General features: G+C 37.9%; 1 protein-coding gene across 7 annotated transcripts; it reads right to left on the bottom strand.

Moving 5' to 3' along the window:
- Positions 1-9,121: 9,121 nt before the first annotated feature.
- PHF3 (PHD finger protein 3) lies at positions 9,122-108,966 on the bottom strand. Of its 7 annotated transcripts, none has more exons than XM_081250776.1 (16): positions 108,618-108,966; positions 95,729-95,997; positions 54,929-55,090; positions 42,738-44,490; positions 36,588-36,897; positions 33,809-33,992; positions 30,803-30,950; positions 30,564-30,720; positions 29,209-29,325; positions 20,144-20,275; positions 19,120-19,255; positions 17,299-17,494; positions 16,643-16,790; positions 14,402-14,491; positions 12,203-12,398; positions 9,122-11,980 (listed from the first exon to the last, which is right to left on the bottom strand). In XM_081250776.1, the coding sequence occupies exons 2-16, from the start codon at positions 95,970-95,972 to the stop codon at positions 9,861-9,863; spliced, it is 6,093 nt and encodes a 2,030-aa protein (XP_081106902.1). In that variant the 5' UTR covers positions 95,973-95,997; positions 108,618-108,966; the 3' UTR covers positions 9,122-9,860. The 7 variants fall into 7 exon arrangements, with proteins under 7 accessions (XP_081106902.1, XP_081106903.1, XP_081106904.1 ...); XM_081250777.1 differs by lacking the exon at positions 108,618-108,966 and adding an exon at positions 108,337-108,355; XM_081250778.1 differs by lacking the exon at positions 54,929-55,090.
- Positions 108,967-144,179: the final 35,213 nt, after the last annotated feature.

Genomic DNA, 144,179 nt, shown 5'->3' on the forward strand with positions numbered 1-144,179 from the left:
TGCTGGAGGAGAGGGGGGAGTACACTCCCGGTAAGGCTGCTGGAGAGGGAGTCTCTATACCTTAAAGAATCTAGGTTCTTATCCCAACAGGGAATGCCATTAAAGGATAGCATAATGATCAGACTTTCATTTGCAAAGATCACTTGAGCTTCAGTGTAGATTAGAAAATCAACTGGAAAGCAAGAAGAGTGGAGCGGCTCTCCCAATAGATCAAGCTGGAGAGGACAGTAAATTTAACTAAGGTGGCAGGAAAGAAGTGGGCAGAATGAAGGTGTTTACAACGAACCAAAATGCTAGTAAAACCTGTTTGATTAGAGACCCAGGATCACACTTAAATATTTTATCTGATCACTGGATGGATGGAGTGACTTAACTGAGTTTGGAAAGGCTGAAGGAGACCAGGTGTATGGAAGGAAGTTCACAAACAGAGAAACTTTGGAGCTTGAGGTGCCTTTAAAACACCCAAGCAGGGAGCTCATAGAGATTTGCGTACTTGTAGATAGAGCTTGCTGCCAAGAGCACGGCTGAAACTTTGGAAAGCACACGATATGAGATAATCATAGCACCACCGCTAATCGCTCTTACTTCTGTGAAGGAGAAATGCTGCTGCTCTATCAGTAAACAAAGGATGTTGCAGCCATCAAGCCACCACATTGCAGCCTCCCCAGGTGAGCCCTGGGGGAACGCAGGATGGAAACAGGATGCCCCACATCAAGCAGTCAGCTGCTGCAGCCACCCCCGACGGTGCATCCTGAGGAGACTCAGGATGAAAAAGCACAGGACACTGGCCCCAGGTAGCTGCAGTGCCATGTCAAAGGAATGATTTCAGTGAGTCCAGACTCCTGCATCTTCCCATACATAGACAAGCACTAAATTCCTTACCTTGAGATGTCTGGTTTTCTTTAATTAACAGTAATCTTTTGATGTTCTGACCACCTGGTCTTTGTTGATTATATCCTGTTGTCATCCGTCTCCCCGCACCCCGGCCCCGCCCCGCCTCTTCAGGGCAGTCCCTCAGAGTGATTTGAGAGTCCTGTCCCCCAGGGCTTGAAGTCCTCAGAAAGTCCGCCAAATAAAACATAATTCTCGACTTGTAGGTTGTGCATTTTTTCCAGTCAACGCTTCTCTTATCTTCCCCCCACCACCAATGTCTGTCAAAAACAGCATCAGTGGCTCAGAGTAAAACATCCAACTTAATTTTTACACATTTATCCTTAACTTTAAGCCATTAAAGGAAAACCTCACTTTAACTTGGTACCACAATACATTCATTCAGTGTGAAATATTTACAACCAGGGAAAACATATGTGGCCAACTCCAGAACAAAAGAATACAGGATATAGGTATGAATGTATACAGATATATTTTGATCTGTAAATGGACACAAAACTAACTTAACTGTGATCAAGATTTGTAATCTTTTTTCCTCCAAAAAGGGGCAAGAGTTTTTAATGAAGTGACATTTTACTGTTGCTTTTCTTTCTCCACAGGTGATTTTTTATGTATCTCTTTAGTAAACGGTTCCGTTCAACTCCGCTACAACCTTGGTGACAGAACTATTGTTCTAGAAACTCTCCAAAAAGTAACTATTAATAGAAGTACTTGGCATGTGATTAAAGCAGGAAGAGATGGTGCAGAAAGCTACCTGGTTTTGGATGGGATAAATGTAACAGAAAAGGCCAACGCTAAAATGAGCTCCCTGGACACAAATACCGACTTCTATATTGGAGGAGTGTCATCCTTACATCTTGTAAATCCCATGGCAACAGGGAAAGAACCTGTAGGTTTTCAAGGTTGTGTCCGAGAAGTTATTATAAATAATCAAGAATTACAATTAACCGAATTAGGAGCAAAAGGTGGTTCAAATGTAGGTGACTGTGATGGGACAGCCTGTGGCTACAATGTGTGCAAAAACAGGGGTGAATGTATAGTACATGGCGCAACTTTTTCTTGCAGCTGCTCACCACACTGGGCAGGAAATACATGTGACCAGTCTGTGTACTGTTTGAATAATCTTTGCCTCCACCAATCTCTATGTATACCTGACCAATCATTTTCTTACAGTTGTTTGTGTACTTTGGGTTGGGTGGGAAGGTACTGTGAAAACAACACTTCATTTTCAACTGCAAAATTTATGGGTAATTCTTACATTAAATACACTGATCCAGATTACAGAACGAGAAATCTTCAGTTCACTACTATATCCTTAAATTTCAGTACTACTGAAACAGAAGGTTTAATTGTATGGGTAGGAAGAGCTCAAAATGAAGAAAATGATTTTCTGGCAATTGGTCTCCATAATCAGACCCTGAAAATAGCAGTTAACTTAGGAGAAAGCATCTCTGTACCTATGATTTACAGCAATGGTACATTCTGTTGCAATAAATGGCACCATTTAATTATAATTCAAAATCAGACTCTTATTAAGGCCTACCTAGATAACAATCTAATTCTCTCTGAGGATACTGATCCACACAAAAAGTTTGTTGCTCTAAACTATGATGGTATTTGTTATCTAGGGGGCTTTGAATATGGCCGAAAGGTAAATATTGTTACTCAAGAGATTTTTAAAAGAAGTTTTGTTGGCAAAATTAAAGATGTATTTTTTCAGGATTCAAAAAAAATTGACTTAATTAAATCAGAAGGATACGATGTTTATAATGGTGATGAACAAGATTAGGTTAACAAACTAGCAATTTAAATATATAAAATATATATGTAAATATAGTTGATAGTTATTTCTTTGGCATACTGTTTACTGGACATCAACTGTTTACTATTACCTGAAATAGTCTAAATGTTAACACTTTTTTTATAAGCTTATAAAATATAGCTGAAGAAAATATTTTGGTCATTTTTCCTACATCCAATTTCTCTGAGTCCTGAGTTTTCACTCCATTAGTTCATTTAGTGTTTATTCATCTGTGAACTGTTTCTTAAATAGAATTTAGGTGAAAATGAATTAGTGATACATACAAAGAAAAGGAAGAAAAAGGCAAAAGTACTAACCAAAGGAAAAATTAAAATTATTAACAAAGGAAATATCATAGTCTATTACATGGCTCAGCTATGAATAGTTATATGATTGAAATAATGTGAAATCTGAACACAGACTTAAACCAAAAATCACTGAATGAATGTGGGGAGGCAGAGATGGGGGAAAGGAGAGTTAGTTGGTGAAAGTTAAATCCTTGTCTTCCACAGTAAGTTATCAATGGATATTATAGTTTTTTTTTTAACTTAAAAAGATAGCATACACATGTCATTCACAAATATCCTAAGAAATGTCTAAAAGAATTGGATGCGGTTATCTCCGGAGAGCAGTGCAGACACTGTTGGGTTTTGTTTATAAATGTTGTAGAATTCCTTGACTTTTTAAACCATGTACTTATATAACTGATCAAATTTTAAAATTAAACTGCATTTATAGTTAACCATTCAAGTCTACAGGTCTCCAAATTGCACATACAACAGGTTCTGAATAATGTTATTGAAAATTATTGTCCTGATAATATCTGTGCCATTAAAAGCATAACTTGAGAAAGTACATTTTGCCCAAACACCAGTTACTGGTGTAACTGTGAAGAGCATTTTCACCCTCCCACCGTTCAGACTGGGAGACAGTCATTGCTGCTGTTGTTACTTAACATTTTCAGAGTTTGGTATTTATGACAATTTTGCCACCAGGAAAGCAACTGACAACACATGACCGACATAAAGCTCTCACAGGTAGAACAGGACCGTGTGGAGGAAAAAATCTTGGTAATAGGAGCATGTGAAATTGAAAAGGAAAAATCTATAATTACCTATTAAATGGAGAAAAGACTTTACACATAGGATTGATGCACAGTTTAACTTGCCAATGCTATTAATAATCAAAATCTGCCTGTACAGATTCTGGTCTATACAAAGCAGCTAGATGAACAGTTTATCATTGCAGAACTTTACAGTTTTTTTTTTGTTTTTGTTTTTTTTTTTCTTTTTGCGGTATGCGGGCCTCTCACTGTTGTGGCCTCTCCCGTTGCGGAGCACAGGCTCCGGACGCGCAGGCCCAGAGGCCATGGCTCACGGGCCCAGCCGCTCCGCGGCATATGGGATCCTCCCAGACCGGGGCACGAACCCGTATCCCCTGCATCGGCAGGCGGACTCTCAACCACTGCGCCACCAGGGAGGCCCTGTTTTTTTTTTTTTACTTGTTATTTTTGCCACTCCATTGCAATCAGAAAGCTACAGTCTTGCAAAGCCCCCAAACCAAAGTTAAGCACTTCGGCATTATTCGATGGGACACAAAGTGTCCCCATACTATTCCTGTCAACATTAGAAAGTGTGTGAGCAAAATATAATGTAAGGTAGAACTGCAGAATGTCTATGCATCAATTCAAAGGTTTTGTTTTTTAATAGAAACTACACAAGACAACTCCATCCAACCTATGCTGAAAAACTGTGACCTAAATTTGCTTTGGTCCATACCATTCCATTTAACTTTGGAGTTGAGATCACAGTGTTCTAAAAAAATTCCTTTTGATAGCTGACTTTTAAAGATACACATTTTATGCAAAAAGGCAAGAAAGCTGTTTTAGGAAGGCTACAAAAGCCTCAAGGAAACTTTACCTATTACCACACACCCATCACATTTGGCCACATCTTCTCATAATACAGTGTGCCTTTCTTTAAAGCAGCACTTTCCAAAGTAGAGTCGAAGGACCCGAGGGCCCCTAGATATTTTCAGGGGATCCAGACAGATTCTTCCTTTCCCAAGGACAAATCTGTGTGAAGCCAGATCTTCATGTATTTCAAACAAAATGACATATTGCCAAACATTAAATGCAGAAGCAGATAAGAGAATCCAGCTGTTTCTTAAGTCAGACACACTGGAGACGTACAAACACGAAAAAGACCTCTCTCTTAACTAAATTGACTTAGCTTGGAAGTTATGTTACATAAAATGTTATTAACATATAATGGGATTACTGTCAAACAACTGTTTTTACAATTTAAAAAATTGTAATTTCTAACACGCTAAATAAGGATAGACACAATCCAAAAAAACAAAAGCTCTTTAGAGGTCTCATTAACTGTTAACAGTGTAAAGGGGTCTTGAAACCAGTAAGTTTGAGAATTGTTGCTTTAAAGCTGCTTCTCACAGCTGTAGTCTTACATTCAGATGTGACCACTGGCCTTTCTACACCACACTGCAAGCTCCAAGAGGTTGGAGGGTTAGGGTTTGCTCACCACTGAATTCTAAAAACGTAGCTAACGCCTGAAAAATAGGCACAAAAGAAGAACTGAACACTGCTACCTAGAGATTCTCCTGTAAGAATGACTTGGTTAAAATATTTTTTCACCTTAAAATCCAAAATTTCATGTGGTAAGTTATCAATATTTGTTTTTGGTTATCCTAGTGATGATGGTGTTGAAGATTTCCTATGTGATATGCTTTTCCATCATAAAATAAAAATAATTGCTAAGGACCTTTCAGATCATTTTACTATACTGTCATGATGCTTCTGAAACAAAGTGTTGAATGTAAACATGAGAACATTTTTTAAAGTAAGCTGAAATACCTTAGCCAAGAGATAGAAATATTTACCTATAAAACAGTGAACTCATTTTTTAGGACACTTCTAGCTATTGACCTAATATGTGTGTTTCAACTCACCCATTCATGTACCCTCTTGCTCTATACATGAATTAAAATGCTTTATGAAACAGAAGCCAAAGGATCAGGGTGGTTGGCACCTTCATAAGAGCAGTAACCAATTTTATTCATGATTTGCCTGGGGAGACAGAAGTCAAGTGCTGACTATGTGAACTGCCTTTTGTGGTCATTACTAAGTGACAACCTGACCATTGTTTTAGAGGGATCTGAGGAGATGGGAATAATGCAACCAGCATGTTCGAACATTTAAATTAAACTATTTGCTTTAATAAGATCCTGTTCACCAGCAAGCTCTCACAATGCGCTTAAACTTGATTTATACACAGCCGCTATTAAAAACACTGAGAACAGCTGTATGCAAATTCACCAGCTGACAAGTAGTTTTATGTTATCGCACATACATAAACACGTTAATAATATCCAAGTGGTTTGTCACTCCACTTTCCTATCGTTGGTATTATTTTTCTTAACTTTTAAACATTTACTATGGCCTTAGATGTTTCATAACTCCAAATAACTTGTAACTAGGATTTGGTTCACCTAAAATTTAAGCTACAATTAGCAAGTTAAGAGCTATGGTAAATAATGACCCTCAAAGTTGTACATCTCAATCCCTGGAAACTGTAAATACGCTAGGTTACACAGGAAAAGGGGAATTAAGGTCACAGATGGAATTTAGGTTGCTAATCAGTGGACCTTAAAATAAGATTATCCTGGATTATCTCTGTGGGTCCACTGTGCTCACAGGGTCCTTGGAAGTGGAAGAGGAAATCAGAAGGGAGGGTCAGAGACGGCAGAAAGACTGAGCCCCATGTTGCTGACTCCGAAGATGAAGGAAGGGGCCCTGAGGCATGGAAGGTGGGTGGCCTCCAGAAGATGGAAAACGCACAGAAATGGGCTCTTCCCAGAGCCTCCAGAAAAGGAGCACACCCCCTGACAACACTGAGATCCCCATCAGACTTCGATCCACAGAAGCGTAAGACAAATCTGTGTGATTTCAAGCCACTAAATTTGTAATAATTTGTTACAGCAGCAATAGAAAACTAATAAAAGAGAACTGGAGAATTAGGATTTGAAATGAATATAAACTTTGCAAATCTGTACAGGAGAACCCAGACTTTGGGTTATGTCTTTTTGCTCACTCTGAGGAACGGGTGGCCCTGTGGCGTTTCAGACAGGTTGGTGTGATGGTGAGAAAAAGGGCTGTGAAAGGCGTGTGTCATCATCAGGCTTCTGTCCCTCTCCCATTCTCCATTCTCAGAGCGCAACCACCACACATTCAGACTTTGGAGAAAAGTAGAACTGAGCTAGGATTCCAGCTCTAACAACAGCAGTCTAACCTTGGATGAGTTTCCAACTTTTCTAAGTCCCAGATGCCTCAGCTCTAAGGTAAGTCGTCACCTTGCAGGCTGACCGAGGTTCCCATAAAGCACTCAGCGTGAGGCCTGACGTACGGGGTGTTCATGGAGGCTTTCTTACCGACACGAGGCTTCCGAAGGGTGGACTTGAGAAGTACTGAGACATTCCGGTACATTTTACTTAACTGGTGTGTATAAACTGTCTTAAGATGGTTCTAAATTTTTGAAAACATCCAACTGTTTTTAAAGAGCAAGCTTTTCTTAAAACAGGAGAAACTAGAAGATGAACTTCATATAAGGATGTGTAAGGATGCTTGGTAGGTGAAACTGAAAGAATGAGAATGGCTTTGGAGCTACTACTACTCATTTGAGAACTTTTCTCTTTTTCTTTCTTTCCTCACAAGTTAAAAGCCTCAAAATACTCAACACGTCCATACTTACTCTCCACAATGTTTCAGTCCCAGCGGTTAGGAGAGCTGGTTCCAGCATTTAGCAGCCCTGTAATACCAGATGGTCATTACCAACAGAGGGCTGTACAGGATCTACCGTGATTCTACGAGATATGAAGGAAGAATTTTCAATTTCCCAACAACATGTATAAAAAACTATTGGCCAAGAGGTAATCAAAACCTGACTTAAAGGCTTTCTTCAATTGGTTAATCCATTCTTCTTGTACCTTGCAAAAGAAATCTGGTGTCTCATGAACCCTCAACCAGATAGAGCAGTGAAAGCAGATTTACTGACACACATACAGTTGACCCTCCGTATCTGTGGGTTCTACATCCTTGAATTCAACCACCAGATAGGAAAAAAGAATTTCAGAAAGTTCCAAAAAGCAAAACTTGAATTTACTGTGCACCCGCCACTATTTACATAGCATTTGCATCACATTTACAACTATTTACATAGCATTTACATTGTATTAGGTTTATAAAATTGCAAGTAATCTTTAGACATGATTTAAAGTATACAAGAGGATGTGCGTAGGCTATATGCAAATACTATGCCCTTTTATATAAGGGACTTGAGCATCCGCGGATTTTGGTACAGGTGGGGGATTCCTGGAACCAGTCCCCCAAAGGATACCAAGGGATCAGTGTATTTGAAAATAAAAAAGCTAATTTTTATTTTGGTTTGGGGGTTTTTGGTAAAACCTTGAGAACAATTTCTTCATAATGGTGCAAAAGCTGACTGACTTTAGTTTTTTTTGTTGGCAGGCTGACTTGTTTTCTAACAAGTCAGCTTGCAAAAGAAAAGTGGAGCCAATTAAAAAAAAACTTTATTTGAATACAAGTCCTCTGTTTTAGAACATATATGATGATAAATTTCAGAGGATATGGATGACAAAAAAAAGGGGGAGTCTCAAGTTGCTGCAAATTAGACAAAATGGTTTGGTTTTGAATTTCCATTCATTTTCTCTCCAGTAAAAACAGCAAGGCTGAATCAGTTTCAAAACCCATTTTTAACTCTAATCTGTAGACTTTTTAGGAAAACAAACCATCTTCTTAATTTTGTGAAGTCATGTATATCTTTCTTCATTAATACAGGTAAGTTAAAATACTGGCCTTTCTTTCCCTCCTTTTGGTCTCAAGTGTTGGTATCATTTGGTAGCCACTGCTTTAAATTATAGCAATCAATACAGTATATGTAGTTAAGGGTGTAAATAAATTTAGGTTTGGATTAGCAATAGCCTCCCTGTGCTTTCAAGAAAAACGAGCATATGACACTGTAGTTATTTACCCCCCAAACAAATTAGAGTTAATTACACGTTTTACAGAAAGATTCACAATACGTTTCTCTTAAATAAAATTTCTGTGGTCTTACAATGATTAGTCAGTGTACCAAATTTTGACGGTGTACCAGTTTTCAGAAACATACCTACAAAGTGGGTTATAGCTGCACAGTTTTTCAGTGGCAGTTTTAAATTCTAGCCTCTTCAGAACTACACGATTTATCTTAATAGCCTATAAACTAAGATAAAGAAATCGTTTTTCTCCTCATCCTAGCCTATATGCTCTTGGCTGAGTAAAAGAACAATGTCTAAAGGTATTTAAAGTCTCAAAGAAATTATTTTACTACTGAATTTCAAATCACACACACAAAATAGGTGAGAAATTCTTTTATCATATTTAGAATCAAAATATCCCTTAAAATATTTACATTGTACAGTAAAAAGGATAGCAAAACACAAGATCATGTACAAGCTTAAGTATTCAAGTTTCTGAAGAGCCAAAAAGGAAAAGGAAAACAATGGACTACCACAAAGCTGTAGTACGGTAACAAACGCCTTCAATGAGTGCAGACTAAAGCGATAAATGTACTCCTTGGGTTTCTGATTCTTGGTCAAAAACTGCTCGACTGAATGATTAATATAATCCAATTACCAAGTTGCTTGGCTTTATGTTGCTCCTCTACAGTTTCTTTAAAAACAGTGCAATTTAAAACAAACTTACAGAGTACACGTTACTCTCAAATTAGTCATTATATAAAGGACATTCACTAGAGGCAGTAAATAGATTCCGTAATTAACCATTTACCGACTAAGGAATAAAACTAAAATTTCTAAGCCTTTATTGCATATTAATAAAACAAATCTTTGAATATACAGCAATGTAAAACTTTTAAAAATATTAAATTCCTATAACTAGGGCAGTTGGTATGAAGAAGGGATGATGAGCACTGGCCCAGAGCACTCCGCACCGACACACAGAATGTACTGCTCTGCAAACCACCAATATTAAAAATGTAAAAGACGGCACGATCCTAGCAGGCAATCATACGAAGTTTTAAAGAGATGACGTTTAACAGCTATTTCAGTGGACCCCTGCGGCAGCCTGCCGGCTTCACCTTTTGCCTTTAGCTCTGTCGGTGTGGTCCCTGTCTCTGTGGTGCCTGTCTCGCTCCTTCTCGCCTTCTCTATGCTTACCCTTCTCCCGCTCTCTGTCCTTCTCCTGGTCTTCACCCTTAGGCGCGTCTGCCTTCCTGTCTACAGCCCTGCTGTCTCTGCTCGCTCTTCCGTCCACTCCTCGCTCCCCGTGCGGCAGCCGTGCCCGCTCCTGACCCTTGTGCCCTTCCTCCCTGCTCTTCCTGTCTCTGTCCTTGTCCTGGGCTCTGTCTCTGCGCCTGTGCCTTTCGGACTCCTGCTCCCACCCCTTCTCGTGGCGCTCTCTTTTCAGGTGGTGTGAATCACTGTAAAACCTCTGACGATCCCCCTTACCCCTGTTAAACGGTCTATCCAGTTGCTGTTGGTCTTGCCTACCCCAAGGGTCACTATGGCGCCTTTCTGGCCTCCGAACGTCTTTAATCTGGTAAAAATTTTGCGGGCCTAGATACCTTGACGCTTGTGAAAGGGGACCCATCATACGTTGCGGTTGGCCTGTCAGATGAACAACAGGTGGCCAGGGAACCATGGGATTCTGAGCAAAGCCAAAGCCTGGAGGGGGAAGCAACGGGGGTGGCAAATGTGGCGGAAATCCAAACATGCTTTGTGGGGGGAAATTTGGAGGTCCTGGAAATGGAAATCCAGGCGGGCTACACTTGAGATGCTGAAGGTTGGGCTGCTGTGGCCTTATGGGTGAAAAGTTTGCACTTGTTCTGGGGCTGGTGCTTCTGGAAGTGAAGCTGATGCTTTTCGCAGGAAATTCAGAGGGACATGTGTTTCCAACCTCAAAATGAGATGTTGCTGCTACTGATCCTCTTCGAAATGGGTGCACAGTTTCAATATTTTGCATTAAAATCTCCTCCTGTAAGGGTTTTGCTTGTTCTGTTTGAGAACTGTGTACGTTTTCTACTGATGGCGAGTTCTGTACAACCCCGGAATCATCACTCTGCTGAATACATGAGTTCTTCTCTACAGAAGGCAACTTTTCCTCAACACTGCTTTGTTCGGTTAAGTGCTCCTTGTGCGACAGGCCAGGCAGGGGCTGCTTCTCTCCATTCCGGCAGCTATCTCCGTCCCTGCTTTCTGGAGCAGACGCCTGCTGACTTCGCCCTGCTGCTTGCCTAGGGTCCCTTTTCAGGTTGATAAACTGAGGGGCCCGTGTCGTGTTAGCAGCAAGGTTTTCACTGCAACTCCCATTACCATCTATGTTTCCTTTTCCTGCATTAGACCTGCAGGGAGAACTAGTGTTTGCAGTCCAATTATCTTGCAAGTTACTCTCTTGATCTGGTAGCTGCTGTCTTTTTAACGCTCTCTCTTTACTCTCCACCGTCTCCTCTTGTTTTGACTGCATCGATAAATTTGTTAGGAATGCTTCTGTAGAAACATCTGGTGGTTTACCTCTGAGACTAAGACTTGTCAAAGGCCCGGCAGAAACAGAAGAGGCCCCCATTCCGGACGCCTCTTCTCCTACTGAACTACCTGCCGACTCTGAAGGCTTATCTCCTTTAACCTTCACTTCCTTGGCTTCCCCATCAGTTGCTTCCACTGTATCTACCTTCTCTGCTTTCAGGTCGCCTTGCTCATTTATAAATGGAATTTCTTTAAGAGTGCTTTGTTCTGTCCCTGACTGAGCCTGTTCATATGCTTGACCAGTAGTGCCCAAAAGGCTCTGAAGGATATCATCCACAGGAAGAGGTTTATTTGCCAATTCCAGAGTAGAAGGTTGACTTTCCCAGCCAATCAAGACCCCAGGAAGGAATCTTAAAGGTTTTGGTGGCTCCTGTTTGGTGACTTCCACTAAAGGTTCAATGACCGTTGGAAGGTCTTCCTGAAGAGTTTGCTGAGGCTTATTTCTTTGCTTGTGCAACACAGTTGTGAAAGAATTAAAAAAGTCATTTTCTTCTTCTGCTGCTTCCTCTGTGGAAACTTCTACCTTACTTTTTTTATCAGGCGGCAATGTTACTGGTACACTTTCAGCCATCTCAGCTGTGTGACCAGCACCAGCACTGGCACTGTGCTGCCGTTTCAGTTTTTGACGAATAATTAAGCCCAACAATAGATTAGGTCTGTGCAGTTCAAGGCCTGTACAAAATCAAAAACATCAATTAATAGTCATTTTCAATCATTACAATAAAGAGTAAAACTTTGCATCTAGCTTATTACAGGCTCCTCAATGGGTGCCTGTCCCTCTCACGGCAGATCTAACGGGCTGGGCCCCAAGAAGGAAGGCAGAGTCAGCTCTCCTGCTCCAGCCCTGCCTCTCACCTCACTTCACTCATATTCTATTATTAAACGAATACCTACCAGGTCCATCAAAGGGCACAAGAGGGTGTGGGATTTTATCCGTGGCCCCCAGAGGGATTAGGTACATGTCTTTAACCTGCTTCATGTTGTTAGCGGCCACTCCGTAGCGCTTCCTGCTACTGAAGTATGCAAACAGCAAAGTGTAAGAAATTTGATCTTCTTCAGTCACAGGTGTGAAGCGAACCACACAAATTTCCTATTCAAGCAAATAACAAATGGTTGTTTAAAACAATAACCTAAACAACAGCCTGGTTTTAAATACCATTCTCAATGAGTAATAATCTGTTGAATTTTATGACTGTTACCAAGTAACGTGGCTTACAACTTAAATGCAGATATGAATACTAAAAGGAAACAACTCTTAGGAAAAGATCCTGGCTGATCCACTGGTGATTTATCTGAAACTGTCCCATAGAAACTGAGTCCCACGGTAATTAACCTGTGCAAGGTGACACAGCTGTCAGTGGCAGAGAAGACATTTAAGGCCACGTCTCCCGATGTCTATACTGTGTCCTCACTTCCAATGGAGTCACTTCTGCAGAGGGCTGCCTATATGCTCAGCACACTGCAAATTAACAGCAGCCACCACCAGCGCCCCACCACGTACACACACACACAAACGCACACACAGAAACGCACAAATCCACGGATAATCCCAGTTAGAGGGACTGAATCTAGGAATAAAGGGGGCTGGCTGAAAGACCTCAAATACACACAGCCATAAATTCTGTAAAATCATTCGGCTTACTGAGGAACTTATTTGCTTGCCTCTGGGTTCTTGGCTTTGTTTCAGATAGAAAAGACAGTCCCAATTTGGTGTTAATTTGGTAGTGTGAAAAATGGACGCTTCTTCATGAAACATGAAACGGGGAGAGCCAGATCTACTGCAAAGCCTAAACTGATGCAAGATCCTAGAGAAGACACATGAATGAGCTGAACTACGGCTCCGCCTCTTCTAAGAGGTCTCTCATCCAGAGTGTCCTCCTTTGGGGCCACCAAGCCCAGATGGAAGCACACTGTGCAGTACCAGAGGGGCAGATCAAGAGCATTCCCAAAACATCCAAGAGTAACACCTCCCAATACTTTCCTACGACTTTTGCTATCGTGAGAAAGTGAAAGTAAATGTAGTAAATTTTTTTTATACTGCTTCTAAGTTCTATTTGTATTCTAATACAGTATCAGTTTAAATTCTAAAACCTATATTGGAAAAAATATTATTTTCAGCTGAAGATTATCCATTATGGAACACTACTAATCTTACTAAAGACTTCTGATCATAAAAGATAAAAAAGTTAATGTTCATTTATTCAAGATTTATTTTTTGAATGTCTATAATATGCTGAGTACTATCATCCTTGGAGGGAAAAATGACTTCTTCTAATGATTAAATATTCCTGTGTAGTTACGTTCTTTGAGTTAAAGAAATGATAGAAGATATAGAGAGAGAAAAGAAAAAGAGAGACATTGCTATAGAGGCTACTAATTACCTCCCAGTATCCATCCTCCTCATTTCCTCCTATTACAAACAGAACCCTTAACTTTTAGCTGGGCACAGGGCCATCCAATAGAGATCACACTTCCCAGCCTCCTTAGTAGCCATATGAGGTTTATGAGTAAGCTCTTGCCAATGGAAGCTAGAGGAAGTGAAAAGATAACTGCAAGTTCTAGGTCTTGCTTCTAAAACAACTGGACATTCTTTTTTTCCCACTTGGTGCTGCTAAGTCAGCTCTGACCCTGCTTGAATGATAAGGACAACAGTCTTGCAAACAGCAAAATGACAAGACAGAGGAGCCTCATCCCTGCTGAATCGAACGGCCTAAAGCCCTGAACTACTGACCCACCTAACATAGCAGGAAAATAAACAACTTTAGGGTCTCTTTATCCCAACAGCTTAGCCTATGCCCCAACTAAAACACATGTCTACAATCAAAGCAAGGCAAAATTCCAGGATGAAATCTCAATACTTACTCTAAAACATTTCTTTCAAAACAATGACAGAAATCACTGAGAGAGCATACCACGAAAGGAATGCTGGGCTTTGAGCTCTAGCAAATGGCTACAGTTCAGCTTTGTGAGGCATACTATGTAGATTTAGTACTTGTACTGGCTCCCTCCCCAAGGGACCTTGCACAAGAACTCTCAGTGGTTTACTTTTCAAATACTCTCTAATATGGGTAGAGTGAAAAAAGTTCTCCTCACCTTGGTTCCTGAGGCTTTAATTTTTTCCACATAATCCCAAACTGTCTGAGGTGATATTCTACCACCGACTTGAATACTATCTGGTAGATCCTGTGGTAACGACATGAAGGTGATCAATGTATACAGATTGTATTTATTATAATGTCTATACTTCATACAAACTTAGCTCTAAGACTAATATGAAACAGTGATTAAAAAACAAGTAAGATTATAAAATGCATCAGAGAACATAAGAAAGTACAGGAAGAGCAATTAGGCTTTACCTCAAATGTCAACTCCAAGTGACTGAGGTGGATGCCCAAAACACAGTTAGGAAAGAATCTGAGGTCAAGACAAAGCAGCAGTGCCAGCATCCCACTCTGACAATCCAGGGAGAGTACAACAGATTCCAGAATATTAGGGGCCATTGTTTTTCCCCTTCCACCTCCCCTTCCTTTTTTTGGTGGTAGTGAGCTGGGGTATGCCTTTATCACTAACAGTTGGATTTCAGAAGTTATCAAGCTTAATTATAGAGTATATTTTTGCACAGAAGAGAATAACATTGTAATAATGCAAGGTTCTTTTTTTTTTTAAAGGCATAATCTTTCTGAGAACAGATGACTATACATAAAATCAATCAAGAGCTGTACAATTAAGAATATTTGAAACTTTAATCAGTATATTTGTTTTTTTATGAAGAGAGAAAAATCATAAAAAACAATCAATATAAATTCAATTAAATTTAAATGATTAATTGCTTTATTTTATTTGGGATTTTAGTCCAAATCAAACTAAAAATAAGTAGAAAGCAGAGGTGGAGTTCTGGAAAGCAATCACACAGAAACTGGCTCAGAAAAGAGAATAATAGTTTTGTTCAAAATCAAAAGGGTCCTGTAGTTTAGGACTTAGTTATCCATTTAAAAGAAGAGTTATCTTCACCATGGACTAATCAAAGACTAAATTTCTAAACAGATTTGTTCAAAAAGAAAAGCACTGAATTTTTTTCTTATTAAATCAGTGTATCTAAAATATTACTTGCCAACCAAACTATATGTAAAATAATTAAGTCGTTTATTAATCAAAAACACAACTAACAAATAAGCTGATGGAGATTAGATAAGTAACACTACATTGAGTCAAACTAATTTCATCCTAATACAAAGAAAAGTTTATATTAGTCTTAAAAAAGAACAGGCATATATATGATTTACGTTTTACAAAATGCTGAAAACCATTTTTTAAAAAACTTTTGCCTTTATGGTCAGCAGACTGAGAATGAATGAAAAAATGTTAGATATGAACATAATAGCAAAATATAATCTCAACAAAAATACAGTACACATATACTGATTTATTTTCCTTCTGCATAAACACAGAGAAAATACAAACTTTATTCAAAAAAGTTCAGAAAACATTGTACTTTCTCACTTATCATAATACTATAATACTACAGCTGCTTGTTTCCCATAAATACTGCACAGCAGTCCCTTCCTATTCCCTCAGGTATAAAACCAACCAAGGGCACCACTGCAGCAACCAAGGTCATTCCTCTCAGGACTGTCAACTAACTGGCGAGTCTCAACTAGACAGCTGACCCCTGAACAACATGGGGGTTAATTAAGGGTGCCCACCCTCTGTGCAGTTGATAATCCGAGTATAACCTACAGTTGCCCCTCCGTATACACAGTTCCACACCTTAGGATTCAACCAACTGCGGGTCATGTGGTACTGTGGTTTTCACTACTGAAGAAATCCGTGTGCAGTTCAAAACTGTGTTGCTCAAGGGTCAACTAGGTGTATATCTATATTCACAGAAATGGGCAGGTAAGAACCACAGTCATGAAGTTGGGGAAATTTAAGCAGTAGGGGAATTACAAGACTTGATAACAATGAAAAACTCTCCATGACAAGCTAACACTGAAGGCCATAAATATGTCCATCTTTTACGTAAGTCTGTACTTAAAGAAAAACTTAGATATCCACGCAGACTCTCATTAATCTTTAATTCTGACAGAGAATACATCTTGGAAAGAGTCCAGGACATGTGGATTTAATACTTCAGGGCACAATTTTCTACAGTTCTAAAACTCCATTTGTGGACTCATAATTCCATTAATTGAATGGTTTAAGGATCACTGTCAATAAATATTTTTATCATGAATGAGAATTAAATATTTTTATTTTATTATGTTGTTTCTTTACCTTTTGGCTTCAGAAACATATGTCAACCCAGGCATAGAAGGGTAGAAAAGTTCACAGTACCTCTGTCAAGTACTCAGGGGAACCAGACACTGGGTAGGCTTTGGTAACAAATTTTGCTACAGATGGCATGTTGATAAAACCTTTCCAGATGAAGTTCAATCGAGCCAGGAAGGTAGACTCAACTTCAACAGTTCCAGGCATCTCTGGACTAAAAAATGACATTAAGAAGTTTTCAGCCTAAAGATCTGCTCATGAATAAATGCATTTTCTATTTACTCATCAATCATTTCTATTTTAGCATGTCAAGAAAACCAAAATATGTAAAGGCTATGATTAAAGAGTTTATATTTTCACTTTAATGTACTTATATTTACATAGCCATGTTTTTACAAAGTCTTTCTTCTAGGCTGTCCTGTGGACTAATATGGTCCAGAGAAATGCAAGCAATTTTTCTTTAATGACTTATCTCCTGCCTCTTGGAGCTAATGCAATTAAAGAGAGTTTTAAAGTCAAGTCCCCACACACTCAAATCTCTAAATTAACTTTTAGAGTCTTTTTAAAAATCTCAATTAGGGTACAGGAAGGTACAGTTACTGTCTCAAAAGAAAGGTTTCTTTCTTAAGAAACATGTCACTTTTCTAAAGTTTTTGAAGACTTCCAAGTATAATATGGCAAAGAGCTATAAAGAATAGAAATTATAACTAACAGAAAATTACCGTGGAGCAGAAGACAATGCTGACTTCGGAGACTCTTGCTTCTCCTCTTCAAAGAATTCAGAGGCCAATATATTTGAGGTTGAAGACAAAGCATCTGCTATACTTTCTGCTTCATTGTCTGAATGTTTACGAGATACTCCAACAACAACTTTCACTTTTTTTGGAGAAAGATCATCTACAGGTGGTGCCATTCGACCTGAAGCCAGAAAACACCAAAATATACCACTTCTGTAAACTGAAATTTCTGTAACTTCATCCATTTTCACTTCTAAAGTTATTCAGTTCCCCTGACTGCACTGTTGCACAACCATACATTTCCTGGGGTAATTTGTAACTATCATTATTTCTCACAATGAGTTCTAGAACAACCTCCCTTACTGATGTGAAAAATTAAAAAAAGAGAATGTTAAACAACTCAGACAAGCTTTTGAAAAGGCAACATTACAACCAGAACCTAAAAATGGTTTCCTGATTCCCTATCAAGCATTTTTTAAACTAAACTACAACAAATCCCCACAGTCTTGAGAGGTAACATGAGGAACTAAGTAAAACAAATCTGTATCCCTACTTCGTGTTACATATAGCAGCAGTCCATGACATGTGCATACTACAATGCTACTTAGTTACTAAGCATGAAAAAACACTAGTAAAGTTTAGAAAATGACATTGATTTTCTCTATAGAATCAAGAAGAAAAACTCAAACTTTCTGAAAATAGGTCAAGTCCAGTAGTATTTAACAAATATTTTGTGTGCTACCATTAAATTTATTGAAATATGAGTATACTAAAAATACTAGTAAACCATGGATAGCTTTCTTCAGGGATAACAATGTCTAAAAACACCCTGCCCTTTAAGTCTTTAGCATTGTACTAACTGTGAACACACAATTTTGAGAAGATACGTCATTTTTATTATAAGAAAGCTGCCTAGTCTCTAAAACAATGATGGAGGGCAGCATGTTAACTAACCTAAAAAATTTTTCATCTTACTGAACAAAGTATGTATCAGTCCTTTAGCATACCACAGTAAAAAAATAAAAATTGAGAGCTACATCTCTAGAGTTTTAAAAAACTCTCGTCCTCCACCTTTACCAATAAACTGAATATAAACTTAAACTCTTGCTCAACACATCCCCATTTCTTATGCCCTAAACCCAGCCTCTAACATCTGTCAATATTACCTGAGTATCTCAAAGCCTCCCTTTAATTAAAAGCACCTGCATCTCCCTCTTGCACTAGTGCACAAACGCCTGCCACCTAGCCTCACGCCTTCTTCTCTTGGCTTCTTTCATCATCATCTCTACTCAAAGTCAGAGAAATCTTCATAAAATTCCAAGCTGATCATATCATTCTCCTGCTAAAATCCCTTCAATCACTATCCACTGCTCTTAGATAGAAGACGAAAATCTTTCATATGGCCTACCCAAGCAGGTTTTCAGCGATTTTTATCATGATCTGTAAAGTAACATTTTATATCATGATCCATTACTTACATACACACACACTCCACATACCCGTGTCTGTGCACGTGTGTGTATACATGTACGTATGCATGTGGGTTTTTTTTGTTATACACAAATAATTGGAACTAAAGTCTCTCAAAATCATACTTATCTTTATCAGTGCAATTCACCATGATATTTTCTATTCTGTTTTCGAAACGCTAGTGAACTACTTACTAAGTTGATTTCACTACTACTACTAAGTCACAATCTGACTCTGCACCGGTACTGGGAAAACAAAAACCTACTTAAATTACAATTTACATGTATTCCCCTTTCAAAATGGAAGCAACATTTAGGAAGAAATACTTCAAATTACCTATGCAAATTTTGCAGTTAAGATCAAAAAGATGTTGTCTGTGTTGACTAGTGGTATCTTTAGACAAGGAGTCAATCTCTTCTTTCAGTTTCTCAGATCCTTCTGTCTTCTCCACTGACTTATTAGTTGTAGGTTCCTAACAACAGTGAGAGTGAAAATAGGTTAACAGAAAAACTTTGGCCTCAATTATTTAAACCATCTGATATTTCATACTGATATTTTTCCAAAATGAAACTGCTCCATTCATAGGTTGTTTTTCAAGCTTTAAAAAATAAATGCTAGATGTTAATTATGGCATAAAACAGAGCAAAAACTCAAACATTTCTCATTCTTCAAGGCCTCTAACAATATCTATTATTTTCTCATTGATATTTGAAAGTAAGAAAAGCCGCACCTGCTCTCAAACTAGTCTGTCTAAGAAGCACCTACAGATTTCGAGGCCTGTGATGCAGGTGGTCTGCACACTACGTACAGAAAAACAATGCTTTAAACACTCTCAAAACAACATTAAACCAATAATATAGACAACTCTAATAAATACACACTTTAAAAAATTCTTTTTTCTACTTTAAGAACAAGAGAAGCAGTGGCTTCTCTTGTTGCAGAGCACGGGCTCTAGGCGTGTGGGCTTCAGTAGTTGTGGCTCGCGGGCTCTAGAGCACAGGCTCAGCACTTGTGGCTCACAGGCTACAAAGCGCAGGCTCAGTAGTTGTGGCACATGGGCTTAGCTGCTCTGCGGCATGTGGGATCTTCCAGGACCAGGGCTCAAACCCATGTCCCCTGCAATGGCAGGCAGATTCTCAACCACTGCGCCACCAGGGAAGTCTGCCCCCCTTTATTTTTATATTCCAAGTGAATCATTTAATGTGAGTGAGGCTCAGTTTGATATTACCGTAAGTATTAACAGAAGAAAATGGTTAAGTATAAACATTTTCCCTTCTATCAAAAACGGGCAAATAAATCTTTTCTGAATCTTCATGTTTTGAGCACTATAAAATATGCTATTTTTATTATCATAATTTACCTGAATTTCCATGGCTGCTTCCTGTTCTTTCATTGGAGCATCACTCTCAATTTCTATCTCACCTTTATGAGTTATCTTTGTGATTGGTCTTCTTTCCACTTCTCTCTGTTCTTTCTCAATCATCTCTATGGTCTAATAGGACATATTTTAAAGAAAACTTCACAGTTAAAATCACAGATAATTTTTAACCTTTAGGTAGTCTCTCAAGCAACAAACATATACTGAGTACTTGCAAATGTCAGTTTTGAGTGCTGGGGTTTTAAGAATTAGAGCTCATACGTCAGCCTGGAGAATTTTACATGTACAGTAACTGGAGGCAGCTGAAGTGTAATCTAATTTGCAAAGTGATGAAACATGATATTTACATTTAAAATCTGCTTTCTGATCTAGTATTTCAGCAGGTGCCACAGAGAAATAACAATCAAGTTCCTCTTAGATTCCTAACTTGATGTTCTAACATCTGCCACAGCAGCAGAAATTTAGTCAGACAACAGAAATGGGCAAATCCCCCATCAGAAGGCTCCTGACGGAACATACTTTGTGACAGTGAACAAGCTCAGCAACAAAGCATAATAAAAACGCAAGAGCAGACAGGATTAGTAAAAGGTAGCTGAGAGGGGAGTGGGTTAAGGAAGGTAAAGACGGATCCGGTCATTTGTCTTGTCACTGTTAAGTGCAAATCTTCCTTTAAAGAAAGAAATCACATACACAGTCCAAAGAAAGAAACAGCAGGTCTCCCATGCAGATGACACCTGCAGCCACAGTTTCTAAGAAGAGAGGCACGTGCACATTTGGGATACGGAGGGAAAAAAGAGATCGTGATAATATTTGCAAAATACGAGAAACTATACAAGGGGAAAGTAAAGAAATATGTGACTTAGTGTAATGTATCAAATTAAGGCCTCTTGCACATCAAACTAAATTTGGTAGAAGATCAACATGGAGGATTAATGCTTAAGATCAGGTAAATCGTGTAGACTTAATATATAAGAAACCACTATTTTCTAAAATAAAGAGCTAATACTCTAAGGCCATTATAATAAAAGCAGTGGATAATGTGGCTATCTTGCGGTCACAATAATTTGAAGTCACGTATTCCCTTCACCTTCAAAGATATTTCAAGTTCACAAACCCCCAATAAAACTCTCAGCATTGGTAACTTTCAGAATTTTTTAGTTTTAAAAATGCAATACATAGAGAGAGGGGGGGAAGATGGCGGAAGAGTAAGACGCGGAGATCACCTTCCTCCCCACAGATACATCAGAAATACATCTACACGTGGAACAACTCCTACAGAACACCCACTGAACGCTGGCAGAAGACCTCAGACCTCCCGAAAGGCAAGAAACTCCCCACATACGTGGGGAGGGCAAAAGAAAACAACAGAGACAAAGAATAGGGACGGGACCTGCACCAGTGGGAGGGAGCGTGAAGGAGGAAAGGTTTCCACACACTAGGAGCCCCTTCGCGGGCGGAGACGGCGGGTGGCGGAGGGGGAAAGCTTCAGAGCCACGGAGGAGAGCGCAGCCACAGGGGTGCGGAGGGCAAAGCGGAGAGATCCGGCACAGAGGATCGGGGCCAACCGGCACTCACCAGCCCGAGAGGCTTCTGTGCTCGGCCGCCGGGGCGGAGGGAGGGTACTGGGGTTGGCGTGAACACAGCCTGAAGGGGTTAGTGCACCACTGCTGGCCGGTAGGGAGTCCAGGAAAAGTCTGGACCTGCCGAAGAGGCAAGAAACGTTTTCTTCCCTCTTTGTTTCCTGGTGCGTGAGGAGAGGGGATTAAGAGCGCTGCTTAAAGGAGCTCCAGAGACGGGCGCAAGCCACGGCTAACAGCGCGGACCCCAGAGACGGGCATGAGACGCTAAGGCTGCTGCCGCCACCAAGAAGCCTGTGTGTAAGCACAGGTCACTCTCCACACCTCCCCTCCCTGGGAGCCTGTGCAGCCCGCCACTGCCAGGGCCCCAGGATCCAGGGACAACTTCCCCAGGAGAAGGCACGGCGCGCCTCACGCTGGCCTCTGCCGCCGCAGGCTCCCCCCGCACTCCGCACCCCTCCCTGCCCCCGGGCTGAGTGAGCCAGAGCCCCCGAAGCAGCTGCTCCTTTAACCCTGTCCTGTGTGGGCGAAGCACAGTCGCCCTCAGGCGACCTACACGCAGAGGCGGGGCCAAATCTAAAGCTGAGCCCCAGGAGTTGTGCGAACAAAGAAGAGAAAGGGGAATCTCTCCCAGCAGCCTCACGAGCAGCGGATTAAATCTCCACAATCAACTTGATGTACCTGCACCTGTGGAATACCTGTATAGAAAACGAGTCATCCCAAATTGAGGAGATGGACTTTGGGAGCAAGACTTATTATTTTTTCCCTTTTCCTCTTTTTGTGAGTGTGTATGTGTATGCTTCTGTGTGAGATTTTGTCTGTATAGCTTTGCTTTCACCATTTGTCCTAGGGTTCAATCCATAATTTTTTTTTCTTTAAAAAAGTATTTTTTCTTAATAATTTCTTTTTATTTTAATAACTTTATTTTATCTTACTTTATTTTATTTTATCCTCTTTCTTTCTTCCTTTCTTTTTATTTTTTCTCCCTCTTAATTCTGAGCCGTGTGGATGAAAGGCTCTTGGGGCTGCAGCCAGGAGTCAGTGCTGTGCCTCTGAGGTGGGAGAGCCAACTTCAAGACACTGGTCCACAAGAGACCTCCCGGCACCACATAATATAAAACAGGGAAAATCTCCCACAGATCTCCATCTCAACACCAGCACCCAGCTTCACTCAACGACCAGCAAGCTAGAGTGCTGGACACCCTACGTCAAACAACTAGCAAGACAGGAACACATCCCCACCCATTAGCAGAGAGGCTGCCTAAAATCATAATAAGGCCACAGACCCCAAAACACACCACCAGACGTGGTCCTGCCCACCAGAAAGACAAGATCCAGCCTCATCCACCAAAACACAGGCACTAGTCCCCTCCACCAGGAAGCCTACACAACCCACTGAACCAACTTTAGCCACTGGGGACAGACATCAAAAACAACGGGAACTACGAACCAGCAGCCTGCAATAAGGAGAACCCAAACACAGTAAGATAAGCAAAATGAGAAGACAGAAAAACACACAGCAGATGAAGGAGCAAGATAAAAACCCACCAGACCTAACAAATGAAGAGGAAATCGGCAGTCTACCTGAAAAAGAATTCAGAATAATGATAGTAAAGATGATCCATAATCTTGGAAATAGACAAAATGCAAGAAACATTTAACAAGGACCTAGAAGAACTAAAGATGAAACAAGCAACGATGAACAACACAATAAATGAAATTAAAAATTCTCTAGAAGGGATCAATAGCAGAATAACAGGCAGAAGAACGGATAAGTGACCTGGAAGATAAAATAGTGGAAATAACTACTGCAGAGCAGAATAAAGAAAAAAGAATGAAAAGAACTGAGGACACTCTCAGAGACCTCTGGGACAACATTAAATGCACCAACATTCGAATTATAGGGGTTCCAAAAGAAGAAGAGAAAAAGAAAGGGACTGAGAAAATATTTGAAGAGATTATAGTTGAAAACTTCCCTAATATGGAAAAGGAAAAAGTTAATCAAGTCCAGGAAGCACAGACAGTCCCATAGAGAATAAATCCAGGGAGAAACACGCCAAGACACATATTAATCAAACTGTCAAGAATTAAATACAAAGAAAACATTAAAAACAGAAAGGGAAAAACAACAAATAACACACAAGGGAATCCCCATAAGGTTAACAGCTGATCTTTCAGCAGAAACTCTGCAAGCCAGAAGGGACTGGCAGGACATATTTAAAGTGATGAAGGAGAAAAACCTACAACCAAGATTACTCTACCCAGCAAGGATCTCATTCAGATTTGATGGAGAAATTAAAACCTTTACAGACAAGCAAAAGCTGAGAGAATTCTGCACCACCAAACCAGCTTTACAACAAATGCTAAAGGAACTTCTCTAGGCAAGAAACACAAGAGAAGGAAAAGACCTACAATATCAAACCAAAAACAATTGAGAAAATGGGAACAGGAACATACATATCAATAATTACCTTAAATGTAAATGGATTAAATGCTCCCACCAAAAGACACAGACTGGTTGAATGGACACAAAAACAAAACCCATATATATGCTGTCTACAAGAGACCCACTTCAGACCTAGAGACACATACAGACTGAAAGTAAGGGGATGGAAAAAGATATTCCATGCAAATGGAAACCAAAAGAAAGCTGGAGTAGCAATTCTCATAGCTGACAAAATAGACTTTAAAATAAAGACTATTACAAGAGACAAAGAAGGATACTACATAATAAGGAAGAGATCAATCCAAGAAGAAGATATAACAATTATAAATATTTATGCACCCAACATAGGAGTACCTCAATACATAAGGCAAATACTACCAGCCATAAAAGGAGAAATCGACAGTAACACAATCATAGTAGGGGATTTTAACACCCCACATTCACCAATGGACAGATCATCCAAAATGAAAATAAATAAGGAAACAAAAGCTTTAAATAATACATTAAACAAGATGGACTTAATTGATATTTATAGGACATTCCATCCAAGAAAACCAGAATACATATTTTTCTCAAGTGCTCATGGAACGTTCTCCAGGATAGATCATATCTTGGTTCACAAATCAAGCCTTGGTAAATTTAAGAAAACTGAAATGGTATCAAGTATCTTTTCCAACCACAATGCTATGAGACTAGATATCAATTACAGGAAAAGATCTGTAAAAAATACAAACACATGGAGGCTAAACAATACACTACTTAACAACGAAGGGATCACTGAAGAAATCAAAGAGGAAATTAAAAAATACCTAGAAACAAATGACAACAGAGACACGATGACCGAAAACCTATGGGATGCAGCAAAAGCAGTTCTAAGAGGGAAGTTTATAGCAATACAATCCTACCTTAAGAAACAGGAAACGTCTCCCATAAACAACCTAACCTTGCACCTAAAGCAATTAGAGAAAGAAAAACAAAAAAAACTCCAAAGTTAGCAGAAGGGAAGAAATCATAAAGATCAGGTCAGAAATAAATGAAAAAGAAATGAAGGAAATGATAGCAAAGATCAATAAAAGTAAAAGCTGGTTCTTTGAGAAGATAAACAAAATTGATAAACCATTAGCCAGACTCATCAAGAAAAAAAGGGAGAAGACTCAAAACAATAGAATTAGAAATGAAAAAGAAGAAGTAACAACTGACACTGCAGAAATATGAAAGAGCATGAGAGATTACTACAATCAACTCTATGCCAATAAAATGGACAACCTGGAAGAAATGGAAAATTTATTAGAAATGCACAACCTGCCAAGACTGAATCAGGAAGAAATAGAAAATATGAACAGACCAATCACAAGCACTGAAATCGAAACTGTGATTAAAAATCTTCCAACAGGGCTTCCCTGGTGGTGCAGTGGTTGGGAGTCCTCCTGCCGATGCAGGGGACGCGGGTTCGTGCCCCAGTTTGGGAGGATCCCACATGCCGCGGAGCGGCTGGGTCCGTGCGCCATGGCCGCTGAGCCTGCGCGTCCGGAGCCTGTGCTCCGCAACGGGAGGGGCCACAGCAGTGAGAAGCCCGCATACCACAAAAAAAAAAAAAATCTTCCAACAAACAAAAGCCCAGGACCAGATGGCTTCACAGGCGAATTCTATCAAACATTTAGAGAAGAGCTAATACCTATGCTTCTCAAACTCTTCCAAAATCTAGCAGAGGGAGGAACACTCCAAAACTCATTCTACGAGGCCACCATCACCTTGATACCAAAACCAGACAAAGATGTGACAAAAAAAGAAAACTACAGACCAATATCACTGATGAACACAGATGGAAAAATCCTCAACAAAATACTAGCAAACAGAATCCAGCAGCACATTAAAAAGATCAGACACCATGATCAAATGGGGTTTATCGCAAGAATGCAAATATTCTTCAATATACGCAAATCAATCAATGTGATACACCATATTAACAAACTTCAGGAGAAAAACCATATGATTATCTCAATAGATGCAGAGAAAGCTTTTGACAAAATTCAACACCCATTTATGATTAAAACCCTCTAGAAAGTAGGCATAGAGGGAACTTAGCTCAACATAATAAAGGCCATATATGACTAACCCACAGCCAACATCGTTCTCAATGGTGAAAAACGGAAACCATTTCCACTAAGATCAGAAACAAGACAAGGTTGCTCACTCTCACCACTATCAGTCAACATAACTTTGGAAGTTTTAGCCACACCAATCAGAGAAGAAAAGGAAATAAAAGGAATCCAAATTGGAAAAGAATATGTAAAACTGTCACTGTTTGCAGATGGCATGATACTATACATAGACAATCCCAAAGATGCTACCAGAAAACTACTAGAGCTAATCAACGAATCTGGTAAAGTAGCAGGATACAAAATTAAGGCACAGAAATCCCTTGCATTCCTATACACTAATGATGAAAAATCTGAAAGAGAAATTAAGGAAACATTCCCATTTACCACTGCAACATAAGGAATAAAATACCTAGGAACAAACCTACCTATGGAGACAAAAGACCTGTATGCAGAAAACTATAAGACACTGATGAAAGAAATTAAAGATGATACCAACAGATGGAGAGATATACCATGTTCTTGGATTGGAAGAATCAACACTGTGAAAATGACTATACTACCAAAGCAATCTACAGATTCAATGCAGTCTCTATCAAACTACCAATGGCAGTTTTCACAGAACTAAAACCAAAAATTTCACAACTTGTATGGAAACACAGAAGACCCCGAATAGCCAAAGCAATCTTGAAAAAAAAAAAAATGGAGCTGGAGGAATCAGGCTTCCGGACTTCAGACTATACTACAAAGTAATCAAGACAAAATGGTACTGGCACAAAAACAGAAAGATAGATCAATGGAACAGAATAGAAAGCCCAGAGATAAACCCATGCACATATGGTCACCTTATCTTTGATAAAGGAGGCAAGAATATACAACAGAGAAAAGACAGCCTCTTCAGTAAGTGGTGCTGGGAAAACCAGACAGCTATATGTAAAAGAGTAAAATTAGAACACTTCCTAACACCATACACAAAAATAAACCGAAAATGGATTAAAGACCTAAATGTAAGGCCAGACACCATCAAACTCTTAGAGGAAAACATAGGCAGAACACTCCATGACATAAATCACAGCAAAATCCTTTGTGACCCACCTCCTAGAGAAATGGAAATAAAAACAAAAATAAACAAATGGGACCTAATGAAACTTCAAAGCTTTTGCACAGCAAAGGAAACCATAAACAAGACCAAAAGACAACCCACAGAATGGGACAAAATATTTGCAAATGAAGCAACGGACAAAGGATTAATCTTCAAAATTTACAAGCAGCTCATGCAGGTCAATATCAAAAAAAAAAAAAAAAAAAACCCAAAAAACCCAATCCAAAAATGGGCAGAAGACCTAAACAGACATTTCTCCAAAGAAGATATACAGAATGCGAACAGGCACATGAAAGAATGCTCAACATCACTAATCATTAGAGAAATGCAAATCAAAACTACAATGAGGTATCACCCCACACCGGTCAGAATGGCCATCATCAAAAAATCTATAAACAGTAAATGCTGGAGAGGGTATGGAGAAAAGGAACCCTGTTGCACTGGTGGTGGGAATGTAAATTGATAGCCACTATGGAGAACAGTATGGAGGTTCCTTAAAAAACTAAAAATAGAACTACCATACGACCCAGCAATCCCACTACTGGGAATATACCCTGAGAAAAACGTAATTTAAAAAGAGTCACATACCACAATGTTTACTGCAGCTCTATTTACAATAGCCAGGACATGGAAGCAACCTAAGTGTCCAATGACAGATGAATGGATAAAGAAGATGTGGCACATATATACAATGAAATATTACTCAGCCATAAAAAGAAACGAAATTGAGTTATCTGTAGTAAGGTGGATGGACCTAGAGTCTGTCATACAGAGTGAAGTAAGTCAGAAAGAGAAAAACAAATACCATACGCTAACACATATATATGGAATCTAAAAAAAGAAAAAAAATGGTTCTGAAGAACCTAGCAGCACGACAGGAATAAAGACGCAGATGTAGAGAATGGACTTGAGGACACGGGGAAGGGGAAGGGGAAGCTGGGACGAAGTGAGAGAGCGTCATGGACATATATACACTAGCAAATGTAAAACAGATAGCTAGTGGGAAGCAGCTGCATCGCACAAGGAGATCAGCTTGGTGCTCTGTGACCACCTAGATGGGTGGGATAGCAAGGGTGGGAGGGAGACGCAAGAGGGAGGAGATATGGGGATATATGTATACGTATAGCTGATTCACTTTGTTATACAGCAGAAACTAACACACCATTGTAAAGCAATTATACTCCAATAAAGATGTTAAAAAAAATGCAGTACAGTGCACGTACTACATATGTTATATAACACATCAGTTAGGTCTGGGACAGCACTAGTTAACTATACACAAGGTATTCTGTGAATATAAACATTCATACATGATACTTCAGGGTCACATTTTATCAATAAATTGTTAACGAAAAAAAAACCTTATTCTTGAAATCTTTTGGCATTTGAAAATGAATATTAAAGGACTATAAACCTATAAAATTTTCATTCTGACTTAACCTGGCTCCACAAATTACCAATATTCATAAAACCTTCAAACTATGCTTTTGAAACATGCAAATGTAAGAAAAGATACACTTATTTTCCCATCCTTCTGATTTACAAAATATAAGGTAGTTATGTAAGTTGATAACTGGAGGAAATGAGAAAAAAGCAGAAGAGATCAGGAAAAATCAACAACAAAAAATTTAAGAATAGGCTAATGGAGGATCAGTAACAAAAAAATACAGAAGAACAAGTCTGCTGCTGTGAACTATGAGGTGAATTACTACCTCTGTGTATATCGTTTTTCTCTGTGGCTGAAAAAATATGTTTTGATATAGACAAACACATATTTGTAGATATTTTGATAGAGACAAACACATATTTACAGATAATCTTACATGTCTATTTTCTCTTCGTCTCCAAGCAGCTAACTCTTTAGAAGCTAGTTCTTCTGGACTCATTCTTATAAGGTGATCAGGGGTTACTTCTCCTTTTAGCACTTTTTTAAATAATATCTGGAGATATTTAAAAATGGGAAGGAAAGGAGAGAAAAACATTTTTAAAAGAATGAGGAGCTGCTGTATAGAAACTTGTAATAAATGAAGATGAAATTTTGAAACCTAATTTACAAATGTTTAATGATTCATGTACTACCTCCTGCAAAGAGAATAAATGACAGCTTGTTCTAGAAACTTACCATCTAAGGTAGCTAAATATACATTTTGTATAAAAACCAAGACATAATGGAGAAGCATGTATGGTGAAGTCATTATAACACCTTTGCAAAGTTGTATTAAGTCTTCCCAGGGACAGACACTGTCACAATAGCCAACCCATGACTGCATAAAAGATACTGCATAAAAGAACTTTACTGAATGTGATGTCTTTCATATTTTTAAGATTTCATATGTTTAAATCCTAACAGGCTTACAGTGGACTCCAGAGCAAAGAACCAACTGTAAGAATAAGCCTGAAGGAAATAAATATTTACTTGAAGAAAAGCTTTCATATTACGTAATTCAAAAAGTAACTGATCCCCTGCACCATGATGGCAGATTGTACAATGTAGATTTTTCTTACGTAGCTGTTCGCATACTTCAGAAAATACCTCATATCACACACTACGGCAAATACCATTACACAAACTGACAAACTGGTATCACTCGTGTGAAAACGTCGTAAAACTTAAACAAACATGTGAGGAGTTTGCATCTATACCCACAGCTTTCAGATTTCCTCTAAGTCCCAGGAAAAGATTAAGGAGTCAATTAAAGTTTACTCCACTGCTGAAAGATTCTTAGAACTAGTCATATTTAAATTAATAACAATATTCTAAAACAGCTTTCTTTTTTATCAAAATGTAAGTTATTTTCTTAAGCAGTGTAACTCTATTTTCAAATTTACATCAGAAGTATTAAATACATAGTGCTACAAATTTTGGTTTAACAGTGTTTTTGAAGAGTACATATGAATGAATTTTTTAATAAACTGGATTAAACGAGGGACATAAAGGAAAGAAAATTCACATCAATCGGGTTAAGATAGATTTAGTATTTTATATTTTAACAGACATTGCATAACACTAGTCACCACTGTTCAGAATTCATAACTCAGTTTAATAGCAAAAGACTATTAAAATTACTGGTCTCACTTCAAGAAATAAATTATAGATCTATTGTATGAAAATTATAAATCCCTATGTATTAGGAAAGTTGGAAGCATAAAGATCCAGACATGAACAAAACATACTTACATTGTTTTTAGGATCTTTCAGATTGAACATCAAACTTCTATATTTGTTCTTATATTTAGCATCTGTGTCCCGAAAAAAAGAGAAAAGCTCTTTTTCAATTTTTGTGGCAACTTTTGCTGCCTTTTCCTCTGGTACCTTCAAATTTGAGTCTGTAAGTCTTAAAATTAGAATAATTCAATTATTTTCCAAATACATGAAGCGTATATTATTCAATCTTCTACAATAGCAATGCGTGTTACCTTTTCATAAGAATATCTTTGAGAGAATGCCGGACGCTCTGTCGGATCTGGTCTGTGGAAGGCTTGGAGGCAGGAACCGCTGGAGGATGTGCACCAGGGGGGCCCTTTTCAGTTTTCTTCTTCTTTGTCTCTTGCTTCTCATAAGCACCTAATTTAAATAAATATCAAAACTCGCTAAATTGCTTTTAAAAAGATATTTTCCTTTTTAATGCACAATGTAAGTTGACTGATTAAAAATCACTATTTTTAAATCATAAGATCAGACTCCATATTCCACACTGAAATATTCCTGACATTGAAATTCTAATCTATGTATGATGACAGATGATAACTAAAGTTATTGTAGTGGGTCACTGTGCAATATATACATATATCAAATCATTACATTGTACAACTGAAACTAATGTTATATGTCAATTATACCTCAATAAGAAAAAAAGTTCTAAATGAATTTTAATTAGAAATTAAGTGAGTAAAAAGTGGCCCTAATGCTATAAAATGTACATACCCCTTTCCCATATTAGATAATGGTTTTTAGAGCTACTTTTCATATATATATATATATATATATATATATATATATATATATATGAAACACATATACCTGTAAAAAACTATTTAGAAAAATTGATCTCAACTTTTTAGGTGTGCAGATAATGTAATGTCCTTACTAATACCACAAAATTGATGAATCTCCTCTGGTTTTAGAACATTTGTGTTAATCTGAATGTTAAGCTTTTCAAATGATTTTTTCATTCCATCATTACTAATTTATGCACATCTTCAGAATCTCAATGTCCTACAAACTCCTCATTCCAACAATTCTTAAATTGATCATTTTTTTGCCATTCGTGTCCTCACTTTCCCACACAACCAACTTTGGCCAGGTAGCCCAACACCTACCATCCCGTTGCAGCCTGAACATCTTAATTCTCTCTCCTTTAAACATCAGCATTGGCAAAAACCACAACCTGGTGAAAGCTAACTTTTATCCTTCACCCAAATAGCCTACAAACAGCTGAAGGTACCTGGAGAAAGTAAGCACTGGTGCTGACAGATCTCACTTTAAATTTACAACCACAAATCTCAAGTAGAGAGCTCAATCTGCCACCCTAACCCTATTAAACTGTCCTAGTAAATTTGCTCTCCCACTTTCCAAAAATGTATTTTATGCTTTTTCTCCTTTCTTCTCAAACCAATGATACCTCCAACTTCGACCTCATTTGATTTTCTCACTTCATATTTCACTGAGGAAGCCAAGCAGTGTCAGCTACTTTCCCATCACCAAACCTACTAACGTACCTCATGTGTCCCCGGTGCTTCCACATGCAGCTTTCCCTACTGTTACAATGCATCAGCTGTCCTTTCCTATGACCAACCCCTCCAGGAGAATCCTATTCCCCTCTGATCTCTTCATGGATTTTGAACCTCAACAATAGCCTCTCTCTCTCACCCACATCATCAAATTCTCTCGCTACTGGATCATTCCCATTAGTCTTACAAATATGCTATATCTCCTTAAAGAGAAATCCTGACCTCATATCCACCTCTAGCCACTACACCATTTCTGTTCCCTTTAACAGCAAAATGCCTTCAGAGAGTTATTCATAATCACTACTCCAGTTCCTCACCCTCCATACTTCCACACGCCACTGTAATTGGCTTCTGTCCCCACTGCTCCACCAAAACAGCTGTCTAGACAGCATCGGACACAACTGATCATTACCTCCTTCCTGGAACTTCACCTGGCTTCCAGGCCACCACGGTCTCTTAGTTCTCTTACCTCAACGGCCATCTCTTCGTCTCCTTTGCTGGATCCCTCTTCCTCCCACGTTCTAAATGCTGACGCACCCCAAGGCCTCTGCTTCTGCCCCTGCATTATGAAACTCTCTCTGTAGCTCTTTATACCTAAGTGCGTGATTTAAAATAACACCTATGCACTGATAGATCCCGAATTTATATACCATTGCCCAAAGTCCAGACTCAGCAGCCAAAAATTTACTCAAAACATCTCCACTTGGATCTCTAATACCCATCTCAAAGTCAAAATACCCATAACATATTTTTCAATTTTCCTCCCCAATCTCTTTCTCAGCTCTGCAGACAGCACCAACACTGATCTAATCATCTCCTAAGACTCCTCTTCCCTTCACCTACCTACACCTAATCCAACAGCAAGTTCTGCCAAGTCTACTATAAAATATATATGAATCTGACCACTTCCCTCACTGTACCTCTGTTCCAAGCTACCACTCTTTCTTTCCTAGGATATGGCTAAAGACTCCTAACCAGTCTACTCTCCTTCTCTCCTATCCTCCTACAGTCCAGTCTCCACAGAAAACCACAGCGAGCCATCACTCTCTTGCACAAATTCCTCTAAAGGTTCACCATTATACTGAGAACAAAAAAAATAAACTCCTGTCAAGGTCTCAGAGTTCCTACATAATTTTGTCTAAACTCACCTTCCACTAGCCACCATTCTATCCCTCGTGTATTACATTCTAATCATTCCACAGGGATTTTCTTGCTCCTCAAATGCAGAGACTATCTCCACCTCAAAGCCTTCAGCTTGGCTGTGCCCCCTTTGGATTCCTTCCTCCCAAACAACTCTGCATCCCTTTGGATCCCAGAGCACATTACCGCCTCCATTCTCTCTGAAACAAACCCCCCCCACTCTCCTTGACCTTGACTTTCTATCCCATGACTCAACTTTTTCTTTATAGTGCCTAAATTCTCTAAAAATACCACACCATTTTATCTGTCTACCTGTTATCTGCCATTTCCCATTGGTATTTAAGTGCCATGAGGGCAGGGGCCTTATCTTACTAAGTTCATTAGTACTTCCCCAGAATTTGGACCAATAATTATTTCAAGTAGGGTCAATCAGCTAAACTATTTTTCTTGCCTTTAAAATGTAAAAGTTTTTAAATTTCCCTAAATATACTAACTGAAAGTGTATGAAATAAAATATAATTAGTATATAATAATTTATATTATTCTTACTACCTGGTTTTGAAGCTTTTTCTCCTGTGCAAGTAACAGTTGTAGACTCTTTTGTTATTTTTTCACTTTTTTCTTCTGAGGATCTCCGAGGTAAAACTGGTTGTCCCATCTTTCGAAGAGGAGCTAGCTGCCATTTTTTTATTTCACTATCCCTACAGTCTGATGAGTTTTTGCCTTCACCAGACTCCTAGGAAAAATAGTATTTAATTAATTAGAATGAAAACTACTAAACTATCTTTAAATACAAAGCAAGCCTCCTGAGCATGTGGATTAAAAAAATTAGTATGACAACCTATTAAGATATCAAACATATTCCACTCTTTAGCCCAATAACTAATCAGCTGACAACCTGTTAAGATATCAAACACATTCCACTCTTTAGCCCAATAACTGTTTTTTGAAGATATATAAAACTCAATTAACTGCAAAAAAGACCTTCACCATTTCATCCAAAATCCATTTGTTAAGCACCTATTTTCTGCAGAACACATAATAGTCTGTAATGGGGAACTAAAAAACATTGAGAAATAATGGCATTAGAAACAAAATTAGGTATAAGATAGTAAGAGTTCTCTTCGTCGGCTGCAGATATGAAAAAAAGGGGGGATTGTGGAGAAATCAATTATCTGTATTTCTTACTACTTTCTAGAACAAATGAAGTCACATTTACCTATAAATGTATCAAATTCTCAGTGTACCTATCGGCAATTTTAACTCCTATAAGGTAGAACAAACCTATTTTTGTCCTAATTATAACCCACAAAGAACTACAAATGAAACCAGAATTCTGAGACCCTTGGGAGTTAATTAATCACATCATACCAGACTTCCCTAGTGGGGAAGTGGTTAAAAATCCGCCTGCCAATATGCAGGGGACACGGGTTTGAGCTCTGGTCCGGGAAGATGCCACATGGCGCAGAGAAACTAAGCCCGTGCGCCACAACTACTGGAGCACGTGAGCCTAGAGCCTGTGCTCCACAACAAGAGAAGCCACCGCAATGAGAAGCCCACGCACCGCAATGAAGAGTAGCTCCCGCTCACTGCAACTAGAGAAAAGCCCGCGCACAGCAACGAAGACCCAACTCAGTCAAAAAAATAAATAAATAAATTTATAAAAAAAAAAAATCACATCATACCAGTGAGAAGAATACTTGTGTATATATATATATAATCATAGTTTTTAAGAAGATAAGAGTATATACAAAAAATCAATTTTCTCTAGACTGTGAATCCTATACTTTTTTATTTACTTGTTTGTTTTCTACCTCTCCAACTAGACTTACTTGAGAGCAGGAACATTTTTCAATCAGTCATACATACTCAAATCTGGTACCATGCTTGGCACACAATAGGAACTCAATAAATGGTTCAACATAAAATCTAGGGATAAGAAGTGATATTTAAAAAGCAGATTCCATCAACTAAAATCAGACTAGTCAAATAAGATTCAACAGTTCAGTATCAAAAAGAAAAGAAAAGCAGTAATCACTTGGCTCATGTATTTATTTACAGTATCAGACTAACCTTGGTTCCTTTTCTGATACAGAGACTGGATAGAGGAGTTTCTCAAAACATTCCCAATGTTAATGTTTTATAATGTCTTTTTAGACAAGATGGAGATAACTCAACTGAATGACTAAACAATGAGCTGCATTTCTGAATGGCCAAGAAATTGTACCCAAGAAATGATGATTAAAAGTTAACAGAACCTTTCCAAAGGCTTGCTATAAACTGTTTTCAATGACGCTCAGTTCTATATTATCAATTACTTTGGTGCCATCAAATCAACAGGAAAAGTAATAGTAAATATCAGAAGGACATAATCTGATTCTCACAAAGTCTTGGCAGACAGGAAACATTGGATGGCACAAGGATTTGGCAAACTGGAACTTAATCCAGATTTATCACATAAGGAGTGTCCCAAGAACTGAGTTTGTAAATAATGGAAACGGTTTTAGAGAAAACATGCTTATGTTCTTCAATCTGAATGGTCGAATTAAAATATTTCCAAGGTTCCTAATTTATGTCCGTTGTGTTCTGGAATATTACACTTGACCATCCATATATATTTGTTGCCAGTGTTTCCTCCCTAGTACTACCTACAAGAATAACAAATCAATGATTAGAAAAATCATAGGAAATAAAAAAGTAGACAATGAAAATAAAATTTAATCAGATAAAGTGCTGTGTCCTTTGTACATTTCTCCTGTAATTGACTAATAATATCTTGAAATTTCTATTTAGAAAATAGTTTAAAAAGGTAGTTGAAAATGTAAGATGAGGGAAAACTGACTTTTTAAAAGGCCACATTTTAAGAGAAACATTATGAGATACGGGTTCCAAGCAAATACTGGAACAAAAATCAAAAGAACTAAGATTACTTTTCCTTACAGAGAGAACTCTTTCACTTGAAAATAATGCCAAATGTGGTTTTATGGACTCATAGATATTTACGGACTGAAAAGCTTTTTAGAAAATCTTCTCAGCAAGCACAATTTATACCTACCACCACAAAATCTCACACACATTCTACCACAGAAAATGCAAGCACCAAACTACAGACTAGAAATAGCACAAAAGACTGTAAGAAATAAGATCTGAATATTTTGAAGATGTCACTACCTGGTTTCACCAAGCCTGACAAAACATTTTAAGTAAAAACCCATTTTTACGGAAAAATAAATGTGAGAACGTACACAACAGTGAAATCTAAAGAGAAATTTCAAATTCGCAGTCAGCCCGAAGTTCTTAAATAAAAATAATGCATTAATGAGAGGCTCACCCGTTTCAAAATTTTGACCTTGTGCTTCACTGTATCATCTATATATTTGGTTTTGTCATTTGTTGTAGTGTGCTTTGATAACCCAAGCTTTTCATATTCCATTGCTTTATCTTCACTATGGACTTCAACTTTAGCCTGGTTTCCCAAAATATCTGGATCTACTATTTCAGTCTTTTTATCTTCTTCGGCACAACATTTCACACACACATATTCTTTGTCTTCCTCTCCCATTTGCTGTGCTTGAGAAAGACTTAACCCAACACAATCACCATGAAACCAGTCATCACATCTCCCACAGCCAACCATAAACCTGGAAAGAAAAAAAAAAAAAGAACACTTTGATTCGATACATTTTCTTAAAAACCAATGCTGAGTGAGCCTAAATTGAATTTTTAATATTTTTCCAGTATTTTGCATGTTTTCTGTCTTTACCCATTCTATCAGTTCAACATGGAGAGTTTTCAAAGAATATTCTATGAAAATGGAACTTTTAAGAAGTCAAACATTTCCCCTCTGAGTGAGAAAATACTGGGCGGGGGGGACACATAAGGATAAAAATAAAGGGCAACTGACCTTTGTCAGCATACTGTATAGAGTAACAATGTATAGAATAACAGTATTTCTCCACTGAGAAGGGTGATAAACTGTGATAATCTGATCACAGACAACCCATCAAAGTTACAACTACATTTACCACATAGACCTGAAATCATACGTAAAATTGGAGTCACTTATCCAACTAATCATTTTAAATAACAAAGAGAAAAACCAGATGCAACAAAAATGCAACTCAAAACTAACAAAGTGGAGCCTCACAAATTGTTCCTTATTAACCACCTTAACTATATATATATATATATATAACTATTCTTTGAGCTCAAAATATTCTGGTTCATAGTGTCACAATGATTTAGCTGAAGGATCTTTTTATGTACTTCTGAGCATGGGCTTCCTTACTACTTGACCTTGTACTTTAGATAATAAACTTGTTTTCCCAAATAATGACCAAATTATATCAACATGAAGATATTACTATTCAGTGTGAATTTTTTAATTTCCAAACAATCTCCTTATATTTTCCCTTTACTGTATTTTATCTAAGAAATAATTTCACTAACCAATGAAAAAGTCCAAGGACAGATTTATGACTCTAAAAAGTTTGTTTTTCTAACTTAGAAATATCTGGAATTATTTTAGAATAAAATAGCGAAACAGATATATAAGCAGCAATTTGAGGGTGAAATTACCTTTTTCACATACTTTTCAACCCATTATTAAGAAAATGACAAAGCTCACTTAATCACGTTTAACATTTTCCTTTTTTCTTCTTCAGGTTAGTAATTCATGGTATGTTTGAAAGATTTAAGAGAATTTAAGTATATTCTTTAATGATTTAAAGACTTTGTGCTGATTTCGATAAGAACAGTGGCACCAGCAACAGTGACCAAAGTCCTTTTAAAAACCTATCGTCCAACAGGAAGATGTTAAAGGTAATATACTGGGTGATATGGCCAACCCTCTCTAAATATACCAGTGGTCCTGTTTTAATGTAGAAATTTTAAGAATCAGAACGCTGAGTTTCAAACCTTACAGGATGTCTTGAAAAAGACACGCCAAATACCCCACCCCCCAATTGCAGACCACTCTATTCTTCCTCTCTCATGTGCCTTTCCACTGTGGATCAACCACTGCCATGCACCAAGGAAACTTGAATTCTTCATGTCTACAATTCACCATTCTTTACCCTAACTGGCGATGCCTGTGCTATCTTTTTCAGGTAAGTGGTCATTTCCTCAATGGTTCATTTTAAAAGTTAAAACAAATCCATTAAAAAAAAAAAAAAACCACCTCATGCCTTAAGTAAAAATAAATAAAAATACAGAATATTTTGGATTCATAGCCCTAGTGAGAAAACTTTCCAACAATGTGGTATTTGTCTGCAAGACAGAAATTATTTCTCTAGGTTTGGGAGACTTTAGATGGGTCCATGCATGTTTCAGTGATACAGATCATAAAGCCAACAGAAAAATACGAAGTTTGAAAAATACAGATATTTAAAAGTTCTTCTATTTCAGATTGCAAAGTTGTAAGAACTCCTATTTCTTGAAAGCAACTATCTAAGCTGAATTCTTTTGAATTATTGAAGGAAAGCTAATGTGATTTCTCATCTCAGCTATATTAATAATTCCTTCAAAGCAAGCCTGGAATAGTTTCAATAGGACACATACTATGACCATGGCTCTGCTTTTGCCCCAAATCCAAATCTAACAAACCTATTAAGAAACTTCAAATCTTTATTCAACCAGGATAGAGTCATTTTATGATGTGGAATGTATTCATTATATCACCATGCCCCAAGTTTATTTATGGAAATGTCTCCTCAAACTTGAGAAGCTCTGAAAAACAAATCTCAAAACTACAGTGCCATCCAGACGTTATCTTAATAATAATAATATTTTAGATTTTATATAAAAAATAATGCAGTTAAAATTTTGAGAAATCAAAACAAAAAATGACATTGATAAAAATAATTACACGTCCTAGGGGAAAATGTAATTGATTCACTTGAAAGTGAAACTGGAAAATTTCAAAAAAGGAAATATTACCAGTACTATGAACTTTATTAAGTGGCCTATCACAAAAAGAGAAGATACACTGTCTTCCCTTTTCATATTACCCCTCATGGCTTAAAAAGGGAGAGGGAGTATGGATCAAATAGCTAACATAATTACCCTCCCATTTTCTGCTCTGTCCTTGGAAGTTCTCATTACCAAAAGGCAAAATCACTCAAAGATAAGACTATAACCCGGGTGTTAAATATTTCACTAAAAAAAATTAATGTGTGGTAAAAGATTAACTCTGAATTAACTGGACCAAGTCAGCATGAAATCAGTTAAACAGAAAAGTTCAGAAATATTTATATTTTGTTCTCCTACTGTTATACATTCAGACACAAAATTTTAAATCCTACTATAATTTAAACCTAATTTAAAATGTAATCTTAATTCTAATCTTTTTGGCACAAACCAAAATATATTCTTAGAAAATTTTCAAGCTTCTTCAAAGTAAACCACAAAAGCAACACTGAGAATTCCTGTTCTTAAAAAGTCATGTCACAAATTCACCAACAATGGAGCTGTTACAAGATGAGCCGTTAAGTTCTGATAAGTGGTTCTTTTAAGTAACAACTAAGACTGTATTACTGTGAATGTATATGGAGTCACTCTTTTCTAGGGTAAAATGATTTTATTCCGCATAAACATTAAAACATTGTTTTTGTCACTAACAATCTAATCTGCAGAGAAAAGTACTTTTCTATCAAACTCTTAAACTCCTGAGAAAAACCAGAATCACTTTCTCTAAGAGAAAATTTCCTTCTCAGAAAAAGGTTTCTTGTTTGAGTATAAAGCTATAACTCCATTAAGCTAAGGATATTTTTTTGTTTCTAAATTTCATCCAATGAACTAATCTAGAACTGGGCAAGAAAGTGTAATACAAACTGAAGATACAAATGTCATCTGGAGAGGCAGGGAAATACTAGAAACTACAAGGTAGGTATTATGAAAAGACTAAGACTTCTTGCTTCCAAAATGCCAACTGGCTTATGTTTAAAAGACGTTCAGGGGCTTCCCTGGTGGCGCAGTGGTTGAGAATCCGCCTGCCGATGCAGGGGACACGGGTTCGTGCCCCGGTCCGGGAAGATCCCACATGCCGCGGAGTGGCTGGGCCCGTGAGCCATGGCTGCTGAGCCTGCGCGTCCCGAGCCTGTGCTCCGCAACGGGAGAGGCCACAACAGTGAGAGGCCCGCATAACTCAAAAAAAAAAAAAAAAAAAAGACATTCAAAGGTAAGTTTTTTAAAAAGTATTAAATAGTCTGGCTTTTAAAGTAATGACTATGCCTTAGCTACAAGGTTGAATCAGGAAAATAAATGGAAGCCAAAACAACAGCATGAAGTGTAAACTGTGAGGCAGTCAATGACTACTGTCTTTAGGATACATACAGAAGTTTATGGTCGAATATTACGTTTGGCCATGTCATGAATGAATCCGTATTTAAAAATATAATTTCCAACTGGAAGCACATACAGGAAGCTAACCTCAGTTGCAACACGTAAAATGCTGAAGAGTTATAAAATAATCTTTACAGAAGTAAATTTGTCACAAGTGCTAAAAAAATGTCGTATTAACAAATAGCTTTCAATGAATGTAGCTGGCGCATGAGATCAAAGATATGGATGAAAGTTTTTTCCACGTATGTCCTTCCTAATAAATTCATATTCTTACACATGGATTAAACTAGGAAAATTACATGCTGCATGACAGGTGCATTTTTTGAGTAACCTCTATATATACAAGTAGAGTGCATCAAAGAAGTAGTGAAGGCTAGTTAATATGTAAAGAAAAAAACAATCAGTTACTTAGGCTTCTTTATTCACAAAATTGAATGTGAAATGCTGCTTCCAAAATTGATAGTTTCCAGTATTATTACATATTATTCATGTCGATTACATAGGGTAAACTCAAAATCCCTACACATCTAATATTCTAAGTCATTTTCCAGACTGGGGCAAAGAAACTCTAGGTTTTATAGGTTAGATCCAAAAGGCAGCCTTAGGTAAAAAACAATGGGACTTATCAATCTTCATTTTAGGAAAATAACTGATATTGGTGAAGTGACAGTCATCATTCAAAAGCCTGGGCAAACTCCTGAGGACCACGCCATCATAACAGAAGTTTATCTCCAAAAAAGTTACATTATAACATGTCTTCCAACTCCAGGCCACAGTTTCATTTCAGAAACTCATTCAGTTTAAGGCTCCTATTTCATACTCTGACAACATGTCAGTATGATGGTTTTTTAGAAGATGCTGGCAAAGAAAAAAGGGCTAACTTAAAAGAGCACTTACAAGGACCATCCAGCCCTTAATTCCCTTAGGCCCACTTGAGAATATTTGAATAAGGTGTTTTAAACAAAAAAGCATAAACAGCACAAAAGTGAGGGCAAATGTAGCACTATATTCAAACAAGTCACAAGTTTTAAAAACTGGAATATGCTGTTATAAAGTAACCACTGACACTAAAAATAGGCCATGGGCTGAATCACAAATGAAAAAACCCCTTGACCTAAAAGTTATTTTTTACAGAATAGCCTCAAGAACTCCCAACCACACCCTCCATACCAAAATAATGTGTTACACCACACTGCACTAAACTGTCCCTCCCTAAAGAGTTTCATTTTCATGTAATCTAATTGTGCTGGGAAATCGTTCTAACATTTACTTTCATGAGTAAAGATAATATTACAATGTGCAAGTTACAATGTTCGTTTATCATATCAATGTTGATAGAAGTTCCAACAGCAATCTCAACACTTGAACAGGATAATCTTGTAGCTGGAAACTCCACTTCACCTCTTGTTCTCTTTCTCTCAAAAGCTAGCAAATAAAACATACATGGGCGGGGAGGGTGGCAGTGTCATAAAACTACAGAACACTGAATCCTAAGGAAGAATGACAACAGCAGTACTATAAAATCACTTCCTGAAAGATGAGAATTCACAAGAAACCCAAATCACCAGAACATTCAAAAACAAAATACATGTTTCACTCCATTCCATGTTACATACGAAACTCCCCTGTGTCATTTAACAGTTGTTTTAGCTATCAAATTTCACTCTGAGGTCAAGTTTGATAGTTACGAAGTAGTGGTATTAAGTCAGAGTAAGTGTGCTTCATCTGAAAGTATATATACAGAATTGCCATTATGCCCTTCACAATGTATTACTAGTTCTTCTCAAGCCAAACAAAATAATATATAACTTACACACCCAAAGCACTATAACAATTTTCTCATTTTTTTTTAAGATGCAATGACTAAATTACACTAACTGGTTACAATGATAAAACATTTCCATATATACCAGCTTTTGGTCAGACTGTGCGTTTTAAAGTTTCTAGGATGGCATATTTGTAAATTCAGTGGCTCCATCTTACTATCATATATCCGGGATTGATGAGGGGTTTCTGTTTGTGCAAAAGTCTTTGTATGTTAAATAATCTTCTATAAAAAGTTCTCCCACTAATCCCACCCTAAAAAAAAGCAATTTCTCTTTAATGTACATATCACATATACACACACACACACACACACCTGTTGCCATGTGGTTTTTTGCAAAACCCACACTGCTTGCTGGGAGTCCAGATATATTTGCTTTCAAATGAAGAGCTATGGTCTGAGCCTTCCCGTTTTACAGTCGCTATATTATCTGGAATGAACAATGGTGGCTCATCCAAAGAAAAACTTTTGCTGCTTCTTCTTTGACGGGGTTGTAGGTTCTTCTCAGGTTTTTTTAATTTCAATTTATCCTCTTCCTTAAAATGTTCCACACCACCTGTGTGCTCAAGCTCTTCCTTCACATGACTATTGGTTCTCACTGCTGGAGCCGGCTGCTGGGGCTTATGGCACTGTTTCTGGCTGGAATGCAACAAATGTCCAGTTTGTGCAGGATGATGAGGTTCTTTTGAGCAACCAGGGTGACCGTGAGGCTTTTCACTCAAAGAATGAGTTAAGGGTTTGGAAATCTGGACTAAATTTTGATCTTGTGATATCTTTCTGAATACAGAATGAGCCTGATTTTTCACAGATTTAACCCCAGAATTGCAACTCTGAATCTTTGAATCCTTATCAACTTGTTTCTTTCTCACTTTGACTGGCCTATGAAAATTTTGCTTAGATTCTGATTCATCAGCATTTCGCTTCACACTTTTGACATTAACTTTAGTTACGTTATGCATTAATTCATGCTTTGCTCCAACAACTTTTTTCCGAGTATCTGTGGCCATGGTTTGCTTAGAATGAATTACAGGTTTCGTATGTTTGGGTTTTATGTTTTTTGACTCTAAGCAAGAAACACTATTTGACTGGCTGTCTCTGTCATCCTGAAGGTTTGCTGTTTCATGAGACTCCATTTTCATACTTTCAACAATATTCAACTGTTTTGAATTTTGGTCAGGTGCATCACAAATAGCATTTTCTAAAATATTACTTTCTGGTTCAAAAGCACTAGTATTAACCACCTCTAAGTTTGACTTATTAAATCTGGTGCCCTCCAACTGCTTATCATTAGACTCTGGGTCTTTACAATAAGCCATTTCCATTTCAATTCTCTGAAGGGAGTTCTCAGCTTTATCAGCAACTTCCACGCTATCTTTCAATTCCAAACTACATTCATTTACTTCATCCACAGAACCAGACAAACTGACAAGGTTCCTTTCTTTCTCATTCGGGTTTGTACAAGCAGCACTGCCAGAGAAAGCGACGGAAGATGTAGGTTCCTCACTGACACTGTCATTTTCGTGGGCTAATTTTATTGTCTCCTTCGATTCTTGTTCAACTTCTCCTTCTACCTTCATTTCTTCAACAACAGTCCCATCCATTTTACTTGAAATGGAATCGTTCCGTTCATGTTCTTCTTTACCTGAAAACTTAAACAATGGGCTAACAGTCTTGGCTTTACACTCCATCAGAGTTTCATTTTTCTTTTCTTCGATACTAACGCAAGTCTCTGAAAGGAGTGGACAGTTTAACTCATGAGATGGCACATTTGCTTCTCCCTGATTATTACATTTCTGCTCAGAGTCTAACCCAGCTTCACCCTTCGTTTCAAGACACGATGGAACTGCTTCTTCGATCTGTCCACCGTGTCGGCTGCCCCTCCTGCTCTCTTTCTGGTGCTCGGGTTTCGGGGACGTACCAATTTCTTCTTTCATCTGACACCTTTCTTGTTGTTTCACCCCTGCTTTAGGGGCAGACACAGTCTTCCCTGATGCCTTTTTTGTGCTATTTAAAGGTGCTGCATTTGTACGCTTGGCAATAGTGCTTTGTCGCAAACTTCTTATTTGTTCTATCATAAGGGAAAAAAATAAATAAATAAAAACTTAGTTATTTTGCCATGTGTTTTTATTTCAATGCAATTTAGAATACATCACTTCTTTATTCTGAGCTATAAAATTTATTTTCCCATTTCAAAGAAAATGTACTGACATCTACTCATGATGATGGTTACATTTTTTATACACTTATCAAAGTTCTATAATTCTGGGGTAGAAAATAACCTGTATAAAATTCAGACTGATATTATACTTTACAATAAGAAATATTTTCATCAAGCTTCTTTTCTATGAAAGTAAGCTGGGGGTAAAATCAATGAGGTTCCTTGATATCACTACCCATCTTAAAGCAAGGCTGTCATACAGTTGTAAACATTAAATACCTTTAAGTATATAAAACCAAACAAATTCAGGTGCCAATAAAATCTGAACTAAACCACCTATCACAAACAGGATCTGTGTGAGTTTCAAAGCACAGCCTCAAAAGAACTCTAATGTCTTTATGAATGTGCTTCCCTTATATCTCCATTTTAGCATTCAAGCTATTCCTTGAATAGCTTGAATATTTTAAGAAATGAAATATACACTAGAGTACTAGACACAGATCCACAAAAAAAGAAGTTATAATTAAAGAGATTTAAACCAAGAAAATGTATCATAAGGGAAAATGCAGAAAGTATGAAAATAATTTAATAAAGCTTCCCACTTGTAACAATGCTCCTAACAAAGAATCCATTAACAGAGACTTTCCTCCTTTCCCTATCTGGATACATCCTCCAAGGGAAAAAGAAACACAAAGTGAAAAGAAATTGGAAAGAAAGCTAAATAATTCACTAAGAAAAAATAATAATAATTCACTAAGTAAAAAAACAACCCACAAACTGAAATACAAAATAAGAAGCTATATCCAAGCCTATGCATATCTAATACCTCTGAATCAACTCTGTATGAAAATTGAACATCACTAATTTTTAAAAAGCCTCCTTCCTTTTTAATGCAAAATGCTACTATGCACCAGTATTTAGAACATTTCCCTAATTTGTCACATATCACTGAACCTGTGAAACTCTCACAGAAGGTGTCACAGGTCCTCCTCGTTTGTCTCTAACACTCCTAGTTGATGTTTGTAGTCGTGACACTCAAAAGTGTCCCCATTTGGACAATAAATTATACGGTCATCCTATCTTAGAGACCCTTTCTAATTCCCCAGGACTCAGCACAATATCTAGTCATCAGGTAAGTACCCAACAACTTCAAAAATTTACTTAGTGGGGGCTTCCCTGGTGGCGCAGGGGTTAAAAATCTGTCTGCCAATGCAGGGGACACAGGTTCAAGCCCTGGTCCAGGAAGATCCCACATGCCGCAGAGCAACTAAGCCCGTGTGCCACAACTACCGAGCCTGTACTCTAGAGCCCACGAGCCACAACTACTGAGCTGGCATGCTGCAACTACTGAAGCCCGCGCTCCTAGAGCCCGTGTTCTGCAACAATACACTGTGATGAGAAGCCCTCACACTGCAATGAAGAGTAGCCCCTGCTCGCCACAACTAGAGAAAGCTCATATGCAGCAACAAAGACCCATGCAGCCAAAAATCAAAAATAAATTATATATAAAAAGGGGGGGCTTCCCTGGTGGTACAGTGGTTGAGAGTCCATCCGCCTGCCGATGCGGCGGACACGGGTTCACACCCCAGTCTGGGAAGATCCCACATGCCGCGGAGCAGCTGGGCCAGTGAGCCATGGCCGCTGAGCCTGCGCATCTGGAGCCTGTGCTCCGCAACAGGAGAGGCCACAACAGTGAGAGGCCCGCGTACCAAAAAAAAAAAAAAAAAAAAAACTTACTTAGTGGATTGTGAACCACTCATGCTCAGATATATAACATTTTAAAATAACTAAAATTTTAATGGTTTGTTATTAATATTTAGATAATTTTTAAAGCTCTGAAGACAGCCTGTAATAATTTATAGCTCAACTATATTTATATGCCCTGAAATAAAATAAATGAAGAATTTTTAACACCCATTATGTAAGTGGTTGATAAATGCACAGCACATTCAACTGTGAAGGTATTCAGATAAAAAATTGTTTTCCAATAGTAACTGATTAACTGACAAAGGATAAAGTAACTCTTTCTCCTCTAACTATAAACTGCCTTAGTTTGAAGCCAGGCGGTATAGGCCAAACATTACCATTATTTGTCTATAATGTTCATTCTGCTCTTTTTGTTTCTCAAAGTCACAAATATATATCAAATAACCGATTTTCTAAAAAACTGAGAAAAAGATGATGAAGTAAAGATATGCATCTGAGCTAATAATCCACTTCTCAAAACCGCACATTAAAGCTATACAAAAGCTATGAATCTAAAAGTAAAGAAAGGACCAATGCCCTAAGAATTTAACAAACCATGCCTGTATAGTGAAGGCACCATTAAAATCCAAAAGAAGGGGTTTCAGAGAGCTTCTGAATGGTGAAATAGAACGCTTCCACATGCCACATTGCTTGCTGGACTGAAGTTTCTTTGTTCTTGACCTCACCCTATGAATCTCTTCATCTGGCTGTTGGTTCCTGTGTTTTAATATCCTCGTAATAAACCACTCATATGAAAGTTTTGGGGACATTGGTTTCTACTGTGACAGTTATTTTCCCTCAGCACGTGACAAATGAGAGTCAACTGTTTTCCAGCTTCCATTCTTGCTATTAATAAGGCACCTTTCAGTGTAACTGCCGTTCATTTTTTTGCCGTGTGGCTGACAGGGTCTTGGTGCTCCGGCCGGGTGTCAGGCCTGTGCCTCTAAGGTGGGAGAGCCAAGTTCAGAACACTGGTCCACCAGAGACCTCCAGGCTCCATGTAATATCAAATGGTGAAAGCTCTCCCAGAGACCTCCATTACAATGCTAAAACCCAGCTCCACTCATCGACCAGCAAGCTACAGTGCTGGACACCCTGTGCCAAACAACTAGCAAGACAGGAACACAACCCCACCCATTAGCAGAGAGGCTGCCTAAAATCATATGAAGTTCACAGACACCCCAAAACACGCCACCAGATGCAGTCCTGCCCAACAGAAAGACAAGATCTAGCCTCATCCACCAGAACACAGGCACGAGTACCCTCCACCAGGAAGCCTACACAACCCACTGAACCAACCTTAGCCACTGGGGGCAGACACCAAAAACAACGGAAACTACGAACCTGCAGCCAGTAAAAACGAGACCCCCAAACACAGTAAGTTAGTCAAAATGAGAAGAGAGAGAAACCCATGGCAGATGAAGGAACAAAGTAAAAACCCACCAGACCAAACAAATGAAGAGGAAATAGGCAGTCTACCTGAAAAAGAATTCAGAGTAATGATAGTAAAGATGATCCAAAATCTTGGAAATAGAATGGAGAAAATACAAGAAAAGTTTGACAAGGAACTAGAAGAACTAAAGAGCAAACAAACAATGATGAACAACACAATAAATGAAATTTAAAATTCTCTAGAAGGAATCAACAGCAGAATAACTGAAGCTGAAGAACGGATAAGTGACCTGGAAGATAAAATAGCGGAAATAACTACTGCAGAGCAAAATAAAGAAAAAAGAATGAAAAGAATTGATGACATTCTCAGAGACCTCTGGGACAACATTAAACGCACCAACATTCAAATTATAGGGGTCCCACAATGAAAAAGAGAAAAAGAAAGGGACTAAGAAAATATTTCAAGCGATTATACTTGAAAACTTCCCTAATGTGGGGAAAGGAAAGAGTCAATCAAGTCCAGGAAGCACAGAGAGTCCCATACAGGATAAACAAGGAGAAACACGCCAAGACACATATTAATGAAATTATCAAAAATTAAACACAAAGAAAAAATATATTAAAAGCAGCAAGGGAAAAACAACAAATAACATACAAGGGACTCCCCATAAGTTTAACACCTGATCTTTCAACCCAAATTCTGAAGGGAGTGGCAGGACATATTTAAAGTGATGAAAGGGAAAAATCTACAACCAAGATTACTCTACCCAGCAAGGATCTCATTCAGATTCGGCGGAGAAATTAAAACCTTTACAGACAAGCAAAACCTAAGAGAATTCAGCACCACCAAACCAGCTATACAACAAATGCTAAGGGAACTTCTCTAGGCAGGAAACACAAGAGAAGGAAAAGACCTACAATAACAAACCCAAAACAATTAAGAAAATGGGAATAGGAACATACATACCGATAATTACCTTAAATGTAAATGGATTAAATGCTCCAACCAAAAGACACAGACTGGCTGAAAGGATACAAAAACAAGACCCAGATAATGCCATCTAAAAGAGACCTACTTCAGACCTAGGGACACATACAGACTGAAAGTGAGGGGATGGAAAAACATATTCCATGCAAATGGAAACCAAGAGAAAGCTGGAGTAGCAATTCTCACGTAACACAAAATAGACTTTAAGATAAAGACTATTACAAGAGATAAAGAAGGACACTACATAATGATCAAGGGATCAATCCAAGAAGAAGACATAACAATTGTAAATATTTATGCACCCAACATAGGAGCACCTCAATACATAAGGCAAATGCTAACAGCCATAAAAGGGGAAATTGACAGTAACACAATCATAGTAGGGGACTTTAACACCCCATTTTCACCAGTGGACAGATCATCCAAAATGAAAATAAATAAGGAAACACAAGCTTTAAATGATACATTAAACAAGGTGGACTTAATTGATGTTTAGAGGACATTCCATCCCAAAATAAAAGAATACACTTTCTTCTCAAGTGCTCATGGAATATTCTCCAGGACAGATCATTTCTTGGTTCACAAATCAAGCATTGGTAAATTTAAGAAAATTGAAATCGTATCAAGTATCTTCTCTGAACACAACACTATGAGACTAGATATCAATTACAGGAATAAATCTGTAAAAAATACAAACACATGGAGGCTAAACAATATACTACTTAATAACCAAGAGATAACTGAAGAAATCAAAGAGGAAATAAAAAATGCCTAGAAACAAATGACAATGAAAACAGGATGACCCAAAACCTATGGGATGCAGCAAAAGCAGTTCTACGAGGGAAGTTAAAAGCAATACAATCCTAGCTCAAGAAACAAGAAACATCTCAAATAAACAACCTAAACCTTACACCTAAAGCAATTAGAGAAAGAAGAACAAAAAAACCACAGAGTTAGGAGAAGGAAAAATATCATAAAGATCAGCAGATCAGAAGAAATGAAGGAAACAATAGCAAAGATCAATAAAACTAAAAGCTGCTTCTTTGAGAAGATAAACAAAATTGATAAACCATTAGCCAGACTCATCAAGAAAAAAAGGGAGAAGACTCAAATCAATAGAATTAGAAATGAAAAAGGAGAGGTAACAACTGACACTGCAGAAATACAAGGATCATGAGAGATTACTACAAGCAGCTATATGCCAATAAAATGGACAACCTGGAGGAAATGGACAAATTCTGAGAAAAGCACAACCATCTGACACTGAACCAGGAAGAAATAGAAAACAGAAACAGACCAATCACAAGCACCGAAATTGAGACTGTGATTAAAAATCTTCCAACAAACAAAAGCCCAGGACCAGATGGTTTCACAGGGGAAGTCTATCAAACATTTAGAGAAGAGCTAACACCTAACCTTCTCAAACTCTTCCAAAATCTAGCAGAGGGAGGAACACTCCCAAACTCATTATGCAAGGCCACCGTCACCCTGATACCAAAACCAGACAAGGATGTCACAGAAAAAAACTACAGACCAATATCACTGATGAACATAGATGAAAAATCCTCAACAAAATACCAGCAAACACAATCCAGCAGCACATTAAAAGGAACAGACACCAGGATCAAGTGGGGTTTATCCCAGGAATGCAAGGATTCTTCAATATACATAAATCAATAATGTGTTACACCATATTAACAAACTGAAGAATAAAAAACATATGATCATCTTAATAGATGCAGAAAGAGCGTTCAACAAAATTCAACACCTATTTATGATTAACACCCTCCAGAATGTAGGCATAGAGGGAACTTACCTCAACATAATAAAGGCCGTATATGACAAACCCACAGCCAACATCGTCCTCAATGGTGAAAAACTGAAACCATTTCCACTAAGATCAGGAACAAGACAAGGTTGCTCACTCTCACCACAATCATTCAACATAGTTTTGGAAGTTTTAGCCACAGCAATCAGAGAAGAAAAAGAAATAAAAGGAATTCAAATGGGAAAAGAAGAAGTAAAGCTGTCACTGTTTGCAGATGACATGATACTATACATAGAGAATCCTAAAGATGCTACCAGAAAACTACTAGAGCTAATCAATGAGTTTGGTAAAGTAGCAGGATTCAAAATTAATGCACAGAAATCTCTTGCATTCCTATACACTAATGATGAAAAATCTGAAAGAGAAATTAAGGAAACACTCCCATTTACCATTGTAACAAAAATAATACAATACCTAGGAATAAAGCTACCTAAAGAGACAAAAGACCTGTATGCAGAAAACTATAAGGCACTGATGAAAGAAATTAAAGATGATAACAAATAGATGGAGAGATATACCATGTTCTTGGAGTGAAGAATCAACATTGTGAAAATGACTCTACTACCCAAAGCAATCTACAGATTCAATGCAATCCCTATCAAACTACCAATGGCATTTTTCACAGAACTAGAACAAAAAATTTCACAGTCTGTATGGAAACACAAAAGACCCCGAATAGCCAAAGCAATCTTGAGAAAGAAAAACAGAGCTGGAGGAATCAGCCTCCCTGACTTCAGACTATACTAAAAAAGCACAGTAATCAAGACAGAATGGTACTGGCACAAAAACAGAAATATAGATCAATGGAATAGGACAGAAAGCCCAGAGATAAACCCCCACACATATGGTCACCTTATCTTTGATAAAGGAAGCAAGAATATACAACAGAGAAAAGACAGCCTCTTCAATAAGTGGTGCTGGGAAAACTGGACAACCACATGTAAAACAATGAAAGTAGAACACTTCCTAACACCACAGACAAAAATAAACTTAAAATGGATTAAAGACCTAAATGTAAGGCCAGAAACTATAAAACTCTTAGAAGAAAACATAGGCAAAACACTATGACATAAATCACAGCAAAATCTTTTTTGACCCACCTCCTAGAGAAATGGAAATAAAAACAAAAATAAACACATGGGACCTAATGAAACTTCAAAGCTTTTGCACAGCAAAGGAAACCATAATAAACAAGATCAAAAGACAACCCTCAGAATGGGAGAAAATATTGGCAAATGAAGAAACTGACAAAGGATTAATCTCCAAAATTCACAAGCAGCTCATGCAGCTCAATACCAAAAAAAAAAAAAAAAAAAACCCAATCCAAAAACGGGCAGAAGACCTAAACAGACATTTCTCCAAAGAAGACATAAAGATTGCCAACAAACACATGAAAGGATGCTCAACATCACTAATCATTAGAGAAATGCAAATCAAAACTTCAATGAGGTATCACCTCACACCAGTCAGAATGGCCATCATCAAAACATCTACAATAAATGCTGGAGAGGGTGTGGAGAAAAGGGAACCCTCTTGCACTGTTGGTGGGAATGTAAATTGGTACAGCCACTATGGAGAACAGTATGCAGGTTCCTTAAAAAACTAAAAATAGAACTATCATACGACCCAGCAATCCCACTACTAAGCATATACCCTGAGAAAACCATAATTCAAAAAGAGCCACGTACCACAATGTTCACTGCAGCACTATTTCCAATAGCCAGGACATGGAAGCAACCTAAGTGTCCATCGACAGATGAACAGATAAAGAAGCTGGAATGTTACTCAGCCATGAAAAGAAACGAAATTGAGTTATCTGTAGTGAGGTGGATGGATCTAGAATTTGTCATACAGACTGAAGTAAGTCAAAAAGAGAAAAACAAATACTGTATGCTAACACATATATATGGAATCTAAAAAGAAAAAAAAAGGAAGAACCTAGATTCAGGACAGGAATAAAGACGCAGATGTAGAGAACGGACTTGAGGATGTGGGGCTGCGTAAGGGTAAGCTGGGAGGAACTGAGAGAGTGGCATGCACATCTATACACTACCAAATGCAACACAGATAGCTAGTGGGAAGCAGCCGCATAGCACAGGGAGATCAGCTTGGTGCTTTGTGACCACCTGGAGGGGTGGGATAGGGAGGGAGGGAGGGAGACGCAAGAGGGAGGAGGTATGGGGACATATGTATATGTATAGCTGATTCACTTTGTTATACAGCAGAAACTAACACACCATTGTAAAGCAATTATATTCCAATAAAGATGTGAAAAATATTTGTTTTAATTTAAAAAGTAAAATAAAGGAAAGAAAGGGCAGGAGAAGAGAAAACACTGATGATTTTGGAAGCCAAACAAAAGATGACCAAGAAGTAACTGATGCAGGACATCCAAAAGAAGATAAACAGTAATCTGGCACTGCTGGCCGAACCAATACGATTTACACCTCAAAAGGCTTAGGAACTGGTGATCCCAGATAACTCTAAAGTAGGCAGGAAGGCAGGCAGTTAAAATGAGGATGAGTGGAAAGCTGTTTAAAAAGCAGTTGGACCCGGAGCTCCCTCTCCCCTACTCCATCCGCTGGGCAAGTGCCCTTCCCAGGTCCTAATCAAAGACTGAGGCTTACTCTTCGGGGAGTGTAAAAACAGAGTTTCTAGACTAAGAAACATCCAGCGTAGATAAGAGCAGCAGCAAAGTACACTGAAATCTCTAAGACTATGTGTATTTGTATATACTGAAAGATGAGATGCCCCCATCAGCTTCCCTCAAGGGCTCCCATGATATGCTAACAATCTAACAAGCCTAAAGTCTAACAACAGGAATTCCTCCAAAAAGTAACACAGCCAGATTACCATACAGTGATGCTCATAGCTGACAAAACGTTAAACATTGAGCAAGCTATCAATGATCAGACATTTAGCAAAGTCTCTTAATGTGAAAGATAGAACCAAAAAAAAAACCAAAAAAAACTAAAAAACCTTTAAAACACCGTAAGCATCTTATGAAAGACAACATAAGATACTGCATGCATGAAACAAGACCAGAATGCTACAAAAAGGACTATTCCCAGAACAAAAAAAGAACATTCAGAATTTGATGAAAAAGTCGAAGGATAAACATGAGAAAATTTCAGCACGTAGAGGAAGAATACAGAGGTGGAAAGATGAAGAAAATGGAAGAGCCAGTCCCCGCCATCTAATACTTGAATAACAGGAGTTCCAGGAAGCAAGAGTTGACAAAATAAAGCGGAAAATAATCAATGAAATAATTCAAGAGATTTTCCCAGAACTGAAAATGGAACATCACTTTCAAATTTCTAAGGAAAAACAATTTCCAACCTTGAATTCTATGTTCAATCAGACCATGATTTCAATGTGAGAACATATTAAATACATTTGCAAACATACAAGGTTTCAAAAATATATATCCATATTCCTTTTTCTCACAAAGTACCAGAAGAGGTATGTCACCAAAATGAAGGAGCTACTTCAAAGCAAAGTAAACAGGAACTGCAACACAGAACACAATCCTCAGAAGAATAGTAAAGAGAGCTCTCTGGACAACAGCCATGCATCTGACTTATATAGAACTAACACAACAGTGCACACGGAAGCAGATCAGAAGGCCCCCAAAGACACTTCCTCAATAAGATGAAAATGACAGAACACCTGATATGGACAAATATCTTTAAGAAAGATTCAGACAACTGGCAGAGTAGTTGGGGTGGAATTACTGATACGTACACTGAAAACTGTGTGTGCGAATGCATAAAACTATAAGCAAATGAACAACAAAATCAATTATTAAATCAGAAAGACAAAAAGTTGTATAGGAAAAGCGACTATAGTTTACTAAGTGGATCATCACTAACAGCACATTGAGTCACAATAACGTAAGTAATTACTACTGATCTTACAAAATTATGTATCAGAAAGATGAGAAAACGTTCTTTTGTGTGATGGGGGAGCAAGAGGAGGAAAGAATGCTACATTCACCCTCCAGAATGGGAAATCAATGAACACGTACATCAGAATAATCAAGTAGTAGCAATATACATGTGTTACTTAAGAGACATGGAAGTAAATACCAAAAAATTAACAAAACCAGATGAAAGCGGTAATAGTAGTTTCCTCTGGGGAAAGGGAAATAAGTAGTAGGACAGCAAGTATTGGAAACTCATAGAACTAGTCAACTCTTTAAATCATGTGAATGTGTAATTTCAATAAAACTTTTAAAAAATCATACCAACAAATTGATACAATCTCAAAACTGATTATCAAAATGCTCAGATTAGCAAACACCAAGAAACTACTATCACTGCTCAGCAACTTTACAACCTATCACATCTGTCCCTACACTTGATTTTCTAGCTAGTCCTCTCTGGAAGGATTACCTTGTGCCATTAAACGAGGTGATTTTCTTGGTGATCTCACTGAATTTTCTTCTACTTTGTCCCTCAAATTCCTGTTAGGTAAAATCAGCTCTTCTTCATCAATGGTATCATTGCCACTTTCTTTTACAACTCCTTCATCCATAATATCGTCAAGACCAACAACTAGAAAGAAAAACAAAAAAACAAAAATTTTTGAAAATATTGGTGATGTTAAGTATTTAAAGGCAGTACAGAAAACACTGTGAAACAGTTTAATGTAATACCAAGTAGTCCTGAAAATCTAGGTCTATTCCTAAAATGTGATAATGCCACTACCAAGCTCCCAGTTCGGTTTTACAAACTTCTACCGTATGAGGCAGCTAGTCAAAGAGGAGATTAGTTGTAATTCTTCTTGATTTGACCTCCACTATCACTCACTGTCACTTATCATTCTCTGTACCTTTGTGAACATCATAAGCAGCTATACCTGGATACTTAATTATCCCAACTGGTTACAGTAGTACAAAAAAGAGTAAATACCCTGAAAAGCTTGTGATTCTAGGTTCATGCTAGAACCAAAAGATTCTAGTTCTAACTGTAATCTATTCCTTGAAGACTTTATGCTACATGTGTGAGAGTAATGGAGATATACTCTTAAGTTGTAGCAAGCACACACACACACACACACACACAGAAATGAAAAACAGAATGTAATTTCCCCTCCCCCAAATGCTAGGGAAAATAGGTGTTTAAATAGAACTATACAATTAAATTACCTTCCCCTAGTCAAAAGAGAGAGTCATTCATTTAACAGCAGGGGAGGGGGCATGGAAAAGGACTGGGGAACACTATTTATATTATCAACAGGCTTATTTCTGTATCTAACAAATGTCACTTAACTAGCTGACATACAGCAATTCTAAATGTGCAGTTGTATGAAATCTTGTAAAAAGAATGTGATTATTTAGATCATACGTCCTGGTTTCAAGTCTCTGCTAAAACATTTAAATAAAACCTGACTAAGTCCCTTAACCTCTCTAGTTTATCTCTTAAATGAGAATAACAATACCTGTCCTACCTACCTCACAGGGCTGTTGTGAGGATCAAGTGAGATGATGTATGAGAACTCACTTTGTAAACTTTAGAGCACTACACAAATGTTAGTTATTATCTTCATCCTAGGGGTTAGAAGGAACCTCAAGAAGTTATCTAGTCCTCATCTTTGTATCCAAGTAGAACTTCATTTAAGAGTTCAACAAGATAGTGGTCTATCCTAAAATTTAAAGAGAACAAAATTCTTTATAAATATACTTTCAAATGGTACAATCTTTTCGAAGAGCAATTTGACAACAAACAGAATCACGGAACTGCTTATATACTTTGACCAATATATTATAAAGTATAGACGAGAGAATAAATTACGAAAAAAAAATTCTGGCTAGAAAACATAGTGTGATCCTTGTTAGTAACAGACAAATGAAATGTTGTATAGGTACATTTAGACAAAAATGATTAGCAGGAAATAGATGAAAATTATAATAGCTATTCTATAAAAGATCTATAAAAGATAAGTATTCTTTTTTCCTATCTTGCACACTTCCTGCTATATGCATGGAATTACTCTCAAAAACAGAGTCCATGCTTTTAATCACTACGCTATAGGCACTAAAAGCTTAGAGAAGAAGAACGTATCTTAGGAAAATTTGTCAGGACTCATTTAAGATATAATTAGGGGAAACAGGTGGGGAGTTCAGTTAGACGGCTACTCCACCATGATGGAATACTTAATGCTGCCACACATTCACACACATTCTCAAAGAATTTTTAACATTAGATTAATAGTTCCACCATGTTCATTTTAAAAAGTGAAAGTTATGCATTATATGCATTACAAGTATGCAGAGATAGAAATGGATGGGGGAAGGCACCACAGTGTTATCAATGACCACCTAGTGGTTAGGTGGGGTAAGGAACTGGGGGTTTTTTAATCACTGTTATACTGTCTCTGTGTTTTCTACAATAAACATGAGTTTTGTATTGTAATCAGGAGAGAAAGTAATAATTCAAAAAACAGTCCAGGAGAAAGGTAATTAAAATCTGATTAACAGTGTTCGCTGGCAGGGAGTAAAAAGGTGTGTTATGAATTTTAGGGCTATATTGCAAAGCAGGATCAACAGGATTTAGCAAAGCCAAATCCAAAGGTCAATTATTAGATTCTGTCTTATTCCACTTGCTGGCAGCAGCTGACACAGCTGACCCCTTGCCCCTTCCTGCATCCCTTCTCCTCACTTCACCTCTGAACATCCCACGCCCCTCCCTCACGAGCTACTTCTGCTCAACACCCTCTACAGAGCTCTTCTTGCAGCTACCACACAGGACAGGACCTGAGGGCTCAGTACTCCCACCTACCCTTTATACGCACTCCGCCCTCCCTAAATGATCTCACCCAGTCAATCTACACTCACGTGACCCCCCGAAGTTACCTTCCCCAGCCCCAAGCTCACGCTGGACCTCTGGAAGAGTGTAATTTGGCCTGTCCACTAGGTTGTCCACCAGGTATCGCAAGGTTAGCAAATAGAAAATAAACACTGACTCCACCCATTCCGCCTCCCCTCAGTAAAACTGTCCTCCTAAGACAGTCCCGGTAATGGAAACTCCATCCACCCAGCTGCTCAATCCTGAAGTCCAGAACTATCCCCAGCTCCTCTCTCCTCATACCCCACATCCAAGCGGTCAGCTCAACCTGCCAGTTCTATCTACAGAACACAGCACCCACCTGATCACCACTGATCACCTCCACAGCTCACATTCTACTCCACGTCACCATCTTCTCCCATCAAAACTACTTTGTCTCCTAGTGTCCCACGTTCCTCTATGGCCACCTCCTACACACACACATGCACACACACACACACACACACACACACACAGTTTATTCTCCACACAGTCATAACTATATTTTAGAGTCTTCTAAAACATACAGTTGTATCCCGTTACCATTCTTCTGACAAGACCCTCCAAACCCTAACGAACACACTTAGATGTATGTTAAAACCCTAGCCAGGGTCTCCAGGGTCCTAAGAAGGGCTTCCCCCACCAAACTCCCTGACTTCTCTCCTACCACTGACTCACTGTGCTCCAGTCACACTGGTCTCCCCGGAACACAGGGAAGCGAAAGGCCATCTCAGGGTTATTTCACTTGACCGTCCTCTCCTGGAGCGCCCTCCTCCCAGACAGCCACACGGCTCACTCTCCCGCTTCCTTCAGGTTTCACTCAAAATCGACCTTCTCACAGAAACCTTTCCTGAGGATCTGATCCAAAACAGCATTCTCTCACCACTGCCTCCTGACCCTTAGCATATTCTATCCTTTAAAATGTGTTCCACTATCCAATGAAACATGTAATTTTCCACTAGAATGTAATCTCTACAATCCAGGGACTTTGTCTCTTATTCACCACTGAAATTCCAGAACCCAGAGTCATAACCTGGTATACAGTGGCTACTCCAGAAACACTTGCTGAATAAAAGAATTAGGGGAAACAAGGGACCTGGAAAATTTAAACTTTGATGATCGAGAGAGAAATGTTTCAATTAACTGAAAGAGAGAAGTTACAAAGAATAAATTTGAAAGTAAGGTAATGACTTAACTTTTTGAATGTTAGTGACATGAAAAAAAAGAGCAGGCAAAAGAAGTATCAAAGTTAACGCACCATCACAAAAGAAGGGTAAGGAGAATTTCAGGGATCGGGAAGGTTAACTGCTAGAGAGAGAACAAAGGAAGGAGAAAAATCCACTAATGTGAAACACAGAAGCAGAGGACCAGATGACAAGAGGTTAAAAAGTGAGGAAGTGGAGAATGACAACGGCAGTTTCTCTTTCATTTAGTTTCGAGAAATTTAAGGGTAAAAGAAAATGAGGACAGTGGCCTGAAGGAAGTTAAAGGGATGAAAGATGATTTTTCTGTGTAAGTAAAAGAAATGGGGGGGGGGGCGGGGAGGGGAGGTGGTAGAGTCCCCTCCACACAAAAGAGGGAGTGAGGGAAGGAGAAGGGAGAGAGAATGGGCAAAGAGGGAAGAGGAGAGTGGGGACGGGGGAGAGAAGAAGCAAGAGACCTGAGCATCTTCCACTGCTGCAAAGAACTCTGGGAGCTGAGGGATGCCTGAGGCCCCGGTATCTTAAAACCTCTTAAGTCAACAACCTACAATTAGAATACTTAAGACTGCACGTGAGATGCTTCTCAGAAGTGAGGTTTCCAAGAATGTCACCTTTTTTCTACTCCTGCAGCTCCTGGCAATATGTTTCCTTCATCTCAAAAAGTCACCCTGACATTAAATCAAGCTCTAACACTGTCTCCAACATTTCCGGAGCTCTCAAGCAGAAGTAGGCCCCCAACAACCAAAGCAACTACTTAACCTAGCTGTGCCTCAAATTCTTCTATAAAATGGAGATCTTGCTAGCAGTCAGAGGGGCGCTGTGATGACTAAATCTGTGTGTGTGAAGGGCTTGGAACACAACCTGGCGCTTAGAAAATGCTGGCTTCTGCTCACAGTCTCCCCCATCATGGACCCCACCATCAACATTTATGTATTCTTTTTCCCTTACTTTCTTCTCTCAACTCCCCCCAGAACAAATCAACCATTAAAAAAAGTACCTGAAATTTCTTTCTTCTAATCCATTTATCTGATGAAAGTAATTCAGAGTACAGAATGAATTATCTCTGGCAAAACCCTCCCAATTAGGTATTTACGTTTTAAATCGTTCAACTTCCACTTAACTTTCCTGGCTTCCACTAAGAAAATGAACAGAAGGAACTGAAGGAGAATCTGTGTTCTTTTCAAAACACTGCTTATTCTCAGGGACCTCCCACATCTGCCCCTCCCACTGCTACAGGCAAACTAAGATTCAGTATTTGACTTCCAGTTTTTAAAAAGTGGCCAGTCCTACTCAACACATCCACTAAAAAGGGAATTTGGGGTTATCAAAAAAAAAAAAAAAAAAAAAGCAACGGCCTGAATTATGCAGGAGGCAAGCGTGATAATGTGGGAAAACACTACGTTTTTCCTCCCTCCCACAAGTCAGAATTAGGTGTCATCCCCATTTTGAAATTCTGCACAAAATCTGTAATCATACTCAAAATCTCCTTGAGCCTGAATTTAGATCACATTAAAATTCCTCCCATCCTCACCTACATATGGCCCTCCTTAAATCTGCTGAGTCAGGCCTACGTGAACTCCTCCTGACACAAATACTACTTTATTCAAATCCAGACTATTTAATTCACATCTATCTTCTTGAAGAGGAGGTAAATGAGATAAAAAGAATAAAACTGAACTACTTAAAGCTAAATTTATTGAATTTCTCAAAACTGGGATTAGTTTACATCACCTTATACCATACAAAAGGGAGAACCATAGTACAGCAGGGACTCTTCACATTTGACATGCCTTAACTCACGCTGGCAGTGCAGAGGCCAAACTCAACCGCTTCTAGGACACTTATCTCCTCTATTATGAAACTTGGCACTAAATGTCAGACTTGAGAAAAAACTAAAGAGCATGATCTCTCTCCAGTGTCACGACAATAAAGGTTAGGTGTGTACTTTACAGGGCCTGGAAGGAGAGTAAGAAGTCAAACAGACACATCCCTGCAACAGAGTCCCCACAGCTTCCGCCTCGAACACCGCAGGAGACCACCACCCAGCCCATCCTCGGCCTCCCTTCAGTGAGCGTTCTTTCCTTTATGGACGATTCATACATCCTTCCAAAAAGAGGCCACGTCAGATACACACCATCAAGTTGTGTTACATACAATTAGTCATTTGTGGTGTTACACAAATGACAAACACAAACACATTTGTATGTGTTACAACTAGTCAAGTTGTGTAAACATACAATTAGTCAAATTAATTTATCATTTTAGATATTATGTTTCTAAGTTGAACAACACAAATAATGTTATCTTTTTTCCCTCTTAAATTTCTTCTTTACAATAAACTTTAAAACACAGGTTTACTGAGTCAAAGAAGGCAAATTTATAGATTTTACCATTTTTAATCTCATCACATGGCTTTCGATAAAGAGTATAAACAATTTACAGTGCAAAATTTTTCACATTAAGTCTCAATTAAGAACTTACTAGCACTTTCAGATTTTTAAAAGAAACACAGTGACGAGAAAAGCCTGACATACATTACACTGCCTTTCTGTATTTCTTTAGCTTTGCCTACTCGCCTACTCGCCTACTCAGGTCTTAAGAAATGTGTTTCTCTCTCAGTAATTTATATGAACTCTTCATGTAATATCTGTGTTACCTACTTGATGCAAGTATTTTCCCTCGCTTACCTTATTTTAGTATTATCTGGTGTCAAGTTTTTTCTTCAGAATGCTGCCTTCAGTTACTTCAACACTATTAAATTATCCATCCTTTCTGCTGAAATATAACACATTCTAAAGTCTTATATTTAAACATGCACAAACATTCCAACTTTTGTCAAACTCAATTCATACTTTGGGAAAAAACTGGTTAGTATTTCACAGAAAGGGGTTTTCTATCAAACAAATCTAAAAGAAAGACACTGGGTGAAACGAAGTTAAAACAGTTTCTTCACTGCAGATCTACAGAGCCTTCAATATGCTAAATAAAGGCATTTTATGAGGGAAAAAAACTGCACATGATGAAACTGTTTCCCAAGTCTTATATTCTCACACACACACCAATAAAACATATACCAAAATGCTAATGATGGTTATTTCAGAAAGGATTTTTCCCTTCTTCTTATTCACACTTCCTAAATCATCTCACATTAAAAATATTTTGTCAAAAAGAATTTTCCCCCAAAATGTGTAATACATGCGTGAATCCCTAGAAAAAGAAGCTGGAAAGGTTTTCCATGCAGAGGGAAGTAGTATCATTGGTGCCACTTTTTAAAGCTTTCCTTTTAAAGTTATACATGCACATTGTTTTAAAGAGCTGTGTCTGGTTCTCAAAAAGACAACCCTCAGAATGGGAGAAAATATTGGCAAATGAAGCAACTGACAAAGGATTAATCTCCAAAATTTACAAGCAGCTCATGCAGCTCAATACCAAAAAAAACAAACAACCCAATCCAAAAATAGGCAGAAGACCTAAACAGACATTTCTCCAAAGAAGACATACAGATTGCCAACAAACACGTGAAAGAACGCTCAACATCACTAATCATTAGAGAAATGCAAATCAAAATTACAGTGAGGTATCACCTCACACCAGACAGAATGGCCATCATCAAAACACCTACAAACAATAAATCCTGGAGAGGGTGTGGAGAAAAGGGAAGCCTCTTGCACTGTTGGTGGGAATGTAAATTGACACAGCCACTATGGAAAACAGTATGGAGGTTCCTTAGAAAACTAAAAATAGAACTACCACACGACCCAGCAATCCCACTACTGGGCATATACCCTGAGAAAAACGTAATTTAAAAAGAGTCACATACCACAATGTTTACTGCAGCTCTATTTACAATAGCCAGGACATGGAAGCAACCTAAGTGTCCATCGACAGATGAATAGATAAAGAAGATGTGGCACATATATACAATGGAATATTATTCAGCCATAAAAAGTAACGAAATTGAGTTATTTATAGTGAGGTGGATGGACCTAGAGTCTGTCATACAGAGTGAAGTAAGTCAGAAAGAGAAAAACAAATACCGTATGCTAACACATATATATATGGAATCTAAAAAAAAAAAAAAATGAAGAACCTAGGGACAGGACAGGAATAAAGACACAGACATAGGGAATGGACTTGAGGACACAGGGAGGGTGAAGGGTAAGCTGGGACAAAGTGAGAGAGTGGCATGGACATATATACACTACCAAATGTAAAATAGCTAGCTAGTGGGAAGCAGCCACACAGCACAGGGAGATCAGCTCCGTGCTTTGTGACCACCTAGAGGGGGATATGGAGGGTGGGAGGGAGACGCAAGAGGGAGGAGATATGGGGATATATGTATACGTATAGCTGATTCACTTTGTTATACAGCAGAAACACAACATTGTAAAGCAATTATACTCCAATAAGGATGTTTAAAAAAAAAGGTAGGTTTCCCTGGTGGCGCAGTGGTTGAGAGTCCGCCTGCCGATGCAGGGGACACGGGTTCGTGCCCTGGTCCAGGAAGACCCCACATGCCGCAGAGCGGCTGGGCCCGTGAGCCATGGCCGCTGAGCCTGCGCGTCCGGAGTCTGTGCTCCACAACGGGAGAGGCCCGCATACCGCCAAAAAAAAAAAAACCGTTTTGTCTGGTTCTATAAAGTTTATTAAGAAAAACATTAATGCTCAGCACACACATCCCCCTCCACTTCCGCCACTGAACCCCAATTACTTCACTGGGAAAATGTAGACATTACCACCCTCGCTGAAAGGTTTCTGTGAAAACTGAATAAACTACTGTAGTTTCCTACACAGTGCATGACATGCAAACCATAAGACTGTAGCCATTATTATATCCTGGCAGATTTTTTTCAAACAATTTTCTATAGCCCTAAGTGCCCTTCATTTGACCCCTTCCCAACTGTCAAAATAATTTTGCTTATTGCCAACATGACTCTATCAGGCTACTGTAAGAGTGAGATGGTAATCATTCCCTAAATTTTTAACATTTTCATTCCATTCTAAAATACCATAAGTTATGTACCTTTAAGGTAATTCCTTAAAAAATATTTGAGCACCTACTATGTGTCACACACTGGCCTAGATTATTCCATATACCAGTGATACAGAATTTGAAGACAAATGACCTGGTTTCATGTATGTGTGTGTATATATATATATATATATATATATATATATATATATATATATATATATAGTAAGGGGTGGCATTTACATAGGCTGAAATATAGTAAAGTTACACAGCAACCAAATGAACAGACTGACCTATTTCAATTCCAATTCAAACTGTAGAAAGAAAACAATGAGTGGCAACTGGGTAAATAACTGAACGCTGGCTGCATATCTAGAAATAATAAAAACTATCCTTAATTGTTTTAGGCAGGATAATATTAGTGTTATTTTTTTTTAAATAAAGACTTCTTATACTTTAGAGATACATGCTGAAATAGTTACAGATAAATGATATGATTCCTGGGCTATGGTTGAAAATAATCTTGGTTGGGGGGAGGTAAGGAGAAGTGGGTGGGGTATAAATGAAAAAAGACCAACTATTAACTGTATGAGTAACAGGTAGATGAGGGTCATTATTCAAGTCTCGCTGCTTTGTTTGATGTTTTCCATAAAACAGAAAAGTTTTTAAAAACTGTTCCCATGAAGCTTCATTTTAACGAGGGTGAGACAAACACATAAGATACGTGGCATGTTAGCTGATAAGCCATATGAACAAAAGGCAAGAGTAACAGGGAGTACAAGGAAGGGAACAGTGTGGTCTGTAATTTTAAACCAAATGGCCAGGGAAAGCCAGGAGTACTGGTTCCAGCTGTCTCCTGAACAAGAGCTTCCAGGCCAAAAGAAAGGAGCTCGCTGTGCAGGCTGGAAGGAGTCTGGGGATGACAACGCTGAGGTGACTTCTCAGCCAAAGCTCAACAAGTTGAGGGAGTAGCCTTCTAGCTAGAAGGCACATCAAGTACCTAGACTCTGAGGCAGGAGTATGCCTAGGATGATGAAAGAACAGAATGGAGTCAGGTCTGTGAGGCCAGATTAGGGAAAAGGGGGAGAAGGGAGATAAAAATAGAGGTAAGGCAGCAAGCTCAAGTCATTCTTGCAGGCCATGAGGACTTCAACTTTTTCCTTTGCGTGAAATGGAAAGTTACCAGAGTGCTGTGAACACAAGGGTGATAGGATCTAACTTTTAACAAGATTACTCTTGGTGCTCTTTTTAGAATAGATGGGAGAGACTCCTCAGGGGTGGAAGCAGCGAAGCCACTTTCAAACTAATGCAATAATCCAGATGAGAAATGGTAACCACCAAAACCACAGTGGCAGTGAAGAAAGTGAGATGTACAAGTTGCCAGATTCTGGATGTATTCTGAAAATAATACCAACAGGATCTACTGATCAACTGAATACAGAACTTGAAAGACAGTATGTAAAGAATGACTTCAAGTTTTCTGCTGAGCAGCTCGAAAGAAGTTGCCATTTCTAGAGATGAGGGAGACTGTAGGCATAAGTGGTACAAGGGGGGCTAGGAGGTGGGGAAGCAGGTACCAAGAATTCAGTGTTACATCTACAAGCCCAGGACACCTGAGGTCACGAGAAGCTAGGAGAGAGGCCTGGAGCACACTGTCCGCCATAGCTTTCAGAAGGAACCAACCCTGCCGACACTGTGAACTTGGACTCTGGCCTCCGGACTGTGAGACAACACATTTCTGTTGTTAAGCTGGGGTGATGTGTTAGGGTGGAACCAGGTCACTGACACAGCACTGGTGTCCCTTTTATTATTTTTTTTAATTTTATTGAAGTATAGTTGATTTACAAAAAAAATAAAAATAAAAATTCAGTGTTAGACCTTAAGCTTAAGATGCCCAAGAGACATCCAAAGAAGTAAACGCAGGGGTCTGGAGTATATATATTTGGGATCTGAATTATAAAGCATTTTTTAAGTCATAAAATTGTATAATATCACCATAAAAGTGAGTAGAAATAGAGAAGATGCCTAAAATCTGAACCCTGAGATACTCCGGTACCTAGAGGTCAGGAAGATGAAGAGGAGAATCAGAAGAAACTGAGAGGAAGAAGACAGCAAGGTGAGAGAATAACTGCCAAGTGGCAAACCGAAGATTGAACCTGGCAGAGTGACACTGCCTGCAACCCAGTGCATCTGGTGAGAGCAAAATCAGAATTTGGAGGAGAGATACTGGGGATAGAGAGCATTAAAATTTCTTCCAGGAGTTTTCTGTAAACAGAGCAAAAAGAACAGGGCAAGACAAATACACTGATGAATAAATATAAAAGGTGATGTGTGGTTAACACTGAAATTCAATTGTAAGGACTTTGATAGAGACTCTTTCAGACTTCTTTTCAATTCTATCAAGCACAGAGAAAAAGTAGAGTAGATATCACATCATGGTAACTACAAACCATATCCATGAAAAACAGAGAATAGAAACCTAATCAGAAAACATGAAAATCTAATTTCATAAATATCTAAATATCTGATTTCATAAATATCTCAATATGTACCTAAATATAAGATATAAGGGCAAAAAATGTACCTAAGTTTTTTTTTAATTACCAGGCAATATTTATTATGAAATTAAGGAAAATATCAAAATGTACATAACAAATTTTCAGTTGAATTAGCTCCGCTCCGTATTTCTAAAAACAAGCAGAGAGAGGAGGCACTTGGCCATCCACCAGCCAATTCTGGAAAACCTACAGTGACCAGGTAAACACCATTAATAAAAACTTGAGTGTTCAGGGGGTACTGTGGATTATTTAGTTGCTTAAGGATTTGCTTCTTGGTTGTTTAAATCCTTTTTTTTATCTCTTAGGGTTTCTTCTCTTCTGGTGGGATAGTATATGGGGAAATTGTTGTCTTACAGTTCATTTACACAGTCCACCAACTACAGACTCAACTTGGGTGAAAAACTAAACGTGAATGTATTCCTATAAATACAACCCGAGGTGATACTACAGTTGACCCTTGAATAACATGCGTTTGAACTGTGGGGGTCCACTTATACACAGATTTTTTTCCATAGTAGATACTCAGCATCACATGATCCATTGTTGGCTGAATCTGTGGACGTGAAACGGCAGATATGGTGGAACTGTGGACAGGAAGGAACCTCTGATATGGAAGGCAGACTGTAAGTTATACTCAGATTTTTGACTGCACTGAGGGCCAGCGTCCCTAACGCCACACTGTTCAAGGGTCAACTGCAGAACTATTTATTAACACTGGATTACTTTAATCTGACCAAAAAACTGACTAATCAACACTTAAATTAATGTATACTTTTCATTTGCTATTTCTCTACTGGGAGTGTACTTCCCTTACCCAGGAACCCACGATCTTCAAAAGGCTGGCCACTACACGGGTCTAAACATGTTGCTACTCTTGTGTCACCTCCACACATAGACTTGCCCTGACCAGCCCAACTCAAATAGACGGTCTTGGCCACCAAACAACCAACCACATAGTCTTTATCACCTTACATTCTACTTGGAAGCTCTAGGAGGACAGGGACTTTTTCTCAAACACAACTGTATCCTCCAGCACTGGCATATGATGGGTACGCAACAAATGTTTGTTAAATGAGCAAACACTACCAACCACTTTTCACCAAAGCAAATCATTATACCTCACAACTGTGGAATCATGCGGTAAGCTGCTGATGCCTGCAATGCTATTTAAAGAGAATGTTACCATAAAACAGGAATTGGTTGAGAAAAATGTGACTAACCCTCTTACAATATGGATCTTACCATTATTTACTGAGTTTCACATTGCAATGAACCAGATCCCAACTAGGCACTTTGTTTCATAACATTTTGTTTGCTTTTACCCAAACAAGGCCAAGCAAAAAGTTCTTAGAGGATTACATATTTTTCAGTAGGTAAGACTGAAACAATTAACAATCTTAATCTTAAGCCCAGGACAAGACTTTTAATGGTATTATACACAACATTAAATAGAATATAAACTCCACGAGGGCAGGAATTTGTCATTGCTTTCTGATATATCTGTAACTTCTATAACAGCAGCTGGAACATACAGTGAGTGTTCAGTCCTAAACACAGCTTGGATGAAAAATGCGTGAATGTATACAAAAATTCAAGGTTCCCAAATTTTTATCTCAAGAGATTAGAACCACACTGTTAAATTGGACTCCAATCAGGAAGTTAGCATTAGTAAACAAAAGAAACAGAATAACAAACCTCTACTCCATATCACAGTAGTGTTGACTGACCCCTTGCAGAACTCAGAGTAAGAATGCTAACAGTTTTTAAAAACCACAGATTAGAAGGAAATATCCGAACATGAAACAACCAAACAGAAAAGCTACCCGCTCAGAAAGATACAATTAGTAATGCATCAGAACTAAAGCCTCTTTACAACAGATAAAAGTCTCTACCTAAATGGAACTTTGATCAAGTACATTAAATAGAGATTGAAAACACAACCTTAATTGCATCAAAAAGAATAAAATACCTAGCAATAAATTTAACAAAGGAGGTGAATGATCTGTACAATGAAAACTTTAAGACACTGATGAAAGAAACTGAAGACACAAATAAGTGGAAAGATATTCCATGTTCATGGATTAGAAGAATTAATGTTGTTAAAATATCTAACAGGGCTTCCCTGGTGGCGCAGTGGTTGAGAGTCCGCCTGCCGATGCAGGGGACACGGGTTCGTGCCCCGGTCTGGGAAGATCCCACATGCCGCGGAGCGGTTGGGCCCGTGAGCCATGGCCGTTGGGCCTGCGCGTCCGGAGCCTGTGCTCCGCAACGGGAGAGGCCACAACAGTGAGAGGCCCGCATACAGCAAAAAAAAAAAAAAAAAAAAAAAAAATATCTAACATACCCAAAGCAACCTGTAGATTCAATGCAGTCCCTAACAAAATTCCAACAAATTTTTCACAGAAATAGAACAAGCAATCCTGAAATTTGTATGGAACCGCAAAAGACCCTGAATAGCCAAAGCAATCTTAAGAAAGAAGAACAAAGCTGGAGGCATCACACTCCCTGATTTCAAACTATACTACAAAGCTATAACCATCAGACACACTGATCAAAGGAACAGAATAGAGAGCCCAGAGACAAATCCACGCATATATGGTCATTAATTTATGACAACAGAGCCAAGAATATACAATCAGGGTAGTCTCTTCAATAAATGGTGTTGGGAAAACTGGATAGCTACATGTAAAAGAATGAAACTAGGGCTTCCTTGGTGGCGCAGTGTTTGAGAGTCCACCTGCCAATTCAGGGGACACAGGTTTGAGCCCTGGTCTGAGAAGATCCCACATGCCCGGAGCAACTGGGCCCATGTGCCACAACTGCTGAGCCTGCGCTCTGGAGCCCACACGCCACAACTGCTGAGCCCACGTGGCATGACTGCTGAGACCCGCACGCCTAGAGCCCGTGCTCCACAGTGGGAGAGAACACTGCAATGAGAGGCCCGCACACTGCAGCAAGGAGTGGCCCCTGCTCACCGCAACTGGAGAGAGCCCACACACAGCAATGAAGACCCAACACAGCCAAAACTTAATTAATTAATTAATTAAAAGAAAAAAAAATGAAACTAGACAACCATCTTACACCATACACAAAAATCAACACAAAATGAATTAAAGACATGAACATAAGACATGACACCATAAAACTCCTAGAAGAAAACAGAGAGTAAGCTCCTTGATACTGGTTTTGGCAATAATTTTTTGGATTTGACATCAAAAGCAAAGGCAACAAAAGCAAAAATAAACAAGTGTGACTACCTCAAACTAAAAAGCTTCTGCACAACAAAGGAAACCATCAACAAAATGAAAAGGCAACCTACAGAACTGGAGGAAATATCTGCATATCATGTAGCTGATATGAGGTTAATATAGAAAATATATAAAAACTCACACAACTCAACAGCAAGAAAACAAACAGTTCAATTAAAAAATGGGCAAGGAACTGAACAGACATTTTTCCAAAGAAGACATACAAATAAATGGCCAACGAGTATATGAAAAGGTGCTCAACAATCCCTAATCATCCGGAAATGCAAATCAAAACCACAATGAAGTATCACCTCATGCCTGCCAGAATGGTTATCTTCAAAAAAACAAGAGAAACAAGTGCTGGCAAGGATGTGGAGAAAGAGAGCCCTTGCACACTGCTGGAAGGAATGTAAATTGCTGCAATTGCTATGGAAAACAGTATGGAAGTTCCTCAAAATATTAAAAATAGAACTACCATACGATCCAGCAATTTCACTCCTGGGTGTATATCCAAAAGAGATGAAAAGGATACTGGAAAGATATCTGCACTCCCATGTTCACTGCAGCATTAGTTACAACAGTCAAGATATGGAAACAAGCTAGTCCATCACTGGCTGACTAGATAAAGATGTGGTATATATAAATGGAATACTACTGACGTGAGAAGGAAAAAATCTTGCCATTTGGGATTACATGGATGGACCCTGAGGGCATTACGGTAAGTGAAATAATCCAGACAAAGAAAAAAACAAATACTACATGGCTACCACTTATATGTGGAATCTAAAAAAATGTCAAACTTAGAGAAAAAGAGAGTAAAAAGGTAGTTTCCAGGGGGAAATAAGGAGAGGCTAAGGTTGGTAAAAGCTTACAAACTTGCAGCTATAAAATGAATAAGGTCTGAGGAGCTAATGTAAAAACATGGTGACTATATTTGATACCACTGTACTGTATGACTGAAATTTGCAACAAGAATAGAACTTAAATGTTCTTACTACACACATACACAAAGATAAACATATGAGATGAAGAATGTATTAATTAACTAGATGGGGGGAATCCATCCACACTGTATATCAAATCACCATGATATATACTTTAAATATCGTATAACTTTATATGTCACTTATAACGCAAGACTGAAAATTTTAAAAGATTGATAGAAAAAGCATCAACTCTGCAATAAATTTAGAACACATAAGAGAATTGTAAGAACTTGGAGAATACAAGAAGAGAATTCTAATAAACAAACATACTGGATAAACTTTGAATATACCTAGGTAAGAGCCTTAATGAGTAAAAAATGAATATTTTATGTATTTAGCCTTTATCAACTATATATAGCAAAATATATCTTGTTCCATTCCACAATGTAGGCTCAGAAGTCAGTAAATACTTTCTGTTATCTTTAATAGTCTCTCTGGGTCCCTATGAGCAGTAATGGACCAGGTGATCCCTTACCAAGTTCATTTTGGTTAACATTTTAATTCTAGAGCCCTTCCTAATGAAAATCAAGTAAATAGCAGCCCTCAGAGAAAAACTAATTTAATAAAATTTATTTCCGCCATGTGTTACACATGCACACACCATAATTCAAAAGCATGTACAACGTTAATTTTATTTCACATTTTTCTAATTATCTCAGTTTCCTGACCTCTCAATTAGATGGATGGAATTATATCAGATGTTTGAGAAAGATACACTATTAGGTCTAAAGATATTATTATTAAAAGAAGAGAAAGAAACCATTTAAAATTTTTTTTCCAAGTGTATTTGTCTCAGGTCCAATTAATGTAGGGATCAAAAGCCCTAGTACTAAAACAGTACCTAAGGATATCACTAATAATGAGTAATAATTTATTTCCTAAGATAATTCAATCAACAGTTAAAAGTTAAATTATGTCCATTACATTGTTTTTAAAAAGGAAGAGCTTTCTAATTAATGTATTTTAGAAAATGACCCATCCAAAATGTTTAAAAAATGGTTTTAAAATTATGTGTTCCTTGGGAAATTTTTTTATATGAAATAACTATTTTCCTAAAATATCACATGAATATTTCCATATTAAAGACAACACTGCTTGTCCATTACTCAAGGTCATTAGTTTGACAATTTTCCTGTGACCAGTGCGTTATCAAACTTGATTTAAAGCACTTCTATCAATGTTAAACCTTAAACCCAGAAAAAATTTTCTACCAAACCAATCAACAGATCAGCTACCAAACTGACATCAGATGTACTTTTTGTGAAGTTGCATATCAGGAAATCTTTCATAGAGAAACTGTACAGGTGACCCTTGAACAACTCGGGGGATAGGGGTGGCGGCCTTCCATGCAGTCGAAAATCCATGCATAACTTATGGTCAGCCACCCACCATTCTGCATGAGCAAGTCGTGTAGCACTACAGTATTTACTATGGAAAAAAAATCCATGTGTAAGTGGACCCTCATACTTCAAACCCGTGTTGTTCAAGAGTTAACTGTAATTATACACATAAAACAGGAAATTATGGTTCTGAAGCCAAAATTAAAATATTTAATCTAAGAATGAGGAAAAAAATCAATATGTACTTTAAGAAGCACTCTGCCTCTGCAACAATGGCAGTGTACATAATTCTCCCTATCAGAACTTACACAGTTGGACATCAACACACATTCATTGTATCTGGGATGAAAAATAAAAAGGAGTGTAACAAAACATATTTTTAAAATCCAAGAACTCATTATGACAACCTAAAAAGAAAAAAATAATTTGCCACTTCAGGCAATTAATGTGATCATTTTACCAACTCTTACTCTGGAAATTCATAACCAAATGTTAATCCCTTCCCTTTAATCTGCCTCTTCAGTAGGAACTATAGTTTAGAGCAGGGGTCCCCAACCCCCTGTTAGGAACCGGTCCGCACAGCAAGAGCTGAGCAGCGAGCAAGTGAAGCTCCACCTGTATTTACAGCCGCTCCCCATCGCTCACATTACCGCCTGAGCTCCGCCTCCTGTCAGATCAGCAGTGGCACTAGACTCTCATAGGAGCGTGAACCCTACCATGAACTGCACATGCGAGGGATCTAGGCTGGGCGCTTCTTATGAAAATCTAATGCCTGATGATCTGAGGTGGAGCTGAGGCGGTGATGCTGGCGCTGCGGAGCGGCTGCAGATACAGATTATCATTAGCAGAGAGGTTTGACTGCACAGAGACAGTAAATCAACTGCTTGCTGACTCATATCAAAACTCTATTAAGCTGCATCTTACAGAGTAGACTGGACATGCGCAACACACTTTGGGCATCACTCTCTCCCATCAGCCCCAGATGGGACCATCTAGTTGCTACAACTGATTCCACCAAGTATCATCAAGGGATGCACAAAACCATTAAAGGCTAATGAGGAACAAAACAGTCCCATGTTGCAGTTACACCCCTACAGATGACCTGCTAATAACTCAAGTATTTAGGAAGGACAGCTTTGGCTGCTGCCACCGTAATCCAGCAATCAAATCTAACATCAAAACCAGTGTAAGACTTCTAACATGATATAACTACACAGCTTCACCCATGAAGGAGTCTTGCCAAAATATGTTTAACTCGAATCTAATCAAGCTTATTTTAAACCTAACTTCCAATTTACAGGAAATTAAAGAAATAGAGGAATAAGCCAATGGACACCAAACACACAAAAAAATTAAAATCCAAAACTTGGGACAATCCTAAGAGACATTTGGCTTTATCTCTTCAAAAAGTCAGTATCATTGGGAAAGGGTGTGGGAGGCCTGAGAAATATAACTAAAGACAATACAAGGTCCTTGACTGCATCTTGATTTGAAAAAAATCAAGTGAAAATAATATTTTGGGGACAAATGGCAAATTTGAATATGGACAGGTATTATTAGATTTTAGGAAACTATTTGTTAGGTGTGATTATGGCATTGCTATGTAGAAATCCTTTCTTTGGAGATGTATGATGAAATTAAACTAATTGGGTGGAAGAACTGGCAAATTGATAAATGGATGCAGCAAATACAGCAAAACATTAACTGGTGAATCTTGGTGATGGGTAAATGTGTGTATACTCTACCCTTCTTTGTTCCAGTATGTTTTAAGTTTTCAAAATACAAAATTAAACTTTTAGCAGAAAAAAAAAAAGGCCAAGATAGAAGTATATCCTTAATCAGGTATCTAAACAGCATATAATATAAATGATTTACAATCCGTTTTATTCCAAAACAGATTTAAAGTGGCCTTTAAAAAGATATACAGGGCTTCCCTGGTGGCACAGTGGCTGAGAATCTGCCTGCCAATGCAGGGGACATGGGTTCGAGCCCTGGTCTGGGAAGATCCCACATGCCACGGAGCAACTAGACCCGTGAGCCACAACTACTGAGCCTGCACGTCTGGAGCCTGTGCTCCGCAACAACAGAGGCCACGATAGTGAGAGGCCCCCGCTTGCTGCAACTAGAGAAAGCCCTCGCACAGAAACAAAGACCCAACACAGCCAAAAATAAATAAATATATTAATTAATTAATTAATTTAAAAAAGATATACAGATTGGTTCAAGATGGTGCAGAAGGACGTGCTCTCACTCCCTCTTGTGAGAGCACCGGTATCACAACTAACTGCTGAAAATCATCAACGGGAAGACACTGGAACTCACCAAAAAAAAATACCCCACATCCAAAGACAAAGGAGAAGCCACAATGAGACGGTAGGAGGGGCGCAATCACAATAAAATCAAATCCCATAACTGCTGGGTGGGTGACTCGCAAACTGGAGAACACTTATACCAAAGAAGTCCACCCACTGGAGTGAAGGTTCTGAGCCCCACGTCAGGCTTCCCAACCTGGGGGTCTGGCAACGGGAGGAGGCATTCCTAGAGAATCAGACTTTGAAGCCTAATGGGATTTGATTGCAGGACTTCGACAGGACTGGGGGAAACAGAGAGTCCACTCTTGGAGGGCACACACAAAGCAGTGTGTGCATCGGGACCCAGGGGAAGGAGCAGTGACCCCACAGAAGACTGAACCAGACCTACCTGCTAGTGTTGGAGGGTCTCCTGCAGAAGCAGGAGGTGGCTGTGGCTCACCATGGGGACACGGACACTGGCAGCAGAAGTTCTGGGTAGTACTCCTTGGCGTGAGCCCTCCCAGAGTCTGCCATTAGCACCACCAAAGAGCCCAGGTAGGCTCCAGGGTTGGGTTGCCTCAGGCCAAACAAGCAACAGGGAGGGAACCCAGTCCCACCTGTCAGCAGTCAAGTGGATTAAAGTTTTACTGAGCTCTGCCCACCAGAGCAACACCCAGCTCTACCCACCACCAGTACCTCCCATCAGGAAACTTGCACAAGCCTCTTAGATAGCCTCATCCACCAGAGGGCAGACAGCAGAAGCAAGAACTACAATCCTGCAGCCTGTGGAACAAAAACCACATTCAAAGAAAGAGAGACAAAATGAAAATAGGCAAGATAGACCATATATATGCTGTCTACAAGAGACCCACTTCAGACCTAGGGACACATACAGACTGAAAATGAGGGAATGGAAAAACATATTCCATGCTAATGGAAATCAAAACAAAGGTGGAGTAGCAATACTCATATCAGACAAAATAGACTTTAAAATAAAGAATGTTACAAGAGACAAGGAAGGACACTACATATGATCAAGGGATCAATCCAAGAAGATATAACAATTATAAATATATATGCACCCAACATAGGAGAACCTCAATACATAAGGCAACTGCTAACAGCTATAAAAGAGGAAATCAACAGGAACACAATAATAGTGGGGTACTTTAACACCCCCCTTGCACCAATGGACAGATCATCCAAACAGAAAATTAATAAGAAAACACAAGCTTTAAATGACACAATGGACCAGATAGATTTAATCGATACTTATAGGACATTCCATCCAAAAACAACAGATTACACTTTCTTCTCAAGTGCGTACGGAACATTCTCCAGGAGAGATCACAGCTTGGGTCACAAATCAAGCCTCAGTAAATTTAAGAAAATTGATATCATACCAAGCATCTTTTCTAACCACAACGTTATGAGGTTAGAAATCAATTACAGGGAAAAAAAAACATAAGAAACACAAACACATGGAGGCTAAACAATACGTTACTAAATAACCAAGAGATCACTGAAGAAATCAAAAAATACCTAGAAACAAATGACAATGAAAACACAACGATCCAAAACCTATGGGACGCAGCAAAAGCAGTTCTAAGAGGGAAGTTTATAGCAATACAAGCCTACCTCAAGAAACAAGAAAAATCTCAAATAAACAATCTAGCCTTACACCTTAAGAAACTAGAGAAAGAAGAACAAACAAAACCCAAAGTTAGCAGAGGGAAAGAAATCATAAAGATCAGAGCAGAAATAAATGAAATAGAAACAAAGAAAACAATAGCAAAGATCAATAAAACTAAAAGCTGGTTCTTTGAGAAGATAAACAAAATTAATAAACCATTAGCCACACTCATCAAGAAAAAGAGGGAGGACTCAAATCAGTAAAATGATAAAGGAAAAGTTACAACAGACACCACAGAAATACAGAGCATCCTAAGAGACTACTACAAGCAACTCTATGCCAATAAAATGGACAACCTGAAAGAAATGGACAAATTCTTAGAAAGGTATAGCCTTCCAAGACTGAACCAGGAAGAAATAGAAAATATGAACAGACCAATCACAAGTAATGAAATTGAAACTGTGATGAAAAATCTTCCAACAAACAAAAGCCCAGGACCAGATGGCTTCACAGGTAAATTATATCAAACATTTAGAGAAGAGCTAACATCCATCCTTCTCAAACTCTTCCAAAAAACTGCAGAGGAAGGAACACTCTCAAACTCAGGCCACCATCACCCTGATACCAAAACCAGACAAAGATACTACAAAAAAAGAAAACTACAAACCAATATCACTGATGAATATAGATGCAAAAATCTTCAACAAAATACTAGCAAACAGAATCCAACAACACAATAAAAGGATCATACACCATGATCAAGTGGGGTTTATCCCAGGAATGGAAGGAATCTTCAATGTACGCAAATCAATCAACGTGATACACCATATTAACAAATTGAAGGAGAAAAACCATATGATCATCTCAATAGATGCAGAAAAAGCTTTCGACAAAATTCAACACCGATTTATAATTAAAACCCTCCAGAAAGTAGGCATAGAGGGAACTTACCTCAACATAATAAAGGCCATATATGACAAACCCATAGCCAACATCGCTCTCAATGGTGAAAAACTGAAACCATTTCCACTAAGATCAGGAACAAGACAAAGTTGCCCAGTCTCACCACTATATCATTCAACATCGTTTTGGAAGTTTTAGCCACAGCAATCAGAGAAAAAAATCAAATGAAAGGAATCCAAATCAGAAAACAAGTAAAGCTGTCACTGTTGGCAGATGGCACGATACTATAGAGAATCTTAAAGATGCCACCAGAAAACTACTACAGCTAATCAATGAATTTGGTAAAGCTGCAGGATACAAAATTAACGCACAGAAATCTCGCTTTCCTATACACAAATGATGAAAAATCTGAAAGAGAAATTAGGGAAACACTCCCATTTACCACTGCAACAAAAAGAACAAAATACCTAGGAATAAACCTACCTAGGGAGACTAAAGACCTGTATGCAGAAAACTATAACACACTAATGAAAGAAATTAAAGATGATACAAACAGATAGAGAGATACACCGTGTTCTTGGATTGGAAGAATCAATATTGTGAAGGGCTTCCCTGGTGGCGCAGTGGTTGAGAGTCTGCCTGCCGATGCAGGGGACATGGGTTCGTGCCCCGGTCCGGGAAGATCCCACATGCCGCTGAGCTGCTAGGTGCGTGAGACATGGCCACTGAGCCTGCGCATCTGGAGCCTGTGCTCCGCAAGGGGAGAGGCCACAACAGTGAGAGGCCCACATACCACACACACACACAAAAAATCAATATTGTGTAAATGACTGTACTACCCAAAGCAATCTACAGATTCAATGCAATCCCTGTTAAATTACCAATGGCATTCTTTACAGAACTAGAACAAAAAAATCTTAAAATTTGTATGGAGACACAAAAGACCCCAAATAGCCAAAGCAGTCTTGAGGGAAAAAAACAAGCGGAATCAGACCCCCTGACTTCAGACTATACTACAAAGCTACAGTAATCAAGACAATATGGTACTGGCACAAAAACAAATTAGATCAATGGAACAGGACAGAAAGCCCAGAGATAAACCCACGCACCTATGGTCAACTAATCTAGGACAAAGGAGGCAAGGATATACAATGGAGAAAAGACAGTCTCTTCAATAAGTGGTGCTGGGAAAACTGGACAGCTACATGTAAAAGAATGAAATTAGAACACTCCCTAACACCATACACAAGAATAAACAAAAGAATAAACAAAAATAAACTAAAAATGGATTAGAGACCTAAATCTAAGACCAGACACTATAAAACTCTTAGAGGAAAACAAAGGAAGAACACTCTTTGACATAAATCACAGAAAGGTCTTTTTTGATCCACCTCCTAGAGTAATGGAAATAAAAGCAAAAATAAACAGATGGGACCTAATGAAACTTAAAACCAAGCAAAGGAAACTACAGAGACGAAAAGACAACCCCCTTAATGGGAGAAAATATTTGCAAATGAATCAAAGGACAAAGGATTAATCTCCAAAATATATAAACAGCTCATGCAGCTCAGTATTAAAAAAACAAACAACCCAATCCAAAAATGGGCAGAAGACCTGAATAGACATTTCTCCAAAGAAGACATACAGATGGCCAAGAAGCACATAAAAAGCTGCTCAAGATCACTAATTATTAGAGAAATGCAAATCAAAACTACAATGAGGTATATCCCCTCACACCAGTTAGAATGGGCATCATCAGAAAATCTACAAACAAATGCTGCAGAGGGTGTGGAGAAAAGGGAACCCTCTTGCACTGTTGGTGGGAATGTAAATTGACACAGCCACTATGGAGAGCAGTATGGATGTTCCTTAAAAAACTAAAAATAGAACTACCATAGGACCCAGCAATCCCACTACTGGGCATATACCCTGAGAAAACCGTAATTCAAAAAGACACATGTACCCCAATGTTCATTGCAGCACTATTTACAACAGCCAGGTCATGGAAGCAACCTAAATGTCCATCAACAGACGAATGGGTAAAGAAGATGTGGTACATATATACAATGGAATATTGCTCAGCCATAAAAGGGAATGAAATTGGGTCATTTGTAGATACATGGATGGATCTAGAGACTATCATACAGAGTGAAGTGAGTCAGAAAGAGAAAAACAAGTATCATATATTAACACATACATGTGGAACCTAGAAAAATCGTACAGATGAACCAGTTTGCAGGGCAGAAATAGAGAGACAGATGTAGAGAACAAACGTATGGACACCAAAGGGGGGAAGGCAGCGGGGGGGTGGGGGGGGGTGGGATGAACTGGTAGACTGGGATTGATATATATACACTAATATGTATAAAATGGGTAACTAATAAGAAACTGCTGTATAAAAAAATAAATTAAATTTAAACAATAATAATAATACATAACTACCACAGGAACGTTAATAGCAAAATGGTTAATGAGAACTGTCAATTGGAAGAGCATTTAAGATGGGTCACTATTACAGTAACTGAGAATTACAGGAAACTTGAAAGGCCTGGAATCTTGTAACTCATATAAAAAAAACTAGATAGAGGTTTTCCTAGATTTGATAACAATCTTAAAAATTTATATCATGTTTCAACAGTGAACTGTACAGCTGTAAGAAGCTTTCCGAACCAACAACAAAAATCCAGATTTTAATACTGCCATGTTCCTGTAACTCTTAACATATTGTTAGTGATAAAAAAAATCCTCTCTCACAAAGTCTTCTGTTGGTCTAAGTTCAAAGCCATGGCTACCTTTACTATTGAGATTTTATAACACAAAAGTTGTATAAAGGTTAAATTAGTCCATTTTTAATTACTCATCCTTTAATGAGCATTATATTCCACATGGGAGTTATGTTTGATAAACTCCCAGTTATACAGTTACCCTCAGACACACACTGATGCAGCCACACGTCTTTTTGAGAGTAGGTTCATCATAATGGTTCAGAATAACTTCAGTTTGCTTCAAACACAGATGTGTCTTTAACCTCTGTGATAACATATACCCTGCATTTAAACAGTACCTCTTCAATAAGCAGTGACACATAGCACAGTGACTGTAAAACTGAAGAAACAACTCGAATTACTTACTTCAATGCTGTTATTCTTAGTGCAAATCAATCTCTCATCTTTGCAGAGTTTACTTACTGGAACCAATGTTTCATGTGTTTTTCCCACATGTTAAAGAATACAGTAATGTTACTAAAAATATTAATCCATTACTTTTGTCCTTTTTGTACTGTAATGTATATTGTGGTTTTTAATATTTTTTTGTCATGAGTATATGAAGTCTAATAAAAGAAAATTTCAGTGAAAAAAAAAACAAATGTCAATTTACCATGCTAAAGACAAGACTAAATATTCTCTCTCTTCTCTGTATAGAAAAATGATTATACAAAATGTAATATGAAGAGGTAATCAAGAGGATGCACCCTCCTCCCCCCAAAAAAAGCACTATAGAGATGTGTCAGGCAATTAACAAAAATAATTTTATCATTTTTCTGGATTTTGTAATGGTTGTGGTATTTGAAAGCTTCTTAAAATCTGCATTTTATTTTTTTCATTCTAAATAAATATTTACTTTCAAACCAAAAACTAAAATAAAATAAAAAGATATACAACATAAGATAATATTTTAAAAGAAAAAAAGGAAGAAAAAGCAAAAGAAAAATACAGGTAAGAAACTAAGGTGAAGTCAAGTCAGTACCCAGAATGAGTTACAAATATTTACATTTTACTAAGAGTTCCCTGATTCTAATGAAGCTTAAAAGTCAAAGTTTGTCAGGCAGTTAGCAAAACACTTCAGGGGAAAAAATAGTCATTATATATTTAAAAAGTACTGCCTCTAAATAAAATACTTTACCATTTCAACAGACACCCACATAGCAGCTTTCATTAGACTTCAAGTATACATTAAGCCAGTGGTCTCCTAAGGATGTGAATATACCTAAAGGGATGCATACACAATCAATCTGTGTCCAGGAAGAAAATATTACTATGTATATTAAATGTTACCTAAAAACTAAAAAGAAATTAAACTTTACCAACAGTTAATCAAACTGACACTAGTAATCTTTGCTGTATTCATGTTAGTCACAATTATCTAAAGAGAAAGAGCTGAGAAAAGAGTGAGAATTTCATAAAATGGAGGCGTTGACACCTTTAATGGTATGTTTGCCTTCAACCTTTTACAGTGTTTCAGGATGTCATCAATGTAGCTTATTTATATTTTTTAAAAAACTTCATAAACAGTAGATTGCTTACAGTAATTTTAATGAAATGGGAAATGACTATAAAATCTTTACATCACACAGGTTCTCCATTAACTCACAGCAAAGTCCTGAAAAACTGTTTTACCTAAGATTGAGTTATACATCTTTCTTTCACACAAAATGAGACAAATACTTTACAAATGAGACAAGTGCTACAAATACACTGCCTTTTTTATTATAAAGCAGCTGTAAATGATAAGTCATATGAAAAAATAAGCACCTCAGTCTGTCCCTTCTAGATAAAAGTGACATTTTAGTAATGAGTAAGAAAAATTGCTTTTCTAAAAGAAACTCTGGCTAAGCAAATGCCTGTTTAAAAATGTTTCCATCATTATATAATTTGTGACTAAAAATGAAATGTGGCACCTATGAAAACTTTTATCTGGACACTTTAATAAACTCAACTTAGAATCCGATGTATAAAAGATTTTATCAGAATGACAAAGTGAAATTCTCAAAAATATATTCAATCATACTGCACTCCAAAAAAGTTCTTGTACAACTGAAAATTCTAATAATTTTAAAGTAGAAATATCATTTATGATATCTATAGCTCATTTAAAATATCTATTGTATGTGTTATATAATGGACATTAATATATTAGTAAAGTAGGACAAGTATATAAACACATATGCAAGTATGAATGAGTACTCGAAAATGTCTTACTGATAAACACGTACAGTCAAAAGGTTTGGACACCATTTCCTCGATGAAATGAAGCCTCTGATATACAAATAGTAATTCTGACACCCACCCCCTCTTTGGGATGAAACAACACAAGAATTCATTCTCCCTCTAAAATTTTTGATATGAGCAGATGATCATGATCTATGAACAAAGACCTAAATTTTACAAACTAAGATCTAAGTTCCATTTGTTAGGAGTGAAAAATACTCAGCCTAGAAAAATCTTTGACAAGTGAAGCAGGCTCACCTCTGAAAACAGGCCAAATATTCAAACCCAGGTTGACCTGTGAGCTGGGACAGGCCTACCAAGAAAAAGGTCCTGATCTCAGCATCCCCACAGAGTGAACTAAAAAACTGTGCCTGAGCCAGCTGGCTAGCAGCTGCCCAATGTCCGTTCAGCCATCCTTCCTCATTCACCAGAATTCCTGTTATTGCACGTCATCATCCAAATTAAGACTACACTTTTCAATCTACCTTACTGCCAGATGTGGTCAATGTCTAAGTAACCATCACCAGAATTAAAGGACGAATGGTACGTGCAACTCTCAGAAGATGAGCATAAAGAAAGGGGACATACCTTCCCCTTCCCTTTTCTCTTGTACTGGCTAGACTCCAACCTGATAGCTAGAAAAGCCATCTGAAACTATGAGGTGAATATGGAGATAGGGATCATACTTGGTAGTGCAATGAAGAGGGAACTTAGGTCCCTGACATTGTGGAGCCCCACACCAGCTCTCAGTCACTTTCTTCTGAGCTATTATGTGATAAATTTCTTTTTTTTTTCCTCAAACTTCAGAAGATGTATTTATCTTACCAAACACATGTGGGGTGCTTAACTCTATGCCAGTACGCCAGATGGAGGCGGGATCAGAATGCATGCAGATTTATTAGAGTGCTCTTGGGAGGGAGGGAGGGGGCAGATTGGAGTGAGGGAAAGGCTGGGATGTGGTGCAGAGGCAACAGAGGCCTCAACTCAGCAAACCCTTCGGGAGCTCGGAAGCTGGGGTGAATCTTCAGAGTCATCTTGAGTTGTGCTGATGGTACCAGGCTTTTGTACCCACATGGCAACCAGTCATTGGATGCAGGTTGCCCTGGGAAGAGGGTGTGATTTTGGGTGAGGCAACGCTACCACCAAGGCAATTATGAAGGGAGTTCTCAGCTGGCAGCATTTCTTTCTTTACACCACTGTTATTTGGAGTTTTCCATCACTCCCAGTTGAACCTAATCCTAGGCCAAAAGGCCAAAACTTTTTCATTAAGATCACCCAGTGAGTCACAATCCATGAGAACCAAATCCATGACAGCAACAGACTAAGAAAAGAACAGGAAGCCTTAAATAGGTAAAGGATTTCTGGTATCAGCCAGGAGACTGAGGATGCCTAGGTCCATGATTTGGGAAAATCCAGGTAACCAGACTTTCCTAATTCTCTAATAACAGGGATCTTCCAATGCCAAGGAATTATGAAATTCAACTCCTCTGGCTGCCAGGTACACCCATCTCTAGGATAGGGAGGGTGGGCCAAGGATAGGGCCCTAAAACAAGCTAATCTCTCTCTTTGGCCACTAAGTCAAACAGGCTCATCGAGATCTCATAAGAAGATTGCAGATGCAGCTCCTTTATCAGAATTCCTTTTTGGTCAATATCCTCAAAAGATGTCAAAGTACAGAGTTTAGAGATTTTATTATTCATTTTTCTCCCTGATGGGGAAAAAAATGGTAAGAATAAAAATTATGGAGATTAATTAGACAAAGGAATAGAAAATCAAGATCAAGAAAGCAAGGATCCTTAGTTTTCTTTATATCAAAATTATTTTCAAATTACAAAGTAGAATTCACTAAAGATTAAAAAGCTGTTCATAAACCATTCATAAATACCAACTGTTCAACAAACTTTTGCACATCTAGTATGTAACAATATTCTATGATTATGAGAAATAAGTATATTTGATCAGTTGGTACCACATTAAACAATTATGAAATTAAGAACCCTAGTCTTTCAAATTGCAAAATCATAGACTATTAGCCTTTCTGCCTGAAGAATACTACCTACTATCCACACATGGTACCATAAAACTTTTTTACTCCACTATGTTAAACTGTACAAACCTCAAATAATTGCAAGATCACTTGCATTAGAAAACATTTAATAATGCAAATAGTTATGGAACTGTTAGAGAGTTAACAATCATGTTTAAATTAGCTATATACTAATGTGATAAGCCTACTTGCTTAAATTTGAGCTAAGATCACAGACAAGGTATAAAAATTAATTTTCATTATAGACAGAGTAAGCAGTTAATTCTGGAGGGAAAAAAACATTTTAAACATTTTGCAGATAAAGAATGAGGTGGAAAGGAATTCAGCTGAAAAGAAAGGAAGGGGTAGATAGGTGAGCAAATTCAGAAAATAAAAGATGGTCAACAACAAGCATAATACATGTTTTCAAAATGGTGTAGGACAAGGAGTTTAAAAACACTTCTCTTTCATACCTCTGCACAAAACCAGGACTCACAGATCAGGCTCATTGTATTATTATTCTAAATCAACAAAGTTATGGGTTTAAAAAGCTTGTGAAAAGCTAATCTGAAAATATGCCCATTCATAACCTTCTTAAAGAGAAAAGTAAATTCAAATTTATACATCTTCAGAACTGACTCATATCTGTTATGTTCTTCTTGTATTTTAAATTGTACTTTAATACAATTTAAGATATCTTTAAAATCTCACATGTATTCTCTTCAAAATATTATACCAGCCATATTTTATGAATTCTACATTTTTAAATAACAAAAAAGAATATTTCCAGACAGTGACAAAAGCAATAAAATTATCAGATTATACTTTGTGCTGACAAGAGAAATAAATACCTTGCCTTTCTGACTCAAAACACAGGTGATAGTTTTCTCTTTTCTTGCAATTAAAGTACACCACCACCAGGAGGCAGCAGTCCAATAATCACAGACAGAAATCAAGTTTTAGACTAGAGTTCCAAACCAGTGGTCTTACAGTGAGATTTGTCAGATGTGCTATTTCTCCTATTTAAGAAAACTTAAAACTATTTAAATTACCACAATGTAATCAAATAATTATCAGACATCATTTTAAATTAAAATATCTAAAAATAGGGGCTTCCCTGGTGGTGCAGTGGTTAAGAATCTGCCTGCCAATGCAGGGGACACAGGTTCGAGCCCTAGTCAAGGAAGATCCCACATGCTGCAGAGCAACTAAGCCAGTGCGTCACAACTACTGAGCCTGCGCTCTAGAGCCCACAAGTCACAACTACTGAGCCCGCGTGCTGCAACTACTTAAGCCCGCGTGACTGGAGCCCATGCTCCACAAGAGAAGACACCAGAATGAGAAGCCCACGCACCGCAACAAAGAGTAGCTCCCACTCGCTGCAACTAGAGAAAGTCCACACACAGCAACGAAGACCCAACACAGCCAAATAAATAAACTTATTTTTTAATGTAAAATATCTAAAAATAAATTAATGTTCATTCCTTTAAACTATCCTAGGCTGCTATCCACTCAAGGGGGCATGATTCACACTGTATTCTCTGATTGGTACTCACTGGAGTTGTACAAACCAAGCAGTAAAATGCTCTCATCCTAATCTTAAACTGGTTATGGGAAAATATCTTTACCAGACAAAAGGCATAAAATCAATTGTGTTTAGAACAATGTCATCATTTTGGATTCCTGTTTTAGTAAACTTCTAATTAATCATCCCATGACAATTTACCTCTTTGCTATGTAATTACACATTGAGTAACTGATTTATCACTCAAGATGGACTTAGAGACATAATCAAAAGTCTATGATTAAAGATCAAAATTAGAGAAAGAAGGTATTTTAGGGAAGAAGAGACCACAGAGGGCAGTACCAACAACAGTAGCTCCAGTTCAGAAATCTTTTCAGAACATTCTCAACTAAAGCAAACAAAATAAATATGGAAGAGAGAAAAGTACAAGGGGTAGAAGTACAAAGTACAGGCCTAAAGAGTTCTAGAAGAATCTAGGCAATGATTATGGTGAAAATGGCAACAAGGGATGCTGCAGTCCTGCCATGACGGGAAGAAAACTGCAAGAATCATCAGTTGGAACTAAAGGGGATAGAAATCCATGAATTTTATTCAACAAGTTGCCACTTTAACCACGGCTATAAAACAAAAGTCACCTATGCCAGAATGATCTTCATTTGTGTCTGCAGTTAGGTTTCTCCTGCCTATTTATGCATTACAGAGGGTCCCAAAATCATCTTCTGAGAAAAATCTTGGCTCTACCCGGGGAGGGCAGAGCAGCCTCCTATTCACACAGATGCCCCCATCAGTGCCTTTAAATTTTCATATCCCATCACAGCCCTGTTTGTTTATAAAGCTTGTCTATGCACTTAGCTGGCACACACACAAAAAAAGGTGGTGGGGGGGGGGGGATAATTGCATTCCCAACAGTTCTCAGACAGAACATTGTATTTCTCAATATATTTAGAAATCTGGTGTTAAAAAATGATATCCAAGGCGAGTTGTTTGAAAAATAACCTAAAATCTAATAGGGGACTGGGTCAGACCATTCATTATATTAGTCCCTGTAATACTTCTTATACTGGGATACATAATGAGGGATATCATAAGAAAAAGCCCTATGTTCATTGAAAGTATGTTGTTAAGGATTATCTTTTATTATATCATATCTCAATAAAACTGTGGATAAAATGTCTTCCTAGTTTTAGTATCAGAAATAGTCTTCCTTTTCCTGGGCACCAGATTTGTTTTTACCTGTTTTCCTCTTCCACAACTGCTAAAAATCTGAGAGCCAAAGTTGTACCCCACCTGCAGACAGCACTTTATTTACTATCTTAACCTCTGGTCCCACTACCCTACTTCTTTCTGTTCCTTGTATTCTTTTCCTTTTACTTTTTTTTTTCAGTTAAAAAATTTACTAAATACCTACTATCTCCTTTGTTCTTTTAAAAGAACTTAAAAAAAAAGAAAGAAAACTTATCCCAATTTTTCTAGAGCCTTGATCTTAAGAGCACTCATGTATGTGAAGGCAAAATTTAAACTTCCTATTTCCTCCCATTTTAAACAACAAGCAACCAAAAATAATCATTTGGGGAAAGGTTGCAACACTATGGGAAACATCAAAATAAACAAATAGGAAAATGAATTCAGACTATAAAGAAACTCTTACATATATTTATGACACAGAACACTACTTTAAAATGGTATGAATAAAGAGAACAGAAGACTTCTTAGAAATAGTGACTGTCAAAATTAAATATTCAAAGAGATGGAAAATATGGCAGTGAATCTCTAAAAAGACATTGAGCAAAATGATGGTAAAGATGCAAGAAAGAGACATGAAACATGGGCAATTAATCCAGAAGGGCCAACATCTCCTAGGAGTTTGCAGAGAAAACACAGAAAATTTCCCAGAACCGATCACTCTCCAAATTGAAAAGGCCCACCAAGTGCCAGCAAAAATAAGTCAAAGACTAAACACCAAAAGATAAGAAGATCCTAAAATGGGGGTGCAGAAAAGGCCACCTGACAAAGCAACAAGCCTTATACAAACCCAGGCAACCAACCCATCAGCAACATCAGACACAAAATCTTAAGAAAAGGTGATAATCAATTGTTTTCTCTATAAAGGCAAATTATTAGTCACGTGTAATAATATTCGTAAGGCACTAAGAATGGCATTAAGAGGGCAAAGATAGAGAGAGGAGATGAAATCCAGGACAACAGCTCCACTCAAGGAGGGCAGCAACGACACTAGGGACGACAGACGTGCGACAGGCCTGGAGAACGGCAAACCCAGATAGGGACAGGACAGCGACAGAGGGCGCTGGGAGGCAGGAGGACTGAGTAACTCCAGAAGCATGCCCAAGACCGTGGATAAAGAGGCCTGCTATACAACAGCACAGAAATGCAAGCTAAAAAATAGTAATACAGAGTGAACTGTAAATAACAGGTGAAAGGAAGAAACGGAAAGATATTAGGGGCATAGTGATGAAGACATGATTAATTTTATTCCACATTTTTAATTTAAAAGACAGAAAATTAAATGCTCAGTCAATGCAAAGTAAAATTAAAATACGTTCTGCTTTATACTATATCAAGCTAAGGAAAGCAAAAGTCAACTGAATCAAATAGAGGTAAAACAAAGAAAGGCCACAAAATATACAAACTAAAACCATAAACTGGAAAACTCTAGCCTTGTGCCAAAAATTCCCTCTCTCTGCATTTTCTGAATTTAGAAAGTGATATTTTAGTGTTGGTATTAAAGGGCTTATTTGTTTTATCTCTGAGTTCAATTCTGTTATTTTGGTAGTAAGGATCACTTGTAGCAGTGATTAATGAAAACTACCTGTTTGAGAAGAACTGACTATTTTTTTTTTTTTTCTTTTTGTGGTATGCGGGCCTCTCACTGTTGTGGCCTCTCCCGCACAGGCCCAGCGGCCATGGCTCACGGGCCCAGCCGCTCCGCGGCATATGGGATCCTCCCAGACCGGGGCACGAACCCGTATCCCCTGCATCGGCAGGCGGACTCTCAACCACTGCGCCACCAGGGAGGCCCAGAACTGACTATTTAAAATGTCTAAACTGAACATAGAGCAGAAGAAATAAGATGGAAAGAAACAGAGTGAATTAAGAGCAATGAAAGTTGCTTACATAAATATAGTTATTACTATGCTTTTAAAGTTGTATTAAGCAATGAAATACATTAAGCCTACAAATGAGATTTAGAATTAAAGCAAACAATCTAATTTCTAATAAAGAAAACAGAGACACTTTATGTTAGAACACACAATGACAGAGGACTCTAGGAGGACACTGACCATAAAAAGTCACCTAACAAAAACTATATGAGGGGCTTCCCTGGTGGCGCAGTGGTTGAGAGTCCGCCTGCGGATGCAGGGGACATGGGTTCGGGCCCCGGTCCGGGAAGATCCCACATGCCGCGGAGCAGCTGGGCCCGTGAGCCATGGCTGCTGAGCCTGCGCGTCCAGAGCCCGTGCTCTGCAACGGGAGAGGCCACAACAGTGAGAGGCCCGCATACCGAAAAAAAAAAAAAAAACTATATGAGACATGAATCCCCAATGAAATACAATACGCTGGTCAAGGTGGTCATACCCAGCAAAAGTGTAAATCCCATGTCCCCTGGGAACCTATTACTCTATGTGAGGGAACCCCAAGTCCTTCCTTTTAGCCAATCAAACTCTGTCTCCCTCTAACTGCAACCTACTGGATCTAGCTCTTTCCCACTTTCCGTAAAGAAGTCAAGTCTCTTACCAATGGGACAAACTTCCAAGGATCTATGGCTGCTGTCATGTCCTACTCCTTCAACTTTCCAGCAGTTTCTCTTCTCCACTAATTCTACAAGGTGTTTTTGCCTCTCTTTTCTGGTTGCTCTCTTCTATACACACCCACTTGCACCAAAACCCCTCTAAGTATAACTCAAAATATATAATATTAATGATCAATCTTATAGAAATAAAGTTCTATTCTTAAAGACTATGAATGTTCTTACAAGGCTAATCAGTTACACGCCACTAACATCCAAACTGAAGAGCATATGCTTTATCTTAACCAATATATGTTCATCTCATTTGCATGACTACTTTACATGTACTAAATTTGTATCTTCTTGTTCAAATGCAACTCTCAAAAATAAGATCAATGGCAAAAAGATGTTCATTAGGCACATAAGTTTAAAAAAATCCATAAACACTACTACTCAGAGTAATAAAAACAGTGAAAAAAAGACCCCAGTGCAAATACGTAATGAATGTATATGTGTACCTGGATCGACAGGTGTAATAAATTTGCACAAAGAGTTTGCTGCCCCCACAAATAAAGTACAAATAAGGAAAACAATAATTAATATCTGACAACTGAATTTTATTGGACCAGGGGTCCACCGTGTTTAGCTCAACGTACTGACTTGAAATGTTGTCCAAGAGAAGCACGAAGCCATGAAAACTTATAAATACCTTTTAAAACAAATCTCAATGATGCAAAAGGACAACAATCATCTTTTCAGAACAAGTACCATAATTTGTAAAATATTACACAGATGAATTCTGCCTCTAATGATGAAGAAGCCCCAAACTACAGAGCTATGATTAAATTAAAAATCTGTGTGCTAAAAAAAGGATCAAATCACACTACTGCTAAAAAACTTGTAAAACCAGTCTTAACATGCATTAACAATACTTTGCTCGGAAGAAAGGCAGCACAAGCTAAACTTCTTATTAAACAATGCTACTTGATGTTATATATTATCAATGGCATTCCTGATAGGAAACAACTATCACATATGCATGCTAGGAGAAATTTACAATTGAAAAAACTAAACAATATGAATTTCTATACAACTGAAAAAACACTTAAATACACAATATGAATCAACTCTTAACAAATATGTAAGATACTGAATTCAATGACTGTTTGTTGTTTTTAATCTCCAAAAATCATGCTACAGGAGGGATTTTTTATTTTTTTTTTATTTTTTATTTTTAGTGAATAATGGTTTTGTAAGCCATGATATAGCCTGGAAAGGACATCTTGGTTTCACTGAAGGATGCAGTAGCTACAAGCACTACGTAAATGACAGGCTGCTCTGAATATCCGTATTATCTACAGTGCGCCCATCTTCCTGGTCTTAAAGAACTAAATCAAATTACAGCCACTGAACATTTCTATTCAATATACCATGTAAAGAAATGGTTCATAAATACAAGATTTGTTTCACACTTATTAATCATAGCTGTCTACATAAAAGGGGCATACATTTGTTTGTAAAGTAAGAAAAAATTAACATTTCTTTAGGACACTGATAATGCCAGTTTTTCAAACACCATTTCAATGATTTTTAATACATTCCTCACATAGTATATAACCAATATAGTCAGTATCTTGAACCTATGACTTGGGAAAATATTAGTTTTATTTTAAGGATAACAGGAATTTTTAAGAATACAAATAATTGGTTTGTTCATCAAGATCAAACACTTCCCAAACACTTAATGAATTTCCTCACTTACTGGAATTTTTTTTTAATGTATTACTGGGTAACATGTATGACAAAAACTCTCCAGAAAGTGGGCACAGAGACAACATACCTCAACATACTAAAGGTCATATGTGACAAACCCACAGCCTCATTCTCAATGGTGAAAAACTGAAAGCATTTCCTCTAAGATCAGGAACAAGACAAGGGTGCCCACTCTCACCACTATTATTCAACATAGTTTTGGAAGCTTTAGCCACGGCAATAAGAAAAGAAAAATAAAAGGAATCCAAATTAGAAAAGAAGTAGAACTGTCACTGTTTGCAGATGACATGATACTATACATAGAAAATCCTAAAGATGCCACCAGAAAACTGCTAGAGCTAATCAATGAATTTGGTAAAGTAGCAGGATACTAAATTAATGCACAGAAATCTCTTGCATTCCTATACACTAATGATGAAAAATCTGAAAGAGAAATTAAGGAAACACTCCCATTTACTATTGCAACAAAAAGGATAAAATACCTAGGAATAAACCTACCTAAGGAGACAAAACACCTGTATGCAGAAAACTATAAGGCACTGATGAAAGAAATTAAAGATGATACAAACAGATGGCGAGATTTACCATGTTTTTGGACTGGAAGACTCAACATTGTGAAAATGACTATACTACCCAAAGCAACCTACAGATTCAATGCAATCCCTATCAAATTACCAATGGCATTTTTCACAGAACTAGAGAAAACTATTTTACAATTTGTATGGAAAAACAAAACACCCTGAATAGCTAAAGAAATCTTGAGAAAGGAAAACGGAGCTGGAGGAATCAGGCTGCCTGACTTCAGACTATACTACAGTAATCAAGACAGTATGGTAGTGGCACAAAAACAGAAATACAGATCAATGGAACAGGATAGAAAGCCCAGAGATAAACCCACGCACATATGGTCACCTTATCTTTGATAAAAGAGGCAAGAATACACAGTGGAGAAAAGACAGCCTCTTCAATAAGTGGTGCTGGGGAAACTGGACAGCTATATGTAAAAGAGTGAAATTACAACACTTCCTAACACCATACACAAAAATAAACTCAAAATGGATTAAAGACTTAAATGTAAGGCCAGACACCATAAAACTCATAGAGGAAAACATAGGCAAAACACTCTATGACATAAATAACAGCAAGATCCTTTTTGACCCACCTCCTAGAGTAATGGAAATAAAATCAAAAATAAACAAATGGGACATAATGAAACTTACAAGCTTTTGCACAGCAAAGGAAACCATAAACAAGACAAAAAGACAACCCTCAGAATGGGTGAAAATATTGGCAAATGAAGCAACTGACAAAGGATTAATCTCCAAAATACACAAGCAGCTCATGCAGCTCAATATCAAAAAAACAAACAACTCAATCCAAAAATGGGCAGAAGACCTAAACAGACATTTCTCCAAAGAAGATATACAGACTGCCATCAAATACATGAAAAGATGTTCAACATCACTAATTATTACAGAAATGCAAATCAAAACCACAATCAGGTATCACCTCACACTGGTCAGAATGGCCATCATCAAAAAACCTACAAACAATAAATGCTGGAGAGGATGTGGAGAAAAGGGAACCCTCTTGCACTGTTGGTGGGAATGTAAATTGATACAGCCACTATGGAGAACAGTACAGAGATTCCTTAAAAAACTAAAAATAGTACTACCATACGACCCAGCAATCCCACTATTGGGCATATACCCTGACAAAATCATAATTCAAAAAGAGACATGTACCACAGTGTTTACTGCAGCACTATTTACAATAGCCAGGACATGGAAGTGACCTAAATGTCCATCGATAGATGAATGGATAAAGAAGATGTGGCACATATATACAATGGAATATTACTCAGCCATAAAAAGGAACAAAACTGAGTTATTTGTAATGAGGTGGATGGATCCAGAGTCTGTCATACAGAGTGAAATAAGTCAGAAAGAGAAAAACAAATACCATATGCTAATACATATATATGGAATCTAAAAAAAAAAACGGTACTGATGAACCTAGTGGCAGGGCAGGAATAAAGACGGAGACGTAGAGAACGGACTTGAGGACACGGTGGGGGAAGGGGAAGCTGGGACGAAGTGAGAGAGTAGCATTGACATATACACTACGAAATGTAAAATGGATGGCCAGTGGGAAGCTGTTGCATAGCACACGGAGATCAGCTCTGTGCTTCATGACGACCTAGAGGGGTGGGATAGGGAGCATGCGAGGGAGACTCAAGACGGAGGGGATATTGGGATACACGTATACATAAAGCTGATTCACTTTGTTGTTCAGCAGAAACTAACACAACATTGTAAAGCAATTATATTCCAATAAGGATATTTTAAAAAATAAATAAATAAATAAAATGTATTGCTGGGTAAATCTAAAAACCATATGCAAACACTGCATTTACATAAAGAAATCCTTTATGGAGTCAAAAGCATTCAAAAAGAGGATCAGCAATCTATTTATTGTCTCTCAAAATGAAACAATAAGCATCTTAACGTTTGTGCACCTGCAGAGCACTGAAAGGGATCTACCATTGTCTTTCCTATTTTTGTAATTGTTAAAGCTTCCCTATGATTTCTGGAGACAGCTGAAATATAATGCAAGACATTCAACAACTGGTCTTTAACAACTACAGCAAACCAACCTACATCAGAAGAGTAAAGAACAAGACAGCAGTTATTGTTTGCTACCTTTCGCACTGTTAAGACCAAGGTTACAATATAACCATAATCTATAGCTTTCAATGGCCTGAGGAATACCGACACAGCCATTTCCCTGCTATGCATCAGTCAAGACAAGTAGTAAAAACGTATAGGGCCAAGTACAAACATCTGGGTAAGAACTATGTCATTTTTATTTTATAGCAAAAAGATGAAGCCGTTTGTGAATAGCGGAAACTTACAAAAGGTGTCCATGTATGGTTTTCACTAAATAGTTTACAACAGAATTTCTATTTCAAAACATTTTTTTTTTAATTTTAATGTTTTCCAGTTTGCTATCATTAGAAAATATGCTGGCCTTTTACCAAACCAAATATCCCAAAGGGCAAAAGGAACTTTGAAACAATCAAAATAAATCCCCTGCCTGATGGCACAATGAAATCTAAGCAATCCTATAAAGAGCTTTACAATTTTAAGTTTCCCCCACATATTCCCTTACATATCTTAAAAGCGTATAGATATATATCATATATATTAACACAAATAGTTGTTTTAAAAGCAAGATAAATAATTGTAGCAAACAAATTTAAAATACGAGAATTGAGAAAATATTTCTACTTATAGATTCTTAAATAAAAAAGTTAGTTTACAATGAAATCGTACACAAATATTAATCAGGCCTCAAAAATATTTAAGTACTTCAATAAAGATGTTCTAAGTCTTCTATTAGCAAAAGAAATGTTCAACCAAAGAGACTTTTCATATGAAAAACTTTTCACATCGACAGAAATTAAAAAAAAAAAAGACTGCAAGTAAGAATACCAGTATTTCTAAGGGGTTGTAATTCTATAAGAAAGTCTAAAAGGATGATACATTTGCCAGTTCCAGGCCCAATATAACATCCCTGAAACGGTTACTGTATTTCTAGTAATAAGCACATATGTATTCAATAAACGTTCTTCCTGAATTTAGACTAAACTGTGAAACTTTGTGCATATAACCAGTGTCAAAAGTGCTTCACAATAATTAGATATATTGTACTGACACAGGAACAGTGCATACATAAAACAAAATTTTAAAAGCTTTAAAACATTTAAGAATACAACAACAAAAACAATGTAAACCTATGCGATAACACAACACAATGTATATAATTCAGAGATATACCATTATTAACAAACAATTCAAAAGACTTCAGTATTAAGGAGTCGTTAAAATGAAAAAATTCCTAGAAGCCAAAGTGTTGAGTCTTCAGGCAGAGAAATTTGACAAATCTGATGAATAGCAGGCCACCTAAACCAGACTTTAAGTATTATTATATCAAAATATTACGTAGAAAATATTAAAAGGAAATGAAAAATACTGGAAAACTGTAGTGCAGAAAAAGTCTAGAGTTATTGAAAAACTGAACATCACCACGTAAACCTGAACTACTCTAGGGAACGGAGAGGAGAAAAAAGCCTAACTTCTCCATGTGAAGCTGATTTTCCTTTGTCTAATTTTAGCTTACAGAATAGCTAATTGCTCCAAAGTTTGTTGTAATATCTTCTTTGCTTTATAAAGGAACACCTACATATTTTTTCCACATAGTAATGTATCTCTGAAGTAATCTCTTATTAAGAATTTGATTAGACCTACAGAAAGTTGTTATCCTCTGAAAGTTACTATCTTTCAGTTACTTCAACTATAGATCCTAAAGCAGTGCTGTCCAATGGAAATATAATGCAAGCCACATAAGTAATTTTAAATGTTCAAGGAGCCACTTAAAAAAAAAAGGTAAAAACAGGTGAAATTAATTTTAATACAATATTTTATTTCACCAAAAATATCACCTCAACGTGAATCTACATTTTTAAAACTTGATGAAATATTTTACAATCTTTTTTTCACAGTGAAATCAAATGTGCATTTTACAGCACATCTCCAATTAGGGCCAGACTCATTTCATCTCCAATTAGGCCAACAGTTATAAGTGGCTAGTGGTTGCTATGTTGGACAGCAAAGGTCTACAGTTCTTTCTCTGGTTTTGAGATACAAGTAAATACTAAAAGATCTGAAATGGGAGCACACAATGTATTACATTTGAAGGGCAGGGAGGGACACTGAAAAAGGTCAATTCAGCCATTCCCCTTGACTCCAATAGGCCTGGGATGACATCACGTCCCCATTGGCAAGGCAATCCCTATTTGATAGAGAGAGTCCCAATCGTGACCTGTTGTCATGATGTAATTATTAACAGCACCCCCTATGCTTCTCAAAAAAGCATCCCATTCTGGACAACAAATTATACGGTAACCCTATCTATAGCCACAATATCCTTGAAGATAATTCCACATTCCTTAGAAGAAAATTTAAATTTTAAATTCTGATTGTGATGCCTAGAAAAGGAGCTCTAAATTCAAAGAAAAGAACCCTAAATGCACTACCCTCATCTAAAAAAAAAATCTTTACTTTAAATTGCAGACTAAAAAAAAAAAAAAAAAAAAAAAAAAAAGTAAGAATTACCTGTTGAACAAGGCATCTGGAAATTGGGATCATTGCTATCCAAAACAGGCAAACAGAACTGGTTACTTGCAGATCCTAGCATAGGATCCTTATCGCTGAGCATGTTCTTCAGCGAGTCCTCTAAGACATTTTGACTTGTACTAAAATCCTCACAGACTTCATTCTCCAGGTTGGATCCTAGAAATAGGGCATCATCTAAGTGTTCAGTAGGAATTAAATGATTAAATGTATCAACTATATCCATGAAGACTTCTGTGTGTCTTTCAGCCCTATAGAAAGACAAAAAAAATACCATAAGAAATAAAGCTATCAATTGATAATCACCTAAAACCAAATTATTTTAATAGTTTTGAGTCTAGAACACAGTTTGGTATTTCTGAATGGTTTAAAAAAAGATCCTCACTGCTTTTAGAATATACATTTGGACATGTAGAATGAATCTTTGCTACACAATGTTTCTTCATCATGCATGTAAAATTTCATTTTACCAGAGATCCTATTAAATGTTTACTTAATTCACTTTTTTAGGGAAAAAAAAACTATATATATAATCCATTAATTTGACATATTTGAAAGAATTACATGGCTTAAACCATAAAAACCATATGTTTTTAACCATAATCTTTTCATAAATTAAGACTCAGACACTGATTAATAAAAATCCATATAAAAGAGCTAAAACCAAATCATTTAAATTATTGTCCCATACCTATTAAAACTGTAAAATAGCCTTGTCTTATTTACAATGCATTTAAATTATTTAAAGAAAGACAAAAAGGGTTTTTTGTAGGAGTAAGGAGAAAAAACGTAAAGAAACTATTAACTAAATCCAACAAATCAAAACTCAAAAAACTACATACACGCAGGCACAGACGTGCACATACACACATTGTGGGGGGGGGGCACCACTTTTAAGATAAAATGAGATAAATGACAAACCAATATATCAGAGACTTACATTTATTTTAGTGAGTTATGTACTGTCTATAAAGATATGGAGCTGATCTCCTATTTGAACTATACCTACACTCCAGGCATTGCTCAGCAAAGGTCACTTCATGCTCCGGAAGAGCCTCAATTATCAAAAGTTGGTTTCAGAGACACTGAACCAATGTATTTTGGGTGGTGGGCAAGTCAACTAAATAAAATCTAGTGATATTCAGTTAGCTAGAAAATTCCACTAATTAACCCAGAAATTCTTGGATTCCAAAATTCTTAGCTCCAAATCTACCAAAATTTCCTCAAACTGTCCTTGAATTCTTTCCCCTATAAAAATGAGAGAATATGAAGTTCAAAAATATTATACAATTTACCAGGTATATATTATATGCTGCTGAACATTTCACCTACATTTTTAATTCATTTATGCCCAGTGATAATAAACAATACACTCTATTACTATCCTTGTTTTGTAGACAAAATGCATTTAAATAGTTTAAACGTCTTCCCCAAAGTCACAAAAAAGAGCCAAAGATTCAAACCCAGGTTTCAAGGCTACATAGCCCAAGTTGGTAACTCTACCCTTTCACACTGAGCTACAAAGCTAGAAATTGACAAGATTTGACTCATTAAAGGTTCTTCTTTAAAAACATTTTCCAACTAATCAGTAGCTGCCTGGGGCCTTGGATAAGAGAGGGAACTGACTGCAAAGGAACAGGAATATATGGAAGACGATGAAAATGTCCCAAATCTGGATTGTGGTAGTGGTTTATGAGTGTATATACCCACCAAAATTCACCAATCCGTTCATTTTAAATGGATGCAGTTCACTGTAACTCAATTTAAAATTTAAAGAAAAGGAAAGAAAATTTCCTCATTCTCACAAAAGTTAATCCTCTGCTAAATATAGGATTTCAGTATCTCTTCTCAAATTTTGCAACTTATTTACATTGAAATATTAATAAAGCACTGAAATAAAATGTGAACTGTTTGATTAGCTGATTATCTTACATGCATTCTTTATAACATTTAGAGAAAACTGTGAGCTACAATGGTGATGAAAAGTCAGGAAAAGTTTTAATTCCCTGAAACTATCTGATCTCAGTACCTAAGAAAGGCTCAATTATCATATATCACCAATACTTCCACTAATACGTTTTTAGGTTCCAAAGAAATTTTAGTATAATAAATTTCTGGTAATTAAAAATAACTTACAAAAACATTACTAAATATCTACAAAATTAATCAGCTAGAACTATCAACAAATTTGTTTATCTGAATATGCTGGAATCCAAAGTTTACCACAACCCGAAACAACCTCATCTTCAGAGTTGCATCCCAGATGAAACAAAGAAAAAAGGCAATTCCAGCTCTAGAAACAAATGGTTGACTTTCCTCATAAGAACAATATGCTGAATCTACTGACAACACACTCATTCCCATAGCAACACAAGTCTGGGAAATTTTACAAACTTCACCTGAGGTTAGTCTTTCTGTTGCACCAACTTCTGCCTGTGTACGTTTAAGTGGTGGGGACATTCACAACATTCAGAAGGTACAGTTACACGGCTCGAAATCACCTAGCTATACCGAAAACCAGCCCATTCTAAAGAGTGATCTAAATGAGCAATATATTGTTTTTTCAATGATACTATTAGTGAATCATCCCAAACTCTTTTACTAAAACGTGCCTTCAGAGCTTGTGGCATACTTTTTAATCTCAATAGCAGACAGACAATATTTAGTCTTTAAAGATCAATTTAAAAAAAAAAAAAAAAGTAATGCATACTGTAAATAAGATGGGTGAACCTCATTTTCCAGTATGGGTGGTTTTTTTTTTCGGCCAAAACTAGTATGATTTATATAAAGTGTGTTGCCCTGGATTAAATAAACAGATTAGCATAAAAGTGTCAAATGTCGAGAAAGACTGGTATAACAAAGTTACGTTTCTTTAATACCTTTAATTTATTCAAAAAGTGTTCACTAACCAGCTACCACTGTGCAAGACACCTTTAATATGCCAATGCAACTGGGGATCTTACAAGACAAAATATGGTATAAAGCACCCCAAACTTATGGGTCCAAAGAAAACAATTTCTACAGAACTGTTTTGTGAAATTGTTATAAATTGGTAAGACTGAATTTTCTTAAGTCGTTCCAACAGGCTCTGGAGCCAATTCCAAAGGAAGAATGCCCAAAATCACAGTATACAGCCATATCGCAAGATTACCTTAGAAGTGACAATGAATGGAAATATAAAAGTCATTTATTTTAAAAAATCAGTTTTAGATATCAAGTGCTCAATGTATCAAAAATAAAATTAAAACTCTCCATGCTGAATTGTAAGACAAACGTTAGCCAACTGCAGAAATATGAACCTTGCTTCACACGAACACACTAATCTACTAAACGCAATGTGGTATCCTGACTTGGGTCATGGAACAGAAAAAGGACGGTAGTGGAAGAACAAAACTGGTGAAATCAGAATAAAGTCTGGAGTTCAGTTAACACTAATGTTAACCTCTAGTTCTGATAAAGACATTAGCATTATGTCAGATGGAACAATCAAGAAACCTAGATAAAGGGTATATGGGAATTCGACAGTTTGCAATTTTTCTATATATCTAAAACTACTCCAAAATAAGGTCTTAAAAAAAAAAATGAACACTAACCTAAAATACAATGTCTTGAAATACCTAGCCATGTAGATAGACAAAGATAATCGTTCTAATTGAGAAATTTAAGAGATGATTCAGTGTGTCTGTTAAACAAATTGCTTGATTTAAACAAATTCCTGGAGGTCCAGTGGTTAAGACTCTGCACTTTCACTGCTGAGGGCCCGGTTTCAATTCCTGGTTGGGGTACTAAGATCCCAGAGGCCGCGCAAAAGAGCCAAAAAATAAGTAAATAAATAAACTAACAAATTCCTGTTTCTTACACTGAAATTTTACTTAAATATTTCCTTACATTTCGCATTACAAATTTAATAATTAAAACATAATAGAACATAACAAACCTATCTAGGAAGTATTTCGAGAGGCTAATGATATGCATGTATGCAACTGAATTGATGCTATTAACTTGGGAATACATACATGCTAAAATCAGAAATTACTTATGGGTTCACAGTCACACCTCAAGTTTGCAGACAATAGGATGTATCCAGCTAAGTCAAATTGGATAATTTGCTTAATTCAAAATTACTCATTTATTCATGTATTTATCAAGTATCTACTATGAAGTACTATCAAAAAAAAAAAAAAGTACCATCATAAGTATACCAGTGAAACAAACCCCAGTCTCAAATTCAAGGAACTCATAATCCAAAATCAAGTATGGACATATAAACAAATACAACATATAAACATCACAACAAAATATGAAAGTGTCATACTGAAGGGCTCTCAGTACCACAGAGAAAGGTAAAATCCATGAGGCCAAGAAAGGCTAAGCAGGTGACATGTGAGATTGGTCCTAAAGGTCCAGAGGCTACTCCAGGCAAAAGAACAGCAGGTGCTAATTATGAATGCCAGAGTTTGGTCCTAATGGACCATTTAGAAAGACTCAGAATACAACTAAAAATAATTATCAGTACTAACACCCTGAATAAAATTTAATCTGAGTCCAGAGATACTTCCCACTTGCTTCATCTGTCACTCAGAGAACTATACTGCAGCCAAATTTCATTTACACTGATAAAACCAGTGTATATTGTTTTCTAAGTGTTTCGTGTATGAATAGAATGCAAAAAGATTTAGAAAACACCAACAGGGGAAAAAAATTACGCTTCTACCAAAATCCCCTTTAAATTAAGAGCAAACTAAAATTGACTACCACAACTTCTCAAAAACATCCTGAAAGTAAAACTATGCATTTTATCATATCTTCCTTAAAAACTGCACAGAATAAGCCTACCAATAAGTCACTAAAGCTATAGAAGGCACGTGCACACGCGCGCGCGTGTATGAGTATGTTGGTGGGGGAACAAATATATATCAGGAGATTATAAAATCTATGAAGAATAATTAAACACTGTAATAGTGATGGGAGAAGGAGAGCATTCTATGTAAGACAGTAAATGAAGGCCTTGCTAATAAGGGCAACAGGTGAGCCAAAACCTGAAATGAGGGAGTGATCCACGCATAAATGGGGAACAGCAATTCAGGCAAAGACCTAAATGCAAAGGCACTGAGAATGGAACTGCTTGTTGCCTTCCGACCCCTACACCACAGATTGAATGAAGCTGTCAATTCATCAGGCATGCTCACTATTAGCAAATTTCTAACAGGCAATAGTAGGAGCAGTAGGAAAAAAAAAGGTACCACTACTAAAACAATGATAATATATAAGACTTAATGTGCTCTAACTTCAGGCCAGGCAACGGTCGACATGCTTTACATTAGTTCTCCATCAGAGCATCAGAGGTGATTAAGCCTCTCCAGAGGACATGTGGCTTAATTCGAAAATGGAGACATTTTTGGTCATCAAAACTGGAGAGCATGCTACTGGCATCTAGTAAACATACTACAACGCACTAGGAAAGCCCCACCACAAAGAATTAGCCAGCCAAAAAACAGTGCTGAGGTTAAGAAACTCTGCTCTACATTTATTAATTTATTTCTCACAACAATGCTATATTATAATCTTGATTATACAAAAATAAATAAAACTGGAATCAGAGAGGTTAAATTACTTGCTATAGTAAGTGGTGGAGCTGAAATCTGAACGCAAAAATTTTCATTCAAAAGTCAATGCAGGACTTCCCTGGCGGCGCAGTGGTTGAGAGTCTGCCTGCCGATGCAGGGGACGCGGGTTCGTGCCCCGGTCCGGGAAGATCCCACATGCCGCGGAGCGGCTGGGCCTGTGAGCCGTGGCCGCTGAGCCTGCATGTCCAGCCTGTGCTCTGCAACGGGAGAGGCCACAACAGTGAGAGGCCCGCGTACCGCAAAAAAAAAAAAAAAAAGTCAATGCACTTACCACTGCCCTGCATTATCTCTTCACACAGTTAAATTCACTATTTATTATGTGCCAGGCACCGTGCTAACTTAAATGTATAATGTCATTAAACTTCACAGCCACACAATTAAGCAGCTATTATTATTATTTTCAATTTATAAGAGAAAAGCTAAAGCTTAGCAAAGTTACACCCAATATTACAGAATAAATAAATGACAAAGCAAGAACTCAAATCCGCTGACACAAAGGTCAGTTCTTCACCACCATGATATAACAATGTTAAAGATGAGTAAGTTATCCTTCCAAGACAAAGTCAAGGAAAATCACTAAATGGTTAAGACGTGTGGTATAACACATTTCTAAAAAGTACAATTCTAGAAGCAATGCAACCCCATCACCTGCTCTACACACCCATTTCAAATTCTGGTCCAGTTTCATTGGTTAGAATCTACTGGCAAGACTACATAAGAAAAAAACAAGGATCGTTAACTGTGTTCCTGAATTTATCAGGTAAAAAGAATATATAAGAATCCAAGATGACTGCCATACTAAGACCAAAGCAGACCTAAAAACCTAGAAAAAGAGCTATCGAGTACAAGTTGAGACTGGCGAAAGCAGAATTACTTAGCTATTAGTATGAAAATTACCTTCAAAGTTTACAACCATTCCCTATTGTCATTATGAGAGGCTCTAGCAGTTTGGATTAACCACAGAAACAGTACAAGTCATCAACACTATGGCCTAAGTAATAACAGACCAAGCTAACATGTACTGAGCATGTACTATGTGCCAGGCCCTGTGCTAACTATACTGTGTGCGAATCTCATCAGTTTCTCACAACAACCCTGTGAGGTAGGTGCAATTATTACTTCTATTTTGCAGAGGAGCAAACTGAGGCCCAGACCATTGTGTAGGTCACACACCCAGGACAGATGTACCTCAAAGATACCGCAGTGTCGGTTCCAGACCACCACAATAGTGAATATTGCATGCAATAAAGCAAGTCACACCAATCTTTTGGTTTCCCAGCGCATATAAAAGCTATGTTTCCAATATACTGTAGTCTATTAAGTATGCAATAGCATTATGTCTAAAAAAACAATGTACAAAACTTAGTTAAAAATACTTTATTGCTAAAAAATGCTAACCATCATGTGAGCCTTCGGCAAGCTGTAATCGTCTTGCTGGTGGAGGGTCCTGCCTCGATGCTGGTGGCGCTGACGGATCAGGGTGGTGGCTGCTCAAGGCTGGCACAGCTGTGGCAATTTCTTGAAACCAGAAGACAATGAAGTCTGCTGCAATGACTGACTCTTCCTTCCACAATGTCTCTACAGCACGACACACTGTTTGACAGCATGCTACCCACTGCAGTACTTCTTTCAAAATTGGAGTCAGTCTTCTCAAACCCTGTAGCTGCTTTATCAATTAAGTTTATGCAATATCTAAATCCTTTGCTGTCATTTCAACAGTCTTCACAGCATCTTCACCAGGAGTAGATTTCTTCTCAAGAAACCACTGTCTTTGCTCATCCGTAAGAAGCAACACCTCACCCATTCAAATTTTATCATGAGACTGCAGTAGTTCAGTCACGTCTTCAGGCTCCACTCCTAATTCTGGTCCTCTTGCTACTGCCACAACTACAATTACTTCTCCCACTGAAGCTCTGAAACCTTCAAAGTTATCCATGAGGACTGGAATCAACTTCTTCCAAACTCCTGTGTATCCTGATATTTTGACCTCTTCCCATGAATCACGATGTTCTTAATGGCATCTAGAATGGTGAATCCTTTCCAGAAGGTTTTCAACTAACTCTGCCCAGATCCCTCAGAGGAATCAGTATCTATGGCAGCTATAGCCTTACAAAATGTATTTCTTAAAAAATAAGACTTGAAAGTTGAAGTGACTCCTTGATCCATGGGCTGCAGAATGGATGTTGTGTGAGCAGGCATGAAAACCATTCATCCCACTGTCCATCTCCATCAGAGCTCTTGGGTGACCAGGTGCATTGTCAGTCAGCAGTAATATATATATATATATATATATATATATATATATATATATATATATATATATATATTTTTTTTTTTTTTTTTTTTTTTTTTTTTTGCGGGCCTCTCACTGTTGTGGCCTCTCCCGTTGCGGATCACAGGCTCCGGACGCACAGGCTCAGCGGCCATGGCTCACGGGCACAGCCGCTCCGTGGCATGTGGGATCTTCCCGGACCGGGGCACGAACCCGTGTCCTCTGCATCGGCAGGCAGACTCTCAACCACTGCGCCACCAGGGAAGCCCACCAGTGATATTTTGAAAGGAATCTTTTCTTCTGAGAGTAGGTCAACAGTGAGCTTAGAATATTCAGTAAACCATGTTGTAAAGAGATGTGCTGTCATGCAGGCTTTCTTGTTCCATTTACAGAGCACAGGCAGAGTAGATTTAGCATAATTTTTAAGGGCCCTAGCATTTTCAGAATGGTGAATGAGCACAGGCTTCAACTTGAAGTCACCAGCTGCAACAGCCCCTAACTGGAGAGCCAGCCTGTCCTTTGAAACGAGGCACTGACTTCTCCTCTCTAGCTATGAACATCCTAGATGGCATCTTCTTCCAATAGAAGGCTGTTTTCACTAAATTGAAAACCTGTTGTTTAAGGTAGCCACCCTCATGAATTATCTTAGCTAGATCTTCTGGATAACTTGCTGCAGCTTCTATATCAGCACTTGCTGCTTCACCTTGCATTTCTATGTCACAGAAATGACTTCTTTCCTTAAACCTCATGAACCAACCTCTGCTAACTTCAAGCTTTCCTTCTGTATCTTCCCACCTCTCTCAACCTTCACAAGATTGAAGAGAGTTAATAAGGCCTTGCTCTGGATTAGACTTTGGGTTAAGAGAATGTTGTGGCTGCTTTGATCGTCTTTCCAGACTACTAAAACTTTCTCCGTAACAGCAGTAAGGCTGTTTCACTTTCTTCATTCATGTGTTCACTGCAATAGCATGTTTAATTTCCTTCAAGAACTTTTCATTTGCATCGACAACTTGGCTATCTGTTTGCCACAAGCGGCCGAGCTTTTGGCCTGTCTCGGCTTCCAACATGCCTTCCTCACTAAGCTTCATCATTTCTAACTTTTGATTTAAAGTGAGAGACACCGACTCTTCCTTTCACTTGGACACTTACTGGCCATTGTAGAGTTATTAATTGAGTTATTAATTGGCCTAATTTCAATATTGTTGCACCTCAAGGAACAGGGAGGCGCAAGGAGAGGGAGAGAGACAGGGAAAAGCTAGTCGGTGGAGCAGTCAGAACACACACAACATTTACAATTAAGTTCACCATCTTCAGAGCTGTGATTTGTGGTGCCCCAAAATAATGACAATAGCAACATCAACACCGATCACAAAACACCATAACAAATATAGTAATAATGCAAAAGTTTGAAATATAGTGAGAATAACCAAAATGTGACAGAGAAGACTCAAAGTGAGCAAATGCTGTTTAAAAAATGGGCGGCGGCAATAGATTTGCTCCATGCTTGATTGCCACAAACCTTCAATTTGTAAAAAACGCAGTATCTGCCAAGCACAATACAAGAGGTATGCCTGTATACCCAAACTGGAATCCAGGCAGTGAGATTCCTGAGCCTGCACTTCTAAACTACTATACTTTATGCAGTCTACATTCATAACACATATCAAAATACTGGAAACAAAGTGACATGCCCACTTCCAAAATAAATTGGGAAATATGCACTTAGCCACTCTCCACATTTAAAAATAAAATGGCTGTCCTCAGTGTGTATAGAAAAAAACATCAGTTTGGAAGTGATCAACCACAAACTTCACAATTTATTTTCAAAAACTACAGTTTTAGAATGGTTTCATGTGGCCATCTCACACAAATTATGAGTGAAATAAAACTTTAGTTTTTCTGTACAATCTACTATGCCATTCAAAATTTTCCTAATAAAGTTAGACTGTGCCAGAAGATAAAACTTCAGGATACTATTTTGAAGTTTTTGCTTAACTATTTCTCTCCATCCTCTCTCCATTATACAAACGATCATAAAAATTTTAATCCCGACCATTAAAAAATGATCTATATTAAATACACGATGCATGGCCATAATTGTCCAGTCTATACATTTGGCACTTCCTCACACAATGTGTTTTGTAACTCTTGAAATATCTTCCTCTTTTAAATCTAATACAGTGATTTAACATCTCATGTCTGAATCTGGTTTCTCAACCTAGATTATGTTCCTTGAGCATACAAACAGCACCTGGGTCTCAAATATTTTGAATCAAATCAATACTGTCAATATCATTCGCTGTGTAATCAAAGGGCAACATTAAAAGAGAAGCTTTTTACTGTTCTTAAAAATGCAACAGCATCAGAAATGTGTTAACAATTTGCCAAGTCATTTTTTTGTAGTTAAAAAATAAATTGTCTATGCTTCTGAAAAGATACTCCAGGATTCTCAGAGGGTGCTCAAAGAAGAAATGAAAGAAATAGAGCCCAAAATGTACTGTTGCAGAAAAGAAATCCAGCAACCACGTGTCCAAAAGAATTGATGAGATGTAGATGAACAAAAATATTTAGAAGTCAGAAGTCCAAGAACCTTGCACTCCCTGACACTGTGTGGTGGTAATCCACAAACCTGAAATGCTAATCAATAAACCTCATTTCTTCATTAAATATAATAAAGATCTTACCTCCAGACAAAAATTAAGTAAAAAAGGTTTTGTGAGAAATCTGTGTAAAGAAAAAAATAATAAAAAATAACACATTTAAGAAAGCAAAATGTATCAAAAAGGCAAGCACCAAGTTACCATGTCAAGGAAGATAACCATTATCTATATTTTAGTACCCCCAAACTAACTTTTATCAAAAAGTTTTATTAACATGCTATTATATGTCAAAAATTATCAACCTTCCCTGATTTCAATACTCAATACAATCCAAATTTTAATATTATGGTCTTAAATGATTAATATAAAGACAACTTTCTTTCCATTTTTCTATCCTGAAAGTTGCTTCGGACCAAAGTTATTTTTCACCTACATTTACACAAACCACTTCTCATAGATTTGACTTATCTGAACATGCAACAGATGAGTATATCACAGGATCAGCTAGACAGTTATCTGAGGTCTATCCCAACAGCAGAGAATGCATAACTAATTCAGTGTGATCGATAAGGAAGTTCACTATCCTCCCAAAGGATGCAAAAGCAGTATAATAAATTATATTTTCAAGCTCTTCAGTAAATGGACCTACAAAACATGCACGGAACAGGGGGAAACTTGTCCCATCACTAACTCATGTGTTATCCTTCTCACAAGTCTCCCATACAGCTACCAAACAAAGCTTTAACTCTAAGGCTGTAGTTCTGCATACTTAACAACTGGCTCACTTCAGTTGAGTGGATGTCTTTCTGCTGCTAAGGAACTGACTGAACTGTGTGTGGCTTCATCAGCGCAATGATAGCTATTAAAAGTACTTCCTTAAATTCTGTTACTGTCATGGGGAAATGGAGTATATATTTTAAAGTAGTGATGATGCAGATGCTGATGGAGAGAAAATTCATTATCATAATATATGGCCAGTAAAGAGAACTGGGGAGAAATAATAATAAATTAAGAAACGTCTAAGTGGTAATGACGGTTAAGTAATCACTATCTGAAACAATAATCTTCACAAGACAACACCTTTTATGCTCTGGAATGAAGAGACAAATTCAAAAACAAGAATGCTGCAAAGATTTCCTGGTTCTTTGACTAGTGTCTCTACCACAGAAACACATCTACCAACATTTTCACAATCCCAAACACTTCATTCAAGAATCAAAAAATGGTAGGTAATGAGTAAGTAATGGAGACACAGTTTTGGAAGATCTCAAACAACCAGTTTAGAAAAGCGAAGACGAGTTAAAACCCAAAACAGTAACTAACTATAACAATGTACTATTTAAGCACTCCCTAAGTAGCTAACTGTATCTCCACCCCCCATCCCAAAATAACGTGGTAAAGTTCGTATTTGCTAAGGCTCAGCTACCGATGTTTCATTTTAAATTAAGCATCTCTACATGTGATGAAGATCAAAATGAGGAAGCTATTAAGTCGTTGTTGTCACTTAAATTAATGACTATTCACGACCATGTTCTGCAAACGATTCCTGAGCAGCACCAATAATCACACACTCAAATTACTTCGAATCACGGTCTTCGAGAAACAGCATTTAAAAACTCAAAGATAGGGAAAAAGTCATCGGACCCGGCAATACACAGGTGGGGAAAAGAAGGGGCACTGGACTGTGCGCGGTACCAACATTCCCTCCCTTTCTCCCTCCTCCCCGCCCCCCGGGTCAGGTGATCAGTTATTTAGCACCATGAACACCCACGTATCGACAAGTGGCTCATTAAATTACACGTATTATCGAAGGCCAGATTCCTGGCTTCTCATTTCAAACTATGCAAAAGGAGTCGACAGTTTGGGTCCCGAGCACAAAAGCGCGCGGTCGCAGGAGGGTGGATGGAGTGCCGACTCCTCGTCCCCACCAGCGGGCACCCGGCTCGGCTTCGCGGCCAAGGCCAGCGCCGGCTGACGGGCCGGGGCCCAAAGCTCGATGCTGAAGGGCCGGGTCGGGGCCTGCGGGCTGGGCCTCCCCGGCAGCGCCCGCCGTGCCGCCCGGCCTGCGCGCCCGCGCGGCGGCGCACTCACCCCGAGGCCCGGGCGCGGAGCCGGCGGGGAGGCCGCGGCCCCGGCCCTCCGCCCGGCGGCCCCGCCACAGCGGCCCAAACGGTCCCGGGCGGCAGAGGTGGCGCAGGCGGGCCGAGGGCGGCGCGCGAGAAGCCGAGGGGCGCCTTCCCGCTGCTTCCCGCTGCGCGGGAGGAAGGCGCGGAGTGCGGCCGCGGGAGGGCGGGAGGCCGCGGAGGCGCGGGGCTGGGGTTGGGGGAGGGGAGGGCCGCCCGTCGCCCGGCCGCGGCCGCGCCGCAACTCACCAGCTCCGCCGACGAGCGCTACCACTGGCAGCGAGAGGAAGATGGTGGCCGCGCCGCCGCGGAGGAGGGGGCCGGCTGCGCCGAGAGGGGGTACGCGCAGGACGCAGGCGTCGCTGCCACAACCTCTGCTTCCTCCCAGCCCGGGCGGCCACTGCGGACCACGCCGTCCCGTCTTCCGCGCCGCCCTCCCTATCCTCGTTGCAGCCGCCGCCGCCCAGGGCCCGAGGGTCGCTCGCCTCGTGGGGACCGTGCGGTGGCGCGAGACCCCGCAGCCATCGGCGTGCGGCGACGGCGCGGGGGCTGGAGCGGGGTCGCGTCACGTGACCGCACTGTTTACCGTTCCGGGGCCGCGCCGCGCCTGCGCGCTGCGAGCCTCCCGGGCTTCCGAGGGCGCGGCACCGCCCGCGGGCCAGGGCTGAGGCTACACACAGTTGCTTTTTCTCGGTTGTAGTAACAGCTAAAGCTTCCTGCTTAATGTGAAATTGATGGGCAGATCTGCTCCCCCTTCGGTGCTTTTTACGAATTGGGTGTGTGTTCCAGAATGGCGGGCGATGGTGGCGCGGACTGAGCCCCTTGCCCAGGAATCCCTGCGGGCTTTGCACCGCAGTCCCGTCGTGAATCGCCTCGCCCTCGTCGTTCCCCTGTTAGCAAGCCGGTCTGCGTTCAGGACTCAAGCTGCCTCCTCCAAGAAATGTTCCCGATCTAAGTCAGCAGTTCTCAAATGTGGCCAGAGGATCTCCGGAGGGGCCCCCAAGCCCTTTCAGAGGGTCTCCAGTTCTTTTGCAATTGCATGTGTATAAGGCCCAATTTTCTTCATCTCCCTCAACCGAAACAACGTGTAGCAACCGATTTAAGGCAGAAGCAGAAAGGAGAATCCAGCCATCCTCCGTGAAGCCCGACAAATGCAGATATTTGCAAAAATTTTTAAACAATGCCACTCTTTCATTAAATTTTGTTGGTAAATGTATTTTTCATAATAAATATTTATGGTAACAATGAATTTCGGGGTTTTTTATTGTTCTTAGGTTTAATTTCTAAGACGGTAAATATCAATACATATCACTAACCCATATAAACAAAAACTCTTGGAAGTCCCTCAGTAATTTTTAAGAGCGAAGAGGGGTTCTGAGACCAAAAAGTTTGAAAACCACTGGTTTAGGTTATGTGCCTCCACAGCAGCTTGGGCAGACCTCTATCTCAGCCCTTAACAAGCACTGCCGGGTAATTGTTGCTAGTCATTCCCCAGAACAAGATGAGCCCCTTAAGGACCAGGAATGTCTCCTAACTGCAGGGACCATGACAGTACCCACTAAAAAATGATAGCCAGCCAACACCTGCCGTGCTCTTCTAAAACCTTTACTTGTTGATTTAAGCCTCAAGCCAGCAGCAGGCCGCATTGTAGGATGCAGTGCCAAGTAGAATAATAGCTCACAGGCATGTGGTGAAGATCTGTTCTTTACTCTCTCTGGTCTTGTGGCATTTCAAGCACTCTCCAAAACAAATGCTCTTCCACATAGGAGGTTTAGATTTTCCTAATTCTGGAATCCTAGAATTCAATCCCCTGTCTTGATTCATCAATCCCTCAGAACCTTGCTTTACAATCTCTCTTTTTTAAAGTGTTTTTCTGAGAAAGGAGAATAGAAATGAATAGTCAAGGGTTTTTTTCACTTGCAATGTCTAGGATGAATTGCAAAACTAAATCTATCTTTATCTTTACTCTTCTCCTGGACCTCAATGTAAAATTTGCAAAAGTCATTAGAAAAGAATAAGATTATTGTCAGAAACAAAATTCCACCCTAAAGGAATTCAATACAGTAGAGCTTGAATGGAAAATCATTAGACGGAAAATCCCCTTAGAGGAGCTGGGGGAATACCTATCTTGTTAGAGAAATTTTCATAAATTTATGAAAAAACAAAATGGAAGTAAAAAATATAGGAACCATAAGCCTGTCACATTTACAAAAAAAAATTATATCCTTAAAAAGCCAACCAGCTTGCCACAGAGCATGATGTTTTAACTCTGTTATTTTGAACCAGCCAAGAACCCAGGTTCACATTTGTCTTGCTTTTTGCATCCAGATGTAAACACAAACTATGTCTCTTTTACCCAATCCATAGAAAGGTTACTAGAAGAAAGGGCCAGCATAATAATACTGGGAACAGCTCTAACTTAATGCAGGATGCTGTTTTAGTTAAAAGACGTTTTGAAAAATCAGATTGTATTGGTAATATTGAAAACTACAAATTAATTTAGGAAAATTAAATATGATAGAAAACAAGACAACTAACAATAGCAAAAACTGACAGTACATTTATAATTGACTATAAAGAAATGAAAGAATGAAAACTGACAAAATTTGGGTCTTGCAAAATTGAGCCTGGCAGAAAGTGCGGCCATGGAAGACAGCTCACGATGCAGATATGAAGGTTAATTTTGGCATAAAAAATGCTTGTCATCACTAAAACACTGATCCCTACAGTATCATCAGAGTAAAGATGGGGAAAAATTGAAAGAGTTAACTGCAATGAACAGAAAATCAGTAAAAATATTAAATTTATTTAATGGGGTTTTCTCTGGAAAATACTTTCTATACACCAGACACACTTTCAAGTTAGTTTAAGAGAGGTGTAAATGTTTTCATTCCTAAACATGGGATCAAAACAGTGGGGTTAAAATATCCTGAACTCATTTTACTGAGATCATAATGGAATTTAGAGGCTTCGTCCAGAACACCGTGCACCTCATGATTGACGGGCTTGCTCCCTTCCCACACTTTCTCTGCCTGCTTTATTCAGAAAGATGGCTCCCAGCCACTCAGGCTTTCAGCAGCAAACAATGGGTGAAGAGGAATTGCATGCCTCATCCCAGGGTGAATAATTTGCACAGCATACCAGAGTTCAGGGAGATCTAGAGAGCGTGGGTCAAACAATACCATAAAGCTTTTCCATGCACCAGTACTGCACAGGGTATAAAAGAAGCTTTGCACACTTCAGTAACTCTAAGGTACAAGGAAGGAGCAAAGAGAGACGTGAGACACCAGTTTTCTAACCAGTTGTGTCCTTAACGATCCATATGACTTACCTCTCCCAACCCCTCTACAATACTCTCCCTGCCAACCCACAGCTATTACATTTATTTGGTCCTTTTTTTAATCCATTCCATTATGCACCCCCAGTGGGTTTCAGAAATAAAAAGCTTTCTTCCTGGCCTCAAGGAACTCAGAAGAGTGAGAAAGATGGGCCAGCGGACAATTACACTGCAATCTGGTAAATGTTTTGACAGCAGGTGGCACATGAGACATGTATTCGTGCTCTACCTGGCCCGGAGTGGGCAGGGGGCATTTCTGACAGAGGGGATGCCTTCCAGGGCAAGAAAGTACCAGAGAATCTGCTGCGTTTCAGGAGCTGCAAATGATTCATTACCTGGTTGGACATATTGTAGCCATGAAAATAATTAAAATTCTTTTAACAAAGAAGGTGTGATAATGTCCCTCAGTGACAATGTCACCTCCCTACTTGAAATCTTTCCATGGTTCTCCGAAATAAAAAGAATAAAATTCAATATGGCCATCAAGATCCTGTAGGATTGGTCCTTCTCCAGCTCCTCAGCCTCCTCTCTCCCTATTCTCTGCTTTTATCATTTATGATACAGCAACATATAATTTCTTGCTGTTTCCTACATACACCCATACTGTCCCTCAACCTGAAGTCTTTGCTCCTGCTGTTACCTCTGACAAGAATGCCCTCCTCCCAACTGACCCCAAACATCCCCACAATTCCTCCCACCACTTTATCTAGATCGCTTCTTCATCCTTTTAAGATGCAGTTCAATGATAATTGTCTGAATCCATCACACTTAATGGTGAAACATTAGAAGCATCCTCACTCAAGCCAGGGATGAGCAAGGCTCCTACTATGACCACTGTTATTCAATATTAGCCAATACAAAAATGCCAGAAAAGAAAGAATACATAGATATAGGAAAAGAAAAGACACAATGACAGGTATTTGCATATGACATAACTGCCTACCAAAGAGAATCAATTAAATGACTACTAGCAAAAAGGAGTTGCCTGAGTACTAGGCCAGTTATTAAAAAATCAGTAAAAAATATTAATAGCTTTCCCATTAACAGCAAATGCCAATTATAATACAATTGGGAAAATAAATTCCAACAAAAATATATAACACTTAACCTAAGGAGAAAAAAATGTGCATTTTTTTCATGTATGCAGAAAAAGAAAAACTATACTTAAAAGGAAACCTGACCCAGAGTAGCCAAAACTATATTGAAAAAAGAAGAAGAAAGTGGGAAGACACACACTTCCCAACTTTAAAACTTACTATGAAGCAACAGTAATCAAGATAGTGTGATACTGACATAGGATATACATATTAATCAACAGTATAGAACTGAGAGTCCAGAAATAAACCCATGGGTAATGGTCAAGTGATGTTGAACAAAGATCTCAATATCATTCAATGGGAAAGAATAGTCTTTTCAATAAATAGTACTGGAATAACTAGATAGACATGTGCAAAAAAATGGAGTTGCACCCTTACCTCACACCATACACAAAAAGAAACTCAAAATGGATCAAAGACCTAAGTGAAGGGCAAAAATTATAAAACTCCTAGAAGAAATCATGATGGTAAATCTTCAAGACCTCATATTTGGTAATAGTTTCCTAGATATGACACCAAAGCACAAGCAACAACAACAACAGAAATAGATAAATTGGATTTCATCAAAATTAAAAACTTCTGTGCTCCAAAGGACACTATCAAGAAAGTGAAAAGACAACTCATAATGTGAGAAAATATTTGCAAATCATAAATCTGAAGAGATACTTGTAACCAAAATATATAAAGAACCCTTACAACTGAACAATAAAAGACAAATAACCCAATTTAAAATGGACAAAGTATCTATATATGCATTTCTCAAGAAGATATACAATAGCTAATAAACATAAGAAAAAATGCTCAGCATTAGTCTTTAGGGAACTGTAAATCAAAACCACAGTGAGGATGGACCTAGAGAATATTATGCTTAGTGAAATAAGTATACTGTATGATATCACTTATATGTGGAATCTAAAAAATAATACAAATAAATGTATGCAAAACATAAACAGACTCACAGATATAGAAAACAAACCAATGATTACCAAAGGGAAGAGGGAAAGGGAAGGAACAAAGTAGGGATAGGGAATTAAGAGATACGAACTACTATGCAAAAAATAGATGAGCAACAAGGATATATTGTACATCACAGGGGAATACAGCCATTATCTTGTAATAACGTTAAATGGAGTATAATCTGTAAAATTCCTGAATCACTATGCTGTACACCTGAAACTAATATAATATTGTAAATCAACTCTCCTTCAATTAAAAAAAAAAGCAGTGAGATACTACTTCACACACCCAAGGATTTCTATAACCAAAAAGATAGATAAGGGCTTCCCTGGTGGCGCAGTGGTTGAGAGTCCGCCTGCCAATGCAGGGGACACGGGTTCGTGCCCCGGTCCAGGAAGATCCCACATGCCACAGAGCGGCTGGGCCCATGAGCCATGGCGGCTGAGCCTGCACGTCCAGAGCCTGTGCTCCGCAACAGGAGAGGCCACAACAGTGAGAGGCCCGCGTACTGCAAAAAAAAAAAAAAGATAGATAATAACAATTATTGGTGAGGATGTGGAAAATCAGAACACTTCTACACTGCTGGTAGGGATGTAAAATGGTGCAGCTGCTTTGGAAAACAGTCTGCAGTTCTTAAACTTAAACATAGAGTTACCATATGACCCAGTAATTCCATTCCTAGGTTTATACACAAGAGATATGAAAACATATGTCCACGCCAAACCTTGTACATGAATGTTCATAGCAGCATTATTCATAATATCAAAAGGTGGAAACAAGGTAAATGTATGAATAAACAAAATGTGGCATCCATACAATGGAATATGATATGGTAATTTTAAAAAGTACCAATGTGTGCTACAACATGGATGAACCTTGAAAACATTATGCTAAATGAAAGAAGCCAGTCACAAAATACAAAATTTATTTTATGAAAAGGTCAGAATAGGTAAATCTATAGAGTCAGAAAGTAGATTAATGGTTGCTTAGAACTAAGAGGGGAACGGGTGAGAGAGGGGTGATGGCTGAATGTTTAGAGTTTCATTTCAAGATGATGAAAATGTTCCAAAATTGACTGTCATAATGGTCACACCTGTCTGTGCATCTCCTAAAAACAATTGAATTATACACTTTAAATGGGTGATGTATGGTATGTAAATTTTATCTCAATAAAACTGTTACTTTTTAAAAAAGGAAACTTGAATAAATGAAAACATATACTATGTCATAGGTAGAGAAAAACAATATAATAAAGATGCCAATTCTCCCCAAAATCACCCATGAAAGTATTACCATTCCTTTCTTAATTTGGCAAGAGAATTCTTTTTTTTTTTTTTTTTTTTTGCGCTATGTGGGCCTCTCACTGTTGTGGCCTGTCCCGTTGCGGAGCACAGCCTCCGGACGTGCAGGCTCAGCGGCCATGGCTCACAGGCCCAGCTGCTCCACAGCATGTGGGATCTTCCCGGACCTGGGCACGAACCCGTGTCCCCTGCATCGGCAGGCGGGCTCTCAACCATTGCGCCACCAGGGAAGCCCGGCAAGAGAATTTTGAAGTTAATCTAGGAGAATGGAAGAGCTAATATAACTATCACAGTCAAAAAAAAAAAAAAAGGCATGAGACTGTCTGGGGAACAGAGAGATGGTCAATTAACAGAATAAGCACAGGAATGGGAGACTGGGGATTTGCTACTTAATGGTTACATGTCTGAGCTTTCTATTCTATTCCATTGATCTAGGATTATGGTTTTGTGCCAGCACCATACTGTTTTAATTACTATAGCTTTGTAGAAGCAGGGAGCATGATATCTCCAGCTTTGTTCTTTTTTTTTTTTCTCGAGATTGCTTTGGAAATTTGGGATTTTTTGTGGTTTCATACAAATTTTTTTTTTTTTTTTTTTTTTTTGCGGTATGCGGGCCTCTCACTGTTGTGGCCTCTCCCGTTGCGGAGCACAGGCTCCGGATGCGCAGGCCCAGCGGCCATGGCTCACAGGCCCAGCCGCTCCGCGGCATATGGGATCTTCCCAGACCGGGGCACGAACCCGTATCCCCTGCATCGGCAGGCGGACTCTCAACCACTGCGCCACCAGGGAGGCCCTCATACAAATTTTAAGATTGTTTGTTCTAGTTCTGCAAAACATGTCATGGGTATTTTGATAGAGATTGCATTAAATCTGTAGATTGCTTTCAGTAGTATGGACATTTTAACAATATTAATTCTTCTAATCTCAAACACGGGATATCTTTCCATTTAATGTATCAATGAAAGGATTTTTATTGTGTGTCATCATCAACCTTTACTCTGTCCTTACCCACTGATGCCCCAATCAACCCACCCCAGCACCCCCCCAGGCACCAGGCATCAAAGGGAGTGGAGACTGAACAGCCAGTCTCATGAGACTGAACACCTCCCATGAGCCAGGTCCAGTATAGTTTTGTCCCAATGCTTCTGTAGACAGAAACCAAGAGAGCTGTGTTCCATAAAGGAATCTGAGAGATGTGAAGGTACAAAACTCAGCTCCATTGGTACCAGAAGACCAAGTGTGGTGTACAAGGGTTGGAGTCATTTCATCCATTTCTGGAGCAGAACACAGATGGCTTTAGCACCTACCAGACTTCAGGGGATGTGGTGCTTTCTTGGTAACTTAAGGGTCCACAGTTTTGGAGGCTCTGAGAGACGTGACCTTAGTCCAGCCATCACCATTGTTGCAATGCCTCCCTCTCCCCAAATACAATAGTAGTGACCTAGTAGGTAATGAACGTGAGGAAAGTGGAGGCAAGATAATAGCAGAAGATTGAGCTCACGTGCAGATTGAGTCAAATACGTTTAAACTAAAAACCTTAGCCATTGACATTTGTTATGGAATAGCGTGACTCTTGCCTCCCCAGCCTCTTCCCACTAAAGGTGGCAGGAGGGATATTTGGCTCAAATATGTTATCACTGCCTAGAGGATGAGGATGTCAAATACCTGTACATTAAAGATGGGCTGGAGCACCCCAGCTCCAGCTTCTGCTGGGGTAGGAGGAAGTGGGCATCACTGTCATGCTATAATGAAGTCTTTAGACATGCACAGATTAACATTTTAGGCAAACAACAAATGGCTGAATGGTAAAGTTAATATTCAGCAAAACTGGATGCCAAACCAAATGATACCATAAAAGAATAAACTTCTACAAAACAGTAATTAATCTGAAATTTAAAAACTTTTCATTGTTATTAAGTTTATTATTAGTTCAATTTTAACACTTTGATATTACAGTGCAGGAAAAATCATGACTCAACCACATCCACAATGTTGCTCTTATGGTCACTCTATGTGCATTTGTGAGACAACGTATCAAACGGGGGTTTTGTGATAATTTACTTCCACCTGAGATCATTAGAGGAGCTACATATGTTTATGGCCAGGTCTGTCAGAGTAGGTACTGCTGACTCTGCTGCTGCTGCTGGTGGGATTGTGCTTTCCTCCCTCTCCAGTAGTAAATGACTAAAGAAAAGATTTGTTTTACTTCTGGGCTTGAAGATTTGGTTGATGCTTTCAATATGTGTATATTTTTAAGACCATCCTATGATATAAAGCTTTGTGAACTATCTCAAAAAGATGTTTCTGATTATTTTCAGAAGCAGTCTGAACATTGTTGTTCCCTTCACTACAAAGATACAATAGGCAAATCAAAAATGTGGAAAATTCTACAAGTCAAATTACAGAGTTTCTTCAACAAATTAATAACATTTTTTCAAAAAAACTAAAAATGGTGCAAATGAACTGGTTTGCAGGGCAGAAATTGAGACACAGATGTAGAGAACAAACGTATGGACACCAAAGGGGGAAAGTGGCAGGCGTGGTGGTGGTGGTGGGATGAATTGGGAGATTGGGATTGACATGTATACACTAATATGTATAAAATAGATAACTGATTAGGACCTGCTGTATAAAAAATAAATAAAATTAAATTAAAAAATTTTTAAAAAAGAACTAAAAAGGATGAAATATTATTGATTAAAAGAAATTTTAAAAACACACAAAACAAATACAAGGTGTGGGGCTTCCCTGTTGGCGCGGTGGTTGAGAGTCCGCCTGCCAATGCAGGGGACTCGGGTTCGTGCCCCGGTCCGGGAGGATCCCACGTGCCGTGGAGTGGCTGGGCTCGTGAGCCATGGCCCCTGAGCCTGCGCATCTGGAGCCTGTGCTCCGCAACGGGAGAGGCCACAACAGTGAGAGGCCCACGTACCCCCCAAAATAAACAAAACAAAACAAAAAAACCAAATACAAGGTGTGAATCTTCTTTGGATTCTTATTTGAACAAACTAATAATCAATTGAATAAACTAATACCTGGACAAACATAACTAAACTATAAAAACGCTTTTAAAGTAATCAGGGAAAATTGAACATAGACTAGGTATTTAAGGCATTTTAAAAATTTGTTCATGATAATGGTATTTTTTTCTTGTTTTAACATTTTTATTTTATCTTGGAGTATAGTTGATTTACAATGTTGTGTTACTTTCAGGTGTACAGCAAAGTGATTCTGTTATACATATAACTATCCTTTTTCAGATTATTTTCCCGTATAGGTTATTATAGAATATTGAGTAGAGTTCCCTGTTCTATACAATAGGTCCATGTTGATTATTTTTTATATAGTAGTGTGTATATGTTAATTCCAAATTCCTAATTTACCCCTTCCTCCCATCTTTGCCTTTTGGTAACCATAAGTTTGATTTCAAAGTCTGTTGATTCTGTTTCTGTTTTGTAATAAGTTCATTTGTATCATTATTTTAGATTCCACATATAGGTGATATCATATGATATTTGTCTTTCTCTGTCAGAGTTACTTCACTTAGTATGATAATCCACAAATGGCATTATTTCATTCTTTTTTATGACTAATATTCCATCATATATATATGAACCATATTTTCCCTATCTATTCATCTGTTGATGGACAATTAGGTTGCTTCCACATCTTGGCTATTGTAAATAGTACTGCAATGAACATTGGGGTTCATGTACTTTTTCAAAGTATGGTTTGCTCCAGATACATGCTTAGGAATGGGATTGTTGGATCATATGGTAGCTCTACTTTTAATTAATTATTTTTTTATTTCTTAAATTTTTGGCTGTGTTGGGTCTTCGTTACTGTGTGCAGGCTTTCTTTAGTTGCAGCAAGCAGGGGCTACTCTTCGTTGTGGTGCGTGGGCTTCTCCGTGTGGTGGCTTCTCTTGTTCTGGAGCACGGGCTCAAGATGCATGGGCTTCAGTAGTTGTGGCACGTGGGCTCAGTAGTTGTGGCTCATGGGCTCCAGAGCACAGGCTCAGTAGTTGTGGCACACGGGCTTAGTTGCTCTGCAGCATGTGGGATCTTCCTGGACCAGGGCTCAAACCCATGTCCCCTGCCTTGGCAGGTGGATTCTCAACCACTGCGCCACCGGGGAAGCCCACTATTTTTAGATTTCTAAGGAAACTCCATACTGTTCTCCATAGTGGTTGTACCAATTTATATTCCCACCAAAAGTGTAGGAGACTTCCCTTTTCTCCACATCCTCTCCAGCATTTATTTTTTGGAGACTTTTTGATGATAGCCATTCTGACTGATGTGAGGTGATACTTCATTGGAGTTTTGATTTGCATTTCTCTAATAATTAGCTATGTTGAGCATTTTTTATGTGCTTTTTGGCCATCTTTTTATGTCTTCTTTGGAGAAATGTCTATTTTGATCTTCTGCCCATTTTTTTGATTGGGTTGTTTGTTTTTTTGATATTGAGTGGCATGAGCTGTTTGTATAACTTGGAAATTAATCCCTTGTGGGTCACTTTGTTTGCAAATATTTTCTCCCATTCTGTGGGTTGTCTTTTTGTTTTGTTTATAGTTTCCATTGTTGTGCAGAAGCTTTTAAGTTTAATTAGGTCCCATTTGTTTGTTTTTTTTATTTTCATTACCCTAGGAGGTGGCTCCAAAAAGATATTGCTGCAATTTTTGTCAAAGGGTGTTCTGCCTATGTTTTCCTCTAAAAGTGTTATAGTATCTGGTCTTATATTAAGAACTTTAAAGCATTTTGAGTTTATTTTTGTGTCTGGTGTTAGAGAATGTTCTAATTTTATTTTTTTACTTATGGCTGTCCAGTTTTCCCAGCACCAGTTATAGAAGAGACGGTCTTTTCTCCATAATATATTCTTGCCTCCTTTGTCATAGATTAATTTACCATAGGTGCGTGGGTTTATTTCTGGGCATTCCATTCTTTTCCATTGATCTGTAAGTCTGTCTTTGTGCCACTACCATACTGTTTTGATTACTATAGCTTTATATTATAGTCTGAGGTCAGGGAACTTGATTCCTCCTGCCCCATTTTTCTTTCTGAAGATTGCTTTGGCTATTCAGGGTCTTTTATGTTTTCATACAAATTTTAAGATTTTTTGTTCTAGATCTGCGAAAAATGCCATTGGTAATTTGATAGGGATTGTATTGAATCTGTAGATTACCTTGGGTGGATAGTCATTTTGACAATATTGATTCTTACAATCCAAGAACATGGTATATCTTTCCATCGGTTTGTGTCATTTTTGATTGCTTTCATCAGCATCTTATAGTTTTCAGAGTACAGGTCTTTTGCCTCCTTAGGTAGGTTTATTCCTGGGTGTTTTATTCTTTTTGATGTGATGGTAAAAGGGACTGTTTACTTAATATCTCTTTCTGATCTTTCATTGTTATTGTACAGAAATGCAACAGATTTCTCTGTATTAATTTTGTATCATGCAACTTTACCAAATTCATTGCTTAGCTCTAGTAGTTTTCTGGTAGCATCTTTAGGATATTCTATGTATAGTATCATGTCATCTGCAAACAGTGATAGTTTTACTTCTTACTTTCCAATTTGGATTCCTTTTATTTCTTCTTCTCCTCTGATTGCCATAACTAGGACTTCCAAAATTATGTTGACTCAAAGTGGCAAGAGTGGACATACTTGTCTTGTTCCTGATTGTAGGGGAAATGCTTCAAGTTTTCAGCATTGAGTATGAGGTTGGCAGTAGGCTTGTCATATATGGCCTTTAGTATGTTGAGGTATGTTCCCTCTATGCCCACTTTCTGGAGAGATTTTATCATAAATTGGTGTTGAATTTTGTCAAAAGCTTTTTCTGCATCTACTGAGATGATCATAGGGTTTTTATTCTCCAATTTGTTAATGTGGTGTATCACATTGATTGATTTGTGGATATTGAAGAATCCTTGCATTCCTGGGATAAATCCCACTTGATCCTTTTAATGTATTGTTGGATTCAGTTTGCTAGTATTTTGTTGAGGATTTTTGTGTCTATGTTATCAGTGATATTGGCCTGTAATTTTCTTTCTTTGTGTATCTTTCTCTGGTTTTGGTATCAGGGTAATGGTGGCCTTATAGAATGAATCTGGGAGTGTGTCTTCCTCTGCAACTTTTTGGAAGAGTTTCAGAAGGATAGGTGTTAACTCTTTTCTAAATATTTGATAGAATTCACCTGTGAAGTCTTCTTGTCCTGGACTTTTGTTTGTTGGAAGTTTTTTTAATCACAGTTTCAATTTCAGTACTTGTGATTGGTCTGTTCATATTTTCTGTTTCTTCCTGGTACAGTCATGGAGGGTTGTACCTTTCTAAGAATTTGTCCATTTCTTCTAGGTTGTCCATTTTATAGGCATATAGTTGCTTGTAGTAGTCTCTTATGATCCTTCGTATTTCTGTGGTGTCCATTGTAACTTCTCCTTTTTCTTTTCTAATTTTATTGATTCAAGTCCTCTCTTTTTTTTCTTGATGAGTCTGGCTAAAGGTTTATCATTTTGTTTATCAGTTTCATTGGTCTTTGCTACTGTTTCCTTCATCTCTGTTTCATTAATTTCTGCTCTGATCTTTATGATTTCTTTCCTTCTACTAACTTTGGGGTTTTTTTGTTCTTCTTTCTCTAGTTGCTTAGGTGTAAGGTTAGCTTGTTTCTTTTATATTTTTCTTGTTTCCTGATGTAAGATTGTATTGCTATAAACTTCCCCTTAGAACTGCTTTTTTTGATCATTGTGATTTCCTTGTCATTTGTCTCTAGGTATTTTTCTGAGTTCCTTTTTGATTTCTTCAGTGATCCATAGGTTATTTAGTAACATATTGTTTAGTCTCCATGTATTTATGTTTTTTACATCTTTTTTTTTCCTGTAATTGATTTCTAGTCTCATAGCACTGTGGTTGGAAAAGATGCTTGATATGATTTCAATTTTCTTAAATTTACTGAGGCTTGATTTGTGACCCAAAATGTGATCTATCCTGGAGAATGTTCCATATGCACTTGAGAAGAATGTGTATTCTGCTGCTTTTGGATGGAATACTCTATAAATATCAATTAAGTCCATCTGGTCTAATGTGTCATTTAAAGTCTGTGTTTCTTTATTGGTTTTCTGTCTGGATGATCTGTCCATTGATGAAAGTGGAGTGTTAAAATCTCCCATTATTTTTGTGTTAATGTCAATTTCCCCTTTTATGGCTGTTAGCATTTGCCTTATATATTAGGGTGCTCATTTGCTGGGTGCATATATATTTACAGTGATTAAATCTTCTTCTTGGATTGATCCCTTCTTTTTGGATTGATCATTATGTATTGTCCTTCTTTGTCTCTTGTAACAGTTTTTATTTTAAAGTCTATTTTGTCTGATATGAGTATTGCTACTCCAGCTGTCTTTTGGTTTCCATTTGTATGGACTCCCTTTTTCCATCCCCTCCCTTTTAGTCTGTATGTGTGCCTAGATCTGAAGTGGGTCTCTTTTAGACAGCATATAGATGGGTCTTGTTTTTTTATCCATTCAGCCAGTCTATGTCTTTTGGTTGGAGCATTTAATCCACTTACATTGAAGGTAATTATAGATATGTATGTTCTTATTGCCATTTTTTTAATTGTTTTGGATTTGTTTTTTTAGGTCTTTTTTCTTCTGTTCTCATGTGATTGATGACTCTCTTTAGTGCTGTGTTTGGATTCCTTTTTCTTCTTTGTGTGTATATTCATTTGTACTTACCATGAGGTTTTGCTACAGCAGTCTACACACACACACACACACACACACACACACACACACACGGAGAAGATTGTTTCAAGTTGCCGATCTCTTAATTTTAAATGCATTTCCAGTATTCTGTATTTGTACTCTCCTCTTCTCATGATTGCTAGTTTTCATATCATATTTGTGTGTGGATTATTTCCTACCTATACTGTTTATTTGATTTGGTGAGCTTTCTCATTCGTGATTTTCTTGTTTCTAGTTGTGGCATTTTCTTTTCCTCCTAGATAAGTTCCTTTAGCATTTGTTGTAAAGCTGATACGGTGGTGCTGAATTCTCTTAGCGTTTACTTGTCTGTAAAGCTTTTGATTTCTCCACTGGATCTGAATGAGAGCCTTGCTGGGTAGAGTATTCTTGGTTGTAGGTTTTTTTGCTTTCATCACTTTAAATATATAATGCCACTCCCTTGTGGCCTGCAGTTTCTGCTGAAAAATCAGATGATAACCTTATGGGGATTCCCTTGTATAGTATTTGTTGCTTTTCCCTTGTTGCTTTTAATATTTTCTCTTTGTTTTAATTCTTATCATTTTGATTACAGTGTGTCATGGTGTATTCCTCTGTGGGTTAATCCTGTATGGCACTCTCCACACTTCCTGGACTTGTGTGACTGTTTCCTTTCCCATGTTAGGGAAGTGTCCAGCTATTATCTCTTCAAATATTTTTGCAGGCCTTTTCTCTGTCCCTTCTCCTTCTGAGAATCCTATAATGCGAATGTTGGTGCATTTAATGTTGTTCCAAAGTCTCATTTTCTTTAACTATCTGTGTTTGCAGTTTCTGTTGTGCAGGCTGCAGGATAGTAGTACTTCTTGCTTCTGGGGTCTGCCCCCTGGTGGGTGACATCCATGGTCTAATAGGCTTGTGCAGGTTTCCTGATGGGTAGAGCTGGGTCTTGTCCTTCTGGTGGACAGGGGTCTGTCACGGCGTGTGTTTAGAGGCAGCTGTGGGCTCAGGAAGGCTTTAGGCAGCCTGTCTGCTGATGGGTGGGGCTATGTTCCTGCCCTTTTGGTTGTTTGTCTTGAGGCATCCCAGCACTGAAGCCAACAGGCTGTTGGGTGGTGCCAGCTCTTGGTGTCAAAATTGTGGCCTCCAGGAGAGCTCATGCCAATTAATGTTCTCCAGTACCTCTGCCACCAGTGTTCTGGTCCCCATAGTGAGCCACAGCCACCCCCTGCCTCACCAGGTGATGCTCCAAGACCTACAGGTAGGTCTGGCCAGGATCCTATGAAGTCAGTGTTTTTTCCCTGGGTCCCAGTACACACAAGAGCTTGTGTGCATCCTCTAAGAGTGGAGTTTCTGTTTCCCCCAGCCCTATGGAGTTCCTGTGATCAAGCCCTGGTGGCCTTCAAAGTCAAGTGCTCTGGGGCTCCGCCTCCTGATGCCAGACCCCCTGACGGGGGAGCCTGATGTGGGGCTCAGAACTCTCACTTCTGTGGGAGAATCTCTGCAATATAATTATTTTCCAGTTTGTGGGTTCCCCACATGGTGGGTATGGGATTTGATTGTATTGCAAATGTGCCTCTCCTAAAATCCCGTTGTGGCTTCTTCTTTGTCTTTGCATGTAGAATATATTTTTTGGTAGGTTCCAGCCTTTTTTGTCAGTGCTTGTTCAGCAGTTAGGGTTTTTTTTTTTTTTTTGGTGTTTTTATGAGAGGAGGTGAGCTCAAGTCTTTCTACCCCACCATCTTGTCTCTCAGTTCCTCTGTTAGGCATTTTTAAAAACCAGTGTTAAAGTGGAAATTTAGAAGGAATCATATATTGTACATGTGAGTGGTTAAGAGATCAAACTTGGAAACGAGGAAGCCTAAGTCCAATCCTGGATCTGGCTTTTGGTAGCTATGGAACCATGAGCTGATTAAAACTAATTATGTTATTTTTACAGAATCCTTATCTTTTAGATAATACATATGGAAATTCATATGGGTGAACTATACCTGGAATTTAAGTTAAAGAGACTCCAGAAAATACAAATAAAATTTAAAAGTAATGAATTGAGACCAGATAATAGAACGCTGATAATTGTAGGTGCTAGGTGTTGGGTACAAGAGGATCTCTTGCACATATTTGAAAACTTTCACAGTAGAAAGTGAACTTTTAAAATTCTTGCTTTTAATAAACACATTTATTTTAATATATTTTCATGAACTACTTCCTTTACACAAACATTCTCTTCCTTAAGCTTTAGATCTAAAAATGTGACAATGGAACATGGATTTGGCTTTAAGGAAAATAAAATCACCACTGAATTCCCATCGTCTTCTCAGTTTTCATTACATGCATACCAATTGCAAAATCTTCCTTGGAGGTGAGTGACAGGAAGGACTTTATGTTAGGTGTCATGTGAAAAATACTTGCCTTCTCCAGGCACATCGATTTACTTCTTTAGCAGCAAATGAACTTCTTTTGCAGGCAAACATTGGTTATTAGTAAATCCTATTATGCTAGTTTTGTAATCTTCAAAGTATAATAAAAAGGCTTTTATTATACTTTGTTCTATGTTTATTATCTTTTGTTCTATCAGCCTTTGGTATATGTAATAACAGATATCCTATCTCACTTGAACAATTTGTATAAGAATGTGAGCAAGAAACTCAAAAATCTGAGTTGAAGAAATTAATATTCTATTTATAATTCCTCCTCATAGAAGTAAAAAAATCCTGAAAGGAATTTTTTTCTTCAAAGACTTTAAAATATAATTGAAATTAAATAGCTAACAATGAAATATACCTCTGAAAGATTATTTTGTTTGTTGCTATGAATTCTAGTACACCAAACAGTTCTATGAAAGTTTTACAAAAATTGCAACTATGATGATGATAAAATCTAATCTGTTATTATTTTATTATTATTTAAATTTTTATAAACATCTGTTGGCTCAAGATGGATATAATGTTCTTCTTAAAGTTATCTAGCAAATATTTCTCTTAACATTAATATTAATTATAAAATATACTGCCTTATGTATTTAATCATTTGAAAGTTCTCAGAAATTGTTTCAATACATAAAATTAACAGCTTTTACAATGCATTGTTTATTCTTGTAATAATAAAAATGTATATTTACACTTCAAGTAATTGATAAACTTCAAAATATAAAGCACATTAAGACATGCTTACTCTACTTCTAGGAAGCTTACCTATATTTTAAGGTGCATATTCAGATATCAGTAATACATCCAAATGACATGCTTAGTTTTTTTAGTAGGTTGTCAGACTTATTGCTTATGATAATAATCTGTGTGCTTATAGAATCACTGATCATATACAAAGTTCAGGGATGCCCAGAATGATGCTGAAAAAGGTATTCAGCTCTTCTAGTTTCCAAAGAAAAGGCTAAAACCAAAGTAAAACTGAATATATGAGCTCGTAACCAGGGCAGAGGCTGCACTACAAAGGGGAATGGAGGACAGTGTAGCCTGTGGAACTTATACTGAGAGAGAAGAGATGAATCTACATTAAAGTAGGTAGTTGAGAATACCTCTTCTCACTATAAAATATGAATTTTCTTAACTGGTGTGGTTAGAGTGACCCAACAAATTCCAATGCCGGGGCATCAGTAAATCCAGTTATGTTCTGAAGTATTTGTGAGATCAGTATGTGCAACTCAGCCAGACCCACACAATTAGATGAAGGCTAGGTGTCTGAACTTTGGAGCATGGCCACAGATTCTTTAGTCAATTTGCATGATGACAAAAAGGCAATAAGGGCAGAAATTTGGAATTCTGGCAACAAGTATTAGGAAGTATGATCATGGATGAAATGGCACATACTCCAGCCACAGTAGGACCAAGGATCTAAGCGGGAAGCAGTCACTGGAAGGGCAGGTGAGTGGGCTGGAACCTGGTCCTGGGGAGGGGTGGTGTATGGGATAGCCCACCAACGACTTGGAATGGAAGTTTAGACAGACTCATGCACTGGGGCCTGGAGCCAAGGTCAGAGCTGAAGCAACAGCAGGACTGGCCATGTTGGGCTGTGAAATAACAGCTCTGGAATTCAACTCCTACAAATGTTCTGTCCAGGCAGCCAGGAAGAGAGATAATAGAGAAAACAAGTAGCATTTGCTGAGAATGATTGCCAAACACTGTCCACACTCTGTCACGTTTAATTGCCTCAACAGCCCCACACGACAGTTAGCTTCATTTGGAAGAGACGAAAAGTTAGGCGACTGGCCCTGCGTTCCAGCCAGGAAGTCATGAGCGAGGGTTTGGACCTCCGTCTTTTGCCTCCTAGGCTATGCTCTTTCCTTAAAACTTTCTCCTTTGGTCAAACTTGCTTCAAACTGTGTTCAGACATATCTTCTCCATTCAACCTTCTCTTTTTCCTTCTTGTCTCAACATAGCAGAGGCTCTTTCCCCTGCCCAGTGCTAATATTTCCATGTGTGTTTGCACACCCTCCTCCCCAGGTGCACAGAGACCTTGCTTCACCAGTTGTTCCTTTCCTCTCCGGCTTGTTTCCCTGCTAACGTCTTCTGACCCTTTCTCTTCAGAAAGTAATCATGCTCATATTTCCCCTCTCCTTCCGTCCACAGACAAACTTTAAAAAAGGACCAATAATTTTCTTATAAAAGTAACATATGTCCATTGATTTTTAAAAATCCAATAGCAATTATAAAGTAAAAATTCTTCAATCCCCTAATACACACCATCACCACCAAATTTCACTCCGTGTAATGTGTACCCTTTTCATTATTTCTATACACATATATAGACATTTATCATTGGGATCCACTTGCTTTCCCGAACCCAGCCACCACGCACTACTCTAACTTCTGTCCCAATCAAGCAGCAACTAGAATGCAAGCTGTTTGAGGGGAGGGTTTTTTTTTTTTCCTCATAAAACTATGCTGGATACTATGAAAAGTAAACAGTCAGAAGACACAAAGAGGTTCAGGAAACAAAAAAGTCATTGTTAAAAAAAAATCAATAGGACTGCAAGGAAGTCTCCCAGAATGGAGAGGAAAAAGATAGAGATGGGCAGATAGTATGTAGTGGCTCAATCCTGGAATGCCAACACTTGAATAACAATGTATTTTAGGAAAAGAGAATTGAAGAACTAGAGGAGAGGAAATTATTAGAGAAAAGAAATTTGGGGGGACTGAGAAAACATAACGTTTTTAAACCAAAAATACCTATGAAGAATCAAGTAAGCTATATAAAAAATATAATAAAATATTACATGTATACATGTCCTCATTATATTTCAAATTGCCAAGGATAAAGATAAAATCCTAAAAGCTTCCATAAAGAAAATCTACTTTCACTTTCACAGTAATGAGAATCCAGCTGGCATCTGTCTTCTAATTAGCAACACTGGATATGAGCAAATAATGAAACATGTTTATAAACTTCTAAGGGAAAAGATTTTCAACTCAGTAGTTTACATTCAGTTAAATTATCAGGCAATTATAAGAAATCAGAAGGGAAAGAAATACATTTTTAGGCATGCAAGAATTCAGAAAGTTTGCCTCCCAATCATCTTTTCTGAGAACATTATTTGAATATATAGTTTAGCAAAACAAGGAATAAAATGGAAAATGAGGATCAAGTATGAAAACAAGGAAGCTGAGCCAGAGGAAAGTCAGGACCAAGTTTGTCCAGATGGAAGCAGGAAACCAGGGGAATCTGCAGTAGCACTGCAGCAGAGACCAATAGGTACAAGACAGGTAACCTTCAGCATATTTTAAAGGGCTATGCTTCTTTTACCAGCAAGGCAAAAGAAAAGCAATTAGAAATACCAGTGAAAAATAAAAGCTTTATAAGAAACAGTGATTTAAATATAGCAAACTAAAATATGGAATGATTTGAATAGTTGACTGAATGTGAGAAAAGCTTTTATCAATGTTTGAAACATTAGTTTTTGATGTTAGACATATAATGAAGAATAATCATATCATCTACTTCACTGTATAGCAAATAATATTTACATTGTCATAATGTAAATGCTATCTTTTTGGTGGGGAGTTTTAATTTTCAAGACTATTCTATTTAAAACACAGAAACGTTTTTTTAATTATAGCTGAGTTACAATGTTGTGTTAGTTTCAGGTGTGCAGCAAAGTTAGATTCAGTTATATATGTATAACTGAATCTTTTTCAGATTCTTTTCCCTTATAGGTTATTACAAAATATTGAGTATAGTTCCCTGTAGGTTATACAGTAGGTCCTCGTTGCAGAAACTTTAATTTTGGTTACAAAACTGAATTAATTATTGAATTAAATTAATAAATTAAATTAAATTATTATTTAATTTCCATAAATGGGAAGGACAGGTGAAGGAAAATGCAAGCATAGCTTACAGAGAAGGGAGCCAATATATATGTTCTAAGTTGATGGAAGGAGAAATTAAATTTAAGAATATAATGTTAATTTTTAAATGTAAATTTGAAGAAAACAACAACAATAATAATAGTCATTACTTAGATAATATTTACTATGTGCTGGGCACAGTTCCTTAATTATATTAACTCATTTAACCTTCACGACAATCCTATGAAGTACTCAGATTTTCTCCACTTGAGAGACAGAAAAACCGAATCACAGAGGGTTAAGTAAGTCGCCCAAGTTCGCATACCTAGTAATGGTGGATCACAAATGGAAATAAAAAACAACTATTTAATTGGAAGAACGTGTGGATGAAAAATTAGGCAGTATTAAAAACAATTTGTATTATGGGTCAATATGTAGTATATAGTCAATAAAATTGATGAATCTAGAAATATAAGTTATTTAGAACTCCAGAGCTCTGAAGGCAATTACTAGAAGGACTGAAGGCAGAGCAGCAGAGTACTTCTCATTTTACTTTCCATTTTAAACCATGCTTTATAGTAATTTATTTAATACGTGCATAATATTTTTTAAATTTTAAACTTATCATTTTCTCCCAAACTTCCCACTCAGTCACACTTAATAAAAGTTCTCTTAACTGAAAGATAGCTTCCTTTCAATTTTAGATATTAGTATGTTCATACTTAGGAAGATTGCAGAGAATAGCCCCCAAATGGAGAAAGTGGTCTGAGCTCATTCTGGTTGAAAGTGCCTCATCTGTCATGCAGCTGCATAGAGTTCATCTCATACTCATAAAAGATGACATTTGAAAACACATTACAAATCTATTAAAATATGTCATCATATCACAACACCTATAAAAGTAGTGTGGAGAGGCAATATCTAATGGCCTGAGAAAGTAATTGTGATGGAAACATTTTAGTGAGAGCTATGTAGTAAAACTAGCAAAGAGTTAAAGATGCCAAACAAAAGCAGAGCCATCACAGACTTGCAGAAGAGAATAGTTATTTATACTCTTATTCAACCCATATGTATTGAGCAGCTATATGTCCTGAATATGTATCAGGTGTTAAGTGTTAAGCTTATAAAAAATTGTATATGCAACTTATTCTTAGATAGTTTACAGTCTAGCAGAGAATATAATGGATGCAAATATAAATAATTTTTGTATATGGTAGAATTTGGTAAGTACCATCACATGATAATAGTTTGGTACAGAACAAAAGTAAGGGATGTAATAAAAATAGAGCAATTTAGCAATTGTTAGTATGGTGTGCTTCATGACAAGCAGGAAGCAAGCTAAGATGTAGGCTCATCACTGGGGTTGCCATATAGGGCTCAGGAGATAAGGAAATATTACGTGATGCTGCTAGTGAACCAAAAATATGTAAAACTAAACATGTATTCTTGTTGAGACCCCACTTCCCCCCAATCCTATTCTGGGACTGGACAGTTACCCACAACTCTGCTGGGGATGTAGCTCACCCAACTCAGGATAAAGAAGGAGATGTAGAAAAATATATAATACTCTTCAGCAAAATTACATTCAATATTAAAATAAAGATTTGTTGTCCTGGTGGTTTTGACCTTGAGACTGAATCGGGTAATCAGTTTCCTCTCTTCTCCTCCCTTATGTGTAAACCTGAGAGCCTGCAGTCCTCCCCCTAACCTCCTGTCCCCACTTCCTCTCTCATCCTCTAGCTCAGGCAGTTAGTCAGATTCAGAAGCTCAGAGTGAGGAAAAGGAAGTATGTGGGGAAGATGGGAGGGGAGAGGTGGAAAGGGATGAAGAGGCATACTGGGATCTTAAGGGAGGAGAAGAGAGAGGGAGACAAAGGACCTGTCTGCAGAAAACTCGGAGTGGTCCGGTGGTAAGAAACCTGCTCTCTGTGGGTTTTGATCATTCATCTGTAAGATTTTCTTTCTGTTAAGGCTCAATTTTCTCTATCTTCCAAATGTGGTTAAAGTTTTCATATTTTATGGTGTAATTAGTGGCAGTTCAATATTTCAGGGGATTTTGGAAATTGTAACAGTGGACTCTGAGCAGGGTAGTGTCTGCTCTGACAGCGTGGATTCCTTAATTCACACCCTGCTATGCTTGGGGTGACGGCAGCTCTTGAGCACACCCTTCACATTCTGCACGTGATAGGAAGGCAGAATTGAACATGATCAGTGCATGTTAAGAAATTATTGCCCAATGAATATACTGAGGTTAATCAAGCAGCTACCTTATGGTATAGAAAGTTGGCTTTGAAAGGATAAAAGGAGGTATTGTCGTGTGAAGGCCAAAGAGCAGATCCGGATAAGGCAATTCTGCAGAGCAGCATGGATTAGTGAGTAGTCCTGTGGGTCTTGAGGTTAAACACAGCACAGTCAGTCAGTTACTCATTGTATTTACTCCTCTCTCTAAATTACAACTTGAATAGTTGAAGACAGTTAAAAATAATAGGCAAATTCAATTATTATGGATGTGTTTACTTTTGTATTGTCAATTCTGGATACTTACCTGTTTCAATGCCCAAGTCCTCTTCTTTATTTCTATTAATCTCTCTCAGACATGTATCTCTACATTTCCTACTAGGGACTCAGGCTATCTCCTGGTTTTATAAAATACAGTAATTTCACTTTAGTTAACACATTATTGTCCTCTAATTTATCTTAATTTTGAAATAAAATGATGACAAAAAACAACTTAATAAACATACTAATTAGATTGTTTGTTGGCATATTTCTCATTTATTAAACACTGACAGTGTTAGGCATTAGACTAAATTCTAGGAGTTGTCACATTTACTAATTTATCCCAAAAAGCTCAAAAAGCACTTTTCATTCTATATTCAGTACCAATGTCACTGATGAGGTAGGTAGGAGTTGAGGCAATTCTCCATGGGCCCTGAACACCCCTGCATATTCTTGCTAGGTACGTCAAAGATGCAAAGCTCTTACTGCTCCTTACCTGGGACATTTCTCAGGGTTGTGTTTGCAATGAACAACCTTGAGGTATGAGGTAACGAGTAGGTTTGCTTCATTCCCAAAGCTCAGTATTCTTGTCTCCAGGCCGGTCCCTGTGTACATACCAGCCACCTGAAGCTCATGCTGCTTATTGTGCTGTGAGTAATAAAGTCCTTTGTCTCTGCCCATCAGTGGTGTGTGTTTGGCCAGTATTCACAAAACAGTAGCATACTAACTTGTTAGTTTGTAGGAAGGATAAAATAAAATTCCAGACCCTAACTTTAAGTAGGTAACACAAGGATTATAATTTCTGTTTTACTAATCACTTTCCAGGTTCTCAAGCCACAAACAACATTGCTTTGACTACTTAATTATGGATGTGCCTTAAGGAAAGGACCATGAAGTTGTAGTAATTTATTCAGTGCTTTCTATAACTCAGGTCCTAGAATAAGCACAAGTAGTTACTACTATTCCTATTTTACAGATGAGAACACTAAGATTCACAGTGGTTAATAATCTTCTAGGTCAAACAGCTTGTTAGTGATAGAGCAAGGTTCTAAATGCAAGCCCTTGTGAGTCTAAAATCAGGTACATGCCATATATTTAGAAGAGAAATTCTGCAAAAGATAGTGCAAATTAACTGCATCAATGTCCTGTTTGAGATTTGATAAGTTATAATCACAGAAAGTATTTTGCAATGTCAGCTTGGGATAATTACACCAAAAGAGAGAACAATTAAAGAATCTTTGACTTAAAAAAAACTTGTCACAATTAACAACCAATACCACAGAAATACAAAAAAATCATAAGACAATACAAAGAACAGTTATACCAAAAAATCGGACAACCTAGAAGAAATAGACAAGTTTCTAGAAACATACAGCTTGCCAAGACTGAGTCAAGAAGAAACAGATAATTTGAACAGACCCATCACTAGAAGTGAAACAGAATCTGTAATTTAAAAATCTCCCTACCAACAAAAGTCCAGGACCAGATGATTTCAAGGGGAATTCTACCAAACACATAAAGAAGAACTAACATCTATCCTTCTCAAATTCTTCCAAAAATTGAAGAGGAGAGAACACTACCAAATTTATTCTGAGGCCACTATCACCCTGATACCAAAACTAGACACCACAAAGAAAGAAAGACACTACAAAAAAAGAAAATTAAGGCCAATACCTTTGATGAATATAGAGGCAAAAATCCTCAAAAAAATATTAACAAACAGAATTCAACAATACATAAAAAAATCATACACCATGATGAAGTTGGATTCATTCCAGGGTCACAAGGATGGTTCAACATATGCAAGTCAATCCATGTGATACACCGCATTAATGAAAGGTAAAACAAAAACCACATGTTCATCTCAATAGATGCAGAAAAAGCATTTGACAAAATTCAACATCCATTCATGATAAAAATGATAAAAATTCTCACCAAGGTGAAAATAGAGGGAACTTATCTCAATATAATAAAGGCCATTTATGACGAACTCACAGCCAACATAATACTCAATGGTGAAAAGGTGAAAGCCCTTCTGCTAAATTCAGGAAAAAGACAGGGATGCCCATTCTCACCATTTCTATTCAACATAATACTGGAAGTACTAACCACAGCAATCAGACAAGGAAAACAAATAAAAAGTATTCAGATTGGAAGGGAAGAGATAAAACTGTCACTATTTGCAGATGGCATGATACTCTACATAGAGAACCCTAAAGTCTCTACCCAAAAACTATTAGAACTAATAAATGAATTGAGCACAGTAGCAGGATACAAGATTAATATACAGAAATATGTTGCATTTCTTTATACTAATAATGAAATAGCATAAAGAGAAAGTTTTTTTGAAATCCTGTTTAAAATCACATCAAAAAAATAAAATCCTAGGAATAAACTTAACTAAGGAGGTGAGAGATTTATACACTGAAAACTATAAAACATTGATAAAGGAAATTGAAGATGACTCAAAGAAATGAAAGCTATCCCAAGCTTTTGGATCAGAAAAATTAATATTGCTAAAATGGTCATACTACCCAAAGCAGTCTACAGATTTAATGCAATCCTTATCAAAATACCCAGGACATCTTTCAGAAAACTAGAAAAAAATAATCCTAAAATTTATATGAAACCAATAAAGACTCAGAATTGCCAAAGCAACCCTGAGAAAAAAGAACAAAGGTGGAGGTATTAATATATCTCTTCCAGACTTCAGACTATACTACAAAACTACAATAATCAAGACAGCATGGTACTGGCACAAAACCAGACACATAGATCAATGGAACAGGACAGAGAGCACAGAAATAAACCCACATACCTACAGCCAATTAATCTATGACAAAGAAGACAAGAATATACAATGGAGAAAAGATAGTCTAATCAACAAGTTGTGTTGGGAAAGCTGGACAGCTACATGTAAGTCAATGAAACTAGAACATTCCCTCACATCATATTCAAAAATAGCCTCAAAATGGTTTAAAGACCTAAATATAAGACATGATACCATAAAACACCTAGAAGAGAACATAGGAAAAGATTCTTTTCATAAATTGTAGCAATATTTTTTAGATCAGTCTCCCAAAGCAAAATAAATAAAGACAAAAGTAAATAAATGGGACCTAATCAAACTTACAAGCTTTTGCACAGCAAAGGAAACCATAATCAAAATGAAAAGACAACCTATGGAATGGGAGAAAATATTTGCAAATGATGTGACTGACAAGGGGTTAATATCCAAAATATACAAACAGCTCATACAACTCAATATCAAAGAAACAAACAACCCAAATAAAAAATGGGCAGATGACTTAAATTTATATTTTTCCAAAGATGACATACAGGTGGACAATGGCACATAAAAAGATGCTCAACATTATTGATTATTAGAGAAATGCAAACCAAAACTACAAAGAGGTATCACCGCACACTGTTAAGAATAGCTATCATCAAACAAATCTAGAAATAATAAGTTCTGGAGAGGGTGTGGAGAAAAGGAAACCCTTTACACTGTTGGTGGGAATGTAAATCAGTACAACCACTGTGGAAAACAGTATGGAAGTTCCTTAAAAAACTAAAAATAGAGTTACCATATTATCCAGCAATTCCACTCCTGGTATATATCCTGAAAAAAATTAAAACACTAATTCAATAAGATACATGAACCCCAGTGTTAATAGCAGCACAATTTATAATAGCCAAGACATGGAAACAACCCAATTGCCCATCAACAGATAACTGGCTTAAGAAAATACGATGTATATATAAACAGTGGAATATTAGTCATAAAAAAGAATGAAATAATGCCATTTGTACCAACATGGATGGACCTACCTAGAGACTACTATGCTTGGTCAGACAAAGACAAATCCTACATGATATCATTTATATGTGGAATCTAAAATATAATACAAATGAATCTGTATACAAAAGAGAAACAGACTCATGGGCATAGAAACCAAATTTATGGTTACCAAAGGGGAAAGAGGTGGGGAGGGACAAATTAAGAGTTTGAGATTAACAGATACAAACTACTATACATAAAATAGATAAGCAACAAGGATTTACTGTATTGCACAGGGAACTATACTCAGTATCTGTAATATTGTATAATGGAATATAATCTGCAGAACAAACAAACAAAAACTAATCACTATGCTATACAACTGGAAGTAACACAGTATTGTGAACCAAGTATACTACAATAAAAAAAAGAAACTTGTCTTTGTTAATTATCTTAATACACACTTAAATATTGACTACATTCAGATCTACTACCTGTTTTAGTGAACATGAGAAGATTTTAGAAAGTGTGCATGCAATTGAAAAATACTGAGTGGAACCTAAATGTTCAAAAGCATTATATCTTAGAAATTGAGAACATTGCTGAGACTTATCAAAGTGTTTCCCCCTGCTCACCTGGAATAAAGATTCCAAAATTTGGAGGTCAGAAGTTAAGGGTGTTCTCCTGAATTTTCTCTGGAGGTTGGGCTCCAAATCTATGGTTACCATGACAGCGGAAAACACATTCATCACTTTTTATTGTGAAGATTTAGCTCACACCCTTAGTAGATGAGTTCCAAAGGTGTTAGATTCAGGTTTTACTCATTTTTCTAATATTATTACTTTGTGCCATATCAGGTTTCTTTTATTTTCCCTTTTCTTCCTACTTTCTTTTTTTTATTTTAAGAATGTAACAAAATGTTTTCCAGATGCCAAAAAGTACAATGGAAAGAATCCCTTAATTAAATACTTTCATTTTGTATTTATTACATCATTGTTTTCATTCTCTGTGATGTCAGTTGAAGTTTAAGTGGAAGGCTATATAAGAGAAAAGTTTTATAAATTACTGTAGGATAACTAATAAATGCTGTAATATGGTACAGCAGCTAATAGCTGCTCAAATTCCTACAAGGAAAATCCTCTTACCTAATTCCCCTTACATTTATCACTCTAGAATTTCAGTTTGGTGATAGTACAGGGAAATATTTACAAATTTTAAAAGTAATGAACTACATATGCAGTAAGACTAAACTTAATAAATATTAAGTCAAAGTCATTTTATGCTTCATGCACTTAAACACCAATATTTTGGGCAAATAACTTCCATGGGTTCAAAATAAATAAGCATCCTTACCAGCTTTAGAAAATCATATTTGAAAATATATATATATATATATATATATATTTACACAGAGGCACGTATTGGAAACATTTGCACCTTAGAAAATGCTTTGCTTTGATCTTTATTCAAATTTTATTCAATTTTCAAATTCTATGGCAGGCTTCCAATAATTCCTTAACACACGAGCAAATACTAGCTTTATTTAATCAAGTTTATTTCTTCAGAATGTTCACATAGTTGTTATTGATTGCTTCCTATGTTAGCAAGAAACTAGGAGAGAATTTGTGGGTGATACTGAAACCCAGTGAACAAGAAGCAGCAGGAAACGTGACTGAACACTTTTTATAGAAAAAAAAAGACATTCAGAACTCATAATGTGTTCTAGAGTAATTAACTTCTGCTTAACAGTCATGACATTACAGTAAACCAAATGTCAGGTTTTACATGAGTAAATGTGTAAATGAATTGTTGTTCTACCTGGTGTCATGATCTCAACAATCTAAATACATTTGGCACTATCTTAGTACAAAAGAGATCACTTCTAGGGTTGGGAAGTACATTTTCTCCTTATAATGCCTATATTTTATATGATTAAGTTAAATCAAGTCTAAAGTGATGACAAAGTTATAGCGTATTTCTATTACAAATTCATCAGTTTTTAATACAAACTTATATTGCAGTATAAAAGTTAACTTACTACGTAAGGAGAACTTAGTACATTATGGCTATTAAGATTAAAACAAAAATGTCTAATGAATTGAAGTTGAGCTTATCATTCAGATTCTTTTAGATATTCCTGGGATAACTGTGGGCATTGGCCTTAAGATTACATCCAATCTACCTTACTTCAATTATCCTTTTCTTTACTTTTTGAATTATTGTCATCTCAGCTTTTCTTCACATCTAATTAGAGTTAGAAGTTTTCCTATGACCTTTTTCTACCAACACCATAACAAATAAATAAGTGCATTTTAAACGGTTGCTAATTCTTGGCAGCACAAATAATAACTCAGCTAACGGATGGATATTTGGAAAATTTACTTTATCCTTGAGCCACAACTCAAAAAAAACATTGAGCTCATTTTCAGGTATTCCCAGAAAAAGGTTGAAATCTCAAGTTTCTAATAATTTTTCTAACCTCTAAACATGAAGATACAACTGCCTTTATTGTATCAACATTACTCGAAGGTATATTCCAGACACAAAAGGACCAAGCAGAGACCTCCTTACTACCTCTGAAGACAGATTTTCCAAGGCTGGGTCTAAAATTTGGACCCAGGAAAGAAGAGAAGCTAAATACTTGTTGCAATTGTCCCTGCAGCCAAGTAGGATGCTCCATTCTCCTTGCTTCTTGTGCCACCAGCTCCAAGGTCAGAGTCAGGAAAGATACATCTAAAAGTGGAGCCCAGGCCCCACTTACATGGTGCCTGGGGAGGAAGGTTTGGGCCTCTTCCAACTTTCTAGAGGAATACGGGCTCTAACCTCCACCAAGACCCGGAAAGTGGGAAATTTCTCAAAGTTAGGCAGTGGGTTAAGATTCTGAAGTGCTGATAGAATAACACGTCCCCTGTTTACAGCTTGTAAAGAGCTCCTCTAAGTAGCACACGTGCCACAGTTAGTCAGCCAGTTAGTGCACATGCTCGTTTACGTGGCAGCAAGATAAAGGCTTTTCCTAACCTCACTACCATCTGAGAAACTGTGTCTATCTGGTTCCAGGAACACGATCCTTGGGGTTTTAGAGTACCTCTCAGTGAAGCTCCCTGTCATTCTGAGGGACCAGTAGAAAAAGATTCTCAAATTAATTCAACACACATTTCTGTGAGTCTACTGTGTTTTAAGGCTCTGAATATCACTAAAGATAATAAGATGAATAAAACAAAGATGCTTCTTTCAAGGCGCTTATCATTTACTGAGTTTTCCACATTTCCAGTATAAAAAAATATTCACTAATTATTGAGCTATAATATTATTATAAGGAAAAAGAAGCCTCTGGTAGAATCTGCTCAAGCCATGATTTAAATTTGGAAATAAGCTTAGTTTAGTTTATAAAAAGACAGAGTGTGATTATGGATAAACAGCCACTAAGGCACTAACCCATCTAATTTTCTTCTTAGATATGGTCAGAATGGAAAATATCTTTCCTTCATGAGCAAGAAGTCATGGTATGGTGTAATACCAAAAGGAAATGAAAGCCACAAAGCAAAACTTTCCAGAGGACCACTGGAACCAGAGATCTTTTGGCAGACATTATGATGAATTCTTTGGCCTGGTTGAGGAGTCACTGTCTTTGGGAGAAGTTTTCTGAGCTCCCAGGTCATGAATTGTTCAGGACAGAGTAGGAACTGAGCAAGAGGAGTTGTGGGGATTCTGTTACTGAGCCAAACTTGGATCCAGTTGCCTGCACACGGTAAAGCCAATCTACTGACCCTGGGTTGTGGTGAAGGAAAGTGCAGAGTTTACTGCAGATGCCAAGCAAGGAGTCCAGGCAGCTAGTGCTGAAAAGACCTGAAAACTCCGACGGCTTTCAGCAAAAGGTTTTTAAAGACAGGGTGAGGGAGGGGTGTGTGTGGTGTGTGATCAGCTCGTGGACCTTCTTCTGATTCATTGGTCGTGGGGTAATGGGGAGTCAACATCATCAATCTTCTGGTTCCAAATGGTCTGGAGTCTACATGCTTGTGGGCAGCATGGAGTTAACTTCTTCCACCTGCTGGGGGTTTCAGTATCTGCAAAACAGTTAAAAGGACGTGGCTTAGAATATTATCTACAGCCCTCGAGGAGGAACTAAAAGTCCTTGACTTTGTTTAATGGCTATACTATTATTATTTTGTCTTGTTTGCCTGTTTTCCTTTCTTTCTGCATTTTCTCACTTCTCTGATTAAATTTACTCTTTGGAACTCGGGGAAGGCCTAGGAGGCTAAGGTTTTTCTACAGACAAGAGGCAGGCAGAGGACAAGGGGAGTAGGATTCTGTTCTGGGAAGGCCCCATAAAGTCCTGCTCGGTTACAATTCTGCAGGAGCTGGTACAAAGGATTTCGGTGACTCTGAACGGTGGAGCACTTGTCGTTCTGGGCAATATTGCTTGGTGTTTGGTGGCAACATATGTGTGTGAAATGAGTGGCCTGATTAGGGAAACAGAAGCCGTGTGTCTGGCAAGTCTTGGCTTCTAAAAGTCATGGTGGAAGATGTTAATTTCTGAGAAATGTATTATGCATGCTACTACTATAGGTGTATTTTTCTTGACAGTAAAGCAACCAGTCAACCACGAACACCAACAGCTCATGGTGATGGGTTTATGTAGAGTAACTGGGGCCTGCGACATTTTGAAACTCACTGTTCTTTCAGAACATTGGTTCATTCAGTGGCTTGGCAGAATAAACCAGGGAAGTTTGGGTCCCAAGTCAAGGTAGATTAAGAGGTTGGGAAAATCCTGGAAACTGAACATGGAAGGAATGTCAGGCATTTCTTTCCATGGCACTATGGAACCATACCATAATTATCTGTTTACTTCTCTCTCTCCACCATTAGACTATAAATTATTTGAGGGCAGAAAACTTATGTCTTTGTATTTATAGTGTCTAACACAATATTTGGGACAGAATTAATATTTTCCAGTGAATGAATTCAGCAGCTAAGGACTAAATTGGAGGGTAAATCTAAAGCTGGGTTGTTAGTCTATTAGAAGAGAAGAATAATTAGACCCAAATTATAATTGTAGCTACCACTATTAAGCTCTTCTCATTTGCCAACAGCTGTGATAAGCACTTTACACATATCATATAATCCTTACAGTAACCCTTTCAGCAAAGCACTGTCATACATACTATCATAACTCCTATGATACAGATAAGGAAAATAAGTAAAAGAAAAAGAAAAAGAAATAGAAAAACAAAACAAAACAAAAAATGTTGTCCAAAGTCCCACAACTACTAAGGGTTGAACATCATAGCTTAAGGGTTCCTTTTTTTCCCTTAAATCATAGATTTTATCTTTTTCAGAAGTTTTAGGTTTACAGAAAATTGAGCAGATAATACAGATAATTCCCACTTACCTCCTCATGGCCTGGATCACAGTTTCTGCTTTTATTAACTCTTGGCCTTAGGGTGGTATGTTTGTTATAAATGATGAACAAATATTGATACATTATTATTAACTGAAGTCCATAGTTTACATTAGGGTCCATGTTTTGTTCTGTACGGTTCTATGGACTTTGGCAAATGTGTAGCTTAAGTTCTTAACCCCATGTCATGATAAAAAGGTGCACTAGAGTCATTAGAAAGATGTTCAAACCAATACCAAGATCTTCTTATCACAGAGATGACAATTCTTCCAAATCAATCTGTGAAGGTATTGCAATTCTTACTGTACTCCCAACAGAGTTTTCATGGAATCTGAAAAACGCATTCTAAAACTCAAATGGAAAGTGCCAAGAAGAGCCAGGGATTTTGAAGAAGGAGGATTATTCTTACCAGTTATCAAGTCTTACAATAAATCTATGATAATAAAAACATGTGCTTATTACAATCAAATAGTCCACTTAAAAGAAATGTGACTCTAGAAGCAGACCCACGCATACATGGATTTTGATTTATGACAGAGGTGGTATTACAAATCAGTGGGGAAAGGGTAGACTATTCGATAAATGATGCTGGAACAACTGACTCTCCATATGGGGGCCAAAAATTTTTCTTAACCCCCCCAAATTCAGATGGAATAGATAATGAACACAGAAAATGAAATTATAAAACTTTCAAAAGTAAGCAGAGTAAAATAGCTTCATTACATCTTGGCAATGAAGGATTTCTTAAATAAGGCACAAACAGCACAATCCATAAAGGAAAACTGATAAACTGGGCTACAATAGACTTTGAAACTTAGTATGACAAAAAGTACAGTAAACAAAGTGAGAAGACATGCACAAACTAGAAGAATTTTACAATTCATATCGCCAAAATAGGTATAACAAGTAAATAGAATTTATATCCAGATCAATAAGGAGAAGCTAGAGGGGGCAGATAGAGCAATTGATTTAAACAGAAGAGGAAAAGTGGATGGCGATTATCTTAGATCAAAGAAATGCAAATCAAAAGCACTTGCTAGGCTACTACATACCCGTTATGTTAAGAAAATGGAAAAGTTTGACAATATCACATATTAGTAACGTGTGAATGAATAGAAATTCTTGTATATTCCTGGAGGGAAAAATGGAGGAGGCATGGACTGCTAAGTCTTTAGCAGATCTGTTCTCCTCTTCCCGGACACACAGCCAGACCAGCTCCTCGGGTTCTCTTGCGGTTAGATGTGGCTCTGTAACTGTTACCGATGGGAAGGGATTGAATGCACACTCCCTTCTGGCCACCTAGGAATTAAATAGATGCTCAGGGAAACGTGGAAGCCACAGGTTAAAAATGGCAGAATCCCTGACAGCATCATTACCTGAGTAGCTGCGTGGGGCAGTCTCACTCACCCAACTCTGCAAGTTACCTAGTGTTTGTTCAGGTAACTGTGAAGGTGTGAGCACATGCTGTTCTGGGCTTTTAGGTGAATGAAAAGTAAACTGCTATAGAGTTGAAGTGCTATATTTTGGGGTCTGTTTGTTACTGCAGCCCAGTCTACCCTAGACATGCATTTGGCGATATATAATATTCACATCCCCTATTTGCCAGCAACTCTGTTTCTAGGTATATTTAATCCCTAAAGAAACTCATGGTTATGTGAACAGTGATAACTGTTCAAGAATGTTCACTGTAGCAATGATGTTAACAGAGAGAACGATGGGGAAAAATTAACTCTCATAGAAGAATGGATAAAGTGTGGTTTATTTTTTTAAAAAAAGGAATACTATAGAGCAGGAATAATTAATTATTTAGATGCACATTTATTAACATGGATAGGGTAAGTAAAAAAAGCAAACTACAAAATAATTATATTACAATAGCATCTATGTAAAAATGTAAAGATCAGTATATGAGGAACATTTATATATAATCCTTATTTGTAGTGAAAATGTAAAAATGAGAATCACAATGAAAACCACTAATTTCAGTACAGTAATTCTGGGGCTGGCACGGATAATTGTGTTCTGTTTTGCACGACCCTCTGGGGCACCGTTTATGTAAACTACGATGTTTACACAATCTGTGCAGTATCATATGGCAGACCTGGGAAGGGAGGGAAGAAATATGGGGATGATTTTTAAATTGCACCCATAATTTATTTTGAGAGAAAGAGAGGAGGGAGGGGCGCTGATGTGGTCAGATGTTAACTTAACAAATGACTTTTTATTTGTATACTTTTGATACATATGAAGTGTTTTATAATTTAAAATAAAAAATTAAAAGGAAACTAAAAAAGGTCCCAAGAGCTATTCTCATTATTTCATCATGTAGTATTTCTGAAAAATGTAAGAATATTTGGAAGCAAATGAAAAAATGAAATTTCTAATTTATACTTGTTTGTTAAATGTAAAGTTCTATGCATATATTGTGATTTGCCTATAGTATGTGTGCCATGAAGTAGGAATATTGTATACATAGGCTGCAAAATGACTGCTAGGGTTTGTAAGGATCTCTTTCAAAATAAAACTCATTACTCTCAGCTGTTTTCAAATAGGACTAGAGAGGGGTGTGTGTCAGACAGGCTGGGACCTGGGACCCGGGACGCTTTGCTGCAGTGCTTGCACCTGGACAAACATCTCCTGGAGCAACAAAATACAAAGAAACTATAAGGGACTAAAGATAACTGTGTGCACCCACAGGGACTTACTGTATAACACAGGGAACTCTATGCAATATTCTGTGACAACCTATGTGAGAGAAGAATCTAAAAAAAAAAAGAATATATGCATATGGATAACTGAATCTCTTTGCTGTACACCTGAAACTAACACAACATTGTAAATCAACTACACTCCAATAAAATTAAAATATTAAAAATAAATAAAACCGCGTGCATGTGAGTTGGGGTAAATTATGGACAAGATTCAAAAAGACCCCCCAAAAAACCCCAACTACCACTTCTGAAAAGCCAGGAGCAAATACAGGGTGTCGGGAGCAAAAGCAGGGAGGGTACTGCTCATGCCCCCTGCACACTACACCACCTAAGGGGTGGGCAGACCACCTAAGCCACACCTCTAGCCCGACCCCTGGACCCACCCCCATACTCACCCCATATAGGGAAGCAGCTCACACCCCCTCAGGGACCCAGCAAAGGAACCTGTTGCTTGTTCTCCCTCCCCTCTGCTGCAGCAGGGGCCCCAATAAAGCCTGGCCTGAATTTCTTGTCTGGCCTCTGATCAACTTCTATTGATTGGGGAAGGCCAAGATCCTGGTATCAGGCAGAGTGTACAGACACGCTGCTACAGGCATGGCTCTCGTTGGTGGGGTATGGTGCCTGAGACAAAGCACATCATATCTCTCCTTTGCCTAATACTTGCCCATGCGTAGTTATGCGTGAAGATGAAATCTGGTTTAAACAGTATCAAGGACAATCCAGAAGC

The sequence above is a fragment of the Mesoplodon bidens genome (assembly GCF_964165515.1).
Source record: "Mesoplodon bidens genome assembly, chromosome: 12".
In the NCBI taxonomy this organism is placed as follows: Eukaryota; Metazoa; Chordata; class Mammalia; order Artiodactyla; family Ziphiidae; genus Mesoplodon; species Mesoplodon bidens.

Coding starts and splice junctions, on each gene's coding strand:
- PHF3 (XM_081250776.1), bottom strand. CDS start 95,972: ATGGATATAGTTGATACATTTAATCATTTAATTCCTACTGAACACTTA. Junction 33,993..36,587: donor AGGTCAAAATTTTGAAACGG/GTGAGCCTCTCA, acceptor TATTTTTCCTAG/GAGTCTGGTGAAGGCAAAAA. Junction 29,326..30,563: donor TGAAAGATCCTAAAAACAAT/GTAAGTATGTTT, acceptor AAATATCTCCAG/ATATTATTTAAAAAAGTGCT.